Raw genomic sequence first — 115,860 nt, 5'->3', positions numbered from 1 at the left:
TTGGCTATCAATTTCAAGGTTGCAATCATGTTGGACAATTTATTTTTATGTTTGTTTAACAGCTATTAGTTTCACGGGTGTAGGTGTTTCTAGTGGTTAACAGTTTTTCATAAGTCATATCATTTGCTGTTAGAAATTAGTTTCAATATTTTAGTTTGCTGCTATTGTTTACAGTACTTTATGAGATTTCGCTACGAGTAATTGAAATTATAGTTTTATATCTTTTCTTTTTTACATTTTAAAAAGTAAGTTGATTTTTATTTTAAGTATCGGCTTTAACGCCATATTGTGTTTTTTTGTTTAACATTATAGTTCGTGTGGACCATGTGATATCAGTAGTTCAAGATTGTAGTGTATGTCTAACAAATCAGTAAGTGAGTCATGTCTATGATACGTTAGTTTCTTGTCTATTAAACTGTTTAATAGTTTAGTAAGTGGGTCATCATGTCTATCAGACAAGGTTGTAGTATGTTTTTAACAATGCAGTAAACAGTCTTGTCTGTCAAACGTAGTTTCAAAGTTGTAGTTTGCTTCTACTATACGACACTTTGAATATGGGCCATGTTTATCATACACCAGTTTCAAGGTTGTAGTCTGTTTCTACTGTTTAATAGTTTAGTAGGTATACAGTGACTCGTGTACTGTTATCAGTTTCTAGGTTTTAGTTTGCTTCTTTTATTTATCATTTATTTAGCTCGTAGTTTGTTTTTTCCTGTTGAAATAATAGTTTTGTGACCATGTACTGCACTCACGAGATAATTCCAAGATTCTGTTTCTGTTGATTGAAAATGTAAACATCAGTTTTAAGGTTGTTATTTGTTTCTACCGTTTACACTTGATTAGTACCAGTTATTAAGATTATTTTTTAATAAGATGCTAATTTCAAGACTTTGTTTCAGGGTTTATAGCACAAAGGACCGTCCCAAGCTCTTAAACACATCAGTTCAAAGGCTACTGTTCACCGCTACTGCTGCGAAACAGTCAAGTAGGCGGATCATTATTTGGTAAGCACCGGATTCAGATAATTATATAATCCACTGTTCAGATCTTTTAGAGTCAAGTACTTCAGTCGTCTTTCAGTCGTCATTTATAGAGAGTGAACGCATTATCAGGAAAAATTGCTTTGTTTCGCTATCTGCAACCACATACAAACATCGAATTACCTTTGACTGTAGGAAGGCAATAAAATCAATTGAAAATCAACTTTACTCTATCAAAGTAAACATAAGACAACCTCTTAAACGTTAGGGTAACTTAACAATATAGAAATAGATCGTTAAGCGATAATTAATCATTACAGTTGTAAAGTACAGGAATAATTGAGAATTTTAGAAAATTAATTGAATACTTGTAGCCTTAATACAAAACTTTTATAAAAGACTTATTTCAAAACTATAACATTTTTAAGTGGAAACTAATAACAAATGATCGCTACAGTTAGATTAGAGCTGTTAAGTGAAATACTTATAAATATTTCCTTCAATAAGCAACCATTAATCTATTGCATATAACGATTAGAAAAGAAACTAAATACGTATGTTCAAATACCAAAGTTTGTTCAGTTAAGCGTTTTTTGGCAGCTAGTGATAGCGTTAAGAGGGGCTGAAACAACATCAAAATGTTCCTTAGCCTCTCCTTTAGCCCTCACACCCATTGAAAAATGCTTGCCATTAAAATTCGTTCATTTTCTAAATACAACAGAACGTGTACCCCTAAGATGCAGAGTGCATCCCCTCAATTTGTTTTCTAGCTCATCTCTTTTTTTTGTTTTAATTTCGCGCAAAGCTACACGAGGGCTATCTGCGCTAGCCGTCCCTAATTTAGCAGTGTAAGACTAGAGGGAAAGCAGCTAGTCATCACCACCCACCGCCAACTCTTGGGCTACTCTTTTACCAATGAATAGTGGGATTGACCATAACATTATAACGCCCCTACGGCTGAAAGGGCGAGCATGTTTGGTTCAACGGTGATTCGAAACTGTGGCCCTAAGATTACGAGTCGAACGCCTTAACCCACTTGGCCATGACGGGGCCTTATAATTAAAACTATGTTCATAATTAAGATATTTAATGCTATGTGTGAGAAAGTTATTGAAAGGAGTAGGATCAGTCCTAAGTTGTTGAAAAATAAAATAGAAACTTTGTTATATTATGAAGTTTTAGAACGAGTCAGTGGATAATCACATAGTGCACTCAATTCCGTGGTGATTGAAAACTATAAAGGTTTTATTAAACTGTAACTTAGAAATTAATTTTATCATCGTTCAGGTAAATATGCGATTTTTTTATGCGAGCGTTCTCATTCTATTTAGAAAATTTTGATCAGGATTTGTAACCAACCTCATCTTGCTCCAATCACCATCTTAGACAAAATATGCATACTGTGGTAGTCATTGAAGAGTATTTACACTTACCTGTTTGGTCATGTGAATTGTCTTCCACATTGAAATGTAGATCATATCCAAGTGAAAAGGTAATGCAAGACTTTGTATTAAGTTTATCTCCTCTGATATATGAGCATGATTTTTGATGCAAGTAACCTAAGACGAAAGGATACTGCATTACTAGCCTAAAACCACAGTTTAAACAAAAATGCAATATCTGAAAAAAAGTTTGTTGTTCAGTTTTTTCCTATTTCAACAGCCACAAGTTATTTAGGGCAATATAAGCTGACCAGCTAGTATTGTAAGATAATATACCAACATCTTATTGTGCTGTGACAAATATTCTATTTCTCTGCTGCATCTTTATTTCAAATTTATGCTGTTCGTGTGTATTCCTTATAATGCATTTCATTTCAAGCCTTCTGCATTGTGGATTTTTAACTCACTTGTTTCCTAGTTTTACCTGTGAATACAATATACGATATTATAAAGAAACATTTTGTCACCAAGGGTTCATCACAGAAGTTTATGTTATTTTGTTTTACTTAACTTCCTATTTCAATATGAAGGTCATGAAATATTACTTTCTGAGACCTCTTGTGGTGGAAAAGAAAGCATGGAAAAGTTAGGGCATGACCTGAGAGTATTACAGGGTTTATAAGAATCTCTTTTCTGGATTAGGGGCGTTTATAGTTTTGAGGAGGTCTATGTGCACGATCTCCATTCATCTTCAGGGTTGAAAGACAGCTAGGAGACATTCATGCTCTTCTCCCAATTTATCATAGTTTTCTCTGAAATGTAAAAACATAGGGTATCAAGACTTAATCATGATGGTAACAATCAGATTATACACCATAGAACCAACTGGGATGGTCTTTACGAGCAACTAGCCATGCACTAGCTACTTCAAGAATAATCATGGTTGCCTATGAATCATGAGAGAGATTGTGTATGGTAGACAAAACCTATCAGGAAAAGCCATAAACTACTGGGTGGAGTGGCAGCATCTCACCATGATCCAGCATATTCTTAGGATAATCAGGAGTGCCAGTAAAGTGGACTAACACTGTTGCAAGATTATTTACTTACTGAGTTTGATGCAAAAGTGTGGTTACCTTTTATCCCTCTGTAGTATGGGAACACCATATATGACAAGATGCACATAATACTACAATTTTAAAAGGGGAAGAATACTTTTTCCTTAAACACCAAATTCAAGGATTGAGGGCATTGATCCAATAAGATTACTATTTAGGTAAATAACTGAAACATCTACCTGTGAAAGGCTTTTCCAAGAATGTTACTTATGGATCATGACTGATACGTTTGTGGAGGGACTACTACAACACGTGGTATAGTCCCAGGTACGTGTCATGTCTAACAAAGGCTATTTTACAGTAATGTTGGTCAAGGCCATCACATAAAACTAAATGCTGGAGCAGAAAAGAAGTGAAATGATTGAATTAACTGGGAAACAGTCTGAGGGTTAATAATGTCTGCCATAACTTAATACAGGTATGTACAGGGTGTTTGGAAAGTCACTGTGCACTTATATATTTATTAACAGACATGTTTCAATATAGAATACAGGAGGTAAATATGAATAACAATTATAAACAATGTTGAAAGTGACCCCTATTGGCATCAATACAGGCCTGGATCCTTCTTATTTTGTTTCTAAACACTGCTATCAGTTTTTGGCTTGAAATATGATTACAAAACTGAACAGTGACTTTCCAAACACCCTGTACAATGGTTTCACTTTTACAGGCACTGCCAGATGGTGTGATTTAGTGGTATGTGTATGGAACAGCATTTTATTTGAGATATCTCAATTTTAATTGAAATTGTGTTCTGGTTCTATCAAGTTTATTCTGTTTTCTTTGTCCCAATTTGTTTCATGATTTGAGTTTTAATTTTTCTAAGTTCACTCTACAATGACTGATTAAAGTTTATTTATGCTATGTCATGTTTAGATAATTTTGAGTATAATTTGCATTTTCATACAGTTTGGTGTGTTTTGTTGGCTGTTGCAACCTGTATAAATAATTTCCTTGTTTAATATATAAGTATCATTGTGGTGAACACTTGAACAAAAGAATAGTTGAGTAACAAATAAACTTGTTTGTTAAAAATGTCAATTATTAGTGTTGGCTTAGGAAAGCCTAGAGATGAAAAAGGAAATACTATAGCATTTGAAAAATCACAAGTTTTACCCCTACTATACCTCATAAAATGATTACATCTGAATTAATATTAAAAACTTCCCTACAGCCATTCTTCAAATCATAATATAGTGAACTTTACATTATTATAATTGTTGTCTTGTGCAAGGATCACATACAAAAGAGATCATTCACAAGAGTTCACATTGTTTGTTTGAACTTCTTACATCATCTCCCACAATTGTGTGAGGGTCACATCAAAGTGAAAGGATTATAATGATGTCTGCACTGGTTAATATAAGCAGGGTGTTTAAATTCTTTAAACTATAATATGTGGGTGACCTCTAACATGTGTAATCTAAGATTGTTGAATACTGCACTAGGACTACAGTTTGATTAAAATCATATAATTAACAGTTTTTTTTTTGTTTTCATTCATTGTATTGAAGTTTTCTCCACTCCACCAGCCAGCTTGTATTCTAAGAAAGGAATACTAGCACTTTGTTATAGTATAATAAAGATTTAACTTAATGTTAAACTCATCTAATATCCATTGGTCTTTGTGTTTGATTTATTCTCCTATAGCACAACTCCTTTCAAACCTCCAGTATTGCAATTTTGTTCATTATGGTTTTATCTGTAAATATCACAGCTCCATCCATCATGTGTAAGACATTTCACCAATTTAAGATTTCTTTTTCAAATGATATACATTGAAGAAAATACTAATAAACATGAACACAAATGTTTAATTTTTTTCCCTAATTCACGAAAGTACTTGGATTATTAGATTTTTACAATAAACATTTTAACTTATAACACTACAAAATGTCAGATGACAACAAACTCTATATTGCAATAGCTGCCTCAAATGAAATAACCAAAAGCTATGAAGTAATTGTAATTCATCTTTTATTATGTCCATGGTCTAATGATTCATTTACATCCCTACTAATGATTAGACTTAATATAATCAGATGCAAAAACCTTATTTTAGACATGTTCATCACAACATTATACTGTGATTGACAAAACTTGCATAATCCTATATGCAAGGACAGGGAGTGGAGAAGGTTAACAATACAAATAAAAAGACAGTCAAAATGTTTCACAAATTGTTTCTTATATTAAAACTTTATGCTCAACTAAAGATTTAAAAAAATACGAAAAATAGTAGAAAATCACATATAGAATACAATTGCTATAAATAAAGCTCTTGATTAGTTGGTTGAATTAAAAAAAAACAATAAATAAAGCTTTAATTTACTTTGAATGTGAAAGCACAATTTGTTTCACATCCTAAATTATTAAAACACAAAATGTAACTTTAATCATTTTCTCTGAGTAATAATGTTTTAATGATAAATTTCATTATAAAATAAAGCTACTCAGGTGAGATATCATCAAGATATTCAGGCTACTTTGTGTACTTGTAAGGACAGTAAAGAATGTTGTTTTGATAGTTATTCATACTCATCAAATCCCAACACAAATATCTTACCAAACATTTCACTCATAAAATGAAACCATGGTATTAAAACAAACTTTAGGCCAAAATATTATGTATACAATAAATAAGTATGGAAACATACAACAATACACATGAAAGAGCACAGTCACAGAATAAGTGTACACTCCAAACTCACACATATCCAGAATGCATTAAAGTACCTAAAACTGTATTATCACACTTGATTCTCTGTATAAACAACCATCTTTAAGTGGTCAATCCAAAATATTCAGTTTTTTTTAATTATGTGTATGACAAATGATTTAATCTCAAGTTGTATTTATTCTTACTTTATATAAATTTTGTTTCTGTAAACAAACTTTTGTGTTCAAAATGGTTTGGATGAATTAGGATTGGATTGGACCTTTTAACTATTTTTTCTAAATATAAAATTAGAGACAACTGTTATTTGGCACAATTTTCTCTACAAATTAAATTATAATTGAATATTAAATGTGAATTTTCAATACTTATGTTTTCATAAAAATAAAGAAAATGGAATGAAATGCCAAACATCTCTTTAAATGCCATGTAAAATTAACAGAATTTAAACAGAATATATTCCTTTGTTATTCAATTCTCACTTCCAAAATGTTTATAAAAATTCAAATTTCATTTCAATGGAAGTTTACTTCTTGAATAAAAACATATTCCCACTTTATAATGTCTATTTTTAAGCAGTAGTATGCATATTAGATATTTTTTTTTGTCCAAGAGCATAAGAATAAACCCAAATTTTACTGTTACAAAGACCCTTGAAACAACACATCCATAACATCTATTACAAATATAAAAAAGCACAATATTTTAAAACTTGTACCAAAAACAAATAATAATTAAAAAGGTTCTACCACAAAGAACAAATATTAATGTATTTTTTAATGAGTTAATTATGACTAATGTCACTGACTTTGTACATTCTTCATTAACAGTTTAACTTTCACATTTATAGATAAAGAACTCTCCCACAATCAGTTTTTATTTTTACATAAACAAGTCCTGATATTTTATTTCTTGTCTAAAACTAGAAACTGGTAAATTTTTAGAAAGGGAATGTCTTCTGTGTGATGATAAAAATTATTCAAACTTAGTGTTTTCAAGTCAGTGACATGGATTGGCAAGCTTGTAAAACATGTCAACAAAAGTAAAACATATAAAAAACATAATTTACACAAACTGCCTCTTATTCAATCATTTTATCAAAAATGTTAAATCTATCAAAATGAGGAAATACGATTAACTATCCCTCTAAGGATCTTCCTATGATTAGGCAATCAAAGGGATTGTCATCACATATGTAGACTTACATTCAAAATTTTATTAATCTTTTATTTTGGGAATGTATGTCAATAAATTTGGTGTCAAATTGTGGATAATTCAAGTTGCAGGATTATATATTAGTTAATTACTTTACATAAAAGGAAATATTTAAAAAAACACCTATATATTGATTTTTGTGTGCATCACAAATGTATAATTCGAACCAAAATTGCATTCAACATACCACATGATACATCTGTGATGTTCTAATACAAAGCCTATAGCTTCTTACGAATTAGAACTCATACAACTGATACTGGCAAGCTATGATATAAAATAAGATTGTCCTATCTTTTCTATTTGCTGAGATTTCACTACATTTAGCAAACCGAACATGGTGGGCTTCATCTCGCCCTTTTCATTTTTAAAAATGCTTATGTACACCAGCTTCTATCTGTGATGTGTTATAATCAATTGAAAGCTCCGAATGTCCCCTATGTGGTTTTCACAGCCTCTAAAAGGTGGGAAGTACCCAAGGTACTTACTTTATCTCTAACCCTAGAAGGAAAAGTAAAAACGTTATCCAAATTTTTTTTTAACCCAAACTCAATTTATTTAGTAAGCCTGGTAAATTACAGTGGAATTCTGTGACACTGATAGAGTAATTTATTGTAGTTAATTATTTCAAAATCATATAAATTCTAAAAAAATTGTTTTGTTTAACGTTCTCCACATGAACAGTTTGACAAGGCTTAGCAAATCATGGCAAGTGGACAAATGAGTACAAGGTTTGTAACTGGAAAGAGAATCATTGTTTTCTATATTTTTTATTTACTGTTTTGCATTTTAAAAAAATTAACAAAGATGTAAGAATTTAATTGTAAATAGTAATAATAAATATACATGTATAACTGAAATGTGACTGTATTTTACAAAATACTAGCCCACTTGAACCAAGCCAGGTCACTTTGTAGAGGCCAGTTTTATATTATTAAATAAGGTAACGAGTACACATGTGCTGCATCATTGTAGCTTCCGTAATGTTAGTCAAACACTGCCAAAATGTCAATAAAATAAAATATATAGATAGCATAATGTTATGAGATTTGAGTTATTTAGACTAAACATCTATGGTTTCTTGTTATAATTTTAGTGACTACTGCAGAACAAGAAAACTGTAATTAATATATATTTCTGAATTTTTTATGTTGGTTATGAGGTCAATCAAATTGACTTAATCCAAAAAGATACAACAGTAAAAGTATGAGATAAAATATTGATTTTTATTTTAAAGAAAAAGTTTAACAGTTATCTGGAGGTTCTAAGGTTTAGCATATAAAATTTGATAATTTTCTGAGGTAAAGTATTTTTATTCTTCAAGTCCAAATTACTTTGCATGTTTGACAGTCAACCTTCAAGAGAAAAGAAATACACAAGCAAATCATTATTTACCAAGGTCTGTTATCTTGTGTACTGAAGCCTTATGATGTTTATTGATAACCTGCAAAATTTCATGAAGATACACATAGTGCATTAAAAGTTAAAGTGTGAAAACTATACCACACATAGTGAAAGAGTTAAATCTTATCTGTACTTGCAGTTTCTTATGCTTTTACTGTACAATACAGAAGCCAAAGCCTAAATAATATTATCACATAACTCAAAACTGGAAGTACTTGAAACAAGTTTTGAAATTGATGTAACGACAGTTCTCGTTTTTGATTTTCCTGAACCCATCAAATGAACACACCACTCAAATGTTTGGTATTTTAACATAGCATAAAAAATAAAGGCCAGTTTTTTTGGTTTTTTGTAAAACAAAAAAGTACACAAAACAGGAACTTTAGGATCCATCACAACACTAAAAATATTCAAATAAACAACTTTACAAGATACAACAACATCAAGAATTGGATGAAAAATAAAAGATGATAGTACAATTCTTTCAGTCTTCTAGTTTACGCTTTGGTTTTTTAGGGTTTCTTGATCGACTCTTGGCCTTGCACAGGGGACAAATTGGGGCATTTCTGTGGATCTGCTGATGGCAAGACAAGCATGACTAGGAAAAGAAAAAGTGGTTTAAATTTACTCTTGTTCTTGTATATGGTGAAGAAAATTTCTCAAAAGGGATATAAAAACTTTTCAACATTCCAAATGAAACAGCTGCCTGAAAAGATAACACATAATTAATACTATTATACAGTAATCATATTAGTCCCTCTTCAAGATATGTAACAATAGAACACGAGTTCTTGTCACAGTTGATAGTAGCTCACAAGATTAGTAAACCACTTGTAAACCTTTTCCTTTGCAAATTTTCAAGTTTTAATCATATCCCTAAAAACAGAACAATTGTCTGCACAACTGATACCATGGAAGGATCTCCAGCAGTTTTAGTTTTCTCACAGTTGGAAATGTACAAGTATAGAATTTATCTATCAGATAAAAATTAATTCTGGATTACTGCTTTCAAAATGACACTAGTTAAATACATAAAAAAAACTAACCACATTCAAAACAAAATGTCAATATAAATAGATGATGAAAATGCAGCAAATATGGGATTTATAATATTAGTTGAAATGAAGAGAGACAACATACATGTATGTGGGACCTTGATACCACTAACTATAGTGAAAATACACAGATGAGACATTGAGTACACTAATTAAATGAATATGCAGGTTTGGTCTTTGTATTACTAAATAAATGAATATACACAGATGAGACCTTGATATCATTCATTGTGTCAGGATTTCATAGACTTAATAAAACAAAACCAAGGATCCATATTCAAATACCCAGGTCTCCCGAATCATGTCACATTTACATTTTCTTGACATCTGTCAAACATGCCTGCTTGCAGAGACTACATAAGCCTCACAAAGACACAGATTCACAGTGGTCACAAGAAATATAACCAAATTGTGTTTAATCTTTTAATTAAGCTAATTATTCCAAGAAAATTTTTTTTACAGAAACTGAAATTCCACAATTTGTTAAGTACCATGATTTAAAACAAACCACTTTTCCAGGGTTCCCAGTACTGAGATTAAAACAAGCCACTTTTCCAGGGTTCCCAGTACTGAGATTAAAACAAGCCACTTTTCCAGGGTTCCCAGTACTGAGATTAAAACAAGCCACTTTTCCAGGGTTCCCAGTACTGAGATTAAAACAAGCCACTTTTCCAGGGTTCCCAGTACTGAGATTCTTTTAAATCTTACTTTCCACAACTTCCCTAGAGTCAACGTTTATAGATGGCTTTGAAAATATTAGTTCAAATGAATACATACATAGATATACAACACTTAGCTACATTGCACAGACCTTTGTACACAAATATTACACTAGCTAGAGTGAAAAGATATGGGTTGCATCTTTCTGACCTTGAATAATGTGGAACTGTCAGTTCATAAAGCAAATATTAGATAAATAGCCATTTAGTTTAAAGCTATACTTACCTTCATGGGAGGAGGTTGCTGTCTAAAGGGTGCAGGTTGTGGTCTGTCTTGACCACTCTTATTACGATTCTGCTGAAGTTGTTGACCTCCACTAGATACTATACTGAGTGATTGGGGAAGAGCTCCTTCGGAAACTTCACTTTGCCACTCAGTCTTCTGTTTCTCAAAAAACCTAAAGAACGGATATTTCAAGAGTTCTCACATGGTTTAAAAAAAAGTTTTATGAATATTATCAGTACAACAGCGACATCTGCTGTGAAAAATTCCTTTTTTTATAACATGCATTTGTATATGGAAGATTTGCACTTCACTATTTTTAATCATTAATTGTTAAACAGAATTTTGGATCAAATTATAAGTCATAATATGAGACAATATTTTAGATTAAAACTGTTAAAAACAGTTATAAAGAAAAATCCACAATTACACCATACTTTTAACCTCTATATGTGTTGTTCATCTCACAAGTTAAAGTTATATCTTCCTTGTACAGTTGTATTTTAAATTATTCATAGGATATAATTCAACAAAGACCACCAATTCTTAGTCATCTGAAATAAAAATAAAAAGTTCTCTGGCTGATGGTTAACTTTTATAATAACTAATGAATTTTATCTCTTCTTGCATAATATTGCTCATAAACATTCATTAAAATATCCCTTTGCCCATCTTAAGATTTTGAAATACATGAACATTTTATTGATATGTTTACTTAAACCTGGTTACTAAGGTAAACTATTTTTTGCTCTCAAAAGTTATCATAATTTAAATATAATTTGAGTCCCAATGTCTTGAACAAATGCATCATTCATAGTTATTACTTGTTTGATATTTTGCTGCTTAGTAACCAATATACAGCCGAACATCTAATTTCAGAACCAGGTTTGAACAGCCATAAATGTTTCCTTGAAAAACAAATAATAGAATATTTATAGTAGTTATTTCAGTTATTATGAGTGTGTGTACCCCTCAAACACTTTTGTGAAATGGAACCACAACCTCTGTCTAGAGATGAAGGGTAATAAGAATGTCCTACTCTGGATTAAAGCTGTTATCTTCTTCATGAAGTTCAGGTAACTTGGAGAGACCAATTTCACATCTCAGTTTGTCTATGAGATCTTTCAAAGGACGGTATTCTTGGTGTAGGTGTTTTGCTGTATCAAGATGTTTATTACGATCTTCTTCTGACTGCTTAATAACAGTCTCCATCTAAATCCAAGGAAATAGAATATAAACTTTGAATTTTAAAATTATTTTAAATAGTCCTGTGATCTTTCTCTTCACATTTCACTGAAACTTAATAAAGAAAAAGCTACGTCATCAGTTCCAACAACAAAAAACCAATGTAAGGTAATCCCAAATCTCTGTTTGGAAAATATTTCTTTTGTTCAGCAAAATGAATGAATGTTAATCATTATTTCATAACAATTTTATGTACAATCACATTTTAACTAAACCTTAAGGATATAAAAAAGAATAATTTATAAGGTTAATGTATCTTTTTTCACCATCCATGAATTTCCAGAGGCAGAGGAGGCAAATGTTAACACACACAGTGTACCAAAATGTGTAAACCAAAAAAAATGTTGTATAACTTTTTATTTGAGATAACAACAAAATTCTAAACAAAATATTTTCTGAAGGTTTATAAATTTTATTCAAGTTAATTATAAATTTATTACTTATTATTTATGAATGTTTCTTACTTCAGATTTCAGAACTGATCCTGCTTTCAAGTAAAATGACAACTTCTAAAGAGTTCTCTCAAATTAAGTCCCTTAGACTTTTATCTTTGGAGTTTTTTGAAAACAAATGTCTACCATAACAAACCAAGGGATCTTGAGGAACTGAAACTTTGTTACTGTGTTGCTTGCTGTCTTATGCACACCTAAAGCCATGTTGGAAAATGTGTTCTCAGTATTTGAATGCAGAATTATACTGACTATAGCTAATGATGGAATACATAAAGAAGCTTATTAATTAAATTAAACAAACCTTAAAAGTATTCAAAAGATATTTTCTCTTGTGTTCATTCTGGAAAACACATGTATGTGTGTACTCTTTGGATGAATGTATCATGGCTGTGATTTTGTTTCACTTTTCATATATATTGTTTTAGAGAATATTACTATTGATAGAGTTAAGTAAATTAAAATAAACTGCCTACAGACAGTGAAGGGTGATACAGATGCGAGACGTTGTGGGTTTGAGCATCCACATCTCGATCTTCTAATTTCTATTTCTCTATCTATTACTAATCCTTTACTTTATTTCTTTATGTGAGACTGGTGAATGGAGGTTAAGACTGATAGATGTTGTATCCCCACTGCAATGTGGTTCTACTTCTTCAGTCACCTCCAAACCCTAGGGTGCATTTTATATCTAACATTACAGTTTGTACCCTGGGATCATTTCAATTAGTGCAGTTTTTTATATTTGTTTTGGCTTGTGTTTGGTTCTAACAAACCAATACACACACATATGCACTTTAAAAATTCTGAATATGAGTACACTAAATATCTTATGAAACAGGTAATTTTACAGTAAACAAATAAATGCTTTTTATTCCCCATTATGGTAACACTGTTTACTTTTTCACAGTAGTTTTGATAATCACAAAGCATCATGTTTAACTTTAAGTATTCAAAAAATTCAAAGTGAAAAACTACATACTTCACTTCCTTTCTATTTATAATATTATGAGAAAAGAACAAAATAAACTCTCAATAGGCATATTTTTATCTGATTATAGCCCTTAGTAAATGTCATTTTTAATTTTTATTTCATGTTTCACATTTTCTGAATGTTAAGTTAATTAACTACCTACATTATTTTTTGTACTTTTAAGCCTTTGTCACTGGCTTATTAAAAATCTATTTCATCATCTTAAAACAATTAACCTACAACAAATTTTTCCTCAATTAAATTTCTTTCTGTTTTGACCTCCCACATATCTAAACTTTTGGTTTATTTGTACTTGTATATTCAGATGATAATTTAGCTTTACTTCAACATGTGTTTTATAGTACAAAAGACTTTTCCATTCCTTCATAAAAGATCAAAATTTAATTACAAACAATGGATTTCTTAAAAGGCCATGTGATTTTGGCATATTGGTGTTCAATAATGATCATGCTGAGTATAAAAACATAAAACTAGTTAAACCTTCAGTGGTATAAGGATGTTCAGTATATTACAGTTGAATGTAATATTGTTTTGATGATCATTATCAAAACATTTGTCAGTAAGCTATATAATATGTACATCATAAAAAGTAAAAAATAGCATAAAACACAAACCTAATTCTTTGTTGTGCTCAAAAGAGCCTTTTCTAAAACTGTTGAAAACTATAAGCTTTTTTGTGAAAAAACAACTTCAATCTACCATATAACAGTGAAAAATAAAACCCAAATTACTAAATGATAAAAAAGTAATGCATATGTATGTATGGTTTGACTAAAATGAGTTGCATTTACAAAGCAAAAACTCAAAAGAAATACATTTATCTTTTGAAATTGTAAGTTTATATTAAAACATACCAATACATATTTTAATGAAGATATTCAACTTACAGCATTAATGTCTGCATGGATCTGTCTTAATTCTTCAACATGTGCCAGCTTTTCCTGCAACAGTAATTCCATCTCCTGACGATACTCCTGCAAACATTTCTCTTCTCCTTCAGTTGAATCAACTTCTTGACGAAGTCGAGTTTTAAGCTTTTCTAAGTGAATTGTTCGTGTTCTAAGAGTAAAAATATGAGAATTTTGATAATAAATACATAAACATCTAAAAAACTTCATCATTTTAGGAAACATATAAATATTAACTTCTGATTATAGATCTAAAAACTAAACTAATAACTAATAGCTAATTTAACATAACATTCTAAATTATAATGACAAGGAAGCATTGATTCATATCTTTTGAGTAACACCACTTTTATTGATATTTCTGGTTGTAATTTCAAAAATATCTCAACATTCAACTAACTTAGGGGATTGTAGTTAATTTTAAATTCATAAACCAAGCTAGCAATTTAAAATAATCCTCACAAAACATTTATAACATAAAATGGTAAATAATAAAGTGAAACTAACACTAAAAAAACAGATAAACTATGATTTATTTTTGAAACAATGAAAATGTGATTGTTTGCCTATAACACTATTAACAATTTTTCATTCTTAAAACATGTGCCTCCAGGATGTATGCAATAATTTAGGTAATCTTCCCTAGCAATGTCCAGAGATGAAAAAGACCTATTAAATGGATTCAACAATTTAACATCCGAGATAAATTACTATGACACACACAGCGACCTACTAAAGAGAATCTCAAAAACATCTATGAAATTCCGTGTTCCTGCAATGATACATACGTTGGTGAAGCATGAAGAAAACTCGTGACAAGAATAAAAGAACATAAAGATAATACAAGACTCATGGAAACACAAAATTCAGCTATTGCAGAGCACGCCACGTCAACTGGACACAGAATAAATTGGGAGAAAACTAGAATCATTGACACAGACAAATTCTGGATGACAAGAAAAATCAAAGAATCATTTTATATTTACGCTATAAAACTTCACTAAACAGAGATTCTGAATTAGAGGTGAGTAACATGTGGCTGTCATTGGTTGAATCTACAGGAAATATCTCCTCCAATCAGAAACAGTGATAATCCAACCAATCATAACATACTCTCCACAATCCACCATGACACTATAAAAGACCAACAACACCTACACACACTAACCTGAAGACGAAAGGCAGAAGACTTTTGAAATGTTGTCCTCTACACTTATGTTTCCATAACAGGCAGTTGCCATCCATTCTACAGTTTCATCAGAACTTAATGTTGCCCAACAAAGAAGAGGGTGCTACTAGCTAGTGATCTTTGAAAAATAAGTTCTTAAGAGTTTTTAAAACATATAATTTCAGCACAAGAATTTGATTAATGTTTTTCTTTGCAGTAATTTGAGTGTATCACTAGTTAAACTGTAATCAGCTTCTTTGCTAGTTATAGAACAGGTTAAATAAATAGAATTATTACACAATTATTATTTGAAGACAAGTTATTTTTACCTCTATGTTTCAAGGATCAATGTGATAATTTAAGAGCAAAATTAAAGTAGCATTATTGAGCTTGATAGTGTTGTCAGTAGGCTACTTATATTTATTTGTTTATACTGTTATTTACTCCAAGATTACAATGGTTAAAAACAGCAAAGGTGTGATGTAAAGTGTGTAGAAGCAAATATTGGAGTTTATTTGAAAATCTGGGATTGACATGCACTTTTAAGAAAGCTGTTACTTCAAATATGCAATTTGTTTGTAGAGATTGCAGATTTGGGAATACATTGAAGGCTACCCTAAACAGAGTGTAGAAAATATATAAAAATCAAAGTTTAAACTGTTGGAACAAGAAGCAGGAATTAAAGATGAGCTTAACCTTTTACAAGCAAGTGTTACAGAAGATAAAAATGAATTTCAGAAAGTTACAAACAGTATTACTTGAAGGAGTAATAATGCTAAAGAGTAAAAATGAATTTAATTGTAAATAGTAGATTCTAGGAAGTAACAAATTTTAGCCTTTAGCTGTTGCAGATGAGTAACAAGGATGTACAAATACAAAAGTAACTAAGAGGGAAGGTAAGACAAAACTTAAAGGTTGGTTGATTGATTTAGTGTTTTATGGCACAAATCAGCTAGGCTATCCATGCCAAACATCCAGTAAAAGGTTAAATTAAATTTATTAAAATTTATAAAGGGAAATTAAGGTAAAACAAAATAAAGTTAAAACAAAAAACAGATAGCATAAAAACAATGTTTACATATAGTCTACAATGTTAAGAGAAAAACTACAGTAATACAAGTTGTAAAAGACTTTCTGTAGCATAATTGTAATCATCATAACTCATCAGGAAGACTAACAGGTAAGTACAAAAACCACCATCAGTCACACAAAGTTGGTCTTTCTAGTCCTGGTTTCGAGTTATTTAACTTTACAGCCAATGTCTAATTTCAAATTTAACTAGATGAACTGTGATTCTTAAAAGGGAACCACATTAAAAAAGGTTTAATATATAAATTAAAAAACTTAAGTGGCATTAAAAAGATTAATGGCCTTTAAAAAACTAAAAATATTACCAAGGTGGACAGTGTCTCCATCATCAATAACACTATCTAACATTATGGACAAACCTTAGGATAGAACATGTTTAAAATGGTGCTGTTGTTAAGAGTCATAATGGCAGCAAGAAAGTAAAATGTGGCTCATTGTGATCTGAGTGTCACACAGACTACATACTGGTGCATCAGTTCTAGATAAAAGAAAACAATGAGTTAAAAACTGTAACCAATGTAAACAACTTCCTCTTTCTGATCCTTACGAAAGCAAGATGGCCAAAATCCAATATTGGGTTTTATTTGAAAAAGTTTGTTTTCACGTTGCTCACTCCACGTCTGACTGCCTGCTGGCACGGTGGTGATAGTGCCAGAACAGATAGATTTAGCTGTAGTGTATAGTCGAGTTTCGATTGGATAAGAGCATGATATATCTGTAGCATAGAACATCGATCTGCTCCCCACGTGGTGGAAGAGAGGACATGGAGGATGTTCAGTACTTTTGTACATTTGACCTGTACCTGTTTGATGTGTGGTATAAAGATCAGCTTACAGACAAAGATAAACCCCAAGAACTTTGTCTGAAGGACCACAGGCAGCACAACTTCACCGATACAGAGTTCAGGATCAGGGTGAATACCCCATTGGCAGCAAAAGTGCATGCAACTGGTTTTAGAGAGAGAAAAGTTAAAGCTGTTTGATGTGGTCCACTTCAAAAAATGACTAAGGGCAGTTTGTAGCTGCTGCTCAATATACCTCATGTTTGATGACTGATATGAGATGTGAAAGTCACCAACAAAAAGCCCGTTTGGAACAATGAGTAGGAGTTGTTCAGTGATGGCATTAACTTTTATACTGAAAAGTGTGACACTCAAAACACAGCCCTGAGGGACTCCAAGTTCCTGAAGAAAAGAACGGGAAAGTGTCGAACCTACACAAACTTGAATCTTCTGTCCATTAAAAAATTTTTAATAAAAATGGGCAAATGGCTACATAACCCATATATATGGAGGTCTTGCAAAATGCCATAACTCCATTTTGTATCATAAGCCTTCTCAATTTCAAAGAATATTGAAACAAGATGTTGTCATTTGAGAAAGGCTTTTCTGATTGATGTTTCAAGTCGAATTAGACAGTCCACAGTGTAGGCTGTCTGTGGAACCCAAACTGGGTGGGCAAGAGGAGGTTCTTTCATTTTAAAACCAAACAAGGTGAGCATTAGCCATCCTCTCTAAGGTCTTACAGAGACAGCTCATCAAAAAAATTGGATAGTAGTTTGAAGGAATCTTGGAATCCTTCTCAGGCTTAGAGAAAGGTAGGACAATAGCTTGGCACCAGGCATCAGGAAAAACATTCTACTGCCAGATCAAGTTAAAAAAACAATCAGAAGAATAGCAAGAAAAGCAGAATAGATGGCACAGCATTTCATAATGTACATCATCATGTCCAACTGATGTACTGCCAGACTAATGAAGGGCCAATTTGAGTTCCACCAGCGTAAAAGGAAGATTATAGTCATAGAAACAATCAGCATGAAAGGAAAAAGGTGTTCTCTCTGCCCGAGTCTGAATGGCTAAGAAGGTGAAGGATGAGCAGAAGTGCTAGATACTTGGCAAAAGCTTTCACCCAGAGTATCGGCGATCAGTTACTTCTTGACCATCAGAGAACAAGCCTGAGAAGGGGACAGAATTATGTTGCCCACTGACCTTCCGAATCTTGTCCCATATGACTTTGGAACTGGAAGTAGAAGATATGCTGGTTGTGAACTTAATCCAAGATTCCTTCTGACTTTGATATCTTACCCACCGAGCATGTGCACGGGCCTGCTGAAAAGCAATGCAGTTTGAGAGTGTGGGATATCTACAGAAAGTATCCCAGGCCCATTTTTGAGCCTTCCGTGCCATGTGGCAGGCAGACTTCCACCATGGATGAGGATACAGTGGGGAATGTGTCAAGGTTTTAGGAATACATTAAGCAGATGCTTGTATAATACAGTCAGATACTGCTGCCACACAGATATCTATGGATGGCTTACATGATGATGGCAGGATCAAGTTCTGTGGGAGCAGTCAAAGTGGGCCAGTTTGCATGATCCAGCTTCCACCTGGGCACGCAGGTCGAATGGCATCGACCATGGCCAGTCTCTCTCAAAATTACAGGAAAATGATCACTACCTCGTGGATTATTGTCAACTCTCTATGAAAAATGGGAGAATAATGAAGGGGAGAAAACTGAGAGATCAATAGTAGTAAAGGACTGACTACTGACTAAGTGCATGAAAATAATTAGAAGAACCAGTATTGAAAAGAGAAAGATCGTAATTCCATCTTTGCAAGTGGAGATACACTTCACTGCAGAAACTCCTTGAGTAGAGAAACCAGTGAGAATCTCTGACTCGGAGATGTTCTTCAAGTCCTTCTCAACATTAACACCTCATAATGATTTGAAAGTAGCATGAGGTGTAACTTCAATAGGGATATCAGCAATTGCCTTTAAGTGCAAGAGGAGTTCACTGTTTTGAGATGTGGATGTTTCCACCAATATGTCACCAGATCAAAGCTTCTTTACTGATTTTGGAGAGCCAGCAAGTCCCTCCATTCCCTTTTGAATAAAATAAAAAAGGGAGACATTTGTCCTGAAGGTTTGTGTTAAAGATAATGTAGGATAAGAAAATGAGGTACAACAGGTGGTACAGATGTTGAAGATTGCTGCTCAGAATCTTCAAGATATGATCGTTTACCTATGGACTGTTTTTTTCACTATTTTATTTAAAGTTTTATTTGGAGGATCCATAATAAAAAAGAAAATTTCGGTGCCCACTGACACCACCCACCATGGAATCCTATGAGGGGACACACTACAATGTCAAAGGACACTACAGCAACTCCAGGGTTTCGTGAACACTATACCCAAACACCAGCATCAGATACAATGTCCACAACACCTACTGAGAACATCCAACACTGGTACTTGGTTGACCCTAGCCCAAGTGGATCAGCTGATTGACCCAAGGAAGGGGCCACCCCAAGGCTGCCCATCTACAGGAATTCAAGGCCAAAGTGGTGTGTTAGGGTTGGACCCCTCAATCACCAGGATCTCCTCCTCCCCTTCACGGGTCATCATGCATGGCAAACACGTGAATGGATGTTTAGATCCCAGAGGTGGTAAACTGAAAGAACAGAAGCTTTCCCAGGAGGTCCCGTCATCATGTACAGGAATCCACACTGAGGAGTAAAACTTAAAGGAGTGTTTGTTTTTTGATAGCAAAGCCACACTGGGCTATTTGCTGAGTCCACCAAGAGAAATTGAACCACTGATCTTAGAAACTTAAGGACGCTTTAGATATAAATGATTCTTTGGTAAAGCATGTTGACAGGATAATCTCTGGGACAAACAGAGAGAAAATGTAGCTTACAAAAACTAAGGTTGTTAGCAATGATACAATATTAATAGTGTACATAGAACTGATAATGTTGAAAAGGAACTTAGGAGTTACACAAGAAGAACAGGAGGTTGATAAACACACATGGGGTAAAAAAGAAGAAACTTTTTTCTGTGGTATTAACATAAATTAACTGTGAAGGCAAGAATCTAAGTAGATCTCTAAGGCTGAATACTAGTCATGGTGTAAAAATAAGAACAGAAAATTTATTATGAAAATCAATGAGATTTAGCTCGGTTTAGATAACTCTCATGACAGAAATCTATTTGAAATACACAACTATATATCAATATAAATAAGAGTTAAACAAAGATGGGGATGGGGAGGAACAGTTTAATATACGAGGCATGAACCCTAGCCTGTTGAAGAACATTAAAGAGAACAACAAAAAGGTTGGTTGAATCAGTATCTTTATAGATAGAGAAATAAAATGATTTTAATTGGAATCTGTTATAAACACCTGACTGGATCGATGAAATTAATGAAAACTATTTTTAATGAAATCAAGAATGCAAAAGCTAGTTTTAATCACGAAGGATTTTAATCTTAGATGTTACTACTAACATGAAAACTTTATTGTCAACCTGAAAGAGTGAGAGAATCTTAGAAATTGTTAAAGGTATTTTTACATTAAATGATTAGGTAACCTTCTTGAGAAAATTTTATTCTGTTTTATTAGATTTGTTATTAACCTTCAATGTGGATATGACTAATGGGAGCATCCCTACAGGTGGCCATTGTACAATTAAGTTTGAGGTGGTATTATACAAGATAAAAAATAACAGTATTTTGTTGTTTTTCCAAATTTTGAAAAGGTTAATTTTGATGAGATGAGATAGAAATTGACTCCAACAATTTGGAATGCTAAGTTAAATGGAAATGCTTTTCAGTTGTGTTTTTAATATGTTCCCTCTCCCTCACACTGCAACTTGGACAAATGTTTTCAACTGTTGCCCCATATGGTGTATGGGAGTAAAATTAGTTATAAAGTATTTACTGGTATCCTACCCAATGTTAATATGTGGTTTCTCTCAATGTTTCCTACTCAGCTCTTCAGTAACCAATGAGATGTTTAAGTAGAGTATTTGATCACTGTGTACTGACCATGCCTGCACTGCTTGAGCAGCTAGTAGTAACACTAGTTGTCATATAAATACACTTGATGCATTTGACTTTGCTCTAAAGATATTGAAAATAATGACAATCAAGGTGATGAACCTCGACCCAGCAGAGGAAGATGTAAACAGCATTAATCACTGGAAACATTTGTCCCAATCACAATGTGAGAGTGTGGAACACTGGGATATATACATCCTACTCATAGTGAATGGGTTAAAAATGACCTGTTAAATACTCAAGATAGACATGTTCCATAGAGGATAAACATGTGGCTGCATGTAACAGATCAGGATAACTCACTATAAGCAAAGGGTGGTTCAAAATTATCATTCCTATTTTAAAATTTAATAATTAAATAACTAGAGCAATATAACCACACAGTTTTCAACATCTTTTAGCCCAGTTGAAATAGTTTTTATTTGCATGTCATCACACTTTTTCATATGTACCATTTGTGGCTCTCAGCACATCTAATCAATATTTTATTTCAGTCCATATTTGCTGGAATATGCCCAGTTACAGTGATGATGACATCCATTACCCTGGATTTCAGTTCAGTGGTGTTTGCTGTAGATGTATCATACACAATGTCCTTAACATAACCCTAAAGAAGGAAGTCTAGTGATGTCAGGCAAACACAGAGGCCACAGAATTGGTCCACTCCAATCAGTCCATCACACTAAGCCTTTTCTCACACAGTTACCATCTTATCATTGTATTTCTTTAGTTATTTATTAAATTTTAAAATAAGAAGGATTATTTTGGGCCACACTCTATTAAGGAAAAAAAAGATGCACATTTAAAGAACTTACCTTTTGAGATGAATTACTAGGAGGATTACAAACATTTGCAAGTTGAATAAAAAAGATAAAAATCATAAAATGGTATATGGAGAAAGGTTAACTGACAATGTTACAACCAACAGAAAGAATTTATTTAAATACAGTTACAATAAACAAAATCTCTCTTTCTCTCTAGATGTTTGGATATATATATTTGTATACCTAGGAGGATCAGGTACACAGACCTCTTCCTCCTTCCATTGCTTAGTTGGAATGGCCTGATTAATACATTTATAGTAAATACAGAATGGCTGAAGTAATATCATAACTTTAGTCTGGTCCTTTTCAGGACAATGTCTATTTATATTCTTCTTTCATTTTTTAAAATTATTTATTTACACAGGTGGCCTGTTTTATTTTAGCACTATTTTATTATTATTATTATTTTAAATTTAATTTTATCTTAAAGATCTGACGTACAAGTTTAACGGGGAGAGGTGTTTAGGTCTATCTTCATCATATATGTAATATCTGTCTAGTTCGCATAACAACTCATTTTTCGCCAATTTTTATCCAAATATTTTATTGTACTATGTAGAAGTCTATCTGGTATTGTTTGTGTATTTGAGTAATTGTTCATGAACTTTGAGAAAGTGGTTTTAGGTACTCTGTATGCTGATGCAATAAGTGTATTCTATAATGTTTGGAGTTTGGTTTGCATTTGTTTTTCACTTATATTGATCCATGCAGGAGTTGCATAGTCTATTACTGATCTAATGTATGTCTTGTATACTTTAATGATAAATGAAAATGTTAGGATGGAAGTATGAAATTCAAAGGATGATAAAGAAGGGCTAATTTCTGATGAGTATGAGATGGCTAAATTACTAAATACAAATATTTCTTTAGTTTTCTCTAATGAATAACATTCCTTCTCCTAAAATGCTACTAGGTGGAAACAAACAGAATAATAACATTAATTATAAGTTTGTTAAAAAACAAATTGGGAAGTGTAATGAATGATAAGGCTTGTGAGCTAGATAATTTTCTTTAAGGATTTTGAAGACGTTTAAGAATTGGACATGCAAGCCACTTGTTACTATCATCTTTACAAGTCCTTCAATAGTGGACAGATGCCAGAGGGTTGGAAGTTTCCTAATAAAAGTTTGGATCCGGTGCTTTTCAAAAAGCATTTAATAGGGCGCTATGAAAAAGACCTGTTAAACCTCATCAGCACACCTGGGATTCACATGGACACCAATGAGTTTCTCTATGCATAATTTTCATAACTATAAAAGTATCCACAAGAGTAATCATAGTATGATCTTTGGTGATGTAAAAATATATCTGCACAATAAAGCTAGTTACTTGTAAACCTTACATAGCTTCATACTAAAAATATCAGGTTTTTGAATTAAGTATTAATAGCTTTTAATTAAAGATTCTCTCAAAAATTTTTTATTTCAGAATACTGATTATCCACCATTTACAGGAATTTCCATCCTAATATGAAAAATACTTTTATATATTAGACAATTTTCACATTTGATAATTATCTAGGTCATAAAAATTTCATGTTTTTAATGAATAGCTTGTATATCATAACATTGTATGTTTATATACATTAATTATTTGCTATTATACTGGCTTTTCAGCCATTACTGGATAACATCACAGAAATTACAATTACGTAGCACACTTGTACTCGTTATTGTTTCCAAGAATATGACACTGACCTTTACAAAATGACCTGTCCTGACTGTATTTTAGTAAAGACTAGTATTTTGTAAAATATAGTCACATTTCAATTTTAATACACTTATGAACAAGATTCTCATCTTACTTTTCTTAAAAAAAAAGGATAATAAAACAAATAATTATCTCCTCTAGTTATGATCTCTGTACTTGGTTACTACTTCTCATAGCTTGCTAAGCCTCAAAAATCATAAATACTAATAGCATAGAATTCCATTATAATTTATCATGTTTTGTAACTAAACTGTATTTCAGTCTAAAAAAAATAAAATTTTAAGCAGACCAAAGACAAAACTTACTTCCTTTAAATCTTGTTTTGAAAGAACAAGTTGATATCCTAATACATGAAAATAGATGAGAAAGCAACCAGGAGGACATTTTGTGCTTTTGATAGGCTATTCACATATCATATCCACAATTAAGCATACATAAGGGGCCATTTCCAAAAATGGAAAGAGGTAAGACAACCACTGTATTTAATTCAATATGAGGGACATCTCAGTAAACAGAAAAGGTAGTAAGTACTTATTTTACATTCTAGCTTACTAATATGGGTAATTTGAGTTCTTAATTCATATGAATCTATGGACTTTGTATTTTGACATCACAAATGCCAAATTTTAATTAGTGCTGAATTCAGCATACCCCATGACACAAAAATCAATGTTTATTTTTCATACTTATTTTTAAATTAAAAAATTATATAATGCATAATATAAAAATATGAATTATAATCTACAGTTTGTTATTAAACTTAATGACATTAATTCATGAGATAGTAGTTCAATATAATTGAAGGAAAGGCTTGATAAATATTTAAACAGTAAGGTTTGCCTTCCCTATTTTTTTGATAAAGTTTAGTTTACTGAATGAGATAGTCATGTGGAGTCAACAATAATTTTGTCTTGTTATGAATGAATTTGGGATGCCAAGAAAATCTCAATTTCTCAAAAGAATATCCCTCAATATGTGTTTAATCACACTAAAGGCATATGAAGAGCTTTATTATAGCCTTTCTTACTGAGGTTTGTTATGAAAGAAAATTCAAATTTCAGTTTAAAGTACGTATAATGTATAGGTCTCGAATTTGTAATTTGAATCAACCATCTATGGATGTTTCCTGTACTTGATGACAGACACATCAACTAAATTGTATACAAATGTTTTTCATCAAGTAAAATGTACATATATAACTTGTAAGAATGCATTTACTGTAAATCAACAATAGTTTTTATAAATAACATTATCACAGAAAATGATGTATGTAGATTTCTTTCATATACATTGCAGTCACACACCACCTCCCTTAAAATATCTCATATTTAATGAATACCAAAAATATATATAACTCTCACCAATAATAAGATCTTTTTACTACATCAATTACTATGACAAAAAGCTTCATAAAAGTGAGGTATGTCTTACTTTCTTTACAGATAAAAAAAATTGAATGCATAAACTTGCTAAAGCTTATACATTCATAAATCTCCTCAAAATACTATTTTTGTACTTAATATTAATACTCTTGCTAAGATAACATTAATACATTCCTGATAATATTATAAACATGCTCTATTTGAAGCTAAAAGTTTGTAACAAAAGAATTATTACGTAGCCCGCTCTGTACTCAGAATTTCAAGTTAACGCGTAACTAAAGTTTAAAAATTTAAGTTTGATTTTCTTTGACATAAGTTTTACTAATTGACATTGCAACAGTAAAAAAAGCTATAACTATTGACCTTGCAAATTAAGAAAAATAATACTAATCCATGTATTTTAATATAAATACTAATACTGTATTAATACTGTAAATACTGTATTAATATAATACAGAACTAATTAGTATTAGCGGTAGTAGGCCTAATCAAACTACCACTAATAGTAAAACTGGCAATAATAAATGATACAACCGAGTACAGGCTTAAACTTACATTTAATATTTAGTACATTAATTACGTACAACTCTGCACTTACTTGCTTTAAGCAGTCTCTGTGAATATATGCATTTTTACAAACATTTCACTGATAACTAACCTGATTTCTTTCAAACATTCAAGTTTACCCATCAGCGTTTCATCGTCCATTTTTGTGGTTCGTGCTTCCATCTAAGTTTCACATAAAAATCTCGACGCAAATGTAGATAAACAATGTTCAAAGATAACTGGTGTGCATTTGTTTTATTTTTAACGCATTGTAAATTTCGTAATAAAGCAGTATCGTGTAAAAATTTATACATAAGTGCAAAAAACGACAAATAACTTTCACAACAGAACTTTAAGTAAAATATAATACATTTTCAATTATTAGAACTGCATCAATAATTATTTGTTTGTTTTTGAATTTCGCGCAAAGCTACACGAGGGCTATCTGCGCTAGCCATTCCTAATTTAGCAGTGTAAGACTAGAGAGAAAGCAGCTAGTCATCATCACCCACCGCTAACTCTTGGGCTATTCTTTTACCAACGAATAGTGGGATTGACCGTTACATTATAACGCCTCCATGGCTGAAAATGCGAGCATGTTTGGTGTGACGGAGATTCGAACCCGCGACTCTCAGACTACGAGTCGAGTACCTTAACCACCTGGCCGGGCTACATGAATAATAGAATAATGCAGTGACTAATTCCTAGTAGATAATTTCTGAACTTCCTTAGTTCCAAATGACCTTCTGTAGGCCAACAATAAGTTTACGAACTTACAGTGCTAAAGTCTGGAATTCGATTCCCAACGATAGCTTTGTTTGGTTTCTTGCTTATTATTAAGCATAAAACTACACAATGAGCTATCTGTGCTGTACCAACTGCAGGTATTGAAACCCGAATTTAAGCATTTAAGACTTCAAACATACAAGTGAATCATTAGCAGGAACCGTAGTGCATATAGCGCAAAAAGACAATTGTGCAGCTTTGCTCTGAAACTAGCAAGAACAATATATGCATCAGACATTCATATTTTAAGGATTTTCTGATCTCTAGTTATGCTTTCTTGGTCTGGAGCGAAAATCCCTTATTTTATTTGGTGAAAGGTGTGTCCACCAGGATGGCGGCAGGTCCTCACTAGACAGCTCTGCCTCTAAGAAACCCTCTCCCCATCTGAGATATAGTACGAGGGCTGTTAAAAAAATACGCGGACTGACGTCATAAAACAAAATGTACTTTATTTAGAAGTTACAGGTCTGGGACCCCTTCAAAGTACTCTCCTCCCCAATGCACACACTTATCCCAACGGTGTTTCAACTTGTTGAAACAGTCCTGGTACGCTTCTTTTGTAATGTCCTCCAGCTCGTTCGTCGCATTTGCCTTAATCTCGGGAATCGTCTCAAATCTTCTTCCTTTCAAGGGTTTTTTGAGTTTGGGGAACAAGAAAAAATCGCAAGGAGCAAGGTCAGGTGTGTAGGGGGTGGGTGGAGGGTGGGGAAGAACAGTGATCGAGTGTTTGGCCAAAAACTCACGAGTTCTGAGGCACAAATTTCGCAGCAACGCGGTGCATCTTCAATTTTTCGGTCAAAATCTCGTAACAAGATCCAACTGATATCCCACACTCTTCAGCAAGCTCCCTGACAGTCAGACGTCGATTTGCCCGCACCAGGGTGTTGATTTTGTTGACGTGTGGGTCGTCAGTTGACGTGGAAGGACGTCCAGGACGCTCATCATCTTCAATGGACTGTCGACCATCCTTAAAACGTTCATGCCACTTGAAACATGCCGTACGATTCATAGCAACATCACCGTAAGCCGTGTTAAGCATAGCAAAAGTTTCAGTCGCAGATTTTCCAAGTTTGACACAAAATGTCACAGCAAGTCATTGCTCCTTTAGGTCATTCATTCTGAAATCCGCCAAACGAAAAAAATCGCACTTCACTTAAAACCGCGTAGCTAATACACAAATAAAGATATCTGCAATCGGGAAATGGCGTCGTAATCAGCTGAGCTGTGCAAACCTAGCGACACCAAGCGGATTCCCCTGGAACCAACTGGAGCCGCGCAATTTAAACAGTCCGCGTATTTTTTGAACAGACCTCGTATTTTATTTTAAGGTTTTTAAATTCTTTACACTGTGATTCCCACGAATAGGAATGCGTTATTTTTTGTACCTCAAGCTAATTTTTTGTCTCTCTTCTTAAAAAAAAATTCCATAAAACGCCACTGCAATTAGTCATTGGAAAGGTAACCTCTATTCTATTTACTTTGTTATTTATTAGCGACTACTTCTGAATAAAAACGTAAACCTTTCTTAACGAGTTACCTTCATTTTTCGATAGTAACTTCTTTCATGGTGTCATAACTTAGTAAATTCTAATACTTTCATTTAAAGCTTTTCTTCCTGGTTAATATCAAAACTATAACCATCTAAATTGAGGTTAAACTTCACTTTAAAAACTTAAAATACTGCATTGCAGAATAAGGTATCGTCAGAGAAGCCGTTAGTCACTGGCAGATGGGGATCGTGCCTCATTTCTATTTGATAGTACCACGAATCCACAGTTGGTGTCTTGAAAAAGCAGAATAGAAAAACCCATGATCGATATCATACTGAAACGCCAAAAATTCTTCTGGCTGTGTATCCGGTCCCCGAATTTTTAAATAGCTAGCGACGTCTCTGGATATCGTTAATATCATTACAAAACATACCACTTCGTATCTTAGACTCCATTTAGTTTTCTTTATTTCTTGTTTTTTACGTTATGTCTTCATTATATTAACATTATCTTCTTAATTACTATTATCAAGATAAAGAGCAAACCAGTTGGTTTACCTTCAATTTATCGTTGTATCACTACAAGGCTTTCAAGTTATATTGAGGCCCGGCATGGCCAGGTGAGTTAAGGCATTCGACTTATCATCTAAGGGTCGCGGGTTCGAATCCCACTCCAGTTGATGGTAGGTGGAGACAACTAGCTGCCTTCTCTCTAGTTTTACACACTGCTAAATTAGGGAAAACTAGCGCATATCACCCTCTTGCAGCTTTGCGCGAAATTTCAAAAAAAATAAACATTATAGTGGCAAAATTTTGAAAAGTAATATTTCAGTACTTTCTTTTTTAATTTAAAAGAAAATAAATTTGTAATCTAATTTCAAATCTTTCCCATAACGGGCGATAAACTTCGTGTGATTTTGTTCGACTTATTCATAATTTTTGGTTTTGTTTATTTTCATTTGCCCTGTAGAGCATTAATTATTTTATTATATTTAAGAGAGTTTGAATGCTGATTGTAGCCATTGAAAAGTTTAGTGAATTATCCTTAAATTTGTTTGTTTGTTTGTTTTTTGGAATTTCGCACAAAGCTACTCGAGGGCTATCTGTGCTAGCCGTCCCTAATTTAGCAGGGTAAGACTAGAGGGAAGGCAGCTAGTCATTACCACCCACCGCCAACTCTTGGGCTACTCTTTTACTAACGAATAGTGGGATTGACCGTCACATTATACGCCCCCACGGCTGGGAGGGCGAGCATGTTTAGCGCGACTCGGGCGCGAACCCGCGACCCTCGGATTACGGAATTATCCTTAAAAGCCACATCATTAGTAAATTGATTATGGTCGGTTAGCAGAAATGAACTGGTATACATAATTCTCATAACACGTGCTTTCAGTATTTACATTAACCTTCCTACCATCCAGAAATGTTCTTGCATAGTCCATTTTGAGATAATTAAATTTTAGCTCAATGTGCCATACACTATCATAACATTTATATAATTCAAAAAAGTAAGCATTACTGCTGTATCAAACTCTTTGGCTAATCTACACAAATTACTCGTTGTTTGTTTTTTGAATTTTAAAATTATTTTAGGTTTCTGGCAATTTATTTATTATTTTTGGAAATGTGAGTAGACTAATAATGAGTTGTTTCGGAAAACGGTTAGTAATATTTATGGTTTTGTAAATGTTAGGTATATATATGCTGGCTTTCCTCCTTTACGGTACTTTGCAATATTTACATGTTTTCAAGAGCATAGATATATCACCTGATATTACAGATGAGCTGACGATAGCTATGAGTTATTTGTGTAAGTTCTGACTACATTTTAAACAGAATAAGCTGTATATGATCTTGCCCCTGGGTTTTATTTTTTGCACGTTTTGTGTAGATTTGGTAATGCCTGTTGTGAGAAAGGTTTTTGTGGTATATGCAAATAAAGTACCAAGTTAACAAATAATGACTTGTAAGCGCAGTTTCTCTCCTAACTACCCCTCCAGAAAAAAAAAACAAAAAAAACGCAACTGCTCAGAAATTATCAAAAGTATAAAGCAGGTGCTTCAACTCTCAACTGTGACAATGGTTCTGGTAATACAGGAAATGAATTCTTACAATTAGCGCGTTTTGGATGAGTTTATTCTTTTGATATTTCACTTCCATGCTGCCTGGCATGGCCAGGTGGGCTAAGGCGTTCGACTCGTAACCTGAGGGTGGCGAATTCGAATCCCTGTCGCACCAAACATGCTCGCCTTTTCAGCCGTGGGGGCGTTATAATGTGATGGTTAATCCAATTATTCGTTGGTAAAAGAGGAGCGCAAGAGTTGGCGGCCGGTGGTGATAACTAGTTTCCTTCCCTCTAGTCTTACACTTCTAAGTTAGGGACAGCTAGCGCATATATTCTTTGTGTAGCTCTGCGCGAAATTAAAAACAAACAAACAAACATTTCCATGCTTGATTATTATTGACAGTTTTTTCTTACGTTTTAAACCTCGCTTATAATATTTCAACGCAATCTCATGACAACATTCTTTTTGATCTACAAACCTTATATTCTCAAACATCATATAGATAGAAAGCTTGTATGCTTAGTTTTGTGCCATACCTAAGAAACTATTATAGAAATGGATATCGCCTAAGAAAGGTACTACTACCCACGACCTGAAGAGCGATTCTCATCAAGTATCGTAAACACAGAAGAAGCCAAATTCTACCTAAGAAAATCAATACACCAAGAATAAAGAATACACCACTTTAGTTAAAGAAGTTAGAAAAAACCCGAGCCTTGAAGGGGGGTCCAATCATGAGAAGAAATATCGATATAATCTAAAGTAAACGTTCTCTCTGGCTGTGTCCCGACCTTGTTCACAACATTCTCTCATTATTCTACCTAACACATCGGCCTATTACTAAAAACTCTATCATTCCAACATAGATTCTTGCTAAGCCAGCTGCAACGCGTCAAGTAACCTGAAATCCCTACTATTATGTTCTCTTCACCAAAAGTACTAGAGCTAATGAAATCCTAATCCATAAACATCCTTGAGAGTATCATCTACCCATAAGTTCTCGATTTTCTTTAATCTTTTGTGCCATACCTGAATAAGACAGACACAAGTACTGTTGGATCATGTATTGTATTTTCTATAATAAATATTATTGTGCTTAAAAAACAATGCTTTGTTAATTTATTACCATCATGTGTGGGTGCGTAAGCGTCAGCGGAGGGGTGAGAGATGAAATTTGTCCTTCCTGAAAAATGAGAAACATAATTCTTTCTTTATTCATTAAGCATATGTGTATGAAACTTTTATTCAATTAACAATTTCACATTACTCGCCCCTTCGGAAAAATTTACCCCTCCCAAGAAAAATGTCTGCGGATGCTTAGGTATGGGTGTTACTAAAAAGTAGGATATGAATAAATAGCCGTTATTGTGCTCGAATGTGTTCAATTGTCGAAGAAAAGTTGTCCATGTTGCTATCGTTTAGTGTTTTAAATGCGTTTTGAAGATAGGTATTAAAATCGTCAGCTTTATATTTGCTAGAATATTCCCGTCTTTCGTTATGTACCAGTGTGTGTTGTTTAAGCCACTGTTTGTGTGGCGTTTAGGATTCTTGCAGAAATCGTTAGGATAGTTTTTATGATTTAACCATGAAGTGAACTGATACCAGTTTGTTTCATTTAGTATTTTGTCACGTACGATGATGTGGGTGCATTTATATCTACTTCTGTATTTGATCGGCAGATTTCGTGATTTTTTGTGTTGCAAATGTCAGTGTGATAATTGAAGTTCATCAGCTTTGGAAGGAAAAGTAAACGGTATTTTTACGTCTAGATATGTTGTATACTGTACTTAATTAGCCAGCTTAACCTTCTTATGGTTAATATCTAGGTTAATGGAATTTAAACGTAAGTAGGTTTTTAGATTTACATAAGATAGGGAAATAATAGCCATCGATATCATATCTGAAGTTAACATATATGAAACAGGACGAGATAACGGTTGAACATATACGATACCGATCATATCATTGGCAAGGTTTTCTAACCTGGTATTGCAACTGTCAAGAACATCAATGAGGCGCTTGAAGCTGTTTTATCTGTAATGCATTCAAAAGCTCCATGTTTGCTACTTGTTATAAATAATTATATAATCATTCACTAGGAATACATCAGCGAACTTGCTTATGTTGATGTCAGGCTGAGTTTGCCTTCTAATTATGGCATTGAGCAACGATTAACACTTTTGATCTCCACTTCTTTATACAGTATAAATCGTCATCTACTGAGACTGGGAACATGGCGTTAAAATTTACACACAATAATAAATAATTTAGTGAAGCAAAGTTAGTCGATAAAATATTTAGAAAATAGCAGTAGATTGCTACCGACCGCTTACCTTTTTGTGGTCGGTGGTTCGAAATTACAGATGGCGCTACTCTACCTGGTCCGCTCACTGAAAATGTGCTGGGACAGAACTCCATAATTGGAGGAAGGGAGGATGAGCTTTGGCTAGCACTAAAAACTCCTTTGTTGTGTTACCATAACCATGTAATCTGTCCAATAGGATATTGTTTTCTCAGAAGTTCAATAACTGTACGACTGCTTTGAGAACAACGTGGACCAGCAATAATGAAAAGAGTAAACTGCTTTTGATAAACATGAGAAAACAAATGCTTCATTAAAAGTTTAATTAATAAAACATTACGAATAGAAACAACTTTTTTTTGTTAATAAAGTAAAGCTATATCTGTTTTGGGGGAGTTTTTTCTATACAGCCGATCTACTCATATAAGTCTACTTTCTGACACTGTTTTTTTTTTTTTTAATTTCGAGCAAATCTAGTCAAGAGCAATTTGAATTGCCATCCCTAATTTATAAGTCACAAACTAGAGAGAAGGGAAGAGGTCAACACTACCCACCGTCAACTCTTGGGTTACCCTTTTACTAATGAAAAGTGGGACTGACTGTTATATTATAACGCCCCCGCTGATGAAAGGACAAGCATGTTCGGAAACGGGATTCGAACTCGCGACCTGCTGATACTAAGAATTCCACGAGAATGGTAAAGATTCAGCAATGGAGACGATATTAGCGTTTTCAATGTTTATGGGCTAATATTTCTTTGGAGCAAGCCCACTTGAATGTTGATGTAGAAGATAGTAAGGGTACGTTTTTAAAGTGTGCCGACAACATTTTAATTGGATATGGCAACAAGGACGTGAGGTACTTTTGTTAATAGAAAATATTGTTAAGAAAGTTTCCTTGTTTTTTCCTGCATCAGCTCAGCAACCAGATCAGAAAGAAAATTTCCAAGAACCATAATTTTGTTTTGTTTATTATTTAGTTGTTATTGAGCTGTTTGTTCAAAGTTAATAGGTTTGTCATCATGTTTTATGCGCTTATTTTGGTGTTTAGTGGGTTGCTGTTTAGGGCTGATACATATTTTGTTGGAAAAGAAACTAAGTCAGAGATCGACGTGATTTTTTGTCCTTGTTTTGGAGATTTAGGTGTTGCACTTGTGTAGTGGTTATTCTTTTTATATAATGTGGACATACTCTTAATAAAAAAAAAAAGAGTTTCTTCGACATACCAGTGTTATAATGGTTTATTGTGTAGTGAATCAGAATTATGTATATCGCACAGGAAACTTACAAGTAACAATTGTTAGTACTCCGTGAGTTTATTCGTTGAACTGTACAGTTTAATAGAAACTGTCGTTTGAATGCTTGGAGCTAAATAAACAGATGTTCTTGTAACGTAAAGGAATATTAGCAAATAAATATGAGCGGAATCGACTGTAGTATAAATAGTTATCAACAGGGGCGTAATTTAAGGGTCATCAAGAGTCGCAAATACAAAACCTACGCTTTGTTTGCGACCCCAGCTACTTAGCTTCTATCAGGAAAAGATTCATCGCAACACAAATCTTTATACATCCATTGGATCGGATCAAAATATGAGCATTTAGCAATATTACTCGCTACGCCCTGACTGATTTCTTTGCAGTTTGATAACTGGATGTCGTACGCCTACCAGTCACGCACAGATTGATAGTTTTGTAAACTGTACTTTCAGTATTTTAATTAATTACGTTGATTGCTAGAGAAAGCTGCTTACACGAAGATGGTACTAGGTTTAGAAAGTTTATAAACCTTGTCTATAATACTTGGAATATTCATGACTAAAAGAGCAATGCAAAATGTTATTTACAGGCTTAAGAAAATAAACCTAGCATTGTGTAAGTGTGGGAAGTATTATAGGAAAATACTCTGTGTGGATTAAATGTGTGTGTTTCTGGAATTTCGTACAAAGCTATACGAGAGCTACCTGCGCCTTAAGGTAGTAGTGTAAGACTAGAGGGAAGCAGACTATTCATCACCACCTACCGCCAAATCATGGATTACTCTTCTACCAAAGAATGGTGGGATTGAACGTTAGGCTAATATTAAAGAAAAACAGATGAAATGAAGTCTAATTATCCACTGGTGTCAATATCCATTAACTTGTTAACGATATTTTTGTTTCTTTCGGTTAAGTGCAATAAATTTAATGTAGCACTTTAGTGGCTCAACGGCAAGTCAGGAGGTTTATAACGCTAAAAACCGCGTTTCGATACTCTTGGTGAGTACAGTATAGAGAGTCTATTGTGTAAAAAGTAAAAAGTCATATATTTGAATTAAGTCAGAAGAAAGCGTAAGATAAGAAACTGTGGATTACCAATTATTTTGTTAAATTTGGTTGCGGAAAAAGATAATTATATTTGCTTTCGTTTCTTTATGATCTTACAACACATACTGTTATCAGATCCTCATGTTTAACAAAGCTTAGTTCAATTTTCGGTATTTTTTTTATTCTGAACGCTATCTAATAGTTCAGTTATCGAATACGCATTCCATTTGTGGATAGGCACTACGCGAGGAGATGATAACCCAATAGTTGTAACGTATGATGGAAAGCCTGTTTATAATAAATTCCACAGATTCGTATGTAGGTAGTATAGTGTTTTATGCCCTTCGACCTACATATAAACTTTACGCAATTGGCTAATTGTAAAGTATAATGTAATATGTAGGCTTCATTTGATAACTTATTTGAATATTTTCAATTTAAAGCACCACACGTTACCAATTCACTCTTACGCATATGATTATTCAGTTTTTGGTGTGTATATTATGATTTATACATGATAAAGTATTATGAACGATTCGTTTGATTTAAACACCCAATAAAATGAACAGGATTTTCTTTTCAGATACATATTTTATTGGAAACGCCGAGAATCGGTGAACGTTTCACGTTTTATTTCTAATATCACTCTTTTTTTTTCGACAACTTTTGTAAATTATACACCACGCGTTATCACAAAGTCTGAACTGAATCAGTTCTATTATAAATACACAAACTCAGCAGAAACGCCAACAAGTGTAAAAATGTCATGAAAGTCAGGCTGAAATACTTTATACTTTTTATAAAAACTGTGTGATTTTAATTTTTGTGATTTCGCATTCGTAAAGGCCATATGCGTAGCTACCTTCACTTTTGAAGATGAGATCAGTGACACCCTCCCAGCTGAAAGAGCAATACTCATTTTAATTGATATAGTGTGTGTGTGTGTTTCTTACCCCAAAGCCACTTCGGGCTATCTGCTGAGCCAACCAAGAGGTTTGGTTTATTTGTTTTGAATTTCGCGCAAAGCTACTCGAGGGCTATCTGCGCTAGCCGTCCCTAATTTTGCAGTGTAAGACTAGAGGGAAGGCAGTTACTCATCACCACCTACCGCCAACTCTTGGGCTACTCTTTTACCAACGAATAGTGGAATTGACCGTCACATTATAACGTCCCCACGGCTGAAAGGGGGAGCATGTTTGGTACGACTGGGATTCGAACCCGCGACCCTCTGATTACAAGTCGAACGTCTTAACCCACCTGGCCATGCTGGACCGCGACCAATGGAGTCTTCAGTTATCTTCAAGCTAGGATGATCGTTTTATTATTCGTTGTGAGATACAAGATATTTTTCTTTTTTCACTTACACTTTTTCTCATCTTTCTTAGTTTTATAAAGATCATGATCGTCATATTAGTATTTTTTCATTCTAAATGCATCAACATGAGGTGCTACCAAGTTTCACGCGGAAGAGTTGAGTTTTGTGTCAACTGTTTAATTACTCTGTTCATTTAATGAGATAGACCACGCTTCCTGTATCATGACTCGGTGAACACACACAACACACTCACTTCGTTTTTCTTCCTGTTTGGGCCTGGCATGGCCAAGCGCGTAAGGCGTGTGACTCCTAATCCGAGTTCGCGCCCGCGTCGCGCTAAACATGCTCGCCCTCCCAGCCGTGGGGGTGTATAATGTGACGGTCAATCCAACTATTCGTTGGTAAAAGAGTAGCCGAAGAGTTGGCGGTGGGTGGTGATGACTAGCTGCCTTCCCTCTAGTCTTACACTGCTAAATTAGGGACGCCTAGCACAGATAGCCCTCGAGTAGCTTTGTGCGAAATTCCAAAAAACAAACAAACAAACAATCTTTCTGTTCAGCTGAAGAGAAATACTTTTTGAAGAAAAGGCAATGAATGAATTATATCATGCATATATAGTAATCCCTATCTATTTGTAAAACTTTTTCTATGGAAGGTAATATTGAAATTGAAAAGTTTTCAGCACTGTTTCTCACAGTTCAACATTGGTTTCTTCCTTTTTTTTGTATAATTTTCGCGCAAAGCTGTTATGGTTTTCTGTGTTAGAAAAGGCAGCTAGTCAGCAAACTTTTGGGCTGCTCTTCTAGCCCTAATAATGAGATTTGATTGTCACCTTTATAATGCACCCTTTATCAAAGGTAATGAATAGGTATTCGTAAATTGCTTTATCAAAGGTAATGAGTAGATATTCGTAAATTGCTTTATCAAAGACAAAACTACGTTAAAACGCCATCAATTCATCAAAGCTGCCCTATTCGTGCACGTGCTCCCCAGTGATACAGCGGGATGTCTGCGGACTCACGCCGTTAAAAACTGGGTTTCGATACACGTGGTGGACAGAGCACAGATAATGATTGTGTAGCTTTGTGCTTAATTTCAAATAAACAGTTTGAACTCTTGACTTGAGGTTTGATGACGAAATTCAAGAAGAAGTTTCCAGCAATTTTATAGTACTGTTGCGCACCTATGTTTGTTTACATCTCTCTCTTCGTTTCCCATTTTGGATTTCTTATGCCAGCATAACGCATATTATTGGCTGAGACAGGAGTGCACGCTCTGGTATTACAGGAGCTAAAGATACAACTTTATTATTATTCTTAGATGAAACCTTAGGATATTTCCTTACAAGGGTACTACTATAACCTTGTTGTTTTTAAATTCAAAATTCTTATAAATAGAAGTAACAATTATATTTTATCTTTTGACTACAATTGAACATTCACTAGAGGAAATTTTGGTTTTGTCAACATCAACCTAAATCATTTTCTTTTTCAACAACACAAATGCGTTTTTCAAACAAATTACATCCTAGCATAGCCAGATAGTCAGGTGCTAGACTCGCAATCTGCGGGCTCGAACTCCAGTTCCACAAAACATGCTCTTCAGTTGTGGTGTCGTTACATGTGACTATCAATTCCACTATTTGTTGAAATTCTTTAGTACCCCAAAAGTTTGCGGTGGGTGGAGTTGACTGGCTGTCTTCCCTATAGTCTATCACTGCTAAATTAAGAAACACTTCCCAATGGCACGGCGGTATGTTTACGGACTTAGAACGCTATAAACCAGGTTTCAATACCCGTGGTGGGTAAAGAACAGATAGCCTAGTTTGTAGTTTTATTCTTAATTCCATAAACAAAACAATTAGGGACGGCTAACACAGAAACCTCTTGTGTAGCTTTGCGCGAAATTCAACATAAACCAAATCAAACAAGTTTCTTCCATAAATAATGCAGGCATAATTTCACCAAAACTCGAGGTTTTGTAAATTCAAAAAAACTATTTCAAATAATTTTTTTCGTCAGTTGTCACTCCTGATTTTGTAAATATTAATAGTTAATCTAAATGCAAAATAAATAAACAAAAGCAAAATACTAGATACAAGTCGATTCTTCTTGTGTTAGTTATATTAACTAATCGCGACTTTGGGAATGTTGTAAATGAAATAAAGTCTACTGTCGTCTGTGTGTTTGATATATATGCGTTATGTACCATGATATTTTACTATAATAAACCGGAAGTTTAGACTTGTTATACAACCCACCATTTACAGGAAGTTAACTTATTACTGATCATGCGCTGATACCACACCCCAAAAAAAAGGCAGCCATATTTGCCGCGTTTCAGATATTGGTTTAATCATTCGAGTAAAACGGTTGTTTGCGTATGTGTGTTACCAGTTGTTTTGATAAAGTTACTGTGGATATAACTGCTGATTATTTTTTCACATTACACGACAATAATACTTTTTTGAGGTAAGTAAAAAACCTTTCTATATTATCTGCTCTCCACCTTAAACTTTAAAAATTAATATTTGATTTATGTGAAACTGTAAATTGAAGTTTGTATTAAAAGAATAGGCTTACTAATTGTAATAGTAATACTACCAGTACTGTTGCCTAATATTGTTAATAATATAACCATTAACGTTATTACTGTGTGAAATATTTTGCATTTTATGTCCAGATTAGTAGATTTTTATATTTTTATTATCTTAAGACTAATTATTGCATGATATAACACGCGCATAACAATTTGAATAAGGAATCATGTGGTCTTTCAAAGATCAATCAAGGCTGTCCTTGAATGTCTATACTTGAGTTAAAAAGGTGAGTTTCAATTTTTGTTTTTTAGGAATATATCGTTTACTTTAAAAATAAGAGTCTTATGTCTTACACTGTTGTGAAGTGCCAACCTATACCACTGCCAGTGTTAGTTCAATAACTGTACAGTTTATAGTTATATATAATAATAATAGTATATTATAAAGTAACTTTCATATGAAAAATTGCTCTAGTGCAACTTCTCTGAACCATTACCAACAAGGGACAGTATATTTTCTTTAATAAGATCATCATGTACACATTATTTCAAGTGAAGCCTCACTTGTGATTTGTATAACCAACTTTTTTGACTTGTAATAAGTATAACATATAACGTTTAGAGACAACAAGGGACTTGTTGGTCCATCTTGGCTGTCCCATCCTCTAATCCAAACTAAAACTATTAGATAAAAAAAAAAAGACATTCCTTATCATTCATATATGTTAAAATTTAAAAAAAAATGCTTAAATTTACTGGCTTCACAACTTCCAAAGGGAACCCATTTTATAAGCCAACCACCCTGTTTGTAAAATAAAAACATAGCTGAAGATGGCTTTTACCTTGCCTGCATTTGTGTCCCCTACTCTATATTTCTTGCTGTTAAGTGTGAAAAATGTTGATCCATCAACATTATCAATTCCTTTTACAGTCTTAAACACTTCAATCAGATCCTCTCTTGCTTTTCAAGAGAAAATTTTAAGAATCATAATCTTTCCTCATATAATAACCAACCTCTTCATCCCAGATGCCATTTTAGTAACCCTTTTGTGGACCTTTTCCAGCAGTTCATCGTCTGTCCTGAAGAGCCCAAGACTGAACACCATACTTGTTGTTCTATCCGGTGACCTATACAATGAAATTATAACCTCTTTACACTTGTATTTAATATTTCTGTAGATACAACCTAAAATTCTGTTTGCCCTGTCACTAGTAACAGTACACTGATCAACCATGACACTAAGATCCTTTCTTTCACAACACTGTTAAGGTTATTTCCATTCAAATTATACTTGTAATTAAAGTTATGGTAACTCATGTGCAATATCTTGCATTTATCATAATTAAAACCCATCATGCTGCTTTTTTGTCCAACTCACTAAATTTCTAAATCCTTTCATAAAGCTGTAGCATTCTGTTCACAAACAACAACACCCAAGACCTTTATATTATCAGCAAATTTTAAGTAATTTATTGACTATTCCTCCTTCTGTGACATTAATATAATAAAAAAGAACAGTGGTCCTAAGACTGAATCCTGAGGTACACCACTTGCAGCATTAATCCAATTTGATTGAACTCTATTTTTAACAACTCTCTGCTTTCTTCCATCAAGCCACTTTTCTCTCCATTTAGTTAACTTATCCCTCATGCCTATAGAGACAAGTTTCTTTACAAGCTTTTTATTTGGCACTTTGCAATATTTTCTCATAGTGAAACTGTTGACTATTCAATAACATTCTGAACTTTGTTAAAAGACTTTGCAAAGTATCTTTTATCAAATTTTCCAAAATTTTTCCTATGCCTATTGTAAGACTAATAGGCCTATAATTACTGGGACATTTGCTAATTTATAATATGTTGGTACTTGTCTGCTATTTAAGAACTTCCAGAAAATTGTGGCAAGTGGCTCGTATATTTTATCCTTTATCTCCTTTAAAACCTTCAGGGAAATATCTGGCCCAGGAGCCTTATCATTCTTTAAACTTTCCAGTTTTAACAAGTTCAGAATTCATGCAGTTGTCTTGTTCAACTTTGTTTTTATCCATTACTTGCCCAAGATGAGGAATACTGCTCGAGTCTTTATTATTAGAAACTGAAGATAAAGCAGAATTTAATAGCCTAGCCATTTCATAACCATCAGATACAAGCCTTCATTTATCATCCCTCAAGGGTTCTATTTCCATCCTAATGTTTTGTTTATCCCTAATGTATTTAAAAAAATTCTTACTGTTAATTTTTATGTTTTAAACCAGATGTTTTTTCATATGCATTTTTGGATGTTTTAATTTCCTGTTTGACCAACTGTTTTTATCTTCTGTAATACTAGTCAGTTTATATTTCTTACACTTGTGGTACTTTTATTTAATTTCATCTTTCATACCCTTTGCCAGCCAATGTAAGTATATTGCGGTGCCCTTTTCAATCTAGAAACACAACTAAAATTTTATTATCCTTACAACTAACAATAGAACAATACCTCAATCAATGGCTCAAGTGACTTGTTCAACACTAGTAACAGGGGTCCAGCTCGACTGAACTCCAACAGTAAAGTTGTACAGTCTAGTTAACTAGGCTTTTCCAAACCCCTAACAATGTGAATTTCTTAAATAATATTCCTTGTGGAATCTTATCAAAAGGTTTTTGAAAGGCAGTGTACCCTAGGCTAAGTGTTAGTTCTCTAAGGACAACAACGTCCTAAGGCTATAGATATAAATAACAATTATGTAATTATGGACTTCATGTTAATTAGGTAATTGAGAAATAAATGTATGTTTTTGAAAATGGAATGCTTTTGGAAGTTTTATTGAACTACAGTGCTAAATTAAATCATCATTACTCCTTGTATTTATTTTGAAGTTTGATATTTGTGGATTACATTTTGTAAATTCAGTAAGTGGGCTATTTGCAATAGTTGTGAAAATATGGTTCCTGTTAAATAAAGCATCCATCATATAGAACACTTATTGAATGAGACATGCATACATGCTTATCACAATATTGTAAACCAAGAAATAAGATGATACTGCAATACTTTGAACCATCCTCTAAATTGTATAGTGAAATCAATGTTTCAAAATTTGTTTCATATGCTGTCAGGTGAACTGCATGCATAGTGGCAGTTAGTGACAGTATAGGGCCTGTATGGATCCCAGGTAAGTATCATTTATGGCTATGTACTCCATTTCCCTATTTTGAAAACAACAATGACATGTTGACTTGGGATTTCTGCTGGACATTTACATAAATTTATAATTATGTAAAAAGATGCACAATGAAAAAAATTGTTGGGGTCCACATGCTGATGAGGGTTAAAAATCTTAAGACTTGTTGAAGCTATCAAATATTATTATTTTTACTATCATATTTAAATTTAAATATGAATCACATCATAAACACGCATTCAAAATTGTGTGTGTATATACACATTATATATTTCATGCAATGATTGGTTTTCTTTCAACTTTTAAAATTGTTTAAAAGTACTTGCACTTTAAAGTACCAGTTCAGTAAATTGAATGCCACTTTTTAGTTTGGCATATTGTTTAATATTATAAGTTTGTTATAAAGATTTGTATTGTTAGCTTAATATATACATTTAAGACAACATAAATCACCAAATTTTGAGATATTTTATTGAGGTTATGGCCAAAAATGGTGTTAGCAGTGGAAGTGCCCACTTCATGATTAATACATTCAAATCTTTAAGTGGAAACATTAGAAAAGTAGAGTTATTAGCTATACAGACTGGTAGGTGGATTTTTAATTTTTCTGAAGAAAACTTAATATTGGTTGAAACGTTTCTTTACATTAGAATCTGCATTTATGTTTGTACAGTTAATTTTTTAAGTTGCATATATCATAATGGAATATAAGCATTCAAGTTAAACTAAAATATTTTGGTGCATTAGTTTCTAACTTATTGCTCAAAGCTGTGATAACACAAATAGAATTGGTGTGTTTCATAACATGATTTAGAATCATTTTATAATTGTTTGGTTTTTTCTCTTGGGCTTATATTTTTCTTTTACGTATGAATTTGACATGTAAGAAACTGAGCATTATGAAAAATAGTATGTTCTAAGTGACTTAGAAGTTTTATTATGAAAGTAATAGATGGTATATCTGTAACCTTACGTTATGGAATTATAAACTATTTTGTGGAATACTTATTGATGCTTGCACGTGTGCACACACACACACCATCACATGCAACATATTTATTTTCCTCAGTTTTAGAAATTCTGTAGTCATCTTGTATGTAGGTTGCTGACCATTACATCAAGGTTTGACTCCAGGTTGTTCACTGACATACATTCATGTGTAGACAGGAACTAAATAAAGCAACTTTATAAACTTTTAGCAAGATAAGTAAAGCTGTTTTTTTTTAATTTGGAGCATTTACCTCATGTTTAGATTTTGACTAACCCTTGTATCTATCTGTTCTCTTCCTGGATCACTGCCACATGAATGTTGCAAATGTAGGTGTGTGCTTGATTGTCTGGTTTTTTTGCCAAATTTGTTTGAGTAAACCAGTTACAATTTTCAGATTTAGTGTGATATAGTTTGTATCTACTTGTACAATTTTAAGTACTGTTTGTTTGGCTTTGTAAAGAGAAAAAAAAAATCTAAAGTCTGCATGTGGCAAATATCCACAAGGACCTATGCTATTGGAATCATTATTATTTATACCATTAGTTTTTTTTAGCAAAGAAAATAGATAAATCTCATGCTAATGAAAAATATAAAAACTGTTTAGCTCACATTCAGTGGTACAAAGAAAAACTCATGTTGACCATAGAAGTGCACATGTAAAGAACTGAGTAGGCTTTCTTACAGTTCTGAGACATGAGTAATATACTAAACATGATAATGACTTCATTGTGTGTAACTTCAAAGAAAGAAGTTAGTATATGGTGTTCTATTTAAAGTCTTAAGGGTAATAAAGCATTGAATTATAACAAGTCAGAAGATTGAATATAAAAACTATAATTTTTGATATCTATGTCCAGAGTTTAGAACTAGGTTTTAGAGCCATATGTCAACAGGGCTAGTGGCTGGAAAATCTATCACCCCAGAGTTAATATTTATTTCAAGAGAGGAGAATCTCTTAATTGCAGTGTAAGCTAAACTTGTGCAGTAACTTGTTAACTTTGAAATAAATAAATTAATAAAATAGCTAGAGTAGATGGTAGGTTGGAAAAAACGTTGAAAGAAATAGTGGAATAGTGTATTTCCTGAAAAACGAACGTGTTTAAATTTTGGCTTTCATGGGGTAGATTCAAGCATTGTAAGATTATCAGTGTCATTGTATAACTTCCTGTGTAGTTCAACATTAGGTGTAAAATCTTTTATATATATATATAAAATACACTTAAGAGCATTTTATAATATGACATGTTTTTTCCAAACCCACATTTGATGTATGTGCTGTTATTGAACCTTGATGTTGTAATTGGGATTTTGAATATTAATATTTTATCACAAAACAGTAACTTAAAATTAGTTTAGTAATAGTATTTTGAGTAAAGGATTTTGCTTTTCTTAAACAAACTCCAAATATTTTAGTGCAAAAAGCATGGAGGTTAATGAGCATGTTTAGATACGTGGGAACACTGATTCTGATCTACTCAAGTGATTTATAATGGTTATCCAGTTTAAGATAAAATTTTCAAGAGCATATGAATATATGTGCATGAAAGAATATTTTGCGGACAATTGATGTGACAGTGTTTTCTAAGAATCAAATGATGTAAGTGCATACATGTCAATAAATGTGTGTAATTTAACAAAACTTTTTTTGATTTGAAGTAATTTTGTATATTATGCCCATACAGTGGAGGATGAATTACCTAATGCCATTTATTTAAATGAAGCAAAAACAAGAAACTGAAAATTGAACACTTAGGTTTTTATACTTTTAAAAAAGTGGTGTTAGTTTTTTTTATTATCATCAAAATTGTGGAGAATGTTTCAACATTTTTACCACATGACAAGAACATTAACTGTTTTTATAAATATAGAGAGGTAGGAAAATACACATTGTTTTCAATTATTTATTGATAGAATTAATTACATTTAGAAAAATACCAATTTGCCACAGGTCAGTATTTGTTTTGTCACGTGTAAGTGGCAATCATTTTGGATGTTGTGGCTTTAAAAAATGGTAACTGGAGCAGTATCTGTTGAGTACAGTGGATGGTGAATGGTTAAAAGGAAGGAATTTGCCCAATTTAAGATTTAACTGATTAGTTGATTTCTTTTAATTATCCACTAGGCCTCTACAGATATTTTCAAATCTGAGACAGGTCTGATACAGAAAAACCATGAATTAAATTTTGGGTCAGTTGTGGGGTTATTGTATGTGATATAGAATTTTATACAAAAAAAATAAATGGTTTGTTATTAAATTTTATTATATGACTTATATAAAAGTTAAATTTCAGTATGCGCAATTACTAAAATAGCACACTGAATAACTCTGATTCAGGTGAATTTTTGTAATGAAAGAAAGTAAAATAAAAAATCATTGAGGTTTTGTTAAACCAAGGAGGTTGTTTCAGAATAACTAATTTATTCATGACTACAGTACTGTACAATGATAAACAAATGCCTTTTGATGTGCTTAACCTAACTTCACTACTGTTTTTATCAAGAAATTGGGACTAAATTTACTACTTTAAAACAATGAGTGCATGGTGATGACTAGATAACAAATATCACTTGATAGCATTACCTGAACTAGCTCTCTTTTGCCCCATCTGACCCTAAACACACACACACACACACACACACACACACACACACACACACACTGGTTGAATTGAGAAAAGAAGAAAATTAAAACGGCACAAAGCTAATAACGTATAATTACAGCCCTGTATTCCTGAAAAAAACATAAAGCTCTAAATTCATCATTAAAATCCTAGAAGCAGTTTGATTTTGGACTCAAAGAATGTGAAATAATTTTGGATTTCAATGAATCCAGGACTGATAAAATGGGAGAAAATACCAGGTGAGGTGCCACAATGAAATTTATAGTTCCCATTGTGATCCTGGTATCTGGCATGTTTAAAAATATCTTTTAACCTGAAAAAATTGTTAGTTTGCTGTTCAAAGTCATTAATACACCAGTTAGTTCCCTAAATGAAACATATAAAATAAACAGTTGTAGAATTTATACTTCTATATGCAAGTTGAAAAATGTTCCTTTTACTTACTAGTGAACAGGATGTTTTAAAAAAGTGTGGCTTTTTTAGTTCTAGAATAGTATTAAGTAAACCTTTCACTGTGTGCATAAATTCCTTTTTTTTTGTTAGCTTCTATAGGTAGACCACTTTATTGTGTTAGTGCAGTGTACTGTGGTACACGTTATGGGTATTAGTTTGCAAAAGCAGGATTTTATAAAGAATGTAGAAATGTTTATTCATACAAATAAAGGTACAGTCAGTTGTAATAAATCCTAAATTTCTTTTTAATCATGAAAAACCTTTGAAGAAGTTGTAAGCAGAAAATTTACTTAGGGCAGACAGATTTTGGTTCATTGTTTTCAAATTGCATTTTACTTTAGTTCCAAACATTTGACTTGTACTCTTTTTTTTTTGGTCAAGTAAAATGTATACTTGTTTCTTCATTATAAAAACAAATAATGCCAAATGTAAAAAGAAAGTAGGTTTTTGGCCATTTATGTGTACTTTATTCTTTTACATGGAATAATATGATAAAAAGAAATATCCTTGTACTTGAATAATGGAAGTTTTTTCTACATGCACACATTTTGCATTGAAATATTTTGGGTATCAGTGTCAGGAAACAATTTGTGAGTGGTCAGGCCATTGTCACAGTAAAACAATGTAACACAAAATATGTACAAGGCACACTATTGCTTTTAAAGCTAATGCTAGGAAATCAAATCTTGAATCATTTTAGCTTCAAGTAATTCGTACATAAGGTGTATTAAATTAAAAGAAACATTTTAATACATAAACTGCCATGAAAAAGTGGTTAGGGCCATGGCCTAAACTGGCCTAACTACTTTATATGACCCTTGGTAGGGTAGGTACTTGTATTTTGATAGATCTTTAATTCTTAGCATTTAGAAAACCTCAAAATGGCTCATTTTTATTTTGACGTATATCATAAATGGATGTTTGTTTATTTCTGTAGGTATTAAGAAGATTTGTGAAGTGTTTTGGAAAAAACTGTTTAATCTTGCATATAAATTGAATTTTTTGTTTGTTTGATTGTTCATAATACTAGGTAGTTTTGATTACAACAAACTGCTAATATCAAAATATTTATTTTAGCATTGAGTTACTCAGTTTATTAAATGTATTCTAGGAAATATAAGAACATAAGGAAAGATTGATAAAGATGTTAGTTTTGCTTATACTGTAGTTTCATTTAGACCAGTATTATAATGTCAAGTGATCACGTATAAATCCATTTTCTAAGCAATTAACAGATGAACTATTTACTTGGTGCAAAGCATTGAACTGAAAGATTAATTTTATTTAATTGTTAGCATTAGATTATAATGTCCACGTTTTCTAGTTAACTTTCTTGTCTAGTTAGTACTTAAAAATAAGTGATAGTGGGAGATAACCTTAGTATCATTGCCATATGAAAGACAGGACAAGCATGTATGGTGGCAGTATTTTAATTACTTGGATGAGTGGAATAATTAATTTAAAAAGTTGTTCTATTAGTTTTTTTTTATCATCAGTATAATAGGATCTGAAAAATTAGTGATTTCTCATTATACTGATTAATGTAATTGCTGCTTATAGGTAATGTGTTATGGAAATTAATTGGACTCCCCTATATAATTTCAAATTTCAAACCCATTGAACTATATTGGCAAATTGGCTTTTATGGTTAAAATAGATGGTCGAGTATTTTCCATGGGGTACAAATTACTCTTAATTGGATTAAGTAGTCCATAAGTGAATGTTGAAGAGAATTATTGATATTTTGGTTTTGAAGGACATGGTATGATAGAGAGAGGCATGGTATGTGTATTTATATCTCGGTAACGCAAGATGTTTGGAGGCTATAAACTTTGTCTCAGTGTTATATATAGTATAAGTGTGTACTTTGTATTAGACTTAGAATATCATATAGGGGTAGGAAGAAAATCTAAAATTGGATGTGAAGTGTAATATGATTTATATATTTCCTTTTAAAATTAAAACACCGAAGCTTCTAAAATATTAAAATTTGAATTATGAACTACATTTGAATGCATAGGTCATTGACAGATATTGATAATAAAATCATTTAATTAAATTTTTAATGTAAATATAATGTCTTTGGTTCTCTGCCACTACTGCTGCACACACAAGGTTAATGTTTCCTTCATTTTCAAATTCACTTAAAACTTAACTGTTTGTATTGATCTACTGCCCTGAATAAAGACTACATGTCTATAACACTCAGTTTGACAATAAACACGTAAAGTGTTATCAGTGTAATATAACAATATTTTTGTGATAGCTTGATAATGAGGAATGTGAACATATGAAGGTTGCATGCTTGAGTTAACTTATCTAGTAGTATATACAGGTGTTTGTATTTAGAGTAAATAAATTCTCTAAGTATAGTTACTGAACATGAGTATTATACATGTAACTGTAGGTAGGTGCAGTCTTGTAACTTGCAGGGCAAGTTTGGAATCCAGATGTAAGATAGAGAGAAAAACTGCTTCAGTTTTCTAGGTAGTTGTAATGTTCAGTTTTTAAATCAAATGTTTGTCTGTGACCTATCACAGAGAGTACGCCCTGGGGTGTGTATTTATAAATGGTGACATCATTCAGACCAGGATGTGAACTCCTACTACTTGAATGGTTCTACTGAGTGATCATCACTTGATATACATTCTGGAAATAACATTACTCTAAATTATTATGAACTTTGAAAACTTTCTTGACAAATAATTTGTATGTCACACTGTTTATTTTCACTTGTCTATCATGTGTTTTAAAGGAAACTAAACATTAGAACCTAAAATATTTTGAAAGAAACAAGTTCCTGCTCTGTAAGTGTTAGTTAGACCTGTGTATACATAGCTGAATACTGGAGCATCTTCACTTGTTTAGTTTTTGTGCCCAACTCTTAAACTAACAAAAGAAACTTCTAGACTATCTGTATTTGAATTGTAGAGGTCTTGGGTACCTCTGTGTCTGAATGTATTAGCCTTCATAATAAGTAAGTGCCCAAGCCACCAGTATTTAAATTCTACAGGCTGAAAGTGCTTATAAGTGTTCTGAAATATGAACATTTATGACTAATAAAGTAAGGCCATCAAAGATATATTAATTCAGTGCAATAATTAAGAGTGTTTAATTTTATTTGCTACATTGTACCATAATCATTGAAAAGTTGCAAAAACTTGGTGGATAATTTTTGAAAACAAAATTATTAATGAAATAATTTGTACACTTTTTTAGTGTATCAAATATGCATTGTCCAGTTGTAAATGTCAGTGGCTGTTGTTACTTAAGTATTATACTATAATTAAAAAAAAAACCACATGTTCTTGATTCACTTTTGTTCACAGTAATTCAAGTGGAGGCTAATCGGGGTACTTTACAGGACTACAATAACTTTCCTGTAATCAAATTTAAAATTACTGTAAACTGAACGTATAGTTTTTATTTCTATTTTATCAATGCAGCTCAAAATTTTACTGAAGGTTTAAAGTTTTGTTTTAAATACTCGTGTATAAAGCATTTTTTGTTGTCCATATCACCAGTTTTTTACAGAAGAGAGAAATATTTTTTCAAATTATAATATTCTAATTAATTATAATACATTTCAGTTTTCTGAAACTTATTTTTCACATTTTTAGCCTTGTTGCATAACCATTAAGATCTCTTTGATTAAGAAAAAAAATGATTATAATCAGCTGTTACCAGCTTCTTCTTGGCCAACCTATTCAGAAATTTGGCACAAATAATGTCGAAAAGTTCAAAAGTAATGTGAGAGATCTCTTGACGTTCTTTTGATCAGAAAAATGTCTGTAAATGAAAACATTCCCCTTAAGTTAATTTTCCATTAATTTTAAGCTTTTCTACTGCTTTAAGTATTTAGGTTACTAGTCATCTATTCTCCTGAAAGCTGCAAATTAGCTTAAGAAACGGGAATGTATACGTACTACTGCTATGACACTTGGCTTTGTTATCACTTTAGAAGTTTCAAAAACATTCACATTAGAAAATACCATTCAATTCTTTGAAGTTAACTGTTTTACGTTCATACTACTGTAAATATTATCAATATAAGTGAATACAAATCTATTCAATAAATGGTTAAACAAACTTGAAAAGTAATTTTAAAGCATGTTGAGTAAGAGTCTTACTGTTGGTACTTTGTTTAAATGGTAGTGTACAATGTGTTTCAGCATAGCATAAAATTTTGATTAGCAGGGTACTTGCAACAACTGTATGTGTACATACATTTATCAAGATACAAGGTAAATGTGCTTAATTATACTGAGTGCTATCATGTAGTTTATGCAGTATTTTTGATAGTTCATATTTTGTTTGTATATAGTGTAAAGAGTTGTTAAAATAGGATATTTTGTGAGCAAATGTAATGGGGAGAATCTGGTCTTTCATTTAAAAAGAGGTAAAGGTAGGTTTCATAGTTTATCACACAATAACTTTGGTGTATACATCTTGTTGAAATATGAGTTATCTGCATACCATGCAATTCTGTTTAATGTGTGTGTATGTATCAAAATAAATGGAATAAAGTAATTATTTGTACACTTGAATGTAAAATTAGAGTATCTTATTTTATTGTGTAGATATGTTTGTGCTGAGGAATATGCTGTCTTCAGGAATGCTAAGAAATATATAAAACAGTCATGTTAACTGGACCTGTTTTCTGTGTTGGGTCAATGTTGACAACTCAGGTTGTACCTATACTGAGCAGGTTTTTATATGTTTATGAACTGAATTATAATGTAGAACTTCACAACCCTGTAGATACATGCACTTGTGCATAGGAGCGTATCTGTTTCTGATTATGTGTAGCCAAGAATATTCAAAGCATCCTACAGATAAAGGGTTATGCAACTGTGGAAAATATTTCCTGGTGGATAAAGCTGACAGTTATGTTAGCTGGGCTTATCAAATTAGAAGATTTACAAAGAGAACAACCATTGTTATATCTGAAATATTTACTTAGTCATTTCTTCTCATTGTGAAATATCTAATGAATTTGTTTGAGATAAGAAAGCTTATCTTTACATAAGATTTTTGTGCTACTACATTTCATGATTTTTAAGCCTATTAAAGATGTTTGTAACACTTAATGTCATTTTTGTAGCATGTTACAAAAATATCCCAAATGTTATTCTGTGGTACATCTTTTATTCCTAATAAAAATATTTGTAAGTTAAATTACTGTGTGGTTGCTTAAGTGGTTATTCTTGATTACATTTTATATATTTAAAGGTAGCTGACAGATAAGACCAAGTTTTGTAACTTGGAGGCTAGTGAACTTTGAAAAGATTGGTTGCATTAGTAGAATTTACACTTAGTTACAAAATTTATTGTGTTTGTAATTCTGTAAACAAAAGAATTTATGCACAAGAGGGATGCATTACATTTATTGGCAACAATTGTGTGGGAAAATCTATAAATTGATAATTTAGAACCAGACAAGAACTGTTATTGTATGTAAAGTATATGGAATTGAATGAAAAAATGTCATTTGGTTAGTTTAAGATCTTTTTATATGTTTATTTTTTCCATAAGTATTTGTATTTAGTTTTATGTTACACTATTAACAAATATTGTATTACAGTGGTAAAACATGATGAAAGAAAGATTCTTTTAGAGACACAGCTCAGAACTGTTACGTGGTTGCTATGAACGTATATTAACTGTAGAATGAAGACTTTTTCTTTATTTGCATCTGTTAGAAAAGTATGTACTTTTAAAGCTACAGTAAGTGATGTGTGTAATATTTGTGCATTGAAAGTTGCAGCTGGTAAACCTTAAGTCTGAAAATACCATTATTTCTTGCATCTTAGGATAATTAAAGTATCATATTAAGCATGTTAATGTTGCATATGAAGATTATAGTACTTTGTGTGACTAGAACAAACGGTGGAAATGTTTTTAGTGTAAAGCAAACTGTTGTATTTCATTTTCTGATATGGCACTGATAAATTGGACTGAGATTCTCAACTGAGATAAAATATGAGATTTGGTTAACAGCATGCTTTTGTTAGTCAGTCATGACAGTAGTTGCTAACTTGAATATTTTACCAGCAAAATGGAAAAGAAATTAAATCTTTAAATAAAGGAAAATTTCAGTTTCAAGAATGAGCTTGATTTATGTATCAATGGGATAAAGAAATGCAGGCAAGAATTAGTTTCTCTTTGAGGAAAAATGTCTGAAGTAGTACCATTTTGAGCTCCAATTTTTATTATTTGATTCCAATTATTATAAATAAATTATATTAGCTGATTGGTTAATTCCCGGTACTAAGTTATTTAAAATAAAAATGTTCAGTTATGTATATTTTAGTTACTCTGTTTGGTTTAACATATGGATAATTATTAAGTACACTTTTTTTTACACAAGTTATTTATCCCTTGTGGTGTTAACTTTTTTAATTTATTGAAAAATAGTATTTAACAACTCTAGAAAATTGAGTACTTTTTTGTGGTAGTTATGATAACTAACACATTTGTGACTTTCCTCGTAATTATCTAACTTGTGGTTTTATAGTGGTTTATCATTTGTAAGAAATTAAGTTGTGTGATGCTGCTAAAACTAAAAAAGTGCAACAGGATTTTATTTTTTGATGTGATTTTCCCCACATGAATATCAGTTAAAAAGAAAATTGTTTAATGGAACAATTTTTTAACCTGACGATGACCGAAGAAGGTCGAAACGTTGTTTGGCTCTTCTATTAGTGCCTTCTCTACACATTACAGCCGTTTTTAATCAAATTTGTTGCAACAGTGTCTTAAATGCTGCCAAATCTGCAAAGTAAAGATATATTATTCCATTTGTATTGCTTGTTTCAACAAAATTTTTAAGTGTTACACCCATCAATGAAACGTATTGTTTTGTATTTTTACAGATATACTCCACATTTTGTTTTCCAATAATGTGATTTAGCCTGTTATGTTAAATTGACTTGTTTGCAGACTTTCACTAAATGTTGATGGTGACATTCTTTAATGAAGGCATACTTTATCATGCTAGGTTAACAGGAATGAGGGTTTCCAATGGTCAGTTGATTTTAGACATTTTGTTATTTTGGGGATTTTTGTGAGATTTGCATTAATCTGGCAAGATAATTTGTGGTTGTGTTTGTAATACTTTACCATTCTTATATTTCAATAACACACTTAGAGATAGTCTTTCAGAGTTCAGGTTTTGGAATTTGTCCAATATAAAAGATGTGTTTGCTACAGAAATTTGCTAAAAACTTTATCTTTTGAACATTCAGAACCTATTTTATACATTTTTCTAGTAATATATTCATGTACAAATTCTTTACATTAAAAATTTATTGGAAGCTTTCATGTAAGTTGAATATAAAGATGAACTTAAACATGTCTAAGGTTTTCAAGTGGTTTGATGAAGTTGATAGTTGCATTTAAATTCAAGTGGAATTTAGAGAAAGAACTAGATTATAAATTACTTTTGTTTTTGGGATTAAATTGCAAGTAATAAAATAAACTGGAGAGTTAATTAAAAAAGGTTAATTTTCCAAGAAGGTTTTACACATTTGTTAACTTGGAACTATACTTTGTTGGATTGCTTTACAACTTGAAACTGTTTAAAAACATTTATAATTGGGTTTTTCATTTAAAATCTAAGGGCATCATATCTATGAAATATATGAAAAAAACAAACGGGATAATGCACCAGAAAGCTCTTATTCTGAGATATCTTCTGTTGGAGTATGTACCCCCTTAGAGATTCCTCCAGCATTCGAGTATCTTTGGACTGAAAATGTTTTTAACTTTTATCATGTTATCATACCTGGGTAATGTAACTTCAGTTAAGTGTGCATGATTTCTGTCACTAAGTAGAAACATTCTTCATGTTCCTAAATGTGCAGATAATTTTATTGGAGAAATTCATTACTGTTAGTCTAGTATGCATACATAGATTAGGTGGTTGTTGAAGGGGCAGTAGTACCATAAACATAAAGTAGTTGGCTCCATAGGTGATTGTTAGCCCTTTTTTTTACAGTCAAAGAAATATGGTACAGCAATAAACTGTTTGTTTGCATCTATGTACGTGTACACACACACACAACACCTACATATGTTGTGTGTGTAGAAAATGTATTTCAAGAAGTGTTACCTTGTTTTACTTCGATAATGAAAGATATTTCTTTTACTGTTCACTTGTTTTATTGATACTTAAAATATAATTAAGTTACGTGTTATTTTTTAATAAAATAACTGTAATTTTGTATTAAGTTTTTGGATCTCTTTTCAGTTACACACTTTGAAGAACCAACCAGGCTAGCAAGATGCCAAAAGCAGTGAGTTTGGAAATAAAACTTTGTTTTTGAATAATGTTATACTAACATTGTTTTAAGTTTAATGTTGGTCTTTATAAAAATAAAACTATTTTAATGTATTAGAATTGTTAAATTACTTTATTCATTTATTTTTGATACTTTTATAATTAGAATTACATATTTATTTTGGCCTTGAAGTGTAAACTAGTTGTTAATGTTATCTGTGGTTGCTATATGGTAGATGTCTTTATACACTAATTAAGGAAGTAATTGATGTTTGATAAATAATTAATATTTCATTCTGGTCATGAGGATGAAAATGAGGATTGAAAAATAACTTATGTACAGTCGTACTAATGTGTTGAAGACTGGAGAGTTTACTAACTGATGCATTTCTGTTAAGGATGCAGTTCAGATTTGAGGAGTTTTATGAACAGTGTGAATGAACAAGTAATATACTAGAACTATAAATTAACTAATATTGGAAATAAAACGTACTCAGTGTAAGGATGTAATTTGGATAATTGAATGTGATCAACAATGTGTGTACGTTTGAGTCAATGTATTTCTGTCCTTGACTGACAGCATCTATATATATCTCTTATCAAAGATCTAAGTCACGTTTTAAAAAGAATGTCAACAGCATAAGTGAAGTTGTTTTAATGCGTTTGAGGTGAGAGAAGTGTTCAGGTAAACAGTGTATGGGTACAGTTATGTTGAAAATGTTGAAGAAATAGTGTGAACAGTACAATGTTTTCCTTTTAAAAATGTATTAGAATAAGCAAGAAATTTAACCAATCACCACTTGTGTGTACACTTCTGTAAGGATGTAAGTGAGATTTGAGAAGGGCTTTGTTAACAGTGTACAGGCACACATACAGTTATTTTAAGTATGTAATTGAGACCTGTGAAGTAGTGTGGGTAACAATATACTTGCATTTATTTAATCAGTGTAATTGAGATGTGTTGCAGTTTGGCTCACTCAAAATGGAATATTATTAAGGAAGTACCTGAGCCTTTGCAGGAACAGATGTTTGATTACATCAGTTATTGCATAATGAACTTATTTTTGATATATTTTTGTCTCTCACAAAAGGTTATAACAAATGAGCCCAATTGACAAAAATTTTATAAAAACATCTGAATTATAATCTACAAAGCTATTGCAATGAATAGTAGTTAGACCCATTGAGTTTCCAACTGAGCTTTTTTAAAAATTGTTTTATATAATTCTTGTCAAGCAGTTTGTTTTATATTTCACAGTGAAACTTATGTTCAAAAACTAAAAAAAAAAAACATAGCTAGCTAGTTTTCATATTGACATTGGGAAATGAGTCTTCCAAACTGTAATGGAAAAGTACAATTTTTAATTAAAGTTTTTGGAATAGTCTATGACTATTGTATGTAGCATTCAAATCACTTTGGAAGTTATCAATATTTGACAGGTCTTGAAGAATTTGGAATAGTATGTCATATGATACTATTGGCTTTGCATGCTAATCAGGATTTGTTGACTTAAATAATGTTTACATTTTTTGTATTAATTTCTCACACAGTTTGTTTATCAGTGATCTTGGATTTAAACTCATTCATAAACTGTCCAAAATTTATTGTTACAAATTGTTATAGCAAATTTAACTATGTAGACATTACAGATACTTGGTTGCCAATGTTATGATGAAACTGTATATACCATAACTCTGAATGTACAAAACATATCACACAATTTGTCAGGCTTTTCATAATTATTACAAGTATGTTTAGAGCTGTGTATTTACAGTTACTAGTGATTCAGCTCAGTGAAAGATGATTTTTATGCTAAAATTAAAAATGCTTTTCATTTTACAGTGTGCTGTTTAATTTGTGTAACTTTGTTAACTTCCTTAATGAGTATTGTAAGTCATTTTTTCTGTGAACTGTTTTCTCTGCCCTAAAACAAATTGTAAGATGATCATCAGTGTACAGTGAAATGAAAAAAGATTAAATTAAATTAATAATACCTTTTTCCATTTTCTTTGAATGCATCATTTTGCAAGATTTCAAATTTTCTTTTTACAATTTCATCTGTTAATTTTTTTCACTTGTTTTTACCATCTGGATTGCATTATTTACATTCAGGAGACAAATATTCTGTGCAAGCCAACACATTGTGAAACAAAAATTAATGTGCTATTCAAATATGCATTTAAGAACACACAAAGTATATCATTTACTAACATAGAACATCCAAATACTGTAGTATGAGACTTTACAACTGAGCTATAAATAGGTTAAAAAAGTTTGTATAAGCAGTAACTGTGGTTACACATGCATATCTATCTTCCTTTATTAATGTTCATTTGCCATCAAATTCAAAAAGGTGGTTTCAACCTTCAGATAGAAGAAAAAGGCTCTATTGGATATAAACAGGTACATCAAAAAAAAAAAAAAATTTGATTTTGAAAATTTCCTTCAAAATTGAGGATAGATGGATGAGATTTGTGTTGCATACAGGGAAAATGTATTTATCTAAACAAAAAAGATGTTAGTGTTGAGTACATTTGGCCAAGTAATTTTTTATAACTTGTGTATAAAAAATATAGTATATACAGTTTCTAACCTAAATAAAGTGGTACAAACTAACAGGAGCAGAATTGAGAAATATTGTATATCACATGACAATCAGTAGAAGGATTGATGTTCTTTTCAGATGTTTTAAAATTAAGAAATCAAAAGTTAATATAAGTTGTCAATTATGAACCATGTTCTGATGCCGAGTTTATTGATATATGCTAATCAAAATTTTTAACAATTTCTTCATGTCATGAGTTTTAGTGAGTTACATTCAAAATTTGTTTAAAGTACTTTATTATTATGATACAGTGCTGTAAAAAAGTTTTGGGACAAGATAATGTCATTTTATAGGTCTCATTTTTTTATGACATTACAGAATGTAAATTTTGATAATATGATAATGCTTCACTGATCTGTTGAGCCAGGATGAGAATACTTATTCTTTAGAATTCCCCTATACTTGCACCAAGGGCATGTCATAAGGATTTTGCTTGAATGAACATACTGATAAAATGTTGGGGCTGAAATAACTGTCATGGTACCCTTATGTAGCGCCTGTCTTATCTGTGTAGAAAGAAATTAGTAAGAAAGTAGCATAAATTACCAGTATATGCTAGAAGAAAACTTAACACTCCACAAATAAACCTTGATTTAAAAAAGTTTAATGCTGTATATTAAGTGTTGTTGTGATGTCACAGCTCTAAGAGCATAGAGAATTGTCAGTATAGCAGTGAGTTCACACAAAAGCTTTACATGATGATTGGTCTCTCCAATAAATTGCTGAAGACTTAATGTTCCCAAACATTTTCCACTACACCCTCGTTTATGAGACTGAGACAGATAAATTTGAAAATAGGGAATGAAGAGGCAGAATGCATAAACTTAATGACACATCTTCATTTATGCAGCCCTTGGGTGAGATCTGAGGTGAGGTAACCATGTACTAAATGGTAGAAAAGTTTCCTGATATACAGTATCAAGAAAATGAGAATGGGGTATTTGGTCATGTAAAAATTAAAAAAACCTTTACTTTATCCAAATATTGTCAAGAGGAAATTTGCTAAAAAGTATAAAACTGGACTGTTGATCATTGGAAAAGGGTGTTATGAATAGGTGAGTCCAAGTTTGAAATATTTGGTTCAAAGTGTAGGTTGTGTGTTTGGCAGAAGGAAGTTGAAAAATACTCTCAATCTGTAGTATCTACCATAAAGCCTGGAGAAGACAGTATGGTGTTTTTCTGTTGAGACAACAGGATAAATATGTAAAATAGATGAAATAATGGATAAGCACAAGTATCATCAGATAATTTGTAAAAGGTTTTGAAAAGCTGAGAAACAAGTTATTGGAGTGATTCAAGTGATGCAATGGCCCATGTAGAGCTCAGATATCGGCCAATTGAACAGATCTTGAATTTGATAGATGAAAAACTTGAAAAATCAAAAGTTACTTCCAAAGAAACTTTATGGTAGTATATTAGGGACATCCAGAGTAAAATCCCAAAGGAAACTTTGATTAAATATGTTGCAACAATGCCTGAAAGACTGTCTGCTGTTATTAAAGTAAAAGGACCACAAAACATATATAGTGTTTGCTGAACTCCAGCACATCCACTGAGTTTGTTGTACTAAATAATAAGATTAATAAAAAGTTTGTTTCATCTCAGATTTACTGTCCATTGTTCTTTCAAAGTAGTCTGAAATGAAATTTTTGACTTTGTCCTACCACTTTTGCACAGTACTGGCCATGAAGAAATATAACATTAAAATATAACTGATGGTTCATAATTTAAGTTTTTTATAAGGCAATATTAGAAATAAATTAATTTTTCCCTAGTATGATAAATGTGATGCTTGTTCTCTAGCTTTCACTTGTGCTCTAAATTATTTACTACACCTCCAAGTAGTACAGAATTTAATGTAGAGTACTGATTTTAATATGTATATTACTTTGAAAAATCATTTATAGCCTTCAGGCTTATTTGGTTATAGAGCCATAAACTAGAAAATCAGACCTACTTACCACACTCATTAGGTAAATCCTATCTTTCACAAATTGCCAGACATATAATACTATTATATAACCAATATAGAAAGCCAAGGTTTAAATCTGTAAAATGTCATATTACTGTATTTTTTGTACATTAAGTGTCTATTTCATATTCCATTCAAACTTAATTCCCACAGGAGTCATATTGACAAGAAATTTTAAAAGTTTTTGTCACATCTTGAGAAAGCTAGAAAAATTTTGATTGTGGACACTGTCTATTTTTTTGCATGTTATTATTCTGTATAAAGTTAGATTATGTAAAGCATAATAATTTTTCATGAAGTATGGTCATGAGCAAGTTATGAGTAGCCCTTACATTATTTTATTTGATAGAGTTATGTGAGCTACGTGTTCTCCGAGTGACTTAAAACTTCGACAAGAATATGAGTTACATATGGGTCAAATAATAATAGAATAACAAGTTTGTGTGTGTGTGTGTGTGTATATATATATATATACTGTTATGAAGTTAAAGCAATTTAAACAACTATAGTTTTGTTACAGTTTGAAGTTATAGAAAGTGAAAAAGGGTAATTAGATTTTTTTGTGCTTACAAGGTGGAATAAATTGAACGACCTTGTATAGAGTTAGGGTAGAGAAAATAACAGGTAAAACATGTTTTTTACTGAAAAAAATTGAAATACATTAAGGAGGTTTAAAAGATTACTAATGAAATTTGAGATTTTTCAGACAAAGAAAATTATTTTTAATGTCAACATAAACCATTTTGCACTTGTAGCAACTGACACTTTGACTCCATATATTTATGAAGAAATATTTGTAAAAATAATTAATCAAAATTTACAATTATTTGTCTACTAATGAGTGTTAATATTTACTGAAAGCTTGTGAAATTTCACAAAAGTACACAAAACATTAGAAGTTATGAAAACTATAAAGATGAGTTTGGGGTTATGAACTTAGCTGATTCAGCTGAACATTTTATACATTCTTTCAAACATGTCACGATGTACAGAAGAATTGGGACCATGTGCATAATGTTTTAAGTGATGTGTAATATAGAAGTATAATAGTGGTGGATGCTAATAGAGAATAATTATTAAATGGTAAGATGTTATAACAGCAAAAACATTTTTATTATGTATTTATTACTCTCTTTGTTTGTTGTTGTAGATATAATTTTAAAACTCACTACTTTTTGTTTCCAGATTGTCCATTTTAGAATTAAATCAGACAGAATCATAGCTGACACTTTATAATAATTTTATTATAGGTAAATGTACGAGTTACCACTATGGATGCAGAGCTGGAGTTTGCCATTCAACCCAACACAACAGGGAAGCAACTCTTTGACCAGGTGAGGAAGAGGAAAGACTTAATTAATGCACAGATAAACAAAGCTTTCAGTTTTGTTTAGTTATGGAGCCATAAACTAGAAAATCAGACCCACTTACCACACTCGCCTGGTGAATCCTATCAGAGAGAGAGAGAGAGAAAGTAAAAAAAAGAATTAAAAGATAAATCTGTTGTTTACCTTGATATTTTTCTGGCACATTTTAAGAGCTATGGAAAAGTATTTTGATATAATGAAAGATGCAGTCTTTATTAAACATTTTGGCTGTTTAATGTCAGTAACAGTTACCAAAATTATGTGACTAAAAGTTTTAGCTCTTATAACTTATAAACAATAAAATATCAGTATTTAATAAGTTATTGTGTGAAAGATCTTGTGTCCAATACAGGAGAAAATACAAGTGATATGACTACTTAATAGTCCAGCAGCATTATGGTCAGGCCTGAAATTAGCATCTAAAAATGTTTTGTGATTGTTATATATTTTGGATACCATGATTCTGAATCTGAGTTATGCCACTTTATTATCATCAAGCATTTTGAGACAGTCGAGATGGCTAATGAAAAGACATATTTGCCCCATCTCAGCTTTACTTACAATATCACAACAAAATATATGTATATACATTTCAGTTTTTACTCTGATTTCTACTTTTGTCTTTTTAATTGTTTTGGGTCAGTGATTTATCCAATATTGAAACTGTGATATGAAAGAGTTCAGAACTGCTGTAGGTTTGAGTTCTTTCTATTCAGTACATCCTACTCATGAATACAAATTAAAAAAATTAAGTGCCAGAATGAAATTTTTAGTAATCATGGCAACTTGACATCCAGGATTTGTCAAGGCCAGCTATACACAGTTTATAGTTAATATTTAATTTAACTTGTATGTCAACTGACTTCCTGTAGAAAATTGTTAAGTGATTTATCTTTCAAGGCCATATTTGTATTGGAAAAAGACACAATATTGTTATCTTGTGTTGCAATGATGTTCTATGATGGAATTAATCATAGATAGAAAAAAAAATTAAGCAGATACTTTATTATGGCTACTTTATACTGATCATTTCAGAAACTAAGTAATAATAATTATGGCACTCACAGTTCTTAAGTGTAGATGTACACTTGATTTGGATATTTCAAATTGAAGGAAAGATAAGTCATATTTCTATTTTGGTATCTATGTTGCAATTGTCACATCCAAATTACATAAGAACCATTGATAAAAATTTGCTAGATGCCAATTTTAGGTTGAAACTTAAATTAGGCCAAAGAAATTGGATTGTAAGTAATTGTAATAAAAAAAAAAAAGAGTATTCTGTTTGTAAAAGAATACTGTATTTTATTTTAACTATTTAATTGTAATTAAACATCTGAAACATTTTTTAAACTGTTTTCATTTTGATAATCAGTGACATTACGAGAAATAAAAATATGTAATTTTGAAACTACAACCTGACCTAAGCTAATTGTATACAGAATATATTATTTTATCTTTAAGTTTCTTTAGAACTATATATGAATAATGATTAATTTAAACTATTTTATCTTTCATGTAAAAAATATTGAAAATATAATTACAGTGTTATGCAGCTAACTTTAAAAAGAGTAAGATAATACCATCATTGTAAAAATAAATTGCTGCACCCATTGTGGGGAAGATAACTGTTGTTACTCGTTTATACAACAATATTATATTAACTGAATATGCAATTTTGTTTTTAATTTCCTAATGGTTTTGAAACAGAGTAAGGTCAGGTGAGTAAAGGTTTTATTTCACAAAATAAATTGACGTTATTGTAATTTTTCATTTTTTTAAATGTTTGCCTTCAAGTTATACTAGGTTTTTACTTTGATTTAAATAATCATTGGCCAAATAAATGAATTGAGATATGGTTATTGTTTTCATTAGTTGGTTATAAAACATTTGAGTCACTGTTTAGTTACAGACACAATACTTTAAGTCTCCAAATTTCTTTTAAGTACACTTATGAACTTGTAAAACAGTATTGCATGCTTGGAGTAAGACACCTAGAACAATGTGCAAAGTTTTTGCAACATGTGACTGATAACTGAATAAATGTTTCATGTTTTTAAAAGATTAAACAAAATTGTATTGTGTATGATACGTTTTCATTTGTCCCCAGCTGGTACAGCGGTAAGTCTACAGATTAACAATGCTAAGATCAGGAGTTTGATTTCCCTTGGTTGGCTCAGCAGATAGTCCAACATGGCTTTGCTAAAAGAAAACACGTGTTTTAGTTTACAACTCTTAGGATTAAAAAAGTAGAACTTGGTTAAAAATGATTATACCTGAATTCTGAAGACTGGATTGTTTTATTTTCACATTATTTTGCCACTTCATACAATTTTTTTAGATACAAATGTTGTTAGTTAATTTTAACTGTATTTCAATAATTTAAAGTCTTGGAATATTTTGGAATATATATTTTGTTGCTTTTTTGACATTTAGTGTAATTCATGAAGAAAAATGAAAAATGTTCTTATTTGTCTTCACAGCTTTGAAGGGTTTAACCTGTTACCAACCCAATGTCAGTTTTGTTTAGAATACTTTGTTCATAAGAATGTACCATTCCTAGAGAATATATATATATATAACTCATTTTATGATTTTGAAGTATTTCTTAGTTTTTTTGATGGCCTTGGTTGCAACCTTGTTATGGTGTTACATCAAATGGTTGTATTATTTATTAATAATACAGCTATAAATAAAATTTAAATGTTGTATTGTTCATGAATTAAACAAATTAGGCTATCTTGTATCTTGTACTAGTAAAAGAAATACACAGGTTTAAGAGGTTTGAGGAATTTCTGTAAATGTCTTTTTACCTTTGAATTGTGAAAGTATCTGTCCATTAAATTAAATTTTTTTAAATTACATAATGTTTTTCCAATCAGAAGTAAATGGATATCTTGAGATAAAATAAACATGCATGAATTAGAGATGGATTGAGTGGGTAATAAAAACTGTTAAAAAGTGTAACATGTATACACTTTTTGTACTTTGGCATCAACATCACGAATGAACTTGTAATGGCAGTCCAAACAATGCAGTCACTATCAGTTGAAGTTCTTTGCACCCTTATTATTATTATTATCATTTTTTACATATTTGCCGACAGTCTATCTTAGATACTTGAGTATTGATTTGAAGAACTTATCTGAATATGGACTTTTGGGTAGACTGTTTACACTGTTTTTGTTGTCTGTTACCAGTGGTTCAAATATATGTATGTGTACAATATTTGGTTACCTGTGCATTCACTGAAGGCATTTTTTAAAGTTGTAACATAATCTTTGATACTTACATTTTGTTGATTTTTTAAAGTTTATGTCAAAATGTTTCAGATTTACTTCTAGAGAAACCAGCTACTTCAGTCAAAGGTTGGAAATATATGTCCATTTTGCTAAAAAAACAACAACAACAACATACTTTAGAATTGTATATGTAAAACATACTTTAGAATTGTGTACGTACATATTGCTTTACATTGCTGAACCTTTACAAAGAACCACCCATTAAAATCATGTGGTTGTGGTCAACTTTGCCGAAGTTACAACTCTCATGAATCTTTTGATATAAGAGTAGGTTAGGTCAGTGTTAGTAAGTTCATGGCTGTGAACAGTTTTATGGTCACAAAAGAAATTGTAGTTCTCCACTTAAACCTTTTTTTAATCAGTTTATATTAAAAATTACTTTAAATTTAAAATGTGTATGTTAGACATTTTACCAAAATGCTTTTAATTACAAAGCCATTTTCATTTTTTCAACTAGTGCTTTTTGTAGTATGTAAAGATCTTTGCATGAAGTAAAGAATGGATCTGTTTAAAACTTTTGGCAATGTAAAGTGAACTCTAAAGTTTAACAAAAGTTAAAATTATACTTAAAGAATATAAGTAAAAATATGGCAAAGATGGTAAAATTGTGAAGAATGCTAAGTAATATACAAGAAGTCTTGATTTTGAAACTTGTAGTAATTCATACTTTTGAAGTCCTTGTTATATAAGATTTTGTGACATATCTTTGTGTTTATTTTACATTCCAAAAATCATTTTAAATTGAAAACTTTCTATTATAGTCACAAATCTTTTAATAGACCTCTCTTTAGTTCTTTTTTTCAGTTATAAATCCAATGTTTTAATGACAGTTTCTTTCACAAAATTCATGTATATTCTTATAATACTTTTACACTTTTTATTTAGGTAGTTAAAACAATTGGGTTGCGAGAAATTTGGTTTTTTGGTCTTCAATATACAGACAACAAGGAATTTCAGACATGGTTGAAACTTAACAAAAAGGTATGTGTATCATTTATTGTTATACAGTAAGTTCAATAAATTAGATGTTTTTTTATTTTCCAGGAATAATCTTCACATATAATAATATATGGAAAAGATGTTATTAGTTTTAGAAATTACAAAAAGGGTTAAAAATTACTGAGAAAATAAAATCAAAGTTTCTTCCCAATAAACATAGAAAGTTTAACCACATTTTATTTGTAAGGGTATTAACCTTATATCTGTATTTTTAGGCTTCCTCAAAGATGGGTATTAGTATCAACTGAACTTGCTATATCTGTTTGTGATTTAAAATCCTCTATTGATTCTTAAGTTCTAATCATTTGCAGGTAAAACACATGAAAAACTAAAAGTAATGGATTGGCTTGCAGTTGTTGAAATAAGTTTGTTATATATAATTTGTTGTAATTATAAACTGAGTGAAACAACTGATAATTTGTCTATTAAAAATTAACATTCCTTCTTTACCAATTGTAGAAATTTTTTATAAATGTGAAGAGCAGTTAAAGTGTATTTTGTAGTTACAATCTTGACTGCTTCATGTTTTTTCATGGAATTAGTACTAAACATGAATAGTTTGCAAACTAAAATCTAAAACTATGGTTTACAGATTTATTTTATTTTTTAATACTTGTAATTTGGCCTTTTGTTATTTAGTAAAAACATTTTCTGTATGTTTATCCACAGTTTTTTAAAAGTTATTGTGTATTATTTTAGTAGTTTGTGGAATGAGTGAAATGCATTTAAAACATTACAGTGTAATGACATGAGCATAATTTTCATTGAAACTTAAAGAAATATGATGACTAAGTCTGACAAATTGCACAAATGGATAATCCATTTTATCTTTGTGAACCTGACGATGACTGACAAATTGCACAAATGGATAATCCATTTTATCTTTGTGAACCTGACGATGACTGAAGAAGGTCGAATTGTTGTTCGCTCTTCTATGTAAAATATTTTCTCAACCCAAACGAGCCGTTTTTGCATATATAATCCATGTTATGCTAGTATAACTGATGTTAACAATAATGGGAAATTGTTTCTACTTTAAGTAGTTGATTGTTTCTGCCTATTGTTTGCCCGTAAATTCAAATCTTCGATTTACAGTATAGATTTACTGTACGAGATATTGTAAGATCTTCTTACAAGATTCATGAAATTGGCACGTCATTCTAAAACTGATTTTTGAGGCTGTAATTTTAAGGATGAGGTTGGTAACTGGGATACCAAGTACAATGGTAAATATAATAAACAGGCTAGTACACATGTTTTAGAAGTATATATCCAAGCATAATATAATTTAAAGGTGTTTCCAATAACATGTTGAATTTACTAGGAAAAATAGTTCGGTACTTAAACTTTCTTTATTAGGTAAATTATCATTATCACAAAACATATTCAAATTAAAGTAGTCCTGATCATACTGGACTCATTCATATATTACTATTTCCATTTTGCTTAACAGGGAACAGATTTCTTCACAGCACATTGTTTATACACTGCTGGTTACATTATTTTGCAGTAAATTATTATTAGTTATATTAGCTCATACAATTTTCAGAATTTTCTGATAGGTGTAAAAATAAGTCAAGTTTCTTTCTAAAAACTCCTCACTTCTAAGCAATATCAAATTGCTAAATGTTTTCAGTATTTAATTCAAGCACTGTCTAAGTTTTTCTTGGCATGTAGAAGTCCCATAACTAGCAATACTTAAAGCTCAGTAAGACTAGCTGGTCTCAAAACAAGAGTACTCATCTGATGATTCATTGCAACCTAATCATCATAGGTTATAGTTCTTTGGTGTATTGATTTTTAACACTTTGGTTTTTCTTGTAATCATTTATTATACCCAGTTGCCTCAGTACGTAAGCACTAATTGAATACATTTTAGCTTACTTCCCTAAAATTTCTAAATCAACTAGCCACAATATCTTTTAGTGCATCTTAATTAATATTGGCAAAGCATCTATATAGTTTATTAACTGTGAAGTCAACTTATAACTGTATGGTTAGTTTACTTTTGATCATGTGGTGTAAATAGGCTGGAAAAAAATAAATCTGCAGAGGTCTTCCATTTTTAAGTAAAAGAAGTAAATGTACTTGATGGATTGAGAAAGGGAAATCTTTTTGGAGAAAATATTTTGAAAATGAAACTTCCTGCATCTTTAACAGTAACTGAAGTTTTGTATTCCTTCAGAATAGATTGATTTACTCAACTTTTGTGTGGTTAATTGGGCTTTACTGTGAAATGCAAGAGTTGTTTTTTTATTTATCTAATTTTTTATTTGTAAAATGTTTGTTACTTGATGCTGTATTTATAGGGGAGTTTTTCAACACAGTATATTGTGATATTGTGCTGTTTTACCATGTGTGTCAATATATAAATATTTATATATTTATAAAATAACATTTGAAAGTTAAAGAAAAAGGTCATATCTGTGGCATACAATTAATAGACTAGCAGACAAAATTCTTGTTCAAATAGTTTAAGTGTACCTTTTGATATTAAACAAAGTTGTGGCAATTGTTTTTTTATTAAGAAGCATTAGGAGAAAGAATATAAACAGGAAAAATGTAAATTGTATTGAGCTAAGATACCAAAATATATAAATAAAGTTGGTTGGTACACTTGTAGCAATTACTTGGAGAGTCTTAAGTTTCTTATAAATCAGTTATCTGACTTAAGATAGTTATTAGAGATTTAAATTGAAATTAAATATTAAGCATTTTTTTCTCAGCTTATAGGAAATGTTTGTTACATTAAGCACATAAAACTTTTACTTTCTTTTTTCCTGCTTTCTTGGTGTATTCTGTGGACTTTGTGGTCAGGTAATTTTTGGTAATAGTTGTGAAAATATTGTGAAAAGGTGTTTTCTCAAGAAAAGAGATGAATTGGAATCGGTAAGATTACGTTTCCATTAAGTGTAGAGCATACATTTTGTGCATTTATGATATGGAGAAAGTATAGGTATTAATGTGTATTAAATTTTTTGAAAAGAAAACAAAAAAAACTTTTAAATATAAGCACTTGTATGATTAATTACTTCTAATTTTATACATTATATGTATGTTTCATAATCTTGCTGAATTACAGTAATTTAAATATAGAATAATATATTTTTTATCTTACATAGTAGTTGTATTCTTCAGATATGCAAATTAAATGTCTTACAAGAATGGTCTGTTAGTTTTAAATGAGGTTCAATATGATGTAAGAAGTTTTGAATTGTATATTTTTTTAAAATTTTGCACAAAGCTACATGAAGATAATGTGTGTTAGCCATCCCTAATTTAGCAGTGTAAAACTAGAGGGAAGGCAGCTAGTCATCACCACCACTCACTGTCAACTCTTGGTCTACTCTTTTACCAACGAATAGTAGGATTCACCTTCACATTATGATGCCCCCACAGCTGAAAGGGCGATCATGCTTGGTGCGATGGGGATTCGAATCTGCGACCCTCAGATTACGAGTTGAATACCTTAATCCACCAGGCCATGTCGGGCCCTGTATTGTTTGTTGGTTACGTATGTAAAAATAATTATTTTTAGTAACTTTTGCTGTTTATATTATTAATAAGTTCAGTGTGAATGGGCTCGACTTGGGCAGGTGGTTAGGGCACTTGACTTGTAATTTGAGGTTGCTTTTTCGAATCTCCATTGCCCCAAATTTGCTCACCCTTTCAGCAGTGGGTGCATTATAATGTGATAGTAAATTTCACTATGTATTGATAAAAGAGTAGCCCAAGAATTGGTGGTGGGTGGTGATGAATAGCTACCTTCCTTCTAGTCTTAAATTGCTAAATTAGCTGGTACAGATAGCTCTCGTGTAACTTTGCATGAAATTTAAAAAATTGTAACTATATAGAATTACATCTCATCAGAACGGTCTATTTCAGTTTTGAAGTATTTATATAAGCTTTCTTAATGACAATAAACCCACATGAAATAAAAATGCATCTCAGAACTGCTGGTATGGGTATTAACACTTACTGGTAAGGAGAGGAAAATGTTTTGACCTTCTTAAGTCATTTTCAGGTTAAGAAAGATGACCTCGGAAAGTCAAATCGTTCTCTCCTTATTAATAAAAGTTAATGCCCATACCAGCTATTCTGAGATTACATTTTATATAAGCTTGAATGTGACAAAATTTTAGTTGGAATTGTACTTTTTTGTTTCCAAATGTAAAAATAATACTTTTTAGTAACTTTCTGTTGACATTTTCAGTAAGTTTAATGTATATGTATTGAATTATACCTCACCCTTTAATAGTTTGTACCACCAGAGTACTACAGTATTCACAATTGTAAATACTAACATTGATATCTTGTTAGATGCATTAAGATTTGTATTAGTTGTTAAAATTTTTAGTAATTAGTGGAAATTACAATTTAAAAGTGTTAAGATTAATTTTTTTAACAATTTAGAATAATTTTGTTTTTACCATAAAGTATATGATCATACTGATAAACTGTTGTTATACTTTGAGGTAGGTGTTCTTTTTTATCTGATTATCTCTGGAAGTTCATGCTTTAAGAGAACTATGGTTATCAGTTTTTAGGTATTAGTTGAATTCTGTGTTATTGTTATACATTCAAAACTTGTTTCATTTTTTTTTTAAATAAATGTATGTAATCTGAGTTATCTTCATGGTTAGGCTAGATAGGCTTGAATTTGTTTTAATCGAGCAATAAAAAGTAACCATTGAGATTTTTGTACAATTTTATTATTGAAGAGCAAATGAAGAAACAGATATAATTTTTTTTTTTTACATATCTTGTGTCTGTTCAATGCTTACTTAAATGAAAAATAGTGTAGCTTATACACATTTTTGTAGTTGTTTCATCACTTGACCTATTTATTTTCAAACCTATTGTCCACAAAGTTTAACAAAATTTCTAAACTGATTAGAAAACACCAAGTAAGAAAATCAATCACTTGATACTCTTAGTTTGTCTCGATAAAAATGTGATTCATGATGAAATTTTACTCTACAATTATGAGTGTTGTAGAAATAGTTGGTGTGTTACATTAATCATTAAAAAAAGTGTTTATTACTGAATTTAGAGATAAACTTCCAAAATCTGTTATTTCTAAATGTTTTTATAGTTTTTCTTATTTAATTATGCTAAAGCTTGAATTTTAAAATGTTTTGGAATATATATTTTTGCTTGTTAGATTTTAATTATCCTCTGTTGACACAGAATATTTGATAGTAATTTCAGTAAGTAGTATAATAAAATTTAGAGGTTATGCCTAAAGTTTTGTAGGTTAATGCTAACAGTGGGGCCATGTTGATTATAGTAATACATTATGATAACAAGCAGTTTAATGTAATCTATTTTCTTTTGTAAGTGACAATACTGATTTTTTTTTTGCACTATTTATGACCTTGATTTGAGCAACTGTTTGTTGTGGTTGTGATGGAAATTATTCACGTAGACCTGTATAATTGATTCACAAAATATCTTTAGAGATTTTTTTTTTTTTAAGGTTTTGAATCAGGATGTGAAAAAGGAAAATCCACTTCAGTTTAAGTTTCGGGCCAAGTTCTTCCCAGAAGATGTGGCAGAAGAAATTATCCAGGATATTACATTGGTGAGTAGAAGATTTTGATGCAATTAAGACAGTGTAAGATATACAAAAACAGAAGTAAAGTATATCTGAAAGGAAAGATTTGTTCTAAAGTGTATTAAATTAAAAACAAACAGTTATGTAGGCTCATGCTCATTAAAAGAAAGCCATTCAAATATAATTGTATATTGCTCTTGCAGTTCCATTTAACTGTAGAAAATTTTGTTTTTAAGTTCAAAAAATTGTGTAAATGTGAAAAGCATTTGTAGGAAGAAAATGTTTTAATCCATTTTGTTTTATATATAATAAATTATTTTTTGACTTGCAAGTGTGAAAAGTCATGATTTCTATAGAAATCATCCATGAGTAAAATCTGATTTGAAAGGCTATTTACTTTTGGATGGGTAAATTATGTAATATTTGTAAATTAAAATTAAAGTTGGTGTGAAATTGTCATATTTTCACAAGGGTTTAGTTGTTTCTTTTTAAATGTTTATCATGAGGGAAATGAAGGGTCCTTTAAGAAAAGTTTGTGTGTCTCATTGTTGTAGCAGCCATATAAAATTTATTTAAACAAACCGGCTTTGTTTTAAATTCATACATCCATTTCAAAGCTGCATATTTGTTTGGAGCAGTTGATACATAGCCTTAATTAAACTTTTATCTCTCACGGCTTTGCTTTAAATTCATACATCCGTTTCAAAGCTGCATATTTGTTTGGAGCAGTTGATACATAGCCTTAATTAAACTTTTATTTCTCACGTATTTTACCATATTTGGAACTTAATCACTTCAGGCTTAAACTATGATAATCATGAATCTATTTGTAGTTGAGCCTGTTTTTAATGCTTTTGTTTTTCTTTAAATAAAACTTCCTATGACAGAAGTATATGCAGTTATGTTAAACAATATATACACACATGTAATTGTTGATCTAAAACCCATCCTTTGTTCATTCCTGTGCTTTAGTGTCACATAACTTTTGTAGCTTGAGTATACCTGTTTTGTTTTATTTATTTCTCTAGACAAGTAATTGTACCATAAAGATAAGATTGTACTGAGTATTTAGGTCAGTTCTTATCTGTACACACCTAGTTGTATTTATTCAGCAATGATCCAGAAAAAAAATCCACAAACAGGCCTAATATTATTTTGTAAAGTACCCCACTTTGTTGAAATAACTGTTGCTGTAAAAGAACTTGTATACACTTAAAACAAATATAAATATGATTTGTTGTATTCAATCTCATTTTTACTGATATAATACTGTAGCAAATTTACCTATTCTAATCTAACATTTAATTTGAGTTGTGTTTTTTTTTCCTTTGTTACATGAAATTACAACAGAATACTTAATTATACATTAAACACTAGTAGTAGTAATTACATCAAACAAAAATTGAATTGTACGTATGAAATATGCTGAAGGAAACCTATTTACAACTGAATGATCTGAGAACATTATTAAGTAGAGGTCTGATGTACTTTCAAAAGTTTAAGAATTGACTGTTTATTTAACAAGAAAATAATGGAGCTTCGTGATAGTTTCCAAGAAATAAACTAATCTAGGTTACATGTGATTTGTTTTCTTACTGCTTCAAAAGTGAAAATTGTAAAGAAGGCTGTTAATGGAATTTTATTGTTTTTGATAAGGCTAATTAAAGTAATTACCATTTTGAAACTATATCCAAGCAATAAAAACAGAAAATACTTAAGGTACTGGTTATTGACCTGGTTCATCCATTGGAAAATTTTTATTTAGGTAACAGGGAAGTTTGAATAGTTTTATCTCCAACTTAAAAAAAAAAAAAATTGAACAGCATAAATTTAGCTATAAAGGTTACCATTTGTTTTATAAATTATCCCAGATAAATTATATTGAACTTGTATAAAAAGAAAATATCAACTTTTTATGTGTTTTAATGTTATTTTTATTTTGTAGATAATTTCAAGGGGAAAGTCAAATAGTGTGCAGAAATTATAAGGTGTGGAAAGGTTTTAAAAACTTGTTTTAAACTTAATATTATGCTAGTCTTTGTACAGTATTCTCCAGCAAATGCTAGAAACTAAACTGAAGAAGTTCAAGATTTGTTATCTTCTTTTTCAGCGACTGTTTTATCTTCAAGTGAAAAATGGAATTTTAAATGATGAAATTTACTGTCCACCAGAAACTTCTGTTTTGTTAGCTTCTTATGCTGTACAGGCTAAGTATGGTGACTACAGCTCAAATAATTATTCACCAGGAATGTTTGCAAACGACAGACTTCTTCCTCAGAGGTAACCTTCGTGTGTTGCAGTAAAATTAACATGTAGTTAGTATTCATTTTAAAAGTGTTGGTGATATTTCGGAGTTATGTATGTGAATTTGTCTTTTGTTGAGAGCAACATTTTGAGTAAAGTTTGTAGTTAAGTGTGTAGTCAAGAAACATTTTGTTTTTTAAATTTTTTTTGTAAATATTGTGAAGTAAAACCTTATGAAAGAAAACTGTGTTTGGATAAACAGATGGCTTCTGTTTTTAACTATTGAGATTTTAATATAAGTTTAACAAGTCTTCCCAAAAACAATTTTGGGAATTCATCCGTAATTGATCAGTTTTCTTTTTTGTATTCAGTTATTACATTTTTATCTTTAATAATGTTTTCCTGATCTAAAGAATATTATAAAACAAGTAAATATTTTATCTTTTAATCCTATTTTGTTTTGTTAAACAGAGTTATTGACCAACATAAATTGAGCAAAGAGATGTGGGAGGAGCGAATAGCAAACTGGTGGATGGAACACAAGGCAATGCCTAAGTATGCACTTATACTTGGTGCTGTAAAATTATTTTTCAATTAATTCAACATGCTAGATTAGTGAAATCATTCTTTAATGAACAGATCTAGTTTCAAGCTACACTGTTTGAATTCTCTGTTGTATTAAATTCACCAACACTCAACTAGATGTTAATTTTTACTGACTTTTTGAGAACTGTGGCCAAATCCTTCTCACTATGTTGCACCTTCACAAAGTGAAATTGATTAATTTTGACATGGCATACATTTCAGGAAGTGCCCCTTACTTTAAAACCACTTTCACATTTTGTAATTACTATACAGTTAGACCAACTTGTTTTAACATTAGCCTCAGGGTTTTTATTAACTACTTTCCACTGTTAGTCACTAGTGACCAAAGTGTGTTAATGTCTGTTTTGTTGATTGGCTGAAGAAATGTAATGTGTTGAATAGGCATTAAGTTTAGAGTACCAAATTAGAATTCTGAAGTTAACTGTTATAAAAGGTTTAGTCCTATTATAGAGCTCTGAATCTAGGCCTAAGTTTGTAGTACCAAATCAGACTTACGAACTTTTGGCTTTTTAGGAAATGTCATATTTTTGAAACTTATGAAAATCAAAGTTTTCAATTCCTCCCAATGTAGTAAGACAAAACTGTTTTTCAGATTTTTTTTCAACACTTAATTTGACCTACATAAATCTGCAGCATGTGCATGTTTGTAGCACAAGAGAAGTGCAAACTTGCCTTGAGAATGGGAAGTTATACCTGTTTTGTTATTCAGTGTATAGTGTGTCTTAATAGCCAAATTTTGTAATCTCTTGGATAAATTTGAAATCACTTAAAATAAAATATTTGGTGACTTGACAGTAGTAGGTTTAGCATTTTATGGCTGTAGTGTTGGATAATGTATTGTGTGATAACGTTTTAAATAAATTATTTATAGTTTGTTGATCAGCTTATTGTCTTTTAATAATTATTTGATTGGTGATAGAATGAAAATGCTTGTAACCTAAAATTTAGTCTATAAAGATTTAAGCATGTATTGTAACTTTTCAAGGGTAACTTGTTTATTTTAATTTCAAAATAGAGCATTTCAATTTCAACTACTTAGAATTTATTAGAGATTGTTTATTTTAACATGAATTTAAAACATTTTTAATTTCTATTTTATTATGTATTAATTACAAAAAATTGAAGATATCACATGTTAAGAAGGGGATGTGTGAAGGAAGAGTTGTCTTACTTTTTATGCTTGTATGTTACTATCTGGACTTCTTTTCAACCTTTAATACACATCTGGTGGAATAAACTGTTGTTTCAAGGATTTAGTTTGATGCACTTTTGTAGTCTGAGTTTGAAGTAAGTTCTGTACTTTTTTTGTCTCAAACTTCTGCTGAACAAAACATGGAATAAAATGCTGAAAGAGTGCAGAATTATTGTACTTTCAGGCAGAACAAATCATTCTCATCTTCCTTAAATATTACTATTATTTTAAGTCTGTGCCAGTTAAGACAGATCCATACCATAATTTTACTGCTCTTCATAGCTGGATTTACATGGTCATATTCAGACTCACTCTTTCATCTGAAACAAGCAGTAATTATTAAATGTAATCAGTCTGTTTATTGGTTTTCAGTTTGTATTAAATGCTTAAGGTGACATGAGAGACAGTACCTTGTATTTATTTGTATAAGGAGCATTCACTTTCCACACTGGATGTACTGTCCTGTGGTTCCAAACTCTCGTCTAATTAAGGTTGACAGTGGGTTTAATGCAGTAGTGTGATCTCATTTCACAGAAGCTTGTGTTTCTCGAACAAAGGATTGATTAATTATAAATGCAGTAATTCATTGTGAGATTTTTTTCAAAATTTTGTGGGATGGACTTATTATTAGCTGTGGACTGTGCAAAATTGATTGTTTTTATTATACCAATTTGAACATTTGAGGCTGTTTACAGTTAACAGTAGTAGTAATCAGTTTATTTCTTAGGAAATTTAGCCCCCCTCCCCCCAATGGTCTGCAGACCTACACGGCTAGAAACTGGGTTTTAATACCCATGGTGGGCAGAGGAGCACAGATAGCCCTTTGTGTAACTGTGCTTAATTCTAAACAAACCAACCTTTGGAAATTTTCCATTTAGGACGAATTACATAATTCATTTTTAAGTATCTTCCATAAAAAGATAACAAATATTAAATGTATAGCAAAGTCTTTGAATAGTTACTAGCTATACAAATTTTCTTTTCTCCAACAGTTTATTGACATTGTTCTTTTATCTTTCAGCATTTATAAGATTATTCTGTTTCTATCTTTCTTTTCTCTTTAATTCATTGTATTTTTTCAGACTTGAAGATGTTTTTTTAACCTTTATTTTTTTACATCTTTTGCATTTCTCTTCATTGTTCTCCTCTAAGTGAATATAATCACATCTTAACATTGTCTGTGTTGTAATCTAAATGTTTTGCTTGATCAGATTCTATATTTCATATTATTTACTTTAGGTTGATTATTCAGCTCCTCTTCAAATTTTTATCCCACTTTTTTATTGCTTCATCAGGTGTCATTTCTATATTTTTTCTGTTTTGATGCTGTTATTTTTGTCTTTTATATATGTTAATTGTAATTAGTATCACTTTTTTTGTTATCAAAGTTATTTAGGGTTGATTTTGATAAGAGCAATGTGAAACGATTGTGTTGATGATAATTTTTGAGTCTCGCAAAAAATGTTTGGTATTTTTATTTATGATTTTTCCTGTAGGACATTTTGATATCTCTTCTAATTTATCAGATTTAAATATGCACTTAATATTTTTGCAGTTTTAGTGTATAATAATATTGAAATAGGTTTGTTCTGTGTACATGACAGAAATCAAACTGCAAATTGCTTTGAGGTACTTATTGAGGGCTTTCATTTAAATCATTGAATAAAGATTTTGCTGCTGTCATGGTGAATAATGAAGGCAGAAAACAGTATCCAAGTGTTAAATATCAATCAACATTTATATGCTGGTAAATAACATTTTACTTAAGAGGTAGTAATTTGCAGTATTTGGTCTATAGAAGGATTCAAATGGACTAAAAAGTCTAAATTTTTGTATGTTGGAAGTTTTTAGTTTTTATTATTTGTGAAAAAACCAAACTTAGTTTTGCCACTTTTGTTATTACTAAAACTTTTTTCCCATTTGACTGATTGAACAATTAAGAGGTTAAAACTACTTTTGAGTCAGACTCGTATGACAAGGTGATTAAACAGTCATTAATATTATGCTCTGAATAAGTTTAAATATTTTTCAATAAAGTAAAACATTTACATCACAAAAAGTATAGAGTACACTGTGCTATTGGATTTTAGGATTTTTACCTGTTTTTTGCATATTATCTAGCACTAAGAACTATATATTCTCAGTTGAGCATTAGTTATCACAGTAGTTCAACATAACATCCTGATAGGAATTTCTCTGGAAAAATTATATTAAATTTATATAAGATTAATGGTTATCAGTCAACCATATTAATGTTACAGATAGTTGTCCTCACCAGTGTGATTTCAAAATGCTTAACAGACATTTATGTAAATCTGTTATAATATATAGAAAGAATATTAATACTGAAGAATGGAGTGAAATCAAATCAAAAGGAAGAACTGCATTAAGAACAACAAATCCAAACCCCTGATTAATGTTAGTTTGTTATAAACAAAAACAAGCCAAATCAAAAATAAACATTGAACCTTTCAATTAGTGCAGTGATTTTTATTTTATTTTAATTTTAATATTTTGTTTTGACTTGTTTTTGTTTATAACAATATCTATACTGGATAGACTTTTCAAAAGCTTGTTGAATAAGCTGTTTGCATTTTTGATTTGAATAACTAGAAATTAGTAATAAAGAAAATCTAATATCAATTCCCTTAGTATTTGTTTCTGTTTGTTTCTCTTATGCTTTCTTTCAATATTGAAGGGAAGACGCTATGATGGAGTACTTGAAGATAGCTCAGGATCTGGAGATGTATGGAGTCAATTATTTTGAAATCAAGAACAAGAAGGGAACTGACCTATGGTTGGGTGTAGATGCCCTTGGTTTAAACATTTATGAGAAGGAAGACAAGTAAGTGTTAAAGTGGAATACTAATGTTACTTTTTTTCAGTGTGTGTGTTAGGGGGCAGTGTATTGTGTATTTCCTGTTCAGCATATTTTTAAGATACTTATCCATATCTAATTTTATGCACTGCAAATTATGTACTTCAGGCTACTGATTGTACCGATAAAATGATTAAATAAACATGATACTTCTGTATTCTCACATTTCTTTTTGAGGCTTGACATGGTCAGGTGGTTAGGGCACTACACACTCAATCTGAGGGTAGTGGGATCGAATTCCCATCACACCAAACATGATTGGCCCCTTTCAGGTGTAGGGGCATTATGTGATGGTCAATCTCACTATTTGTTTGTAAAAGAGTAGCCCAAGAGTTGGCAGTGGGTGGTGATGACTAGCTGCCTTTTTTCTAGTTTTACACAGCCAAATAAGGGAGATGGTTAGTGCAGATAGCCCTCATGTAGCTTTGCATGAAATTTAAAACAGCAAACAGTATTTGTTTTTGTTTCTTGTAATTCTGTTGAAAAATTTCATTGCTTTTAGAATTTTTTGCAAGTCAGTGTAATTAATTTTAACATTTCATTTGATTTAGTGAAACAATTTGTTAGTATACATATGTATTGACTTTCATAAGCCTACAAAGGTGTGTTTATACCAATTACAAAATACTCTTGTTTATTATTCTTATTTGTATTACAAAAACATTGCTTATTTCAATTAATGATTCTTTCTAGGCTTACTCCTAAGATTGGATTTCCATGGAGTGAAATACGAAATATTTCTTTCAATGATCGAAAATTTGTCATTAAACCTATAGACAAGAAAGCTCCAGTGAGTGTAGTTGTGCTTGATATAAAGCTGTTAGTTTTTATTTCTTTTGATATACTGAAAACAAAGAAATATAAAAGTTAAAAACTTGCAATCAGTATTGTAACTAAAATAACCATGATGTTTAAAAACTTGTGTGAAATAAGTTCATTTCATTATATCTTTGTTTTAAGTTGTGTTTATAGAAATAAAATTTGTGGGACTAATTTACAGAAAGTGTAAGTAATGTATATCTAAAATTATTGTTTATTGATGTTTAAATGTGTAAATCTTTTTTTTGCCTTTTATTTGTTTAGTTGTTGAGTCTTCTGTTGTATGAGTTTTAATAGGTTATCAATAGATGTACACTTTTAGAGGACTACCTATGTGATTTGCATCTTAAATTCAGTATCAGTGTTTCCAAATAAACTATATTTCAGTTCTGCATTACTTATTAATTAGTTAATATGTGCATGTTTCATGTAATTTTTGATGTAGCAGTTTTATCAAAAATAAAATCACCATATTTTGCATCTTCAATTATTTTGAAGCAAAAAAATTTGGTAAATAAGGTTTTAAATAGAATTTTATGCTCTTAAGATTGGAACTTTTGTTTGTGTTAGAAATATGTATAATTATGAACATTTTAAAATTGGCATTGTTAATACTTAAGTCATCTAGTAAATCATAACAGAAGGATAACAACAGGATAACAGCTTCAATGTGTTGCAGTGGTTTTGGAAAATCCAAATTATATGTAATAAAGTTTGAATATCTCAAGTAGTAGACAACTTTCCTGTCATATTGTTTGAAAATAATCTAATGTCATGAATCTAGTCATGAAAAGTATGTCTTCAATTTGTGAAAGATTAAAAAGATTTAGCTATAAAAACAATATCTATTTGCATATCTGTATCAGAGATTTTCAGTTTTTATCTTGTTACTTAAAACTGTTTTCTATTTTAAAATGAAGTTATAACCAAGTAATAGCAGGAACAGCAATGTTATAGACCAGTGCTGAGAATCACTGTTAAATGTATTGCTATATTGTTATGTAATTTAGCAAGTATTCCAACAATATGAAAGTTCTTTAGGAATGTTTCAACTTTTACAAACAAAGAAGTATGTTTACAAAAAAGCCCACATGAAAATATGAATGATCTTATTTGTTAATTTTGGATCAAACTTCTTCTCACAGGACTTTGTTTTCTTTGCTCCCCGGTTGAGAATCAACAAAAGAATCCTTGCTCTTTGTATGGGAAATCATGAATTGTACATGCGTCGACGCAAGCCAGATACGATTGAGGTTCAACAAATGAAAGCCCAGGCACGGGAAGAGAGGCTATCTAAGCAGCAAGAGAGGTAAGTATATTTTATAGGTAATGCATTTATCTGTTAATCACGTGTTCATGATTAACTCTCCATACACGGGCTCGGTCAAATTGGTCAACCATGTGACTACGTTGTATCTGCTGTAATTTTTATTTTATTAACTTTTAATGTAGTATATGTATCTTCACAAACTTATACATACAACAAAAATTAAAATTTTAAGAGAAGCATTTTTAAGAAAGATTTGTTTATGAATGTGTCAAGTCTATCTCTCTCTTCTTTTTTTACTATTCCAAATACAAAGTGTTTTTCATGTTAAAAATTTGTTTCATTATATCAATAATTTCAAAAATTTTCTAATTTCTATAACTTCTCAAATACACTTCAAGCATTTTGTTTCAGTAAAACCTTGAATTTCATTTATTTTCTCAACTCTGTGTAAAATTGATCAATTTGACTAACATCTAAATTACCAATTTTGTTTATTCTAGAGTGCCTTCAAATTTTAACATAACTGAATTTGTTTATCATAAGTAGCTTTAAACTTTAACAGTTTACATCCATTTATATATAAATTTTGTTGTGTTCTTGCCCTTTGAGATGTGTCTAATTAATATTCATGCCATTCTAAATTGTAAATCACTTGAAGGAATGTGTGGCTCATGTTGAATTACATTACTCATAACCTACTGAGCTGCTCACATGCTTGTCTTGTAAAAATTATGTTGCTGTTATTTACTTTATGTAATCTAACCTTAACTACTGTAACTACCAGTTACTTTTATAAGAATAAATAAGGAAACTCATGAAAAACAAAGTGCTTACATGGGTGTTTTTTTTTTATTGTTGATGACACTTAACCTTTTTTTTTTATACTAATGGTAATAGTGTGCTGAATAATTTTTATTTAATTAAATCACTCAGCGATAAACATGGGATAGTAACATGCCAAAAGTAGATTAACATAATTTTTCTAGTTTTCTAACAGTACAGCAAGGGACATTATAAATTGATACAGGCTATATTCACCATGAGAGTGAAGCTTGTACCAAAAGAGAAATTGACAATTCTGTTTAGAGAAGACAATGTAAAATGACATTTGATAGATGAAAACTCTGGGTTTCTATTGCTTATAAGCAATGTACTATTAAACGTAAAAAAGAACTATTAAATTCTGAAAGAGAGAATGTGACAGGTGGGTGGGTGAAGATGGGTCTGATTTTCTATTTGATTGCTCTGTAACCAAACAAAATTGAAGCCTATAAAAATTGTGCTTTGTGTGGGTGATGATGGTATTATAGTGAGTAATTTACTTTACATTTTTGTGCTTATTGCTGAGGTGGTGAATAAATTAGAGAAGAGGGAATGCCTAGACAGCAAATCATTCTTACAATAGGGGAGGCTCAGGATTTTTTTTTTTAATACAGCCTTTTGAAACTTGTACACTATTAATATGTGGGTTATTAACTAAGATTTTGTTATACTTGTTGGTATAAAGTGAACAAAAAGTAGTTTTATTAAATTTTTGAATGTAGCTCACTGAAACAAATTTGATGTACAGTAAAGGATGCTTTTGGGAAAAGTGTTAATAAGAGTGTGTTGTAATAACAAAGTTTGTTTTATTACATCATCAGTGTGAATCAAGTAATTTTTTTTTTTATCTTCATCCATGGGATATAGGGTTCTTATCTTAGCATTGTTCAATACTGATTTATCCATTTTTTAAATATTTAATGCATAAACATTGCCGATTTTGTGTTTCATGAAGTTGCTAACACCACGTCACCATGAAAAATATCATACCATTAGTTTTTTATTTCATTTATAATTTTTTACACACTTCAATTGATGGCATACACATTTTCAGAGAAATTATTTCTAATGATTTAGAAAATTGTTAATTAGTAGTATGTTATTTAGGTTTTGGTTTTTATATTTGTCAACATGTGTGATTAATTTCTTTCAGATTTACATGATATGAGTATTTAAAATATTTTTAATTCTGCTTTAAGTATTTGTAAGATGTAGTTTTCAAGAGTGGATAATTAAATATCAGATATACTTACATAACTCTCAAAACAGGTACAAGTTCGAGTGCATGTCAGTAGGTTTTAGTGAGTTTAAACTACATTCTTATCATAGCATAGATATACAAATAAACTTGAAATAGTTAATAATTCAAAGTTTAATATTATACAAGTTTTAGGCTCTTAATATTATAAGGAAATATTAAAAAAACTAAATATTTTCCTTGTAAGAATTTTGATGTTTGCTCTCTAGGTATTCCTTCTATAACATAGTTATTACCTCTTTAAGAAGTATAAATTTACTAATGGTAATATTGTCATTGCTTAGGCAAAGCATTATTTTTACAACTTTCAATCTTAATTGGTTACATTGTCATCAAATAGAAGATCAGACCCTACTTACAGTGCCCACTTGTTACATTCTCTCTTTCAGAAATTGTCAATATTTCTTTCTGACATATAGTACTACATTATTTATAATCATTTATATCATGTGGTGTATAATATTACACTGCTTTCTGTACAGAGAATTTTCTGTTTTGCTTCCAGTTCATTTTTTATTCCAACGGGAAAATACGTCAATGAATTTAATTGATTATTTAATTTCTTTTGTCACTGTCAGAAATATTGTGATAGTTATGGAACATTACCAGTTCTTTGGTGCACTATTTAATTAGTTAAATAAGTATTTAGTGCAGTAGTACCACTTGTATTAAAAAAAGTTTGCTTAAGTTTTCTGGACAATTGACAGAAAACTAAAGACCAAGGTAATACTTTGCTTCCTGTTTTTCACATATTCTTTATTTATTGTTATAAAAGTAACTAAAATGTAAAAATTAGAAACCTTTCAGGGTGGAAAAGGTTAGATAAGGCAAAATAAAGGATAGTAATTTTTCATGAGGTATGCTTGCAAGAAACTCTTGAGTAATTTGTGCATTATGTGATTTGATAGGATAACTTGAGCTGTACATTTACCAAATCATTTACAGATTTTGTGGTGGGAATATCAGTTATAGTTCAAAGAGCAGTAAAACATTAAAATGTGTGTATAAACAGATGTTTACTGTTGAGTTTTAAAGCTAGTTAGGATAAGCAAATGTAACTTTGTGGTACAATTTGAAAGAAAAATTAATTATATTTGGTGATTATGAGGTTAATTAAACTGACCAACCTCATACAGAGTTAAATTAGAAAAATAGCAGATGAAATATAAATAGTTTTACCGAAGAAAATGTAAATTTACGTAGGATGTTTTAGAAATCATTTAAATGAAATTTGAGATGTTTCAGAGAAAGCAAAGTATTTTTGATGTTAACATGAAAATCAGTATGTACTCAGAGTAGTCAATATTTTGATTCCATATAGTCACATAGAAAGTTTTGATGAAAGTATTTCATTAATTTTTTTTTTAACCTACAAATGACTTAATAATTACTAAAAGTTTACAAAATTTCATGAAGATTCACAATGCATTAGAAGTTATAGTAAGGAAACTATAAAGGTCTATGTGGGGTCTTGAAGAGCAGCAGTTGAACTGAGTTTATAGTAAGGCAGCTAAGGTTACTAACAGTGATTAATATTTTGTGATATCCTGTTTAATGTTTATTGATATCTTACTGCTGCTGAACTTATGGTACTTTATTGTTCATTATTCAGATGCTACAAATTCAGAACACATTATACATACAAAAGTTAACATCCTTTGAATGAACAGTGTACCATTAAATGTTGTATTTAGTAACATTGTATAATTGATCTGTGTAACAAGTAATAACCTTTGATATTTTACTAGTGGATCAAATGATCCTGTCAGTCAGGAATAAAATAGGAGGTCTGACCTGGAAACTCCATATCAGTGTTTTTGTTTCTAATATGAAATGGAAAAATGAAGTCACTGGCAGTTCAAGTGTTTGTATTTTATTGATAGAGAAAAGCTGCGGAAAGAGATAGAAGCCAGAGAAATGGCTGAAAAGAAACAGCAAGAGTATGCAGAAAGACTGAAACAAATGCAAGAAGATATGGAAAGGAGACAAAGAGGTGTGGTTGCTTGAAAAGCCATAAAACTATAGACTTTTAATATTGAATACATGGACATTAGAAAGTAACTCATCAGTGTTTTCTTTTGTCAAATTATACCATAATAATTCTCTTCAACATCAAATAAATAATTGGAATTTTTATGTGGAGATTAATATTACCTAAAAACATACATTTAATAAAGTTTATAATAAATTTGGAATTGAAATATGTACGTTTGTTTAGATTTTGTACTATAGTAAAATGCACCAAATGTGCAGCAGTCAATGGAAGTGTGAAATATAGTTATTGTTTACTGATAAATCATTAAATAATTTCAAAATCAGAAAAAAAGAACTTGCTTTTGTATTATTTCAGTAAGATAGGATTGCAGATGTGATGTGACTCTCGGAATATTTTCGAAAGTACGTTAAAAAACATCATTAGTATTCAAATTATTCAATACCATATAACAACAGGAATCTTTGAAATATTAAGCCATACATGTGATAGACAACATTCCAGGGAAGTGAAATGTTTTTTTTTCTTTACATTGAACTCTTGACAGAGTTGGCCGAAGCCCAAGAAACCATCAGAAGACTTGAGGAACAGTTGCGTCAGCTTCAAGCAGCCAAAGAGGAACTAGAAATGAAACAAAATGAACTGGAAGAAATGATGCATAAGCTGGAGGAGGACAAAGCCATGGAAGCAGAAGAAAAAGCAAAACTTGTATGTTTTTACATTATGTGAAATAACTGTTAAGATTGCTGTTGGCAAGAAGATGCATAAGTTTTAAAAATATTAACATAATTTTACTTATTCTAGGGATGTAACTCTTTGGCAATAGATAATTTGCTGCACAACAATTTTTTTGAAAAGTTTTGCTGATTGTGACAAGTATCTGGTGGGTATGCACAAATATAGTTTTGGCTTTGCTTCATCACGTGGGAACTCTGAGAAATAGACAGTGTGAGTGGAGAAAATGAATCTTGAGTGACATGTTGCACTTCATTGTTTTGTATGCTTTGAGAAGTTTGTCTACCAGCTGAATGTAATGTGGGGATCTGTAATTGCCAAGAAAATTGTCAACAACATCTTTGAAGGCTTTCCAGCCCAACTCGCAAATCTTCGAACTGCTTGTCACTCATAAAATGTCTGATCTGAGGGCCAACAAAAGCGCCTTCTTTGATCTTGGTCTCAGTTATTCTTGGGAACATCTGTCTTAAGCAATGAAAACATTAGCCTTCTTTGTTCATTGCTTTCACGAAATTTTTCATAAGTCCCAATTTTATGTGAAGAGGATGCAAAAAAATCTTTGCCGGGTCAACAAGCGGTTCATGCGCCACATTTTTCTATCCTGGAACTAACTTTTTACAGAGTGGCCAGCTCTTTCTAGAATAATGTGACTCTTTGGCATGACTGTCACAATCACATATGAAGTAACAGTTCTTTGTATAGCCGAGCTGCAGTTCCAGTAACAGAGCAACAACTTTCAGATCTCCACAGATATTCCAGTTTTACTTGCTGTACTGGATGTGCTTCAGCAACATTTCCATGTTCTCGTAAGTTTCTTTCATGTGTGCTGCATATCCAACAGGTATTGAAGGGTGAACATTGTCATTGTGTAACAGAACAGCTTTGAGGCTTCACGTTGATGAAATTAATAAAGAGATGTCACTCTTGAGGGTCGTGGTCACAACCCAAAGCAGAGAACAATCCTTCGATGTCAACACAGAAACAGAGACTCAACTTGTGCAAAGAATTTGGTTATATCATGGCTGCTTCAAAAAACAGAAATTTTCGTACCTGGTGACAGTAAACACCATTCCTGCAGTCTCGAACCCAGCAATTCGGCTTTTGCTTTTGACAGACCCAAATCTCTGATCCAATCATTTAATTCTGACTGTGTTATGAGATGTGGATCGCCTGAGGAGCACGGTTCAAAATCCGGATTAATGTCACTGCCAGTTCCCTGTATTGCAGTTTCTTTATCTGGTTCGTCTAAGGTCCATTCTTCTGGTGGTTTCGGAATTGGAAGACTGTTGTCATGTGGCACGGGTCTTAATGCTGAAGGCAGATTAGGGTATTTAATTGACTTCTTGTTTTTGGCAGAGAAAGCAGACACATTAGTCAAACAGATGTAACAGTCCATCACATGGTCATTCTGTTTTCTCCATATCATCAGGACAGCAAACAGCATTGTCTCTTGAGTGCCTCTGAGCAAAGCTCTGACATACAGCACATGTCGCACAACAAATGTGAGGTGCCCATTCCTGGTCTTGATCACTAATTTTACAGCCGAAGTACAGGTGATATGCTTTCTTCACAAGAGCAGTCATTGAGCGTCTCTGATGAACAAGCGTATACTCGCCACAAATATAGCAGAATGTATCATGGCTGTTATGACACTGACAATACATTGACCGACACCAAATGTCCTGTAAAACGTCTATAACATCTAACTTACTTGTTACAGTGCTACTGAGGCAATGCTATATTCTGAAACAATACGTACACTATAAGGTCTATATTAATCCCATGAGCAGCATCTGTGTATGCAAGCCACTTTTATAGCCTGCTGATACAGTGTCAAGCTGGCTCTGGCCTGCCCAGGCATCCCCGGGCTGCATACTTCCACAGAACAGCTTCCAACCTGGCCTGATTTCATGCCTAGACATGCCCAGACTGCACAAAACATTGTTCATAGGTCTCTTACAGAAACAAAAATTTTTGGACACAAATATAAGAAAAAACATGACAAAACTGAAGATTTCATTGAAACGGTACGTGATGGGCAAATTTGATGTGATTTTCGTGATTAGCAGCCAATAATCTATAAGGAACACCCAACAGTGTTCAAGAAGCAAAAACTTTGTTGTGCAGTGTAAATAGCCATATTACTGTGCTGGGTGGGAAAGGAACATGCATCTGAGTAGACTGTAATGATTTTTTTTCACCACTTATATTTTTTGTTATAGTCTAGATATTTCTGTTTACCATGTTATGTTAGAGCCTTTTAATACACTATTATTTATATATTAGAGGAAATATTAGATTTCTGAACAGTTTTGCTAAACTTTGTTAATAGTCTGTTAGTTACTGTGTTTTCTTGATTTCTCTTGTATGATGTCTTGTAATGGCCTTCAGGTTCTGTATCATGTACAACTAGACTTTCTTGTAACGTTCACTATAATATCTTGCACGAATGCATCTTTGAACAGGAAGAGGCAATCCGAGCTAAGCAAGAAGAAGTCCAGCTGATTCAGATAGAGGTTTCTCAGAAAGATGAGGAGACCAGAAGACTGCAGGAGGAAGTAGAAGAAGCTCGAAGACGTCAGGAAGAAGCTGCTGCTGCCTTGACAGCTGCCACTACAACTCCTCAACATCACCATCTTCAGGAAAATGAGCATGATGAGAATGATGATCTGACCAATGGAGAAATTGGTAGAGTATTGTGGTGGGGTGTGGGTAATATTTCACCGTTAATTATATCTAATTAAAGAAGACTAAAGATTATACTGATAAACATGCATTGGGTATATTCGAGATATTTATCTTTAAGGTTGTGATAATTTAATCTTTTTGCTATAGGCCCATGCATTTTGTGAGGTGCTGTGCTGAGGAATTTCACTTGTGCAGCAAGATACTGTAAATCTGAGATTTCTTTACTGATTCTCACAAAAACTGGTAAAATTTCATTAAAGGTTATTGGTATCTTGTTCATAAAGAATGACACTACAATAAAGTGTTTTTACTAAAAATATTATCTATTATAGTTATTTGCACTCAGACTTTTTAAATCCTTTTTTACCATGACCCCTTTCTGCATGTTGAAAGATTTTATGTAGTTACATATAAAATTTAGTAAATTTATTTTATAATCATTTGACAAGGAAATCAGTCTTAAAATTTAAATTGTAGTTTCAAATCTTTTATAACTTTAATTCCTTTATTTGAAAAGAAACCATAAGAAAAAATCTTAGTTTTGTTTTATTCTCTCGTGACCTGCAAGTTCACAAAAGGTCAAATTTATCTTTGTAGTTTGAACAGTTTTTTACTCACGCTACTTTCCATACTTAGGAAGAATCTAGGTTACTTGCTTTGTTTACACATTTTACTTTTAAGCTTTATAGGGCACATTCAAAGAAAGGAGAAATAAATTTATCTGAAATCTTGACAGATGCCATACTCACTTTCTATTATCAAGTTCAGATTTCTCAGCCAGTTATACTTATTTGAGCTCAATGATTATAACCAATGAAAAGAGTACATTTTGAAGTATGTTCTCTTAACTGTTATTTTAAAATTGATGTTAAGAATTATGTATAGAACAAATTAAACTGTTCTTAGCATTGTTGCTGCCTTGTTCCCACCTAGAAATACATCATAGTTTCACTATCAGGAATGTATATATATATATTTTGCCTTATATAGTAAAAATACCAAATAGAACCCTGACAAATAGTTTCATGCAATATAGCACAGCAGTTTTTAATTTTCACATCAGGTTACTGTGAGAGAAATGCCTGAAGGAGGAAACCATGGAATGAATGTGTTCAATAAATAAATAAATACAGACATTCTTTTAGTGCATTCATAGTTGTATAATTATATAGCAATATCCTGAACAGCATAACATAATAAATGGAATCTGTATCTAAACATGAAGTTGTTGCAGTTAATCTTGGATGAGTCTGTGCTTTATGTACTTTATGCATTATGATTTTAAATAACTGGAAATTGGAATTTGGATTTAAAAGTTAATTGAATGTTTGTGTATCAAACATATATTTGCTAACAAAAGTGATACACAATTTTTTTCTTAAAACATTTTAACATGCAATTAATATAATTGATGATAACTGATTTATATACAAGTTTTACAAACTTGTAAACAATATTCAGTCTTCTGTCTGGTCTGAAATTGGATCTTTTATCCACAAATCACAGAGTGCTTCAATTCTGTGTTGATACACATGTACAGTTCACTTGATGGCAAAGCTAGTCAGCTGCTTCACAGGCACATGCAAGTTTTTCATCATTGATGTTATAGAATGTCTTTGTAGAAATACTAATGTCCGAAGTTAATTCTCTGAAGTTGAACAGCTTTTAACGTTTGAAATCTGAAAATGTCCCTGATCAGATGTCTGTAGTTTTCTGGTTAATAAGCTTTTGTCACAGTTGTAGTTTCCAAGACTTAAACCATACTGACTCTAGCAAACAAACAATATTCTTAAACTGTCATTTGGTACATCAATTTACAATCTTTTGGCAGAGTTCTAGAAAGTTTATTTGGCTGAACAAGGTATGCTAGTGATTTCATAAAACATATATTGTTGATTCTTACTGTCAAGAATCTTCTACAAATTTTGAGAACAGGCTGGACTTGCACAGTACAAATTTAACAATATAAGTTACATAATTTCTAAGTACATTAATAAGTCGAGTGCAACTTTAATTTTGATTATAAATATAAAAATACTTTTTTCATCTTATAGTTTACATATCTCATTTGTGTAACTTTTAGAAGCTCTTTAATGTCAAAAGTGTATTTAAAGTGAATATTTTTAATTTTCATTCTATCTAACACTGGCACAAGTCAGTGGTGTCCTCTGGGTGTAACAATAGTATCTTCAACACAGATGTACAAACTTTTGGCAAAATAATATCTACCCTTTGCAGTATCGTAAGCCTTGAGAGCCAAAACAGAATATGATTTATAATTGAAAAATGTTAACCTTTAAATTATTCATTTTAAAACATAACTAATACATAATTAACCAAGATATAAAAGTAAGACCTAAATACAATTTAACTCTAACTTGAATGTATTTAATTAAGAAGAAACTAAGTGCTATCATGGATAAAGCGACCAATAATACTCCAAGCATGTTACTGCCTGTTGGTTTATATTGTGAAATGAGCTCTTTATAATTACTATATACATCATCCCTATATACTAATCATATGTATGTTATATGTAGTTTAGAAGATGAGTGTGGTAGTTGTCAGAAGTTGACAAAATTTAGTTCTTATTTGTACTAAATTCAATCAGAGAACTTTGAAACTTGTGTGTTAGTAGTGTAAGTAAATGTACTTATCTAGACATACACCTATAAGAACAGCATCATCCCTGTTAAGACATCGTGTGAAAGTGGAGATTTTTCATAGTTCGTGAGTTAATCTCAAGTTTTAAATATTTGTTTTAAAGGTTTCTTTTGAAATAATGGAATTAAAACTTAGATAACAAAACTTTTAATTATAACATGCACTGATTTTAATTTATTTCACATGCATTTGATCATAAAGGTGTTTAATCAAATTTTGAATACAACACAGTGACATGTGCAGAAAAATGTTTAAATGGGTACCCAGCATGAAAGGGTTAATAAATAACTTTTTGTATCATTTTATTTTTAAAAATAACAGATCACTCTTCTGGTGTTCTAATAATGGCTACAAAAAGAGTAATCACTAACTGTTGCTTTGAGACATTTAAAAAGTAAATCTTTGAGAATCAAGAACTTATTTTACATTGTTACCTTTTCTGAAGTAGCAAAAATTTTCAGTCTTGTTTGTATTGTGAATAGTTCAAAATCTAATGACAATGATTTGTAAAGAGTATTTGTCCAAATATTTTTAAAAAATAATACAGGGCTTTTTCAGTTCTGTGTAAACTATAGTACAACCTTGGTATTAAGGGCACTAATACTTGTTTTATAGGAAGGGTGCAATTAATTTAAAAATGAATCTCAAAAAGCTGGATTCCATATCGACACTTAAGTTCTAAATATTAAGCTCCTTCCATGTTTTGTTTGGTGTATGCATTTAAAGCCATTTTTTTTTTTTACCTGTTGGCATCTGTTGAGTTCACTCTTTCTAGGGTAGTTTGAAGAATCTATTTTCTATACACTGACTTCACAGTTTTAATGACAGTGTGGTTTAGGGGTTAATATTTATTTGTTATAAATAGTAGAAGAAAGAGATTGAAAAGGTTTGTCCTTAATTTATTTTCCTGGCATGATTGAGCTGTAGTCTGAATTTGTTAATAGGCAGTTTTTCATAAAAACAAGAGATTTTGTTTATATTCAAGTTTTTTCTGGTGTTATGTTGTGTATGCAGAAAGTTGCAGCAGGTGATTTTATTTTAAGATCTCTTAGTTTCTGTTAATAATATCCCTGAAACTGTCTATATCTGTAAACATTTTTTATCATAAACTTTCCATGAAAAACACATTGATAGCCTACTCTGTAATTGATAGTCTTTGATAATTTATAAATTGATAAATTGCTTTGAATGTTTAAAGATGGCATATAGTGCATATTGTTTGGTGCTATGGATGTTTGAAAGATTTTAGCCTTTTTTAGCCATGGTTTTATGAAAGGAAGAGAAAAAGATAATGTTGAGCCTGCAACTACAACAAACATTTGGTGATAAAGAATGTTATTTAGTTATTTATTAAAGGAACAAAAAAAGTGAGAAAGAAATATATTCCATGAGAGAAAACGTGATGAATTTTAAACATATTTAAGTAACCTTGTATGATTTTTATCATTTTTGACAAAATCGTGTGGCCTCTTAGAATGAAATTTCTTTACAGAGATGCTGCATCTGAACTTAAGTAAACCTTCTATAATTGTGATGTTCAACATGGTCATCACTCACCACATGGCAAAATTGCTACTGTTCTGTGGCAGATTGATACTTTACTTCTACCATCTGTTTTGTTTTTTAATAAATTTATTTTACCAGTAAATAATTTAAAAAATATTGGGTATATTTCTACCTCTCTATATTTATTTTAGAAAAAAATTGTGATGTGGCAAAAATGTTAATAAATTTTTCATGATTTTGGAGATTATGAAAAGAAACTATTCTATACCATTTTAAATTTTGTTTCACTTTAAAAATTAAAGAAAAAAATTCATTATTAATACTCTGTTTTCAAGTATTTGAACTAGAGATCTTGCAAGATAATTGTTTTAAGTGCTAATTCTTAGTCATAACATCTCAAGCATGTACAGATATTTAGGTGAAAACTTAAAATTGATTTTTATTAAGTAAAATTGAGTTTCCCAATTGTTATTATAACTGACATTTTAAACAAACAGGTCTCAACCTAATAACTAAAAACCAACCACCTAAATGAGCAGTTTTGCTTTATATGGGAAACATTGGTATGTATTAAGAAAAAAAACAAACCTGTCCATGTAGCTTTTTCACACATAAGATGTATTTTTCAATGATAATGTGTATTTTCTCATTGCAATAACGAAATAGCATTGTAAAAAAAATAAAATTTAATATATCAAGCTCTGATCCATGTTGCTTGCATTGCTCTACTAGTTTCATCACAAGGTGCAAAGAAACATAAATATTAAGGAACTTAATATCAGTCTGAGTTTACTGTAGTACTGTAGGTACATCTAACAGTATATTCAAATTATTTTAAGTTTTTATCCATGTTTAATGTCAGATAGTTTCTGTACAAAAGTTTTATCAACAGAATGAGATGATAGTTTGGTTGTAGTTAGCTAGAAATTAGTGTGCTATTTAAAACTGGTAACTCACTGAAGTTAGTTACATTTTAGGTTTTATATGATTTAATAAGTGATGAGTATCTTCCACTATGTGTGTGCTCTTGTTCGGTTCCTGTTTACACATGCCCACAATTGTGTGTGTCTTGTATCTACTGTACTGTATGCACCACTAATGATCTGAGGTTACTAGTGAAGGCCACTATAAACAGTTAACTTAACAAGAGAAAGCTGAGTTTTAACATTTTAATGTTAACTTGTTCCTTTATTTCATGGGTAATTTTCTAGTTTATATTATAAACAACTTAATTTACCCTTTTTGAGATGTTATTTTTATATTTTACTGTGTGAAAGTAATTAACAAATTTATTAAAAATAATAATAATGAAGTTTTCTTTATTTAAGTACATGTAACAAAGTGTAGATTTTTTAATTATGGAACTTTTATGAAATGAGTAACATAGAGAGGTTTGGATGGTTAAGTTGATAAACTGAAGTTTTACCATGCAGGTGCCGAGTTCTCTATGGACGACAATGTTGTCTTATCTCGTCCTGAGGAAGATAGAATAACACAGGTGTCCAAAGAAAAGCACTTGCAGGACCAACTTAAAGTAAGTCTACTGAGGTTTAAATATTGGAAATTAATTTTACTGACTTTGTGAGTGAAATTATGATTGCAGTAATTGATCTGATATCACACTTATTTTGGCAAGATGATTTGCTTAAACTATTCAGTTATTTCTAACAGTTGTATAAAATTAAATTTTACGTATGTAGTATATCTCTATAATTTCTCTCTTACATAATTAGCCCACGTTTTATCTCCAGATTTTAATATTTAGTCTTTGTACTTCTGTTAAGATCATCTTTATTTGATACTTGCCATCTGTTACTTTCATTAGCAAAAGTGTCTAAATTCAACAACATTGGAATGCTGGACATTTCCAAAGTTTCTCATAAGAATAGTTATTAAACTGAGAAAAAATAGAAGAAGGATTAGAACCAATAATTGTTGAAACAGAGTTTGCACAACCATGGCTTTTTGGTAACAGTTTTCAGTACTGTAAGGCCAAGAAATTTTTTAATAGGGAATTGTGGAAAGGCCCTGTAATGTCAACCCAGTATTTTTTTGTTTTCACTGATGACAAGCCATATCATTGTGTTTGTCAGTTTAATAAAAAATGATTTATAAGAAATGCAACTTAAAACTGAGAAATATGCCAAATTGGAAACACTGACCAGTAACAGGCTTTGAACACTGCATCTCCATCTGCTAATGAACAATGTCATCTGACTATTATTGGAATGATATTGCTAGCATAAGATGAGCTCAAGACTTGTTTAAAAGAAAAAATAAAATAATAAATGTGTTGATAAGATGGAGATCATGGATGTTTTAGAATTTTCCTAATTTCTTCATCAGAAACTTCAAAAATAATAACACTTTTCTCAGCCTTAGTTCTTCATTGGTTATTGCCCAAAAATATTAGAGGGAAATGCAGATTCAAATGACAAAGATATAATAGAATAAACTTGATTATGTTGTGATTTATTTAAGTAGTATCGCTGAATGTTTGGGGAGATTCTTCTATTTTCAGATGATAGTCAGAATTATAAATAGATTGATTTGTATGTCTGTGTATGCTCAAGTTAATTTATTATTATACCTAAAATTAATAAAATTTGTTAATTATTTTACTTGTAACCTTTATACGCTGTCATGGTTTGAATGTGACAGCACCCCTGACAACAGTTAAATCATTCAGAAATATTGTCTTATTGTTTAAATATGGATGTGAATTTATTATACAAAAATGTGAACAACCCATTGAAACAAAGGTTTCCAGTTCTTTGAAATGTTTTCTGTTGTGTGAAACTAACTAAACTGAAAAAAAATTTGAAAATAATGGAATGCAGTTATGTGGGAAATACATTAATGCATGTATTTGTTCTCATGAACAGTATGAGAGTAAAGCATTGCTTTGTTAGCATGTTGGTGCATGGTTCTGCATGTTCAGCAGCCAGTTAGGTACATGGTGACTTCTATTGGCAAGTTGAAATATGTGCAATAAGTATCATTTAGTTAGTTATACAGTAAAGGAGTTTTTAGCTTCAATCAAAGCACAGTATTTGGCAGAAATATACAAGACTTAATCACTTATTGTTGAACCAAAGTTAAAAAAAATTGAAATATGCTTGGATTTTAACTGACAAAGAATTCGTTACTGTCTTGTTAAGTAATACGTGGTTAATTAAAATTTATTATAATGGATTTTGTTTTCTTTTTGCTTGAAAAATTATTTTTCTGATACAGTATATGCTATACTATTATGGCTAGAATGTTCTTCAGAGCTGTTATTCCATTTATTTGCAAAGTACAATACAAATTTAGATATTTAACTGAATGTGAATGGGTCTGGTTCATTGGACTGATCTGTCATTGGATAAGGAGTGTTAATAATAATTCTGAATTTACTGCATGTACTTTAATGTGGCAAATTTTTTTAGTAAAATGTACATGTCTGTCCCCCAGTATTTTTACTTGATTTGTCTTTAATCTGATGTCAAACTGATTGTGACAAGTCATAGTGTTTGTGTAACAAAGAAACTTTTGTTCATTGTACTGTTTGAATATTTCTTTTGAACAACCTCTAGACTCTCCAAAATGGTCATCTGCAGTCTTTTTTCAGGATTTTTCTATATCTTTTATGTGCTCTCCTCTACCATGAACTGTTGACAAATTTCAATGTTGAAAACACTGTGAAAACGTTTTTGAATGCATACTTTGACTCCTGACCTGTGCCAATTGGATTAATTTGGTAGAGTTTGCATTCTGTTAGAACCAGCAGATTAGGTCTTGAAAAATGGGTTAGGTTCTAGAAAGTCTTGGAATCTTTTACCATTGTCTTGTGTAAATCATGTTGAATAATTAGGCCTAATCTTATCTTAATGTGAATTATCACTGTTTAATGTTAAATTATGGATTACAATTTTAGGCATCATCTCATGCTTTACCTTCTAAAATTGCTTGGTTATTCAGAAGTACAACTTAAACTTTTTAGATTCTTTTTTAATATATATTGTAAAATGTTAGCTATTAGTAGACTTACTCTTTGCTAAACATTTGAATAGGAATTAAACAGAGAATTAGCTGAATCCAAGGATGAAACAAAACTGACCAGAAATGATCTGCTGCACCAAGAGAATGTTCGACAGGGTAGGGATAAGTACAAAACACTACGTGAAATTCGCAAAGGGAACACCAAACGAAGAGTGGACCAGTTTGAGAATTTGTGAATCATGCAGAATAGTTGCAAATTGGTCTTAACCTTTCTTCAAGAAAACTGGACTTAGTGCCTCATTCTTTCTTCCTGTCCATTATCCGAAACTTCTTTTGTACTAGTGTTGTTTAATTCAAGGGGAGGCAATTTCTTATATAGAATTGTTGCTATGTATCAATACAGTCTATTAAAGGAAGAATTGTATTTGTAAGTTGCTTACAACTTACTGTTTATTGAAAACTGTAGTTATTCTTGCTCTTTGTAATACCAGGAACTTGTTTTACTAATTGGATTTTCTACACACACACACACACACACACACACACACACACACACACACACACACACACACACACACACACACACACACACACACATGTGATAAGTATAAGTTTATTAAGCATGCATAAATATCAGACAGGATACCACCACAAGATATGTTAGATCTGTTCTAATTTAAACAAATTGATCAAAGCTAGTTGTATCATGTCTTTGATGTGCAGTTTTTGTTATTTTCTTTTTTCAGCTGTGTAAGTTGTTTTTGGAAAAGAAAGAAACAAAAAAACAAAAGTATACTTGGTACAGTGAACTATAAAATGTGTCTGTGAGCATTGTCTTGTTGAATAAAAAAGTAGCTGTAGAGATCATTTATTTTCTTTCACAAACATAATAGACAACTAAGAAGGACAGTAAGTTATAGTAACAATTTTATATCTAACATTGACTAATAACTTAAGCATCTTTTTTAATGTAATTTAATAGCAGTTTTGTTGGGGATGTAATGGTCATTGTGGTAGTGCCTTAATGTGCTTATGAACCTAATCCAGCTGTCTTTAAAATGTATGAATGCTTTCTAAGACCAACGTTTTTCTTGGTAAAACTTGATTCACAAAATATTCCTTAAATTTCTCTCAAACAGGTATAAGATGACAAGAGTATTCATATTTCTTTGTTGACAGAGTATTCATATTTCTTTGTAACTACTTTCCATTACACTGATTTGTTCTAAACCTACTTATATTTTAGTTGGGCTTTACTGGTGCCATTTTTGTCTTATGTTTTGGCTTTGGAAAAGTTATGTATCAGTTAGTGTAGGGTTTGTTTTTTTTGTCTTGTTCTGAGAGTGGTACTAGCCATACAGAGGTAAGTCAGGCAAATTACAAAGGGATGTGATGTATAGAAAACACAGTTTTGATTTTTTAAACTTTTGTAATGTAAAAGGTCACTTAAATTACTGGTCAGAAGATTTTTTTTGTTTAGGATAAAATAGTTGCAAGGTCGTACGTGATTGGTTATTGTTGAACGAAGAAATATGCAGAGCATTGTAAAGTTTTCCGAGCCAAAATAATAAAAAAAGAGAAGCTTATCCACTTTGTATTTTTTATGTATTTTGAAAGTTAAGATGGTGTATTTTTACTTAAACATAAAAATGTAATTGCAGTTACACTTAAATCATTAAAATCCAAAAGTATGCATTCCTATGTTATTAAATACAATTTCAGTGATCTGTTTTCTTCTGTCTGTGTGAATTCCTGTTACTATTTTTATGGTATCATGTAAGAAATTTGCACATAGGTTTTGTAATAGATGAAACTATTTCCTATGGCTGAAAACATTTTATGAATTTTTTTTTCCAAAAGCACATCTGAAACTATTAAACTGGAAAACTTGCTGAGAGATACAGAAGATGAATTGCTTGAAAGGGATTCATAAGAACTGTGTTTTATTCTCAAAATTACTGATGTTTGAATCATGTAGGGATTCAAATACATTTTCATAAATTTGTGCATTTAAATTGTGGGCTCCCAACTGTTGATGACAGGAGCCATAATAACATATGGGATACACAAAATGAACATGGACAATTAGGTTTAATAGTTATTAATTGTATACTTTATATATTTTGCATAAAAAATTATTTCATTTATTTGGTATCATATGATTTGTTATTAAATTACACTGTGTATTGCAATGTAGATATTTCTGGTAGTAAAAGAAATATGGATAACTGGGAATTTGAGGGTTAACACTTAACTGTTTTCCTTGCTATGTTTGTTGCTTTTCCTAATCATTTTTATGTCGGTTTTTTTTTTCGAATTGCATGTGTTAATACTTTGATATTTGTGTAACTTGCTTTCCATAATTCATCGTCAGTTTTTTAGAATGTGAACTTGCTCTTATTAGTAAATCTGTTTCAAATGGTGGATAACTTGTGTAACTTATTGGTAACATCCCCTTCCTAGATATAGTTCCCTATATGCCAGCTTGCAATAGTAACATTTCTATTTTTCACTGTTCAACCTCTTTCGATTTAATGACCGTATATTACCAATAAAATGTATAACACTAGATAGTAAAATTATTTACAGACCCATTAGATACTTAATTTTGATAAAACCACATTTTTTTTTGGAAGTTTAGGGCATTCTAATTAAGCACTGATTATTAGGTTATTAATTTTTTGGAATAATAATATCTTTGTGACACCACAATTAAACGAAACTGCGACATCGTCCTTTCTCACGTTCCTAGTTTTCATAAAATAACGAATTTTTCATACTTTATTATGATGTAGGGTTACCTTTTTATAACCTTATGATGTAGGGTGATGCTTCCTTTTTTTAATGCTGTTTTTGTTAGTTAGTCGTGTGATGTTTCAAGTTTTTTATTGCAACTAAGACCAAGTAAAGACAATACATGTTTAACATCTTCGCTCGCTTTGTTTTGCAACTGTCTTACCGCCTTTTTTTTTTTTCCAACTTTTGAATTATCGTTTTTCGATCATATACAGGAACAAAGATTTCTGAATAAAAGAGATGAATACAGTTGATTCATTTTGCCCTTTTTCTTTGCCATCAATTCTGTATTGCTTAGATGAAAATATGAAACAAAGAAAACTTCTATTTGATATGGACCATTTGAAAAAAGGTGTAAAACTCCGGATAATGAACACAAGTTTTTTTTTTTTCCAACTAGGCTCAAGTTACGCGTTTTTTTAAATCGTTATTTTTGGTTATATGTTTCGAAACGTTAGGGGTCATTTTGTAATATTTTAAGATAAAGATTGCTTTTATTTATAAACTAGAGTAGTTAATGAATAATGTATGTATTTAAGTAATAGATTGGTAATATAAATTAACTCGAAACTCGTTTGATGAAAATTGGAAACCTGAAGTAGTAATTGACTTTGGAAATGAATTCTCAATGACCTGTACATGTATAAAGGGAGATAGAAATCTGGATTTATGTTATGTGGAAAAGATTTGTTGATTATTGGTTCAATTAATATTGAAATTGATTACAAATACCACTGTCAAGAGTGATTTGTCATTCTATCATAGGCCCGTCACGGCCAGGTGGGTTAAGGCGTTCCGATCGTAATCAGAGGGTCGCGGGTTCGAATCCACGTCGAACCAAACATGCTCATCCTTTTAGCAGTGGGGGCATTATAATATAACGGTCAATCCTATTATTTGTTGGTAAGAGTTGGCGGTGGGTGGTGATGACTAGCTGCCTTCCCTCTAGTCTTACACTGCTAAATTAGGGATGGCTCGCGCAGATAGCCTTCGTGTAACTTTGCTTGAAATTCTGAAACAAAGAAACATTCTCTCATCTCCAGAATAATTTCTCTTTGAAGATGGATAAGTAAAGATACAAGTTAAGAGATTTTCAGTGTTTGGCCCCGAAATGAGTTTGTAAAGAAAATTAAATAGTGAAAGATAGGTTGAGTATAGGCGTAAGGTTAGATTGACGATCAAATCTTATTACAATAGTTGATGTCCTCAAGGTAGCATTAAGATCTACGGACTTGCAACGCTCTAAAATCCACGGTTTGGCTTATTGTGGTGGGCATAACGGGTAACCTAATCTGGCTTTTCTCTAAAACAGACAAAAGTTGGAGGTGGGTGTGTCGCCTAGCTGCCTTTCCTTCAGCTTATCACTTCAAAATTCGGAATGCAAAGCGCATATAGTTCTTGTATAGCTTGTGTGAAGTCCAACGAAACAAAAGCTTACTTTAAATGTGTAGAACATAAGCTACCTTCTCAAGTAAAAAACTAACAATCAACCCATAATTAATCTTGTTAATTAAGTATAATTTTATTCTGTTTTTATTTATGTAATCAGAGTGCATTATTTCATCAGTTGTTAACGATATTTTTGGCCATAAATCTAATATGCCACAAGGTTCGGTCAGCTTAGATTTAAGTTAATCCCAAATTAGTAAACTAAGATGACAGTATAAAACAGTTTGTATTATAAAGGTGTCGGTGTAACGTTCTTTTGTTAAAAAAATAATTAAACGTTTGCTTCACATGATAAGTGGAAATTATCTCTTCCTTTAACGTTTCCATATGCGCGAACACTTGTACATTGTTGAAGGCTTATGTTATAAATGGCGTTTAAACCTCGAACAAACTAAGGCTTTAAACAAAAAAAAAGAAAGAAAAGCACAAAATCGTGATGACTAACACACTGACTTACTCTACACTTATGTAACTATCCTGTATATGCAATCTACAGGGTGTTCGGAAAGTCACTGTGCACTTATATATTTATTAACAGACATGTTTCAATATAGAATACAGGAGGTAAATATGAACGACAATTATAAACAATGTTGAAAGTGACCCACATTGGCATCAATACAGGCTTGGATCCTTCTTATTTTGTTTCTAAACACCGCTATCAGTTGTTGGCTTGAAATAAACTGAATGAATGCTGTTATCGCTGATTTCAAGTCATCCAGCATGCGCGGACGATCTCAATACACTGCAGATTTTGCTGCTTCCCATAGATAAAAGTCTGGTGGATTAAGATCTGGTGAGCGTGGGGGCCCCACGTCTTTGGAAATAATGCGGTCTCCAAAACATTCCTTTAATAACCGCATAGATCTGAGAGATGTGTGGGCAGTAACACCATTCTGTTGAAACCATGAGTAATTTATTTCATCACTTGTCATCTGACCGATGAAGATGTGAAGAATCTCCGACGTCTGGACCCACATATTAACCTTGAAATCATGTAGGGGTGTTTCTGCAAACTGTGAGGATTATCGGATGACCACAATCTTGAATTTTGTGAATTAACGTGACCCGAGAGATGGAACCAAGCTTCGTCGGTGAAAAGGTCACATCCAACACATGAGCTGTATTTTCTTCGATAAATCGGTTAAACCATCTGCAATAGCGTATTCGTTTTTTATTATTAGTTGCTTTCAGTTTTTGTACCGCCATTATTTTGTATGAGAAGAGCTTTACTTTCTTTCTGACGGCCTTATAAGCAGTTCCAAGACCAATATCATGCTGCTGAGCTAACTTTCGTAATGATTTTGATGGACTCTGCATCACACTGTCAGAAATATCCAACAGTTTCTCCTCCGATAACTTTGCTGGCCTTCCACAGCGTTTGGCGTCATCTACTGATCCTGTTTCCTGAAACTTATCAACAAGGTTACGAACTGCATTGCGATGTGGAACAGGTGTATCTGGGAATTTTTCAGGAAATCGCTGTCGCACCACCTTCTCAGAATACGTGTTCGACGAGCCATACACGTTCTTCAGTTGTTAAAACCATATTGGGATCAAAATCTGAAATATAATAAAATATGATTACAAAACTGCACAGTGACTTTCTGAACACTCTGTACTTTTGAATATGTTAAATACTGTTATATCGTTAAAACTTTCTAATTGTGCTAGACCTGTTTTAAACCTTCTGATCTGAGTGTTATTATAAAAACCGCAGCTTCCTCTAGCTAACATTTTAATATTAAAAATACAACTAATTACAGTGTAATAAAAATACATATAAATTTAGATATACTAAGTTCTAACGAGAAATGTTAAAGTAAATTTATAGAAGTAACAGAGTTATACCCCACTTGCGGAAAACGCGAATACTAATTGCTAGCTTCGAGTATTGTCGTAGGTTTAATGTTCGTAAAATTTACCCAGATGATGGAAAACAAACCGCATTGAAGCAGAATATTAATTAAAAGTAATAAAACTATATGAAGAAAGAGAAAAATATATGTATTCTTATAAAGAAAAAGGTAACCGGATTAATATCTACTAGTAAGGATTTTTTTTTCTTTTGTACTGTAGGGTAAATCTTAATTGTTACGACGTATAAATTACACAAAATAGTTCTGATAAACAAAAAATGGTAATAATACATCGGATTCAATTTTATTTAAATATTTAAAGGCATTTACTATCCATAACGTTATTTTAAACATCGTTTTCAAAATCATATTGTTTAGAAGATTAAGAATGTTTTGATGTTTTAAATACACCAGTAGCAAACCGAGAAGTTTGAAATGGATAACATATTTACTAACAGATAAAAATGGAAGTTGTGATAAAATTGCTTTTAATTTATTAAAGTTATACACGAAGTGTGTTTGTATTCAAATAAGTTTAGTCTTCTTTTGAATGAGTTTAAAATGTCGTTGGGATTTTTTTTTAAATTTGTGGTTCAATGAATAATTTTATTTAAATTTTGTAGCTAAAAGTTTGTTTTGAATTTTGCGCAAAACTACACAAGGGCTATCTGCCCTAGCCGTCCGTAATTTAGCAGTATAACACTAGAGGGAAGACAGCTAATCATCACCACTCACCGCCAACTCTTGGACAACTCATTTACTAACGAATAATGGGATTGACCGTAACATATAACACTCACGGTTAAAAGGGTGAATATTTTTGGTGTGACGGGGGATTCGAACTTACGACCCGCAGCTGACGAGTCGAGTGTCTTCGCCACCTGGGCATGCCGGGCCAACATAAACTAACAACATTATTTTATATAATGCCAAGAAATTATTTTTGAGCACTAAAATGCCTTATTTAATATTTCCCAAATTGGAAAATGTATTTCTATAAATATGCTTTTTGTTTTTTTACTGTTAACACGTTTGATTGATCCTTCAGTGTCTTAATTGATATGTGACACTTATGTTTTGGTTTGCTGCAGCTCAGTTACGAATTAGTTTGTACTTAGATACTGCTGTACTTTTTAGTGAAAAATTTATTTACTTTTGAACCACTGAAATAATTAACTTTTTAACTTGGTTTTAAATAAATTTGAGATTTATTTGAGATTTGGAAGTGGTGTATTTCATTGTAGTTCGTAGGGGTGCATGGTGGGTGAGGTCAGTGGGCACTGAAATGTAGCTACTTTGTTATGGATACCCCCTCTTTCTAACAAAATAAATAAAAATGAAAAATTGAAAAACGGCCACGTATAGACGACTCTGTTGTACAGTCATTATTACAGCCAGATTTTATACCTCATACAGTCATCATTACAGCCAGATTCTACATCTCAATTCTTTAATTGAGAAATCCGTGGAGCAGATGTCTCAATTTTTCATTCAGAAGGGATTAGAGGGACTTGCTGGCTCCCAAAAATCAGTAAAGAAGTTACGTTGTGGAGACATTTTGGTGGAAACATCTTCACCACAGCGTACCAAACTCCTCTTGAAATCAAAAATCAAAATCCATTTGAAGGATATACTCATTGAGGTTACTTCCCATGCGACTATGAATTCTTCCAGAGGAGTTATAGTTGAGAGGGATTTAAAGAATATTCCCAAGTCAGAAATCCTCGCTGGTTTCTCCAGCTAAGACCCAGAATCTTTACCCATAAAGACAGAATTATGGACCCTACTAACGTTTACATCACCTTGTCCTCCTGTCACAGTCACAGTAGGTTATCTGAACTGCAAGGTACGGCCTTACATTCCTAACCCTCTCAGATGTTTCCAGTGTCAACGGTCTGGCCGCTTAAAACATCATGTCGTGGATCTTTGGCATGTGCTCGTCGTGGTGGTAAAGGCCACGACGCTTACATGTGCAACCTGGAACCACACTGTATTAACTGTAGTGGCCCACACACCTCTTACTCTACTTCTTGCCCTAAATGGGTAGAAGAGAACGAGGTGCAACACTTAAAGACTGTTAATAATATCACTTACTCAGAAACTCGGACAGTATTGTCCCAAACTCTGTCTCGGACATATGCTGCTGTACTCTATTCCACTATCACAATGGGAGTACAGACAGATCTTTCCGTGTCTTCAACAGAGTCGTTTGCAAAACATCTTAAGAATCTCATGCCCTTTATAATTAAAAAAAATTAACGCATCTATGTCTACTTCCATCTCTGTCCCTACTGCTCCTTCCAGTGAATGCCCAGTTTCACTTTCTTCAGGTTCAAATGTTTACTCAGGTCCATCCTCTTCTGCAGCCCCCAAAACTAAATCAACCATTCGTTCACGCCCTCAGTCATTGGAATATTTGTCAACAAACAGAGACCTTCCTACCCGATCCAGGGCAGGATTCATGGAGGTTGATAGATGTTCGTCCAATAAAGAAAAACACGTGATCACAAACAGAAGATCTTCCCGCCACATTCCTTCACATAAATAACAATTGCCACTCTGATCCAGTGGAACTGTTGAGGTTTTCGATCACATTTAGATGACATTAAGGATTTGATTGATTCTCACCATCCAGTGTGCCTGTCCTTACAGGAAACGTTTCTGAAATATGCTGATACAGTCACACTTCGGAAGTTTTCTTTGTATAGAAACGATAAGTCATGTGATGGACGAGTGCATGGTGGGGTGGCATTGCTGGTTGATCAGCATGTGTCCATCCTGTCCTTGTCACTTGATACACCCTTGGAGGCTGTAACCATTCGTGTTTCCTTGGGTTGTATTATCACTATTTGTTCTCTCTACCTGTCTCCTGAAGAGATCTATAATCAGTCAGACCTTGATGTCCTCATTGAGCAGTTACCATCCCCATTTTTACTAATGGGGGATTTTAATGGACATAATCCCCTTGAGGTGGTGCTAGTATTGATGGGAGGGGTTGTACTATAGAGCATATGCTCTTGGATCACAACCTGTCTATCTTTAATACTGGTTCTTATATTTATTTTCACGCACATATTCAGTGTTTTACTGCTATAGATCTTTCTATTTGCTCCTCTTCACTTTTCACTTACTTTTCTTGGAGAATCAACAGTGATCCACGGGGAAGTGATCATTTTCCTATCATTTTGAGAGAGACTGGCCGTGGTCAATGCCATCCGACCCGCGTGCCTTGATGGAAGTTGGACCAGGCTAGCTGGCCTTCTTTCACAACTCTCTCAGAGCTAGATCCTGCCATCATGTCACTGACTGTTTTCCTAAAACCTCGATACGTTTCCCACAGTATCCTCGTCCATGGTGGAATCCTGTCTGCCATATGACAAGAAAAGCTCAAAAACAGGCTTGGGATACCTTTCATAGATATCCCACACTTTCGTATTGCATCACTTTCCAGCAGGCCCGTACACATGCTCGGTGGGTAAGACGTCAAAGCCAGAAGGAATCTTGGATTGAATACACCTTTAGCATTCCTTCTACCACCAGTTCCGAAGTCGTATGGGACAAAAGTCGAAAAATTAGTGGCCAGTATCCTTCTGCTCCCTTTCTACTTTGTTCTCTGATGGCCAGGTAGTTGCTGATACCAAGAGCATCACCAATACTCTCGACAAAAGCTTTTCTCTTGCTTCTAGCACTTCTGCTTCATCCCCCATCTTCCTAGCCATCAAAACACGGGCAGAACGATCGCCTCTTTCCTTTCAGGCTGATTGTATATATGGGTATAATCACTCCTTACACTGGTGGAGCTTAAACTTGATCTTCATTGGTCTTGCAGTACATCAGTTGGACCTGATTATATTCATTACGAGATAGTGCGCCATCTATCTCCTTCTTCTCTTGCTATTCTTCTGATTGTTTTTAACCGGATCTTGCAGGCGAATGTTTTTCCCGATGCTTGGTGCCATACTATTGTACTCCCTTTTCCTAAACATGGGAAGGATCTCAAGATTCCTCTGAACTACCATTCAGCTGCTTTAGCAAGCTGTCTCTGTAAGACCTTAGAGAGGATGGTTAATACCCGTCAGGTTTGGTTCCTCAAATCAACCAACCTTCTCTCACTTACTCAGTGTGGGTTCCAAAGACAGTGCTCCATTATGGACCATCTGATTCAACTTGAAACATCAATCAGGGAAACATTTTTCAAACAACAACATATTGTTGTTGTTTTTTTTTACCTTGAGAAAGCTTATGATACAATGTGGAGGTATGGTATCTTATGAGACCTACACTCGTATAAGTTGTGTAGCAATTTGCTGATTTTTATTAAACATTTTTAATGAATTGGCGATTCCAGGTCCGTGTGGATTCGACACTTTCCCATTTTTTCTCGCAGGAACTTGGAGTCCCTTAGGACTGTGTCTTGAGTGTCACACTTTTCATTATAAAGATTAATGGCATCAGTGGACAATTACCCCTTATAGTTGCAAACGGTCTCTTTGTCGACGACTTCCACATCTCGTGTCTGTCGTCAAATATGACATATATTGAGCAGCAGCTACAGACTGCCCCTAATCATTTGCTGATGTGGACCAGAGCAAACGGTTTCAACCTTTCTCCCTTCAAAACTGTTTGCATGTACTTTTGCCATCAATGGGATATTCACCCTGATTCTGAACTCCATACTGGAGAAGCTGTGTTTCCCATGCTTTCTGAGGCAAAGTTCTTGGGGATTATATTTGACTGTAAGCTGACCTTTATTCCACACATCAAGCAGCTACGTGTCAAGTGTACAAGGGCAATGAACATCCTGTTTTTTCTTCCAAATCTTGGGGGGTGGATCAATTTTTTCCATGCTAAAAATCTAACATGCCCTCATTCGATCAAAACTAGACTATGGGTCTTTGGTATAAGGCTCTGCCAGGACTTCAGCCTTGAAAATGTTGGATCCTGTTCATCATCAGAGGCTTCGGCTCTGTGCAGGGGCCTTCCACACTTCTCCAGTCCAGAGTTTGTACACAGAGTTCCATGAGCCCCCTCTACACCTTCGTCATTTGCAACTGTCTTTAATGTATGCTTCAAAACTTCGATCTTTACCACAGCATCCCGCATGGGCTTGTGTTTTTCTTCCTCAGTGGGCTACACTTTTTCATAATAGACGGCCTGCCATTGTTCCTTTTAGTCTTCGTCTCCAGGTGCAGATGAATAAATTGGATCTATCTTTGGATGATATAGCAGTATCCACAGATCAGCTCATACCACCATGGCTAATTACTATTCCCAAATACGACCTTTCTTTCAGTCATCTGAAGAAGACATACTCCTGATTGGAAGTATTGCCTTCAGTTTACCGAATATCTTTCGGACTGTCCTTCCATTCCCACTGATACAGATAGTTTGAAATCAGATAGCTCTGTGGGGTCTGCCATTGTTTGCCATGACTCGGTTGTTGCACACAGAATCCTCTCCACAGTTTCTGTGTCCACTGTCGATTTGTACGCCATTTCTCTTGCCTTGGATCACATATAAGCTATACAGTACACGAAATGTACTATTTATACCGATTTGCTTTGCTCTTTGTTAGCCCTGGAATCCCTTCACGTCACTTCTCACCCTATGCTTGCTGATATTCAAAATTGACTGGCCAATTTTTCTTTAACATCTACTTCTATCCAGTTCTTCTGGATACCAGACCTTGTTGGTATTCGCGGGAACGAGTTCGCCGACACCGCAGCTAAGTCTGTCTCCTTTGACACTATCACTACTGTGTCTGTTCCATACATGGACTATGGTCCTGTATTCAAGGCTCGGCTTCGTGCCAGTTGGCAGTCGACTTGGAGTGAGTAACATGAAAACAAGCTTTTCCAAATAAAAACCATTTTATTGGAGTTTGGTCTTCTTGTTTCCATAAGAATCAGAAAGAGAAAGTTGTTCTAACGAGCCTACGCACTGGTCACAGTTTTTTAACTCATCGTTTTCTTTTATCTGGGACTGATACACCAATGTGTCGTCTGTGTGACACTCAGGTCACAATAAGCCACATTTTACTGTCTTGCCATCGTTACGACTCTCAACAACGGCACCATTTTAAACATGTTTTTCCCCAAGGTTTACCCTTAACGTTGAACAGTGACACTGACCATCTTAGAAATGTTTTAAGTTTCTTAAAGGTCATTGACCTTTTAAACACTATTTAAGTTTTTAATTCATAAATTAGACCTTTTTTTTATTATTCCTTTTTGAAGTACAACTAGTTCGGTATGAAATTAGAAAATGAGTGTAACATCAAATAACTCGAAACCAGGACTGGAAAGGCCAACTTCAGGTGACTAACACTGGTGTTTATACTTACATGTTAGTCATCCTGGCGAGTTATGACCATTCAACTTATGCTACAGTGCCCTTTAAAACTAGTCTTACTGTAATTTCTTTCTTACAGCTGTACACTAGATATAAAAATTAGATATCATGCTGTTTAAACTTTTAATTCAAAAATTCAACTTTGTCTTTTTTACCTTGATTACTCTTTGCGAATTTTAACAATATTACTTTACTTTTAACTTTTATCGGATGTTTGGCGCAGATAGCCTAGGTGCTTTGCGCCATAAAACACCAAACCCCCTCACTCACCCATCCGAAACTAGCCGCTGTTCCATCGGGGTGACAAAGTTGGCAAATTTAATATGCGTAATATCATGCATATATATCTACAGATAATACAGACAAGTTTATTATCAAACAGTGCAAGTATAAGATTGGTTTGCGTATGCATGTTAGAACGATTTTCAATATGCAAGTCAGCAAATCATTTGACAACCACAGCCAGTATAAAGTTGCGGAAGAAAGGAATATATCGGACGATATTATTATGCTGTTAAGTACATTCATATCCTTAATATGCATATGGTAAAAAAAAAACATGCTTGACTTAATTGAATACATAACTTTAGTATGTTGGCTTCACTAAGTATATGGTATACTTAATTCTTTTGATTTCATATGACTAAATAATATTTTGGAATACTTTTAAAACAACCGTGTGCGAGGCGATAGAATGCGGGAAAGCTAAATACGATATTTTTCAAGTTTATTATATCTCACTATACTTATTTTAACCAATCTGTTAATGTGAAATTTATCAAATTAAAAACAAATGAAGTGAGAATGACACTGAAAGACGACATATGCTATTGTTACTGTGGAACTTTGTATCATCTTCACTTATCTTTGAATCCTGGTTGGTGCTGCTATTAACAGTTATTTAAAAGAAAAACAACGTTCAAAGGGTTTTGGTAATCAGGATATCATATACAAGAAGCGCCAGGTGAAGAAAGATGAATGACGTGACCTCTCTCGCTATAAAAGAACGGTGGAGGTGGCTGAATACAATTATCTTCTTCTTGGACATTGACGGAAGACTACTAAGTTATAGGTATGAAGTATGTTTAAGTAGTGATTAGTGTTTTATAATGATGAACAGGTATTAAATTGCATGATGTATTTATGAAGTTGTAATTTAAAGGCGTATAATTTCTCGAATACAACTTTGTTTTCTTTACGTATATATGGCTATTACCAACACTATAGATGCCAGTCGTGGTCGTTACAACGTTGGCAATTGTGATACACAGACTTTTTGTTTCAAGTTGTGTTGATTAAGTATTTAAATAAAAGATATTGTAAATTAATTTATTAGAATGAATTTAAGTGAATTATATTGCGCAAGATACTAACCCTAATTGTTTCTCTGTGTATATATATATATATCGTTGGCCAGGAATCCAATTTACATAGAGAAAGAAACACGTATGTGTATAAACAAATTTATATGCACGTCAACTAAACGCATTAAATGAAATCTTTAAACAAGAAGACGCTCATATACAGAAGAAAAATCTTTATATATTTGAGAACTCTTTCTTTAAGAGTAAAACTTCCATACCTTGAATAAAGTATTTATCAAATATATACGTATATATACATATATATTATAAATAAATATAAATGGTAAATTTAACAACACCCAAACAACAAATGTAATAATGCTGCATACCTGGAACATATAAGAGTATATTAATTGGTCTGATGTAGCTAAATCTTTAGATTTTTTTTAAGCCTAGTGGTTTTCTGTTTTTAAGTTTATTATTTTGGACTTCTTTAATATCTGAAGGTACATGTTTATGAAATTTGAAAACGCTAGAGGAAAAGAATAAATAAAGTTCCTAAATCTGCGTTTGCTCTTTTAAATAGAAAACTACTGTTTTCCAATAAACTTCAATCTACTGAACTTTAACTCGTCTTATTTTCTTTTTTAACAAAAAACAGTGTTTAGTAGTTTGTTTTTTGGAATTTCGCGCAAAGCTACACGATGGCTGTCTGCGCTAGCCGTCCCTAATTTAGCAGTGTAAGACTAGAGGGAATGCAGCTAGTCATCACCACCCACTGCTAACTCTTTGACTACTCTTTTACCAACAAATAGTGGGATTGACCCTAATATTATAACGCCCCCACGGCTAAAAGGGCAAGCATGTTTGGTGCAACGGGGATTCGAACCCGCGACCCTAAGAATACAAGTCGAACGCCTTAACCCACCTGGCCGTTTAGTAGTTTGAGCAATACTACTTTATGTTAAAGCTAGTAATGCAACAGTTATTTGTTGTTGTTTTGAATTAAGCACAAAGCTACAAAATGGGCTATCTGTGCTCTGCCCACCGCAGGTATCGAAACCCGGATTTTAGCGGGTAAGTCTGCAGACATACCGCTGAGCCACTGGGGGGCCAACAGTTACTTGTAAATTTGAAATTATTTAAGAAACATCTATCGAATCTTTTTGGAATTTCTTTTTCCTTTATTAAAGTTAGAATTATGACACTTAAATAATTTTAGTTTCTATCCAGTGACAACGAATAGCATGACTAGAATTTTGTTAGAGAGACTAAAAAACAAGGTATTCAAATATACTACATAAGAAATGAAACTAAATAATAATTACAACTTAAACTTTCAGCAGAAACTCAGGAAAAGAACTGCTTAAAACTGTAGCATGAAACAGAAATTAGTATTATGTATGATTCTATTCCACTTAAACGAGATACCACCTATAAATAACATTTTAAATTCCGTTTCTTCAGGGTGAAGTGCATGCTGCTGCTGTTCTTCGTTGGTCTTTTTTCGGCAAATTTCTACGATGGTAAATATTAGACAATTTGTTTTTGACTATTTTTAAAAAGGTGTCTGTTGAAATGAAGTTTTTGTGAGAGGGCAAAAAAGGCTTAGAAAAACGATTTTAGGATATGGAGAAGATTATTTGTGTTATAAAATGATACATTCATGTTCTCCAAAATAACAAGTACAAAATCCTAAACCTAACGACGAAATTAGACGTTAAATTAACTGCTTGATTTAAGCCTAACAAGCATCTATCTTGATAATAAAATCTTTGTTTAATTTGCTTCCAATGAACGTTTAGGTCTTACGTACTAAGAGCCATTATGGGAAACGTTTGAATATTATACAGTAAACGCATTTTCACGAGCTCATGCGTTTAAAACTACGCACTTTGGCTAATAGTTGAAGGAGATACTCATTGAATAATTTGACTACGTATGCCTACTTTTTTTCAGTTTTGGATGGAGCTGCTGACGATGCCGTTGCGGACTTTTTTGGTGGGTATGGCGAAGGTAGGTTCGATCCGAACTTATGTCGGCTATGAACTGGGAACTGCAACTGAGGAGCAAGTTCTTTTCCACTTCACCTTGATAGTTTTAAATGAATAAATAATGAAAGTAAGAAATCTGAAACGATATATTTATGGCAAATAATTGATGATTATCTAAAGTAAAATATGACGAGCCTTGTTCAATCTCTTGTAATTTCCGGCTGAAGTTGATATACAGTTTCTTGTTTGCAGATAATACTGAATAACAAATCTATTTTACAGTAAGTGTTAAGATGTCCATTTGCAATTTCTTGTTTGCAGAGTCCCCCAGTGGTTCAGCGGTATGTCTGCGGACTTACAACGCTAAAAACCGGGTTTTCGATACCTGTGGTGGGCAGAGCACAGATAGCCCATTGTGTAGCTTTGTGCTTAATTCAAAAACAACAATAACAATTGTTTGCAGATGATATTCAGTTATGATTTTGTGTTGTAGATAATTTCAGTTTTTTTTGGCAATTTTCAATGGCATTTCAAAAAGATATATAATTTTCAAATGAAAACAAAAAATAAAGGTATGGTTAGCAGTTTTTGTAGAGAAAGAAAATATTCATTTAGAGTTTGCACTTTATGCACAAAGTTTAAAAAATAATCATAGTTTTTTTCTTTAAATTTCGTCATTAATAACGTCCATTGAATAACGAAAAATGGTAAATATAAGATCTAACGTTAAGATCATTGATAATATAATATTACATCACTGGACTGTTCGATGTTTCTAATTTACCTAGAAGGATTATTACCTTAAAGAAATTAGAGGCTTGTTGGGTGTAATTACAGTAATGATTGTTGAGAAACTGCATGATTTTGATTCTACTGTCAAACAGGTTGAAACAAGAAAACTAAACTTTATTCAAGGCAAGTAGATGAGAGAGATATTTTGTGAACAAAATGAGTTATTAGTAACGTGTTGTAGGTTTCTCTCTGAGTGTAAAGTTATACAAAATAAAATATATAAAGCAACCACAACTCTTTGTCATGAGATTCATGTAAAGTTATCTGACTAGAGCTGAAAGCTGATATATTCTAAAGGGGAAAAAATAAAACACCGAAAAACCTGTTATTGTACGAAATAGAATCGAAGACGACATCGAGACTGAGTTGGGGAAGACTCTCAAGGATGCCTTGGAAAATGTCCTCAACAAGATTAAAGATGCCAGTGATCAAGGCAAGGAAGTCTCCGAGTCTTTGAAGGAGAAGGTAAGTCATAAAAAATAAACGCTTTTTAAATAAGGGCTGAAGGATTTCTAGAGACCAGTTTACAAAAGAGATAGCTATTAATGCTTAAGATATTTACTTTTTGAAGGTAGTGTGGTTTAGTTAGCCTTTACTGATGAAATCATGTTCGACTTTTCTTATACAGGCTAGGGAAATCACCCTACAGCTTAAGGATCTGGGTATCGAAGTTGGTGGTAGGGCCTTAGAAATCTTGAATAACCTGAAAGATCGGGTGAAGGACTGGCTTAAAGGACTTCTAGAAACACTTGGTATTGGTAAGTGTAGCCTGATGGATATTCTTGGGAACCTGGTTGGTAATCTTGACATCATGAGCATCATGAAGAGAATTAAAAATATGGTAAGTTATTTAAAGTTCATTTGACTGATTAAGTTAAGTGACAGCTAATAACAAAACTATTACATCAAATAAATTTAAAGTGCTCTTATTGTAGTATATGGGTACAGTACGATGAAAATTCAAAATACTTGGTTTTGTGTAGATTTTAGAGAAACTGGACATCGAAAGGATCATGACATACATCAAGGAGAAACTGGGAGCCGTTAGTGAAGTAAGTTCTTATTTTAGTATTGCTTAACTAAACCAAAATAATGTGACATTTGGAGTAATTATTAAAGTGCTTGTAAAACTTTCCACAAGCTATGAAGGAAGTTATCTGTCAACTTTGTGATGACTGAAAGTGAATATAAATTAAGTTGAAATATTTTGCTAGAGTGGATTAATACCAATCGTTCTGTATTGCAGCTAGCTCGTGGTCTGATCAAAACTCTTGAGGAGAATTGTTTTCAAGTTCTAAAGGATCTGATTAATAAGATTCTTGGTTTTGGTAGTTGAGTTTATTCACTTAAAGATCTGTGGGAGAAAGTCAAGGATTTCTTTAAAAACCTTGGGCTACAGATTCAGGAGAAATTCTGGAAGTTCGCTGAATGGGTGAAGTCCATCTGGGATGTCGGTATCAAAAACGCCAAAGACAAATTGGCCAAGGTCAAATTGATCGCTCTGGAGGTTGGTTTAAACTTTTTCTCAATGAATTGTTTTTCATTTTTATTCAACGTGTGAGGCAAGAGATTTACTAACATGTCACGTAGGTTCATAATTCAGTACTAACGTAAGTGAAACCATTCTGAAGATAAGATTGTTTCTACTTCTTAGTTCATCACTCATGCTAAGGACGTCAGCGCTGAAGTTGCTCGAGAAGCACTGGAGTTCTTCCGACCTTACAAGGATGACCTTGGAGACCTTTGGGACAAGTTGGTCGAAGAAGCCAAGAACATAATCGGAATTGAAGCTTAAACTTATTTATTATTAAAACGTTCATTTGTCATGGAAATAGTTGTGTGACTGTAGTTAATAAAGTATTAAAATCTCCATCATTGTGTCATTTGAAGTTACTAGATAACACAGTTTACTGTTACAAATAATCTTAACTTGCATGAAAGAATTATTTTTAGGTCAATCTTTTTGTTATATATCATATTATTTGCAAATATTTATTGTTCAGTGCATGCACCATCAAGTATTAATAAGAACTTAAGAAATTTCATTTACAGGAATTAACCTTTAAATAATAATATAATTTATGGATTATATACATCAAAATTCGTATGGATTTTTTTTTTCATCGCCAGGCCAATGTGGTTAATTCAATCATTTAAAAATGAAAAATTTTCATTTAAGTATACATTTTAAAGATGTTGTTATTTCACATCCTAAAATTAATAATGCCTTCTATTCATCAATCTTATGTGAGAAACAGAAATATTTAATAAACGCAAATTCATGATATTTAGTTCGAAAATAATTCGAATAAAGATATTGTTAGTTTCATAAAAGCCTCACCCAAGACTGTGTTTAAAAATATTTTCACATTTTCAAATGACTTTTATGAATTTTTATTTCTAAAATGTGGGATTACATAGGTGTTATAAGGACAGATTAATTAAAGCTTTTAGAATAATTGGGAAATCGATAAAGGGTGATTAACAACAATAAAATCCTTGATTTATTCATTTTTAAATATATCCGTGAATACGTTTTCCGGCCCGGCATGGCCAGGTAGTTAAGACACTCGACTCATGATCTTAGAGTCGCGGTTTCAAATACCCGTCGCACCAAACATGCTCGCCCTCCCAGCCGTGGGGGCGTTATAATGTGACGGTCAATCCCACTATTCGTTGGTAAAAGAGTAGCCAAAGAGTTGGCGGTGGGTGGTGATGACGAGCTGCCTCCCCTCTAGTCTTACATTGCTAAATTAGGGACGGCTAGCACAGATAGCCCTGGATTAGCTTTGTGCAAAATTCAAAACAAACAAATACGTTTTCACACAAATGTTAACAGCAACATAGTAGTAGCCGACATGAAAGTTAAGGATGGAGGAAGAGGTCTCGTGCATATGACACTCTTGGGTATCTAATATGCAACATACCCAAATATCCACAAAGAAGAAGCGAACGAATATTTATTTTGGCTGCAACTATACAAATAACAATCGAAAAAATCTATTGCATATAGCGTATGCCACTAACACTAGTGACATATTAGACTTATGTCTTGGCACATACAGTATGAGCCAGAAACTAATAAAATTGCAGGTGGGAAAAGATGTTCATAGCGAGCACATACCAATATGTTGCGTCTTTTATCTCACCCCCCATAAAAATACAACCTATAGAAAAGAAAAGTTTGATTACAGTGAAACAAATTGGTAAGACTATTAAAAGGAATTAGACAATCGATTACCTAATAACATTTTAGAAGTAAAAAAAACATATAGAATTGGATAACTACTGTCGAACAATAACGGAGTGCTTTCAAAAAGCGGCAAATAAAACAATACCGAAACAAAACCATAAAACAACAAATAACACATGGAAACCAAACACCCAAATTATAACCCTAATCAAAAAACAAAGACTATTCATGATAACAAGAGACAGAGAAACTAAAACACAAATAAACAATGCAAGAAATCACAATAGAGCACAAATAAAACTAGCAAAATAAAATAAAACTGACCCAAGAAAATTCTGGACACACCTTAAACGACTCACCAATGACAATTCAGCCTCAAGAAAATATCCTACACTTGAACACAGTAATACAAACACCAGCTGCAGAATACATTTAAAACACGTACTGATCCAGATATGAATATTTATTTTTACAACAAAGTGTGACTTTGTTATATACTAAACAATAAAGAACAATTCGAACCAATTTTCCTAACAAGTATATCTGAGACAAATACAAGATGCTAACGAAAGAAATATCCATACATGAATTTCTTGAAGTAATAAAAAACAAATCCCGGGTGAAGATGAGATAAAGCTCTCCTCCCCAAAAAGGGCACTCCGAAATTGTTTGACCACTTAAAAGCACTTTTCAACTTATCACTATCATCTGGATACATACCAGTTTCTTGGAAGCATTCTAATATATTCATGTTCCATAAGGAAGGAAAGCTAGCCAATAAACCTAATAGCTACCAACCAATCAGCCTGACCAGCTATGTAGGCAAAATATTAGAACGCATAATTAGCAATAGACTCTCCAGATACTTGGAAATAACATCTAAATTGCCTGAAGAACAAGAGTCTTCAGAAAATTTAGAGTGACATTTTAGACAAACAACTGACCATTTAGTCAGATTAACTGAAAAGATAACAGATAACTTTAACAAAAAACAATGCACTGTTACCTGCTTTCTTGACATTGAGAAAGCATTCGACACTGTATGGCACAATGGTCTTCGGTTTCGTATGAACGAAATAGGACTACCTCGTGGAATTATTCGCTGGTTATCTAATTTTATGGAAAACAAAAAATGTAGAATAGATGTAGAGGGAATCTTTTCTGAGTACTTTACTCCAGAAGCTCAGGGTGTGTAAACAATATGCTACTGAAGGTTCCTAATCATGAATTCTCCTCACAGTTCGCTGATGATGTGGTAGTCTGGAAAAGTGCTCCAACATCAGCAATGATAGCCACAAACATATAACCACAATTAAATAGAATAAGTGAATGCTGCCAAAAGTGCAGAATAAAAATAAATACAGCAAAAACACAACTAGTCGTATCCACCAAGCTGACAAAGCACAAAAAGCACAGCCTG

General features: G+C 32.0%; 2 protein-coding genes and 2 long non-coding RNA genes across 5 annotated transcripts; 2 read left to right on the top strand and 2 right to left on the bottom strand.

Annotated features, from left to right (window-relative positions):
• Positions 1-5,444: 5,444 nt before the first annotated feature.
• LOC143250705 (zinc finger C4H2 domain-containing protein) lies at positions 5,445-26,168 on the bottom strand. 2 transcript variants are annotated; one of them, XM_076501608.1, is made up of 5 exons: positions 26,043-26,168; positions 14,352-14,523; positions 11,816-11,988; positions 10,780-10,951; positions 5,445-9,377 (listed from the first exon to the last, which is right to left on the bottom strand). In XM_076501608.1, the coding sequence occupies exons 1-5, from the start codon at positions 26,111-26,113 to the stop codon at positions 9,264-9,266; spliced, it is 702 nt and encodes a 233-aa protein (XP_076357723.1). In that variant the 5' UTR covers positions 26,114-26,168; the 3' UTR covers positions 5,445-9,263. The 2 variants fall into 2 exon arrangements, with proteins under 2 accessions (XP_076357723.1, XP_076357724.1); XM_076501609.1 differs by having other exon boundaries at positions 5,445-7,876.
• Positions 26,169-38,466: 12,298 nt separating this feature from the next.
• LOC143250702 (moesin/ezrin/radixin homolog 1-like) lies at positions 38,467-96,418 on the top strand. The gene is made up of 15 exons (XM_076501607.1): positions 38,467-38,663; positions 54,211-54,256; positions 60,069-60,152; positions 64,373-64,468; positions 69,966-70,070; positions 72,154-72,323; positions 72,759-72,842; positions 76,784-76,930; positions 77,657-77,753; positions 78,928-79,091; positions 83,016-83,125; positions 83,673-83,833; positions 86,326-86,548; positions 92,152-92,252; positions 94,774-96,418. The coding sequence occupies exons 2-15, from the start codon at positions 54,245-54,247 to the stop codon at positions 94,936-94,938; spliced, it is 1,719 nt and encodes a 572-aa protein (XP_076357722.1). The 5' UTR covers positions 38,467-38,663; positions 54,211-54,244; the 3' UTR covers positions 94,939-96,418.
• On the bottom strand, positions 94,774-97,746 carry LOC143250704 (uncharacterized). Its single transcript, XR_013028312.1, has 2 exons — positions 95,261-97,746; positions 94,774-95,218 (listed from the first exon to the last, which is right to left on the bottom strand). It is a non-coding gene; the product is annotated as an uncharacterized LOC143250704 (long non-coding RNA).
• A 13,847-nt stretch (positions 97,747-111,593) lies between these two features.
• LOC143250703 (uncharacterized) lies at positions 111,594-113,117 on the top strand. The gene is made up of 4 exons (XR_013028311.1): positions 111,594-111,712; positions 111,876-112,299; positions 112,494-112,754; positions 112,902-113,117. It is a non-coding gene; the product is annotated as an uncharacterized LOC143250703 (long non-coding RNA).
• Positions 113,118-115,860: the final 2,743 nt, after the last annotated feature.

This window comes from Tachypleus tridentatus, chromosome 5 (assembly GCF_004210375.1).
Source record: "Tachypleus tridentatus isolate NWPU-2018 chromosome 5, ASM421037v1, whole genome shotgun sequence".
Lineage (NCBI taxonomy): Eukaryota > Metazoa > Arthropoda > Merostomata > Xiphosura > Limulidae > Tachypleus > Tachypleus tridentatus.
The sequence above is the reverse complement of the archived record's forward strand: the minus strand, read 5'-3'. Positions and strand labels throughout refer to the sequence as shown.

Bases quoted from the DNA above. Each gene is read 5' to 3' on its own strand.
- LOC143250702 (XM_076501607.1), top strand. The intron at 70,071-72,153 runs GTGAGTAGAAGA...CTTCTTTTTCAG, and splicing joins TTATCCAGGATATTACATTG to CGACTGTTTTATCTTCAAGT. The intron at 79,092-83,015 runs GTAAGTATATTT...TTTTATTGATAG, and splicing joins CTATCTAAGCAGCAAGAGAG to AGAAAAGCTGCGGAAAGAGA.
- LOC143250705 (XM_076501608.1), bottom strand. From the start codon at position 26,113: ATGGAAGCACGAACCACAAAAATGGACGATGAAACGCTGATGGGTAAA. The intron at 14,524-26,042 runs GTTAGTTATCAG...TTTTACTCTTAG, and splicing joins GAATGTTTGAAAGAAATCAG to AACACGAACAATTCACTTAG. The intron at 9,378-10,779 runs GTAAGTATAGCT...TTCTTTTCCTAG, and splicing joins AGCAACCTCCTCCCATGAAG to TCATGCTTGTCTTGCCATCA.